We start from the raw sequence: 144,179 nt of genomic DNA on the forward strand, positions 1-144,179 counted from the left end.
TTGGGGTTTAATCATTTACCTTAAGGGAGGGACAAACATGTTGAGCCATTTCTGAGACAGGTTGGGCAGAGTTCATTCATGTAATGTGACAAGAATGAGCAAACTGGCAAGTGAAATTTTATCATTTCATATGTCCTTATGCTTTAATCCTTAATAATCCGGTCAACAATAATATGAGCAATATTGCTGGCGGCAGATGAGTATGCTTTCGAGTATCGTCTGGATGGGCAAATTGCTCACGCAGAAGCCCTGAGCCGATTCCCAATGCTGACAGGCCCCCTCCCGTCCCCACCAGTAGCGGCCCAAGTTGTGTTGGCACAAAATTTTATCGACATATTGCCTGTCACATCATTGCAAGTTCGTGTGTGGAAGCAAAAGAACCCTACGTTGGCAAAGTTGCGCCACACAGTCCTACATGTGGGAACTACAGGGCAAATTCCCTGAAGGACTGCGGATTTTCACAACCAAACAACAGGAGATTAGCATCGAAAACGTCATTCTCCTGTGGGGAGCCTGTGTACTGCCTTGAGGCTCGGCGGGAAAGCCATCCTGCAGATGCTGCACAATGAAAATCCGGGGGTGTCCAAAACAAAGGTGCTCACGTTTGGCGGCCGGGGCTCGATGGTGACATCGAGAGGTTGAGGCACCAGTGTATGGCATGCCAGGAGAATCAGAATCCCCTGCCATCAGCCCCACTTCACTCCTGGGAGCGGCCGGGCTGGGGGTTGCAGTTACACGCCAACTTTGCCAGGCCTTTCTTAGGGTCAATGTTTCTACTCTCGTCAATGCCGGCTCGAAATGGATGGACGTTTACCAGATTCTGTCTGTTATATTACTTTACGTAATATATATATTACTCTTTGAACCAGCCGAGTTGATGAAATAAACAATAGTCTTCTTTTAAAGATGAACTAATTTAATGAGTAATATAAATAATATTTGTGAGTCCTTTGTACTTAATACTCAACTAGTAAAAGAAATAAAATACAGTAAAGATAACTAACTAACTATACAATGTCATAATGAAATAACTTATAACTTCTCTCTCTAGCTAATCTAGGTCTTGTCTGTTCACTCTCCTGAAGCACACTCTCTCAGAAAGAGCGGGAAAGTCACTCTTATACCATCTGATAGTGAGACATCTAAGGTGGGATTCTCCCGAATCGGCGCGACGGCCCGACGCCGGCGGAAAAAAAGGCGCAAACCACGCCGGCGTCGGGCCGACCGGAGGTAGCGGAAATTACCACACTTCCGGGGGCCAGGCTGGCGACGGAGGGGTTGGCACCGCTCCAGCCGGCGCCGAAGGGGCTGCGTGAGTTAGCGCAAGCGCAGAACCACCGGCGTGGTTCCGCGCATGCGCAGACCGGCCGGCGTATTCTGGTGCATGCACAGACGGGTGTCTCCTCCACGTCAGCCATGGCAGAGTCCGACAGGGGCCGGCGCTGAAGGAAGAAACGCCCCCACGGCACAGGCCCACCCGCAGATCGGTGGGCCCCGATCGCGGGCCAGGCCACCGTGGCCCCCCCTCACCCGGTCGGATCCCCCGTGCCACCCCGAGGACCGCACCAGCCAATGTACCTGCCAGGTCCCGCCGTGAGGGACCATGTCCAATCCACGCCAGCGGGACTGGCCAAAAACAGGCGGTCGCTCGGACCATCGGGGCCCGGAGAATTGCCGGGGGGGCCGCTGCCAATGACCCCCGACTGGCGTGGTGTGGTCCCCGACCCCGCTCGAAAACCAGCGCCGGAGAATACGGCAGCCAGCTTCGGAGTGGCGGGGCGGGATTTATGCCATAGGATGAGTTGAGACAACATTGGCGTGTTTCCTGTTCAACTATCCGCCCACACCGCATATGACGACTGGTGGGCACTGGAGATATTGGGGACTGATGGGCTGAAGACTATGGACTGGTCTAAGCCTAACGTTTCCCATTCTGGTTGGGAAGGCGGAGAAGAAACAAGGGGAGCGATTTAATAGCCACGGTGCACCCGAAAAGCAGCATGCCGCAGCGCAATATGACGGATAAAAGCCGGGAGACACACTCCCGGGATCTACCCGACTCATAACATCCCGTGAGATTGCGATGTAAATCCCGCCCATTGTGGGCAAGATCACGTTTTAGCAAATCTGCATAGTAGAGCGAGACAGCCAGTATCACTTTAATGTGCAGTTTCCCGAGGTACCTCGGGCAAGTGCTATTCGGTACTGGTCTCCACCAACGTTGACCAGATGGACAATGTGGCACTTGTGGGGGTCTCACAGGAGATTGGAGGCCCCCAGGTGCATGCCCTTTGGGCCGGGTGGTATGCTGGCGATGCTGGTGCCACCTGGGCACCCTGGCACTAGTACTCCGGCAGAGCCAGCCTGATGATGGCAAGGTGCCGAGGTGGCACTTCCAGCTGGCATGGGCACTTCCAGGGTGCCTTGTTGGCACTGCCAAGGTGCCAAGCTGGCATTTTGTGCATGACTGTGATCGGGACAACGGTGCCCTGTGTGGTTGTTGGGGAGGTGTGGGGGACCCGGGACCCTCCCACAGTGTGTTGGGGCTTGGGGGAGGGGTGTTCGGAATTTGCTCTGGGGGCTGCAAAGGTCAGCCCGCCATTTAAAAATGGCGTCCCGATCTCTCGCTGCATTGAGGAGTTCATTCTTATACTGTCAAAACCAAGGAGTGGACGGTACGCAAACACGTGGACCATCTCAAAGGTAGGGGATCGGCAAGATCGGTACTCCAGGCAGAGACCTCTGTGTTAGAACAAACAAACAAAGAACAAAGAAATGTACAGCACAGGAACAGGCCCTTCGGCCCTCCAAGCCCGGGCCGACCATGCTGCCCGACTAAACTACAATCTTCTACACTTCCTGGGTCCGTATCCCTCTATGCCCATCCTATTCATGTATTTGTCAAGATGCCCGTTAAATGTCACTATCGTCCCTGCTTCCACCACCTCCTCCGGTAGCGAGTTCCAGGCATCCACTACCCTCTGTGTAAAAAACATGCCTCGTACATCTACTCTAAACCTTGCCCCTCGCACCTTAAACCTATGCCCCCTAGTAATTGACCCTCTACCCTGGGGAAAAGCCTCTGACTATCCACTCTGTCTATGCCCCTCATAATTTTGTAGACCTCTATAAGGTCGCCCCTCAACCTCCGTCGTTCCAGTGAGAACAAACCGAGTTTATTCAACCGCTCCTCATAGCCAATGCCCTCCATACCAGGCAACATTCTGGTAAATCTCTTCTGCATCCTCTCTAAAGCCTCCACATCCTTCTGGTAGTGTGGCGACCAGAATTGAACACTATACTCCAAGTGTGGCCTAACTAAGGTTCTATACAGCTGCAATATGTGTGCCGTGTTGCAGCCTTTTCTTTTGTATAACCTTCTCGGGTCTCCTGAAGATATTACACAGGACTCTGAGGAAAGAGCGGGCAATTCAGACTAATTTGTTGCTCTTTTAGAGATCCAGCACAGATGGGTCGAACAACCTTCTTCTGAGCTGTATGATTCAATGATTTGTCTCACTTTCTTTTCTTTATTGTATTGGGAAAAAGCCTCAATGAATTATTACGCAGACATATTTGATGCCGTGTGCCAGCCGAAGAGTTTCTTCCCCTATAATTTATTGATGGATATCTACAAGAATAAAACTAGAAACTGCAACTATTTGTGCAGTATCGCAATGGGCAGAGCTTGACTCATTGTTTTTAGTTTTACTGTATGAAATGGGGCCAGTGGGAGGTTAAACACAATTATCATATCGTGCACCATTATTCTGTACATTCTCATCTGGATAGAATCTTAAGTATGACTGGCTCTCCAGTTTTACAGCAACAAAATTATCATAATAGCACATTGAATCACTTAAGAGTTTTAGCCTCCAGGGAGGTTTTTTGCATTTAAAATTTTATTGAAGGGATGCCACTTATACATATATCTCTAGTGGATCCTCCAAACATTATAAATACTGCAACCATACATGAAGTGGAGTTTGAACACAACAAATCCTTCATAAATTATTGTAGAAGCTGTAAAAAAGCTGTTAACCCATCTGGGAGCAGCTAATACTCTGGAAAATAGATGGAAGGGATTTGGTTACTGTGTTATAATTTACTGGTGTCAATAATGCACAGGAACAGCATCTGATGATATCAAAACCAGAGTTTGGAAGAAAACGCATCCTGTATCTGCAATCAGAGAAGAGCTTCTGTAATGCTGTAACAGAAAGGGGGTGAATGACTATGTTAAAATACTCTCACTTCCCCCCCCCCCTGCAGAAAATCAACTATGACATTATTCTCCTTGTGACCCTATACCTTAGAATGGAAATTTCTCAGTTCCCTTCCATTATTATTTATTGAATACATGCTGGTCAAATAAATATTTGATCGCCTTGAACTTGATGTTCCAATGACCTTTACAGTCCACAAACATTACTTTTCGAAACGCAACATTTTCTCAAATAATTTGTTCTAGTTCTTAATGCATCAATATTAAAAAGATAGGTGGCAGGGAGCTGTAGCTGTTGACCTGCAAGTATATAACCTAGGATTATAGCTCCAGACGTTGGCTGTGGAGACAGCAGCAAGACTATTTGGAGATAGGGTACTGATCCTTCACATGAAGGGATGCCCAAATTTAGCTTCTCTTGCTGCTGGGCCTATGCACTGGACAAAAACAAAATTGACTGTGGGTTCTTGGAACCATGCCAGATATACAGTTGCCATATTAATCTTAAGAAGTTGGCTAATATTAATTGACATCAGAGTTATATCTTCTTCAACAATGTGTAACTTTTTCCAAGGGTTTCTACAGCCAGACCATGAGTGCAAGAGTGGAAATCCGAATCAAGTCAATTGATTTCTGGACAGTGCAGTTTGGGGTACCTCAACTGCACATCCTCTGGAGAAGCACAGAATGATTGACAGTAACTTCTTGATTCCCTGAAGGGCTGCATATTATCTTGCATATTTGTGGACTCCAGAAATTGCTGACAGTTTCAGCGGCCATTAACAGTTTACCATTACAATATCAGGGCCATGCTGTTTTGTCCTAAGAATGTGATGTTTTATTGTTCAAACGTCTTCTTCAAAGGATAGGATGCTGCAGGCATATGCTGGATACAAGGTTATTATATTATTATTGTATGATTAGTTATTATTTATATTAAAATGACAGAATCCATCTTAATTTGCAGTATCCTGAAAACCTTTCAACAACATGTATGAACTCCAAGAGCTTTATACGCTCTTTATATGCTCCTTATATAGGGCTGGTTTAGCACAGTGGGCTAAACAGCTGGCTTGTAATGTAGAACAAGGCCAGCAGCGCGGGTTCAATTCCCATACTAACCTCCTTGAACAGGCGCCTGAAAGTGGCGACTAGGGGCTTTTCACAGTAACTTCATTGAAACCTACTTGTGACAATAAGGGATTATTATTATTATTAACTGGGAAGTATTTCCATTGCATTTGAAACTGTCTACTACTACTAATATCTTACTTTGGAAATTGTGAAAATGACTTTCAGCCATTCAAATGAGGGTCATATCCAATTTATTTTTTCAACTTAATTTGTGTCCAGATTTTTGCAAAGAAGTCCCTAGGTAGCAACATTTAGTATGCAATAGTTAACTGCCTGTATTAAAAATACAAAAATGTGATTCAACACCAGCCAGGACACTTCCATTTCACCATCTCTCATACTTTCTATGTGAATTCAAATTCAAATGCTTAGGAGATACAGTCCCTGTTTTCATCATTAAGTCACCCTATGGGCTCTGAAGTATTGGTTCCAATGCAATCTACTCTGTCATAGAATTTGCAGTGCAGAAGAAGGCCATTCGGCCCATCGAGTCTGCACCAGCCCTTGGAAAGAGCACCCTACTTAGGCCCACACCTCCACCCTATCCCCCGTAACCCAGTAACATTTTTTGGACACAAAGGGCAATTTATCATAGATTATCATAGAATTTACAGTGCAGGAGGAGGCCATTCGGCCCATTGAGTCTGCACCGGCTCTTCGAAAGAGCACCCTACCCAAGGTCCACACCTCCACCCTATCCCCATAACCCAGTAAACCCACCCAACACTAAGGGCAATTTTGGACACTAAGGGCAATTTATCATGGCCAATCCACTGAACCTGCACATCTTTGGACTGTGGAAGGAAACCGGAGCACCCGGAGGAAACCCACGCAGGCACGGGGAGAACGTGCAAACTCCACACAGACAGTCACCCAAGCCGGGAATCGAACCTGGGACTCTGGAGCTATCAAGCAACAGTGCTAGCCACTGTGCTACCGTGCCTCCCATTCTGCTGCGCCTCTGACCTTTGTGACTAGGGGCTTTTCACAGGAACTTCATTGCAGTGTTAATGTAAGCCTACTTGTGACAATAAAGATTATTATTATTATTAAAGTGTTCGTTGTAAGATTTCACATGTATTCTATACTTACAATTATACAAGCATAAGTTGGCCAAAGTGTTTTTTTTTAACTCCTCTCCTCACATTAACCATTTCAACTCTTAAAACAATTACCAGTTAATCAAACTCGTGATTCTCCAAAGTAAATATCATTGCTTTGATTATAAATGCATGGGACAATTGGAGATAAATTCCCTTCTGTCGGTGCCAGTCTTGCAAGTGAGAGGCACAAACCATAGCAGGATAGCACTTTTGGAACATAGCTAGGATTGACTGCAGAGAACAAGCCAAGATTGAAAAAGAGACATGTTGCTGGTTAGATTCTCTTGTTCAACTCAGGATGAAAAAGTATTTAGAGAGAACATTTCCTCATTAGATTAAATAGGGAGGAGAGGATTTATGCTCTGAAGGAGCAGAAGACTGTTCAACCAAATAAACGCACTTGTTCCACATTTCTCTATGGTCCAACTGGAGTCAGTGTGTGTAAAAAGCAATATCTAGTAACATTGTAGAGTAATGAAGAAATAAATTGGATAAGCCAGTGCATTTATCAATCCGCTGAGTGATATGGTCTTGGAGTATTTCTCCCTCGAACGTTAGTCTCTTCACCATTCTTTTCCAAGATTGGCACACATGGAAACAGAATTGGAATTTATTTACATAGAACAAATATTAAGAACAGAAGAAAACAGAACAAAATGTTATCCTTCCCATCAGTCCCATGCTCTCATTAGATTAACTCTCAGTATTCTTGCTCACCTATTTTTTTTATAACTCTGACCAATATAATAATAATGATCTTTATTATTGTCACAAGTAGGCTTACATTAACACTGCAATGAAGTTACTGTGAAAATCCCCTAGTCACCACACTACCGCGCCTGTTCGGGTACACTGAGGGAGAATTAAGAATGTCTAAATTACCTAACAGCACGTCTTTTCAGGACTTGTGGGAGGAAACCGGAGCACCCGGAGGAAACCCACGCAGACACAGGCGGCTGGGGGACCAGAGAATCCAGCCCTAGGAATTCTAATTCCTTTCTAACTGCAGCGTTGATTGTGTAAATTAATTAATGTTTTCACTCGTCATAGAATAATTATCGAAATCTTATTTTGCTTGTGTAGAACTTCTAATTATACCCGATAAATTTGTTATCTTGCTATTTTTAAGGAAGTTATCTTCTGTCACCTCCTGAACACATTCATCCATGGTTGGGTTATATTCCACAGGAATTGCCGGCTTCTATTTTTTTTTGCCCATTGTCTCAACTGTGATTGCAGACATTCATAGATCCTATCATCTGTCAACAATTCAGGCATCCAATCACAATAGCCTTAGAAAGTAAAGGAAATTAAGAAATGTTATGCTCTTCACAATGGAAAATTGCAACTCTGAGTAAAATATTATCCGGTATATGCTTCCTGTGTAAAGTCGCCTCTTGGGTCCCTTGACATCTCTTCATATCTGAAATGTAAAAAAAAACAAATTAGAGCCCTTTGAATCTCTCCTCTTTGAATCTTTTCCTCTTTGCACTCATTTCATGAATTTGAAGGGGGGGGGGGCAGTTTTCCTCTAAGTAACAAAATCACAGATCTATTTTCAAAAATGTGCTAGCCATTTTGTTACATCCAACACAATGGAAGCTTTTACTCACAGTGACCACAACGGATGGATTATCATCTGAAGAGAACATCTATGTGTAGCTACAGAGAAAGGGCTAAGGGTGGGACTAGTTAAATTGCTTTGGCAGAAAGCTGGCACAGACATGACTAGCTGAATGACCTTCTTCTGTGCTGTGACCATTCTATGATTCTATTACATTAATCACTTCAGAGAACAGGATATTTCAAAAATGAACTGATTCTTATACTGCGTAAGAACAATCAAGTTCTATTTAAACTTTGAAACTCTACGATCTTTCCTCAGCCTGTTAATATGAAGATTGTTGCCTTTAACAAACTTCATTCTGCAGACACTCTCAGCACTGAGATATGGATACGCATTAATCCTTAACTCTACAGGAATCAATTCAATGTAATTTCTGGATGTGTATTACATTGAAGATTTTGCCTGGTTTCTTTTGTTGACAATAGCAAGTTATTAAGTCTATGCAGCAACCAAACATATTTCCCACCCACATCAAAGTACTGTATTGAAAGGTCACCTCAGTGCCAATAATTGCTAGAATTACTTTGAACAGCTTTTTCTCCATTTACACTTTCATCTTCTGTTGTTCAGTATTTTTTTCTTCACCAACCATCTTTTGTCCTATTTGATGAATCACAGAATCCCTAGAGTGAAGAAGGAGGTAATTTGGCCCACTGAGTCTACACCAACCTTCTGAAAGAGCACCCTACTTAGTCCCAAACCCCACACTATCCCCATAACTCCACCTAGGGCCAATTTAGTATAGCCAACCTACCTAACCTGCACATCTGCCAAGTCTTTCTACTTCTGTACTTTAGGTGACCACTTGAAAAAGCAAAGGGATGAGCAATCATTGTTTTTTTCCTCTCTTCCCAGATTTAGTCGGGAGGTGGGGTAGTGGTATTGTGACTGGACTAGTAAACCAGAGACCTAGAGTACTGCTCTAGGGGACCCAGGTTCCAATCCCGCCACTGCGGATGGTGACATTTGCATTCAATAAAAATCTGGAATTAAAAATCTAATGATGACCATGAAACCATTGTCGATTGTCATAAAAATCCACCTGGTTCACTAATTAAATTTAGGGAAGGAAATCTGCCCTCCTTACCTGGTCTGGCCTACACGTGACTCCAGACCCACAACAATGTGGTGGACTCTTAACTGACCCCTCAAGGGCAATTAGGGATGGGCAATAAATGCTGGCACAGCCTGCAATGCGCACATCACATGATCAAATTTTAAGAAAGGTTTTGACTTTGTCCCAACCAATCCAGTTCTGATTGGGAATTTACCCAAGGGTAAAAGCCCACGTCCTCCCATTCTGTTGTAGCATGATGGAATATAAACCCAAGTGTACTCAACGTGCTGCCTTAACATTAATTTCAGCATTACCATTTAACAAGAACTCCCTCTAATTGCATGCATACACCAGGTCATTGAATGAATAACTGTCCCTTTGTCAAGGATCAGTAAAGAAACAAAGATATCTTTGAAAGGATGTAATCCTGTGGTAATTGCAAAATAAATGGAAATAACTTATTCAAAATATAACTTGCTTGGAAATTTCAATTGTAAGATGAATTGAAGACAGAAATTACAACCTTTATTCGTCACATGAGAGGTCATAATTTTTTCCTTTCATTTTCCACTTAGGCGTTGGCTCAGATACAAAACAGCAGTGCTCATATACTATTCATTTTGATACTGCCCAACTCACTTCACCACAATAACAAGTGCCTCCATATCTAATGTATCATAATACCACATAAACCCATGTGCAATCAATGGGCAGCCTGAACATCCATTTCAGCACTATCATTGATCAGAAACACCTTTAATCACACATATGCACCAGACCATTGAATTAATTAGGGCGAGTTTCCACTTGGGCAATGCCAACACAGAACCTCACCCACCTGAAGCATCGATATAGAAATTGTATTCTCCTTGTTCATGATTTTCTGCCATTGAATTTAACAAGTCGCAAATCACAGACTCGCATGAGAAATCTCCCAATTTACATTTTTAGCAATGGTGATTCTGCGCCAGTTGCAAACACCTCCAAATGGGGCCTAATTATTTAAGCCCCTTGGAGCATCCAACCTCCATCTAACACACATAAATATACAGACCCTCTAATTGTCATTAAGTTCTCTTTAACTGCAACAAATTGCCAACTTAACAGGTAACAAAAACCAACAGCAGCTTCAGAAAAGTTGACCTGGCCCTAAAATACTGATGATTCCCATTGGCCCTGGAACACAGGCTTTGCAATTGAAGTTTTAGTTCTGCACCATGGAACAGGGATTCTGTTGTGTGAGGTGGGGTGGGAATTGATGAGGTATGGAATGTATCTTCATCCAGGTGCGACAATTCAACTTTTGACACATGAACGCATCTTTGACCCTGGAGGCCCCACAGGAATTCTACAGGTCACTCTTGAGAAAGCCAGGGAAAACAAAGTAAATTTCTAATAGGTCAACTGGATCATCATGTACCCAAATGTTACTACATCAGTCATTCTACACATCCAAATTCACATCTTCCACTTGTTCAAAATGACAGTCTACCAGTTCACGCAGACACTGTGCCCAAACGGTCTTCCTACACTTAAAAAAACTCAAACACTGCTAGATTATTCTAGAATCCACCTCATGGTCCTCAATTCCAGCTCCTCTTCTTATCCGACTTAGTTAAACTGGTAATACATTAACCCCACAAGTAGAAGAAGTCTTCAAAAGATACAAGATAAATATTGACTGTAGATTAAGCTAAAACTGATATATTGTTTGCCATAGGGTATAGAGGCCTACATCTTGATGCAATACACACTTCATCAATAATTTTTGTAACCCACAAGACTGAAACCTACAGCCTTCTATGAGAACAATATAAATACATGGCAATATGTACTAAACTAACATGATGTTTAAGAAGTGCACTTTTTCTTGGTTAAAATTGAAGCCCATTTTCTGGTCTACAACCCGATTTAATCCAGGAATAGCACATAGACTTCCTGGGCTTCATCAAAACACGACTCCCTCTTACTGTGACTGTTTTGCCCATCGATATGTTGCACCCTTACTGCAGAAAATGTTTCGAGAGATTGTGTGGCACTTCTTCTCCAGGTTTCACGTTGGGCTATCCCGAAAGTCCTACATCCTTTTTCATCCCAGCTATCCTCGTATTTGTGTTTCAAGCACCCACCCCTCCAGTAATCCTTAGCTTCTCAAACATGCCTTCCTCCATGAGACCTGTTGCCTCAGTTGCTCGCCAATCCAGATGATGATTTTGTAGTTTCCATTGGTCGATCCAACCTCTTCATATCTTTGCTACTTCTTTCAGGAGTACTGATGTTGCCTCACTTATAAACATTGTATTCTTGGGCAGCAGGGTGGCGCAGTGGGTTAGCCCTGCTGCCTCCCGGCGCCGAGGTCCTAGGTTCGATCCCGGCTCTGGGTCACTGTCCGTGTGGAGTTTGCACATTCTCCCCGTGCTTGCATGGGTTTCGTCCCCACAACCCAAAGATGTGCAGGCGAGGTGGATTGGCCATGCTAAATTGCCCCTTAATTGGAAAAAATGAATTGGGTACTCTAAATTTTAAAAAAACATTGCACTCTTTAACCACTCAACTTTTTTCAAACTTCTATTGGACTTCTAATCTTTGTTTGTTTACAAAAGTCTTTCACTCTCAAATTTAAATGTGACAATTGAGTTAGCATGAGACCAGAGATGTAAAACTTTGAAATTCCAGATAATAGACCCCTAGTTTGTGACAGTTTTCCTCCTAATTTAACCTTCAAAGGTCAGTTATCATTCTGGTATACCTATTGTTAGAAAAACAAAGACAGTTTTAAGGGATTTATATTTGTATTGGTAAACATTTCAAATAAGGTATAGTTTTAAGTGTATTTGATTTAATATTTCTGTGCCTGGAAAGGTAAAACCTATAGTTAGAATCATGCTGGACAAATCATGTTTGTATGTGTGGAGGTTGGTTAAGTTCCAACTGTGTTTCTATTGTTCTTAGAGAGCTACAGTTTGAAGAGTAAATAAATATGCCAGCAGAGGTATGTGATGTTGCTCAGCAACTGGGGCCTTGTAAAGTAGGCTTTTAAGTTTGAGGTTTAGCTGAACTAGTGTTATAACCTGCCTGCTTACCATTGGCTGGGGACTAATGACAATCCCACAATCCTGTGGGAGTATGAGCTTCCCCAATGAGGGGGGCGGAGAAACCATTCGCAAACTCCAAGTATAAATAAAGCTGGCCAGTTTAGGAACCAGCAGGAAGCAGTGTGCAGCAAAGGAAGTTGCTACTGCTGTTATATATATATGTTATTGCAAATAAATGTTATTACTTTGTATCCTTAAAACTCGTGCTGAATTCTTCATGGCCCTCACAAAACTGGCGACGAGGGTTAAAGTGAATAGCTGTCTACACTGCTGAAGCCACCTCCCTGCTGGATTTTTGTTGGATACAGGTTGGAAGTTGTTTTCGATTATACCATGCCTCTGTACGGACGTTTGGATGTTTTTGATGCTGCGCTGGAAAGCTGGAACCAGTACACACAACGGATGCGTTACTATTTCCGGGCAAACAATATCACCGAAAACGAGCGGCAGGTGGTCATATTGCTCACCGCCTGCGGCCCGCATACGTTTGGGGTGATTAGGAGCCTTACGTACCCAGCTGCATTGGACACCAAAATGTTTGATGACCTTGTGAATATAGTGGGGCAACATTTTAACCCAACCCCGTCCACGATAGTCCAGCGTTACCGGTTTAATACCGCTGAGAGGACCCCTGGAGAATCCCTTGCCGATTTTCTATCCAGGCTACGCAGGATTGCGGAGTACTGTGACTATGGTGAGACCTTGTCAGAAACGTTACCATTTGGTTTGCGGTATTAACAATGCGGCCACCCAGAGAAAGTTGTTAGCTGAGCCAACATTGACTTTTCAACAGGCCATTCAAATAATATTGTCCCGAGAGAGCGCAGAACGAGGAGTGCAGGAGCTACAGGGAATGGAAGTGCATGCCTTGGGGCGCAACCCCTTCCGTCCGAAAACGTCCCCCCGCACTCCTGCGGTACCTTGGGCGAGGCAACGCCCGGACCAACGCCAGTGGCCGTCGGACATTCCTCCCTGAAGGGAGCCTTCCCCAGAACCAATGGATGAGGAGCCATGTCCGTGTCAGACCTGTAGGCGCCGACCCCGTCGCGGACGGTGGTCCTGGGGCGCCGTCGTTCCGACCGAAACTGGGACCAGCCCAGGGGCCGTAACAGGGACCAGCCCAGGGGCCATACCTTCCATATGGATGAACCTGTGGCGACTACTCCTGAGGACGTGGAGACGAAGGACGACTGCCTGCAGCTGCATTGTGTGGCAGCTCCCCGTGTGGCCCCCATTAAGGTGACAGTACGGGTCAATGGCCACCCGCTTGAGATGGAGTTGGACACTGGCGCAGCGGTCTCCGTGATCACCCAGAGGACATTCGACCGCATCAAGCAGGGTATACAGATCCTTACATTAACCGACTCACAGGCCAGGTTGGCCACCTACACGGGGGAACCACTGGACATTGCAGGAACTACAATGACCCCTGTTGTCTCTGGACGCCAGGAGGGGCGTTTCCCACTGATCGTGGTGCGCGGCCATGGGCCCAGCCTGTTGGGTCGGGACTGGTTGCGCCATTTGCGGTTGCAATGGCAGCACATCCTCCAAACAGTTTCTGAAGGGTTGACTGAGGTGGTAGGACGATACCCAGATGTATTCCAGCCTGGTTTGGGGAAAATAAAAGGGGCCGTAGCCCGTATCCAAGTCGAACCAGGAGCCACGCCGCGCTATTTCCGGGCGCGCCTGGTGCCTTACGCCTTGCTCGAGAAGGTAGAAGGGGAGCTCACTCATTTGGAGAGTTTGGGTATTATCAGGCCCGTCCGTTTTGCTGACTGGGCAGCACCAATTGTACCTGTAATGAAGCCAGATGCCACAGTTCGCTTGTGTGGCGACTATAAACTTACAGTGAATACGGCTTCCCGACTCGACCGATATCCAATGCCTCGCATAGAGGATCTCTACGTGAAGCTTGCAGGTGCACTCTCGTTCACAAAATTAGATATGAGTCACGCCTACCTGCAGTTGGAGCTGGACCCTGCCTCCCGACCATATGTAACGATAAATACACACCGGGGCCTGTATGAATATACACAGTTGCCCTTTGGAGTATCCTCTGCCTGCGCAATTTTGAAATGTGTTATGGAGGGCATTTTGAGAGGTTTACCACGTGTTGCTGTCTACTTAGATGACGTTTTGATTACAGGGATGTCGGAGCAGGAACATTTGAAAAATCTGGAGACTGTCCTTAGACGCTTTTCGGAGGCTGGAGTCCGTTTACGTCGCACAAAGTGCGTATTTCAGGCAAAGAAAGTAGTCTACCTAGGTTATCGGGTGGACCGCGAAGGTTTGCACCCCGTCGCAGAGAAGGTGCGTGCGATTCAACAGGCCCCTGCCCTGACTGACACTTCGCACCTTCGTTCTTTTCTCGGTCTCGTAAACTATTACGGGAAGTTCCGCCCCAATCTGGCAACTACGCTGGCCCCATTGCACCTTCTGCTAAAGAAAAATCACACCTGGGTTTGGGGTCAGCCGCAAGAAACCGCTTTCCGGCGGATAAAGCAACAATTATCGTCATCTGGGTTACTAACCCACTATGATCCTGGAAAGCCTTTGCTCGTCACATGTGATGCATCCCCGTATGGTATTGGGGCCGTCCTGTCCCGCAAGATGGAAAACGGGGCTGAGCGACTGATAGCTTTCGCCTCCTGCACATTGACTGCAGCGGAGATAAAGTACGCGCAGATCAAGAAGGAGGGCCTTGCAGTGGTTTTTGCGGTGAAACGCTTCCACCAGTCGTGTATGGCCACCATTTCACTATCGTGACTGATCATAAGCCTCTGCTGGGACTTTTCAGAGAGGATAAGCCAATACCGCCCATTGCTTTCGCACGGATCCAGCGCTGGGCTTTGTTGCTTGCTGCATACGAGTATTCTCTGGAGCACAAACCAGGAACGCAGATAGCAAATGCCGACGCACTGAGCCGATTGCCTTTATCGACTGGCCCCATGTCGACCCCCACGACCGGTGAGGTGGTTGCAACCCTAAATTTTATGGACACCTTGCCTGTCACGGCATCACAGATCCGTGAGTGGACCCAGACGGAGCCAGTCCTGTCAAAGGTTCGGCACATAGTCCTGTATGGTGGGCAGCATAGACAGCTCCCAGGTGAGATGCGGGCATTTTCCTCCAAGCTGTCAGAATTCAGCGTGGAAGACGGCATCCTCTTGTGGGGGACGTGTGTGATTGTCCCGGAAAAAGGCCATGAGCTGATACTAACAGACTTGCACAATGGGCACCAAGGTGTGACCAAAATGAAAATGTTGGCCCGGAGTTATGTCTGGTGGCCAGGCCTCGACACCGACATTGAGAAAGTGGCCCAAAACTGCTCCATTTGCCAGGAGCATCAGAAGCTTCCGCCGGCCGCGCCCCTACATCACTGAGAATGGCCAGGGCGGCCCTGGGCATGCTTGCATGCAGATTTCGCAGGCCCTTTTCAAGGATCCATGTTCCTTCTATTAATTGACGCCCAGTCTAAATGGCTAGAGGCGCATAAGATGCAGGGGACAACGTCCTGCGCAACAATTGAAAAGATGCGTTTGACTTTTAGTACGCATGGCCTCCCCGAGGTGCTGGTCACGGATAACGGCACTCCATTCACATGTGAGAAGTTTGCGAGGTTCACGAAGATGAACAGCATACGCCATATCCGCACTGCCCCTGACCACCCGGCTTCAAATGGGTTGGCAGAGCGCGCAGTGCAGACATTCAAAAGAGGCCTAAAGAAGCAGTCTTCCGGATCAATGGACACGAGACTGGCTCGCTTTTTGTTTGCGTATAGGACCACCCCGCCATGCGGTGACTGGGGCAGCTCCCGCAGAACTCCTAATGGGCCGGAGACTTCGCACCCGCCTTAGTATGGTTTTCCCGGACATTGGCGCAAAAGTACGCCGCACACAAGAACGGCAGGGACAGGGATTTTCTCGGCATCGGCCGATTTGGCAGTTTGCGCCCGGTGACCCAGTGTTCGTTCGGAATTTTGCTGGTGGTGCCCAGTGGGTTCCTGGCGTAATCTTTCACCAAACGGGCCCTATATCTTACCAGGTGCAAGCCCAGGGTCGTCTCCAGCACAAACAGGTAGACCACGTTTGGTCCAGAAGAGTATCCCCTCAAAAGATTCCCCGCCCCGGAGCTCATTTCTACAGCCGCAGAGACCAGAGACAAGGGAAGGTAGTCCTCACAATCTTCCACTGGTGCCTCACTCGAAGCCTGCGCAGGTCGTTACAGAACCGAATGGAGATAGAGACGCTGACATGATGGAGGCAGCAGACTCTGACTTCGAGATGGAGACACAGGATGCATCAGAGGGGGAATCCTCGGGTCCACGGGCCGTGGATGTACAACCGTTGCGCCGTTCATCACGGAAGAGCCGGTCTCCGTCTCGTTACACGCCGCCTGATCCAGCGCCGCGTGCAAATGGTGTCCGGCCTGCGGCAAAACGAGTCTGACGCCCTCCTTCGCCAGGGTCTTCGGTGGATTCCATGGACTTTGGGGGGGGAGGGATGTTATAACCTGCCTGCTTACCATTGGCTGGGGACTAATGACAATCCCACAATCCTGTGGGAGTATGAGATTCCCCAATGAGGGGGGGGCGGAGAAGCATTAGTAAACTCCAAGTATAAATAAAGCTGGCCAGTTTAGGAACCAGCAGGAAGGAGTGTGCAGCAAGGGAAGTTGCTGCTGCTGTTATATATATATATATATGTTATTGTAAATAAATGTTATTACTTTGTATCCTTAAAACTCATGCTGGATTCGTCGTGGCCCTCACAAAAACTAGTTTTAAAATTTTTCCAACGAACGGACAATTTAATCTGCAATTCTTTGGACACCAATTTCAGCATGGCCAATCGGCCTAACTTGTGCTTCTTTGGACTGTGGGAGGAAACCAGAGCACCCAAAGGAAATCCATGCAGACAGGGGGAGAACGTGCAGACTCCACACAGATAGTCACCCAAGGCCGGAATTGAACTTGGATCCCTGGTGCTGTGAGGCAACAGTGCTAACCACTGTGCCACCATGCCAATGTGCCACCCTGCAACATGAAACAACAGTCACCTTCTTGTCACTTCAAGCAGAGTGACACAGAGGGACATCATGGACATAATGGAAGCAGCTAGCGGAAGTTAAGGAAAAGGTGTTCTTAATGCAAAGAAAGGGCAGAAGAATACCAGAAAGACAGGCAAAAACGGTATGGTTATACCATGCAGTAACAAATTGTGATTGGGAGTGTGGGTGGAGCTGTCTTTGACCCATGTTATTCTCCACTCTGCTCACACTTTAATTTAACATTTCAACCTTAAACACGTTTCTAACCAGACCTGTAGTTTTAGTGCAGAGTCAGATCCCATGGTATATTCCATTGTTACCTCACCACACTGTTGTTATAAAGGATATCATTTGGATCAGGATGTGATGTGACAATTTTAAAAATCAATTCATCAGGACCATGTTACAAATGGTTTGGCTCTCAGTCATGTAAGTGTATAAAATTGGGGAGTCGGCAGTGGTTCATTTATAAATTTCACCGATAATATATTAATTAAATTGTTCGCTGGAAAAGCTATACCCTTCAGTATCAAGATTATGTTAAATATTTGTTCAATCATATTCCAATTATTATTTAATATAACTGTCAATCCTTAATTTAGGATTTAAATCTTTCCCAATCACTGAATAATCTCCAGCTCCATAAAACATATTTCAGCCTCCAATGCAATATTCTGTAGCATCAGCAGATGCAGCTTTTCTGGTCACAATCTCCTCGTCAAGGTGATTTATGAAGATTATGAATAGCAAAGATATCAGGACTTATCCCTGTGAGAGCTCAATAGCCTCTGTTCCCAAACCTGAATCATGCCCATTTATAACCACCCACTGCTTGCTATTTTCAAACCTGTGAATAATCGTTCTGGTTTATAAACATTCATGAGGTGTTTAGGATATGCTTTCTTTTGCAGCAATTGGCCTCTATTTGCATTGGTCACCCACAGCTAAGACCTAGTAAAAAATATTGAACCTTACAAAGGGGCTTGCTGGCAATACATTTGCTAGTGGAAGTTAGGTCGCAGCACCTGCTGATTTAGTGAAGTTCAACTTATTAATTCAAATTGACCTGTGTTTTGGTCTCACTATTTTTGTGGTGGATGACTTGGAGAAGCATCTAAAGAAAATGAAATTCGACTTCCGGTTGCGGCTATGCCTAGGTAGATCGCACGTTCGGCAGCTCCCGCCGGCAACGGACTTTTGGGCTCTTTAGAGGGGCCCCAACGGAAATTGTTCGACGGCTTCCAGTGTGGGAAGGTGACAGCAAGGTCCCCCCGACAGTATATGGATTGGACCAGGAGTGGAGCGGCTAAAAAAGTAGTGATCCTGGTGCAGCGGAAAGTGCGAGGGAGGAAAAGCAAGATGGCGGCGGGTGGAGACCAGCGTGGGCGCAGTGGTCGCAGGAGCAGCAGGAGTTTCTTAAACACTGCTTTGAGGAGCTGAGGACAGAAATGCTGGCGTCAATGAAGGCAGCGATTGAGAAGCTTGTGGAGACCCAGAAGGCCCAAGGGGCGGCGATCCGGGAGGTGCGGCAAAAAGCCTCGGAGAACGAGGGCGAGATCTTGGGCCTGGCAGTGAAAGTGGAGGCGCACGAGGCGCTGCACAAGAGGTGGGCGGAAAAATTTGAGGATCTGGAGAATAAGTCGAGGAGGAAGAATCTTTGGATTCTGGGTCTCCCTGAAGGAGTGGAGGGGCACGATGCCGGGGCATATATGAGCACGATGCTCAATTTGCTGATGGGCGCGGGAGCTTTCCCGAGGCCCCTGGAGCTGGATGGGGCTCATCGGGCCCTGGCAAGGAGACCCAAAGCCAACGAGTCGCCAGGGGCTGTAGTGGTGAGGTTCCACCGCTTTGTGAACAGAGAGTGTGTCCTGAGATGGGCCAAAAAAGAGCGGAGCAGCAGGTGGGAGAACACGGAGATCCGAATTTACCAGGACTGGAGTGCGGAGGTGGCTAAGAAGAGGGCTGGTTTTAACCGGGCTAAGGCGGTGCTCCATCGGAAGGGGGTGAAGTTCGGGATGCTGCAGCCAGCGCGATTGTGGGTCACGTTCCAAGATCGGCACCACTATTTTGAAACGCCTGATGAGGCATAGAACTTTACCCAGACTGAAAAGTTGGACTCAAACTACGGGTTTGTCTTGGGGGGATGTTTACTGTGTTTACTGCGTTTGGGGAATGTTCCTTTTGTTTTGGTGCTGGGTGGGGATGGGTGAATGGATTTGATGTGGGGGCTGTGGGAGAGTGTGGACGTCAGTGTTGGAGGGGCAGGACCCTGTGGAGGAAGAGGGGGGGTGGAGGCCCGGGGATGGGGAGTTGGGGTAAGGCCGCAAAAAGGAGATGCGCGAGAGGGGGCGGGGCCGGCTCAGGAAAACACGGGCTTTTTCCCGCATTAGGGAAGGATGGGGCGGGCCGGGGGGGGGGGGGGGGGGGGGGGGGGGGAAGAGCGGTGCTGGAGAGGAGCGCACACTGACTGCCAAGGAGTGGGGGGATTCTCACACTGGGAGGTCGATGGAATGGCGGGGGAGGCCGGGGTCAGCAGGACTCAGCTGATGTACGGGAGTGTAATGGGGCGAGCAAAATGGCTAGGTGAGGATCTAGTGGGGTGGGGGACTGGGTTGCTGCTGCATTGGCCAAAGGGGAGCTGGAAGCAGGAGAGGTAGTCGGGGCGGGAGTCTGCCGCCTGGGTGACTGGAGGGTGCGGGAGGCGCGGGCACGTGGCTGGCCTAGAAAAGGAGGTGGCTAGTCGGCAGGAGGGTGGTGGGGGCGAGTAGCCCCCCGATCCGGCTGATAACTTGGAATGTGAGGGGCCTGAACGGGCTGGTCAAGAGGGCCCGGGTGTTCGTGCACTTAAAGGGACCGAAGGTAGACGTGGTTATGCTCCAGGAGACACATCTGAAGGTGGCAGATCAGGTTAGGCTGAGAAAGGGATGGGTCGGGCAGGTCTTTCATTCAGGGCTGGATGCTAAGAACAGAGGGGTTGCGATACTGGTGGGGAAGCGGGTGTCGTTCGAGGCGATGGATATTGTAGTGGATAATGGAGGTTGATATGTGATGGTGAGTGGTAGGTTGCAGGGGGTGCAGGTGGATACGTACATGCCCCGAATTGGGATGATGCCGGATTTATGAAACGCATGCTGGGTCGGATTCCGGATTTTGGGGTAGGAAGCTTAATAATGGGGGGGAGGGACTTCAACACGGTGCTGGACCCAGCACTGGACCGTTCTAGGTCCAGAATGGGTAAAAAGCCAGCTGCGGCCAAGGTGCTCAGGGGGTTTATGGACCAGATGGGGGGAATGGATCCATGGAGGTTTGTCAGGCCGCTGGCCAGGGAATTTTCCTTCTTTTCCCACGTCCATAGAGTCTACTCCTGGATAGACTTTTTCATTTTGAGTAGGGCGCTAATCCCGAAAGTGGAGGGAACGGAATATTCGGCCATAGCCATCTCGGACCACGCCCCGCATTGGGTGGAGCTGGAGTTGGAGGAGGAGAGGGACCAGCGCCCGCTGTGGTGCCTCGATGTGGGACTGTTGGCAGATGAGGGGGCGTGCGGGCGGGTGCGGGGGTGTATTGAAAGATACTTGGAGGCAAACGACAATGGAGAGGTGCAGGTGGGGGTAGTCTGGGAGGCGTTGAAGGCGGTGGTCAGGGGAGAGCTAATCTCCATTAGGGCCCACAGGGAGAAGAGAGAGGGGGGGAGAGGGAGAGGTTGGTGGGGGAGGTGTTAAGGGTGGATAGGAGGTATGCAGAGGCCCCCGAGGAGGGGCTACTTCGGGAGCGACGGAACCTCCAGACGGAATTCGACCTGTTGACCACGGGGAAAGCAGAGACACAGTGGAGGAAAGCGTAGGGGGCGGCGTATGAGTATGGGGAGAAGGCGAGTCGGATGCTGGCACATCAGCTTCGTAAGAGGGAGGCAGCGAGGGAGATTGGTGGAGTCAAGGATAGAGGGGGGAATACGGTGCAGAGTGCGGTGAGAATAAACAAGGTATTTAGGGACTTCTATGGGGATCTGTACAGATCTGAGCCCCCAGCGGGGGAGGAGGGGATGTGACAATTCCTGGATCAGCTGAGGTTCCCGAGGGTGGAGGAGGAGCAGGTGGCTGGTTTGGGGGTGCCGATTGGGCTGGAGGAGCTGGTTAAAGGATTGGGGGAGCACGCAGGCGGGGAAGGCCCCGGGGCCGGATGGTTTCCCGGTTGAATTTTACAGGAAATACGTGGACCTGCTGTGCCCGTTGCTAGTGAGGACTTTTAATAAGGCGAGGGAGGGGGGGACCTTGCCCCCAACAATGTCCAGGGCGCTGATCTCTTTGATCTTGTAGCGGGACAAGGATCCATTGCAATGTGGGTCGTCTCGACCGATCTCGCTCCTCAATGTTGACGCTAAGTTGCTGGCGAAGGTGCTGGCTACGAGAATTGAGGACTGTGTCCCGGGGGTGATTCATGAGGACCAGACGGGATTTGCGAAGGGTAGGCAGCTAAATACAAATGTGCGGAGGCTCCTCAATGTGATTATGATGCCCTCGGTGGAGGGGGAAGCGGAGGTAGTGGCAGCTATGGACGCGGAGAAGGCCTTTGATCGGGTGGAGTGGGAGTATCTTTAGAAAGTGTTGCGGAGGTTTGGGTTGGGGGAGGAGTTCATCAGTTGGGTCAGGCTGCTATATAGAGCCCCGGTTGTTAAGTAATGGGTTAAGAGACATTGCAATTAGTTGTCTCATTTATGTTACGTATCCATTAATTGACACTGATATGTAAAGGGGCTTCAGGTGGCCTCTGTCAGGTGGTGTGTTGTTAAGAGTTTTGAGCAGAGGCTGTGGAAGTGAAATAAATGGTGTTTGTGAAAATGAACAAGGACTTTAGACTCTTCATTTCACAGCAACTAAAACGTCTAACAATGGTAGCAGAGGATGGTTGCTGTGCAAATGTGAAGGTTTGAAAGATACAATTTTTCCTGATCAAACCAAGGAGTGAGTGAGAAGGAAAAAAAAAAGATACATGGCTGAAGCCAGGATAAAGATGGCTGGATATGACTATCCCCCCTTATTTTCTGAAAGGGAATTGTACGACATGGAGAAGTGCAGTAGTTATGTGGACTAAAGTAACTGCTTTGGGAAAGAGAAAACAAGGTATGGCATTGGCTCTTTCTCTACCATATGGCAGTAAAATCCGAAACAAAGTGCTTTCTGAGCTGGAATTGGAAGGGTTAGACTCAGAAGAAATTCTGGAGACTTTGTTACATTATATGGATAAGATTTATAAGAAAGATGACTTGTTAAGTGCGTACGAAGCATGGTCGGATTTTGATAAGTACCGGAAAATGGAGGATATCTCCATGGAAGACTATATAATGGAATTTGGCCGACTATATAAAAGGCTGCAGAAACACAATCTGGGATTTCCACAGTCTATGTTGGCCTTTAAATTACTTGACTGTGGTAGAGTGAGCAACATGGATAGGCTCCTGGTTTTGACAGGAGTTCAGTTTACTGATAAGGATACCTTATTCGAACATGATGACAAAAGCTTTACAAAAGTTTCTGGGAAAACATTCGATTCTGATGGCTCTGATGACCCAAATAGGTCAGCCTGCAATAAGGCAGAATATGGAAGATACACTAATAACAGGATGGCAAAATCGTATGGCTATGAACAGGGCTCAAGACTATAGACGGAGACCGAGACAAGGAAACTATGAGACAGAAACCCAGTTAGAACCTACAATAGGAAGATGAACCCCAGAAATGCATGGGGCATGATAAATCGATGTTTTCGATATGACTCTCAATACCATTATGCTTTCAACTGTCCAACTCGTTATGATAGAGTGTTTGAAGCGACACATGACACGGAAGAGTCAGAAGAGGAAAAAGATAGTGACCAGAAAGAAGGCATTGTCCTATTGACAAGCGGTTTTACGCCGGTAATGAGGGTGTTGGTTGCAGAATCCTTCAACTCTGCTGTATTGGACAGTGGCTGCAAATCTACTGTGTGTGGAATTGACTGGTCAAAATGTTACCTGGACTCTTTGAATGCTGAAAATCGTAACAAGGTTAAGGAATTTGAAAGTTCCACAAGTTTCAGGTTTGGGGATGATAATACTCTGAAGTCGCTGAAAAGAGTGGTGATCCCTTGCAATATTGCCGGAGTGAATCATTTAATTAGCACAGATGTTGTATCAAGTGAGATACCTTTGCTTCTGAGCAGACCATCGATGAAGAAAGCACACATGAAACTGGATATGGAACAGGATAAGGCAACAGTTTTTGGAAAGACGGTGGACTTACAATTTACACAGTCGGGACACTATTGTATTCCATTACTGACAAATAATTTTTCAAGTAAAGTGGTTAAGGATGTGTTAATGGCAGTTGAAAATGGGACTTTAGCTGATAAAAAGCTTATGGTATTGAAACTGCATCGGCAATTTGCACATCCGTCTCGGAGGCTGAAAAATTTATTAAAGGATGCAGGGGTAAGGGATGACAACTATACTAAACTGATAGAACAGGTTAGTGACCGCTGTGAAGTTTGTAGGAAGTACAGAAGGACACCAGCACGACCGATAGTAACCCTACCTTTGGCCAAGGATTTTAACAACATTGTGGCCATGGACCTTAAGATCTGGGATAAAGCAAATAATATATTTATTTTGCATTTTGTAGATTTAGCAACCAGATTTAGTCACTCAACGATTGTACGAAGTAAAGAAAAGAGAGTAATTGTGGATCAAATCGTGGAAAAATGGATAGGGACAGGAATGGGTCCACCGGCAAAATTCCTTACGGACAATGGGGGAGAATTTGCTAATTGGATTGGATTTGTTTATTGTCACGTGTACTGAGGGACAGTGAAAAGTATTTTTCTGCGAGCAGCTCAACAGATCATTAAGTACATGAGAAGAAAAGGGAATAAAAGAAAATACATAATAGGGCAACACAACATATACAATGTAACTACATAAGCACTGGAAATGATGAGTTTAGGGATATGTGTGAAAACATGAATATCAGAGTTATGAATACGGCTGCAGAAAGCCCATTTAGTAATGGTGTCTGTGAAAGAAATCATGCTGTCATCGATGACATGCTTCGGAAAATTTTGGCAGATCGACCAAATTGCAGGCTAAATTCAGCTTTAGCATGGGCAGTACATGCAAAGAATTCATTGCAGATGGTCGGGGGCTACAGTCCTTATCAATTAGTGTTTGGTAGAAATCCTAAAATTCCGTCCATTTTGGATGACCAGCTTGGGCGGGGACTACAATTAGCTTTGGTTTTGCTGAACATTTAAATGCATTACATAGCAGTAGAAAAGCTTTTTTGGAAGCAGAAGTCTCTGAAAGAATTCGCAGAGCTTTAAGACACAACGTACGGCCATCAGATGCCGTTTTTCAGCAAGGAGGCATGGTATACTATAAGAGAGACGATTCTAATGAATTGAAAGGCCCAGGGAAGATCATAGGCATAGATGGCAAAACAATTATTTTACAACATGGTAATCAAACTGTTAGGGTCCATTCATCAAGGATAATGGGTACAGATTACAAATTTTCAAATTTAGACATAGCAGACAGACATGACAAGGAACCAGAGTCATCTGGTACGCATGTGTTACAGAACTATGAGGACCAATTAACTGATATAGACAGGGTACCTGTGGAGGAACACAACACTTCTGGTGAATTAAAACAGGCCATTTTTCCGAAAGGGCAACTGCCAAAGGTTGGTACAAAAGTGACATACTTGTCTGAAGGGTCTAGTCAATGGAAGGATGCAACTGTTATTAGTAGAGCAGGGAAGGCCACTGGAATGTATAAACATTGGTTGAATGTACAGCATTCAGGGGAAGGAGTCAAGACAATGGATTGGGAAAACGAAGTTCAAAAATGGAGGGCACAGAAACACAGTGCCAGTTCAGATAGTACATCGGATAGTGAACAGGTCCGCAGGAAAAGGTTGAGAACTATTGAAAGGACATCCTACAGCAGAAGGGAAAGATCAAGCAGTAGCAATACAGAACGAGATACCAGGCGGGAGAGGGGACGTAGTTTGTCAAGATCTCGGAACATGAGTAAGACTACGAATACTAATAGGAGTAGAAGCCCACATGCACGTGAGATTTTGGTGGCTTCAAATAAATTAGATGAAAAAGTTATTAAAGAAGCTAAACAGCAAGAATTGCATAGTTGGAGTGAATTTGGGGTATACACGGAAGTACCGGATAGGGGACAAAGAGCTCTATCCCATAGATGGATTTGCACGGAAAAGGTTCTTCCGGATGGAACTTATAAGGCAAAGGCCAGGCTCATGGCAAGGGAATTTGAAGAAAACTTAGAAGATCAGGATTTAAGGGTCGATGCACCAACAGCAGGAAAGGTTATTTTAAAGATCTTCTTGGCTCTATTAGCCACAAAGGCATGGGAATGCAAATCTATAAATATAAAAGCTGCTTTTTTGCAGGGGCATCAGCTCCAGAGAGACATTTTTCTCCGTCCTCCTAAAGAAGCAGCTAACAAAGAAGGGGTACTCTGGAAGTTGAACAAATGTGTATATGGATTAAATGATGCATCTAGAGTCTGGTATTTTTCGGTAAGGTCAGTTTTGTTAAAGTTAGGCTGTTGCCAGTTGAAAGCAGATCCTGCAATGTTTTACTGGCACTATAAAGGAAATCTTTCTGGCATTTTTATGATGCATGTCGATGATTTTTTGTGGGGTGGGACTAGTGATTTTGAAGATATTGTAATCTCTGGTTTGAGGAAAGAATTCAGGGTTGGAAGTCAGGCTTCCGGTGCATTTAAATATATTGGACTGGAGATTGGACAGACTAAATTAGGGGCAACTTTACGTCAGCAATCTTATTTGGAAAGCATCACCTCAATAGCAATTAGTCGTGGCCGAGTTTCACAAAAAGACGCACTGGTTTCAAAGATAGAAAAAGAGCAACTATGAAGTTTAATTGGGCAAATGAATTGGTTAGGTAGACAGACTAGACCGGACATGAGTTTTGATGTCTTAGAGTTGAGTACAAAAATGAATGATCCCAAAGTAGAAGACATAATAAGAGCAAATAAAGCGTTGGCCAAACTAAAAATGCGGAGTGTGTTTTGAAGTTCCCGGTTTTAGGTGACCTTAAGCACTTGAAACTCATAGTTTATAGTGATGCGTCCTACGCAAATTTATGTGATGGGGTTTCAAGCGCAGGATGTTTTATAATTTTCCTTTTGGGGAACAATGGTAAATGTTGCCCACTTGTGTGGGAAACAAAGAAAATAAGGAGAGTGGTAAAAAGCACTTTGGCTGCTGAGACGTTAAGCCTTGTTGAGGCGGTGGATATGGTTTTTTAATTAAGTATGATATTGACAGAAATTTTGGGATTAGGGGATTTGGGTAATATACCTATTGACTGTCACATTGACAATAAATCCCTGTGGGAAAATGTGAACTCTACAAAAAGTGTCAATGAAAAGAGGTTATGGATAGACATCGCAAGTTTGAAGCAGATGTTGGACAGAGGGGAAATAACAAAAATTAAATGGGTCGACAGGAGCTATAAACTGTCAGACTGTTTTACGAAAAGAGGGGCGAGTTCACAGAAACTTTTTGGATATTGTTAATGAAGGGCGCTTGTTTCTGTGACTGTTTTTTTTTCTCTCGTCCAAACAAATAAAAAAGGGGGGGACATCATGTGTGTGTTTCTGAGTTTCTTGAAATTTTGTTTTCACCTAATTATTTTTTTTTTCTCCAAGGGGAGACTGTTAAGTAATGGGTTAAGAGACATTGCAATTAGTTGTCTCATTTATGTTAAGTATCCATTAATTGACACTGATATGTAAAGGGGCTTCAGGTGGCCTCTGTCAGGTGGTGTGTTGTTAAGAGTTTTGTGCTGTGGAAGTGAAATAAATGGTGTTTGGTGAAAAGGAACAAGAACTTTAGACTCTTCATTTCACAGCAACTAAAACGTCTAACACCGGTGGCGAGTGTGGCCACGAACTCGGAGTACTTTCGGCTGTACCGGGGGACAAGGCAGGGGTGCTCCTTATCCCCCTTGTTGTTTGCACTGGCAATTGAGCCACTGGCCATGGCACTGAGGGAGTCCAGGAAATGGAGGGGATTGGTCCGGGGGGGAGAGGAATACCGGGTGTCATTGTACGCTGATGACCTGTTGTTGTATGTTGCGGATCAAGTGGAGGGGATGGCAGAGGTCATGCGGATCCTTAGGGAGTTTGGGGACTTTTTGGGGTATAAACTCAACATAGGGAAGAGTGAGCTCTTTGTGGTGCATTCAGGGGACCAGGGAAGGGGGATAGATGAGCTACCGCTGAAGAGGGCGGAAAGGAGCTTTCGGTACCTAGGGATCCAAGTAGCTAGGAGATGGGGGGCCCTGCACAAGCTCAATTTGACGCGGTTGGTAGAGCAGATGGAGGAGGATTTTAAAAGATGGGATTGCTGCCACTCTCACTAGCGGGTAGGGTGCAGTCGGTCAAAATGATGGTCCTCCCGAGGTTTCTCTTTGTGTTCCAGTGCCTTCCCATTTTGATCCCCAAGGCCTTTTTCAAATGGGTAAGCAGGAGCATCATGGGATTTGTGTGGGCGAATAAGACCCCGAGGGTGAAGAGCGTGTTTCTGGAGCGTAGCAGGGACAGGGTGGGGCTGGCGCTGCCGAATTTGTGTGCCTATTATTGGGCTGCCAATGTGGCGATGATCCATAAGTGGGTAATGGAGGGAGAGGGGGCAGCATGGAAGTGGCTAGAGATGGTGTCCTGTGTGGGCACGAGCCTGAGGGCGCTGGTGACGGCACCGTTACCGCTCTCACCGACAAGGTACACCACATGTCCGGTGGGAGCGGCGACGCTGAAGATCTGGGGGCAGTGGAGGCGACACAGGGGCGAGGTGGGAGCCTCGGTTTGGTCACCGATTCGGGAGAATCATCGGTTCGTCCCGGGAGTGATGGATGGGGGGTTTCGGAGCTGGCATCGAGCAAGGATTAGAAGAATGGGGGACCTGTTCATCGATGGGATGTTTGCAAGCCTAGGGGCGCTGGAGGAGAGGTTTGGGCTACCCCCGGGAAACGCTTTCAGGCACATGCATGTGAGGGCGTTTATGAGGCGGCAGGTGAGGGAATTCCCGCTGCTTACGGCACGTGGGATTCAGGACAGGGTGATTTCGGGTGTATGGGTTGGAGAAGGCAAGATTTCGGCGATTTACCAGGAGCTGAAGGAAGAGGAGGAGGCCTCGGTGGAGGAGTTAAAGGGTAAGTGGGAGGAGGAGCTTGGGGAGGAGATAGATGTTGGGTCTGTGGACTGATGCCCTGTGTAGGGTTAATTCTTCCTCCTCTTGCGCCAGGCTCAGCCGAATACAGTTCAAAGTTACTCACAGAGCATATATGACAGGGGCGAGGTTCAGTAGGTTCTTTGGGGTGGAGGACAGATGTGGGAGGTGCTCGGGAGCCCAGCAAATCACGTCCATATGTTCTGGTCGTGCCCGGCGATGGATGGGTTTTGGAGGGGTTTTGCGAGGACTATGTCCAAGGTGGTGAACGCCCGGGTCAAGCCGAGCTGGGGATTAGCATTATTTGGGGTATCGGACGAGCCGGGAGTGCAGGAGGCGAAAGAAGCCGGTATTCTGGCCTTTGCGTCCCTGGTAGCCCGGCGGAGGATTTTGCTATTATAGAAAGATGCGAAGCCCCCGAGTGTGGAAGCCTGGATAAATGACATGGCAGGGTTCATTAAGCTGGAGAGGATGAAGTTTGCCTTGCGAGGGTCTGTGCAAGGGTTCTCCAGGCAGTGGCAACCGTTCCTAGACTATCTCGCGGAGCGTTAGGAGGAGGTCAGCAGCAGTAGCAGCCAAGGGGCGGGGGGGGGGAGAGGGAGGGGGGGGATTCTTTTGTGGGTGGTGTTTGGGTGAAGGTGGTGGGTTTTCCCTATTTGTGCTTTTAAATGTTATATGGGGGTTATTGTATATGGGGGAAATCCAATGTATAATTTCTGATTGTTGTGTTTTTGTTTCTCTTTTCTTATTGGGGGGGCTTTTGTTGAAAATTTGTTGAAAAATTTGAATAAACATATTTTTTTTTAAAAAGAAAATGAAATTCGCTGAAGCAGCTTGTCTGTGGTAGAAATATGAAGCAAACATTTACTTTCAGCAAAATGATTTATAAACCAGAAGGAACTCTATATTTTTCACATTAATAGAAAATGCTTCAATGGGTGGAATCTTGATGTGGCATCCAGGGGCCTTGTCTGTCAGCTGGAGAGCTGGCAAGAGGCCCACTGTGCTTCTTTTCAAGGAGGCCCGCTGAACTACAAGTCAGTCAGACAGTTGTAAGGTCACTTGTCAGGCCTTGCCCCAGAAAATCAAGACCCCGGAGGTGAAAATCTCGTCTAACGAGAGCTCCTGCCTAACAGAGGATGGTAGTACTTACGCTCAGCAGTTCCACCAAGGGGGGCATGGCAGCTGCCGGAACGACATACCCTCAGTCCCAGGATCACGGAGGATTCAGACTTCAGCTGAGTAACTGCATGCCTTTGATCGAGGAAACCTGCCACAACCCCAGGTGACAGGCAGCCCGCACAGGTTTCTTAGAATTTACAGTGCAGAAGGCGGCCATCCCCCATCGAGTCTGCACCAGCCCTTGGAAAGAGCACCCTGCCTAAGCTCACACTTCCACCCTATCCGTGTAACCCAGTAACCCCACCTAAACATTTTGGAAAGTAAGGGCAATTTAGCATGGTCAATCCGCCTAACCTGCACATCTTTGGACTGTGGGAGGAAACCGGAGCACCCGGAGGAAACCCATGCAGACTCCGCACAGGCAGTGACCCAAGCCGGGAATCGAACCTGGGGCCCTGGGGCTGTGAAGCAACTGTGCTAACCACTGTGCTGCCGTGCCCCCCTTGCCATGTATGTCGGATAGCAACAAGCCTGTTTGCAGCTGGGTTAATTCCAATGACGGTGGGATGAGGCTCTTACGTGGTTATTAATTGGCCACCTAAGGGCCTGAACTGGCAGCAGGGTGCGAAGGGCGACCATGGGCCTTCTCAGCCAGAACTTAATTCTGCCGGAGGCAGAGAGACAAAGGGCTTTTGGTATGCCAACAACCTGCCTAAGTAAATGTCAATCCTGCTTCCAACCTCATCACCAGCAAGAGTAAAGGATTTTGCCCAACATTAGGGCAATAAAACTCCATAGAACTCCATAGGATCCCTACAGTGCAGAAGGAGGCCATTTGGCCTATCGTGTCTGCACTCTTCCACTGAAGGCCCACTCCCCCGCCCTACCCCCCAACCTCTTAACCCCACCTAACCTGCACATCTCTGGACACTAAGGGGCAATTTAGCATGGCCAACACATCTACCCTGCACATCTTTAGGCTGTGGGAGGAAACCGGAACACCCAGAGGAAACCCACGCACACACGAGGAGACCTGCAAACTCCACCAGTCACCCAAGAGTGGAATTGCACTGGGGTCCCTTGTGCTGTGATGTATTGCTGTACTAGACTATGGCAACAAAACTTCATAGACTCTTAGTCCTTGAGAAATTAGTGAATCAATTGCAGGGTTTCTATATGAATTGTACAAACATACTTGATTCACAAAGTATGGAATAGTCTCATCCATCATGATCAGAAACAGTGCAATACCCTATGGTATTGCTTTCACAGGAACATAGGATTACCAGAGACAGAAAAAAGGCCCCTGTTTCTCTAATGCTTCCATCTTCCATTCTGGAAATTGCATGATGAAATGTTAACTGAGTCCACAACTTATCATAGCAATCAAAGAACAAAGAACAAAGAAAAGTACAGCACAGGAACAGGCCCTATGGCCCTCCAAGCCTGTGCCGACCATGCTGCCCGTCTAAACTAAAATCTTCTGCATTTCCGGGGTCCGTATCCCTCGATTCCCATCCTATTCATGTATTTGTCAAGATGTCCCTTAAATGTCACTATCATTGCTGCTTCCACCACCTCCTCCGGCAGCGAGTTCCAGGCACCCACAACCCTCTGAGTAAAAGACTTGCCTCGTACATCTCCTCCAAACCTTGCCCCCGCACCTTAAACCTATGCCCCCTAGTAATTGACCCCTCTACCCTGGGAAAAAGCCTCTGCCTATCCACTCTGTCTATGCCCCTCATAATTTTGTAGACTCTATCAGGTTGCCCCTCAACCTCCGTCGTTCCAGTGAGAACAAACGGAGTTTATTCAACCGCTCCTCATAGCTAATGCCCTCCATACCAGGCAACATCCTGGTAAATCTCTTCTGCACCCTCTCTAAAGCCTCCACATCCTTCTGGTAGTGTGGCGACCAGAATTGAACACTATGCTCCAAGTGTGGCCTAACTAAGGTTCTATACAGCTGCAACATGACTTGTCAATTTTTATACTCAATGCCCCGGCCAATGAAGGCAAGCATGCCGTATGCCTTCTTGACTACCTTCTCCACCTGTGTTGCCCCTTTCAGTGACCTGTGGACCTGTACACCTAGATCTCTCTGACTTTCAATACTCTTGAGGGTTCTACCATTCACTGTATATTCCCTACCTGCATTAGACCTTCCAAAATGCATTACCTCACATTTGTCCGGATTAAACTCCAGCTGCCATCTCTCCACCTAAGTCTCCAAACGATCTAAATCTTGCTGTATCCTCTGACAGTCCTCATCACTATCCGCAATTCCACCAACCTTTGTGTCGTCTGCAAACTTACTAATCAGACCAGTTACATTTTCCTCCAAATCATTTATATATTGTAGCCACGTAAAATGGCTGCTTCCCGATTAATTTGGCCAAAACCCGATTTAAAATGGCTAACCGAAAAGGCTGCTGGGAAAAGCAGGTAACAAGACAGAAACGGACAGCTGCAGACAGAATAGCATATTCGGCTCTGGGGAAGTTGGCCCAGATCGATACTCAGGGCTATTAACAGCCCATCCACCCAGACATCTGCAGTTTAATCAGCTATCCCCGGGAACAATTGCAACATATTAGCAATTGAATACTGGGCCAGACCTGTAGGCGCCTGCAGTGGCCGAAAAAAAGGCAGGTGAACGACCACCACCCCGATCGGGGAATCGCCTCGCAATTGGACGTATCGAACTCAGTGATATACTACGAACAGCAAAGGTCCCAGCACTGATCTCTGCGGAACACCACTCGTCACAGCCCTCCAATCAGAAAAGCACCCTTCCATTGCTACTCTCTGCCTTCTATGACCGAGCCAGTTCTGTATCCATCTTGCCAGCTCACCCCTGATCCCGTGTGACTTCACCTTTTGTACCAGCCTGCCATGAGGGACCTTGTCAAAGGCCTTATTAAAATCCATTTGGACAACATCCACTGACCTACCTGCATCAATCATCTTTGTGACCTCCTCGAAAAACTCTCAAGTTAGTGAGACACGACCTCCCCTTCACAAAACCGTGCTGCCTCTCGCTAATACGTCCATTTGCTTCCAAATGGGAGTAGATCCTGTCTTGACGAATTCTCTCCAGTAATTTCCCTACCACTGACATGAGGCTCACCGGCCTGTAGTTCCCTGGATTATCCTTGCTACCCTTCTTAAACAAAGGAACAACATTGGCTATTCTCCAGTCCTCCGGGACATCACCTGAAGACAGTGAGGATCCAAAGATTTCTGTCAAGGCCTCAGCAATTTCCTCTCTAGCCTCCTTCAGTATTCTGGGGTAGATCCCATCAGGCCCTGGGGACTTATCTACCTTAATATTTTTCAAGACGCCCAACACCTCGTCTTTTTGGATCTCAATGTGACCCAGGCTATCTACACACCCTTCTCCAGACGCAACATCCACCAATTCCTTCTCTTTGGTGAATACTGATGCAAAGTATTAATTCAGTACCTCGCCCATTTCCTGTGGCTCCACACATAGATTCTCTCGCCTGTCCTTCAGTGGGCCAACCCTTTCCCTGGCTACCCTCTTGCTTTTTAAAAGCCTTGGGATTTTCCTTAACCCTATTTGCCAATGACTTTTCGTGACCCCTTTTAGTCCTCCTGACTCCTTGCTTAGGTTCCTTCCTACTTTCCTTATATTCCACACAGGCTTCGTCTGTTCTCAGCCTTCTAGCCCTGACAAATGCCTCCTTTTTCTTTTTGACGAGGCCTACAATATCTCTCGTTATCCAAGGTTCCCGAAATTTGCCGTATTTATTCTTCTTGGAGCGGGTCCAGCGGAGATTCACACGGATGATCCCAGGAATGGTAGGCCTAACATACGATGAACGTCTGAGGATCCTGGGATTATATTCATTGGAGTTTAGGAGGTTGAGGGGAGATCAAATAGAAACTTACAAGATAATGAATGGCTTAGATAGGGTGGACGTAGGGAAGTTGTTCCCATTAGCAGGGGAGACTAGGACCCGGGTCCACAGCCTTAGAATAAAAGGGAGTCACTTTAGAACAGAGATGAGGAGAAATTTCTTCAGCCAGAGAGTGGTGGGTCTGTGGAATTCATTGCCACAGAGGGCGCTGGAGGCCGGGACGTTGAGTGTCTTTAAGACAGAAGTTGATAAATTCTTGATTTCTCGAGGAATTAAGGGCTATGGAGAGAGAGCAGGTAAATGGAGTTGAAATCAGCCATGATTGAATGGTGGAGTGGACTCGATGGGCTGAATGGCCTTACTTCCGCTCCTATGTCTTATGGTCTTATGGTCTTCTTCCGCACAGGAACATATCGGTCCTGAATTCCTTTCAACTGACATTTGAAAGCCTCCCACATGTCAGATGTTGATTTATTCTCAAACATCTGCCCCAATCTAGATTCTTCAGTTCCTGCCTAATATTGTTATAATTAGCCTTCCCCCAATTTAGCACATTCACCCTAGGACCACTCTTATCCTTATCCACCAGTACTTTAAAACTTACTGAATTGTGGTCACTGTTCCAGAAATGCTCCCCTACTGAAACTTCTACCACCTGGCCGGGCTCATTCCCCAATACCAGGTCCAGTATAGCCCCTTCCCTAACTGGACAATGTACATATTGTTTTAAGAAGCCCTCCTGGATGCTCCTTACAAACTGTGCCACGTCCAAGCCCCGCGCACTAAGTGAGTCCCAGTCAATATTGGGGAGGTTGAAGTCTCCCATCACAACAACACTGTTGCTTTTACTCCTTTCCAAAATCTGTCTACCTATCTGCTCCTCTATCTCCCGCTGGCTGTTGGGTGGCCTGTAGTAAACACCCAACATTATGACTACACCCTTCTTATTCCTGATCTCTACCCATATAGCCTCACTGCCCTCTGAGGTGTCCTCCCACGGTCCAGCTGTGATATTCTCCCTAACCAGTAGCGCAACTCCTCCACCCCTTTTACATCCCCCTCTATCCCGCCTGAAACATCTAAATCCTGTAACGTTTAACTGCCAATCCTGTCCTTCCCTCAACCGGGTGTCTGTAACGGCAACAACATCATAGTTCCAAGTACTAATCCAAGCTCCAAGTTCATCTGCCTTACCTGTTATACTTCTTGCATTAAAACATATGCACTTCAGGTCACCAGTCCTGCTGTTTTCAGCAACATCTCCCTGTCTGCTCTTCCTCCGAGCCATACTGGCCCTATTCCCTAGTTCTCCCTCAATGTTTTTCACCTTCTGACCTATTGCTCCGGTACCCACCCCCCTGCTATACTAGTTTAAACCCTCCCGTGTGAAACTAGCAAACCTTGCGGCCAGGATATTTATGCCTCTCCAGTTTAGATGCAACCCGTCCTTCTTAAACAGGTCACACCTATCCCAGGAGAACTCCCAGTGGTCCAGATAATGGAAACCCTCCCTCCTACACCAGCTGTTTAGCCACGTGTTTATCTGCTCTATCTTCCTATTTCTAGCCTCACTGGCACGTGGCATAGGGAGTAATTCCGAGATTACAACCCTAGAGGTCCTGTCTTTTAACTTTCTGCCTAGCTCCCTGAACTCCGGCTGCAGGACCTCATGCCCTTTTCTGCCTATGTCGCTAGTACCAATATGTACAACGACCTCTGCCTGTTTGCCCTCCCCCTTCAGGATGCCCGCTACCCATTCGGAGACATCCTGGACCCTGGCACCAGGGAGGAAATATATCATACCAGGGAGGCAACATACAATCAACTTCAATCAATTAGCCATCAGCAGACCCAGAAATAACATGGTAATTACCCCACTGGTGGAGAGCTTATATTACGTCCTGCCTCAAATTACACTTACATTATACCTCAGTATGTCATTTTCTGAAAGAAACCTATCTAATCTGCATGTGAAAAAGGGACAAGTGACACTCCTCTAAAAATCGAAATAACTTGGTGTCGTAAGAATTTGGATCTTGAAAAGTTGGATGTGGTGGTCCTTCTCCAATGCTTTGAGGTACCTTCTGTAGTTTGTCCAAGTGTCTGAAGAATAAAGGGGCATGGGAATCACTGCTGCCCAATAAACTATCACCTTAGTCTCGAGTTTGATCTTCAAATACTCTTTTGCTCAGTTGGCTGAAGGCTGAACTGACACATCAGAGGCGGTGATGAATTTTGCCATCTATGTCCGGCTGCATCCAGAGGGGACTCCTAAGGTACAGTAAATGGTTCACGTTTTCAGGATCTCGCTGTTCATTTTAATCAATGGGAAGAGGTGTTTAGCTGCTGGAGTTGATTGGAAGAGGACCTTGATTTTTCAGGTGTTTATTGAAAAGTCTATTTCCTCAAATACTTTGGGGAACTGGTCAACAATGACCTGGAGCTCAATTTCTGAGTATTTACACAAGTTTCATCATCTGCATACTGAAGCTCAATGACTGGAGGTTCGAGCGATTTGGATTTTGAACAAAGGTTGAATCATTTCCCATCTGCCCTTCAGATTATCTCCATACCTGTGGGCAATTCGTTGCAGGTGAGGTACCGTATTTTCTTTTATTCGTTCAGGGGACGTGCGCATTGCCGGCTGGGCCAGCATTTGTTGGCCGTCCCCAGTTACCCTTGAACTGAATGGCTTGCTAGGTCAACTCAGCGGGCAGTCAACCATATTGTTGTGGGTCCAGAGTCACATGTGGGCCAGACCAGGTAAGGACAGCAGAGTTCCTCCGCTAAAGAACGTTCATGAACCAGATGGGTTTTTATGACAATCGACAGTGGTTTTGTGGTCATCATTAGGCTTTCAATTCCAGATTTTTATTGAATTCAAATTTCACCATCTGCCATAGTGGGATTCGAACCCGGGTCCCAGAGTATTTCCTGGGTCTCTGGATTACTAATCCAGTGACAATACTACTACACCACCACTTCTCCTAAAGCAACCAGCAAACTGGAGAAGCAGGTTGATGCAATAACACAGCCTTGTTTAGCCTGAACTATCACTAAGAAAGAATTTGTGGTGGTTCAGTTGGTAAGGATCATGACTTGAATTCTACGCTTCAAGTGATGTAATCAATTAAAAAAACACAAGCTTCTGTATTTTAAAAAATGAAGAGGGTTAGTTTATTTCTCACAGAGGTTAACGTAAATGTGCGGTCTCATTCACATGACTCACTATCACACATACAAAAGCTAGATACAATTGAAGGTAAAACTGCAGAAATAAACATGAAATTTAACTCAGTCTTTATTTTGGCGCTGGCCTGATGTTTTGTAATCGAGTTGTTATTTTAGCTGAAGTGAATACCTCAAAAATGCAGATTTTTCAGTAGTTTCTAAAGTCTTCCCGGAGATGGTTTGTGTGAGGGTTTTGGTTTAATTTCAAGACTGTGTTTCTGTTGTGCTTGCAGAATTTACGACATGAAAAACAAACAAGGTTTTAAAGAAAGACTGAGCTGTTGCTGAGCAACCAAGGGCCACCTTTAGGTTAGGAAGGATTTTTGAGTTTAATTTTCACTAGGCCCGAAGGCAGTTAGAGCTAAGTAGTGAGAGAGAAGGCAAGTCTCGCAGCGGTGCCAGAAGCAGAAGCAGAACAATGGAGAAATGGGCAAGAAAATAAGTCCCAGGAACAAAAGAACAGCTCGGTCTAGAAACCAGGGAATGAAAGAAGTTCCAGAAAGCTTGAAGTCAAAAAGGGAAAAACGGTACTGTTCATTGAAGTTATAGAAAGAGTTGAAAAGTACATACCTGGTGAAATTGGCCAGAGAGAAGCCAGATATCTGAAACAATCTAAGATTGGTGACCTTAGTACAACCTGTGAAACAATAGTGTTCTATTCGTGGCTGGGTACCTGATAGATTGTGTGGAAGCTTGAATTTATGTGGCAATTCAAAACAAAGGAAAACTGAAAGGAGAGTTGGAAATCCTGGAAGTTGATCCTCGCTGGAAACAGCTGCGTGAAAGCAGTCTTTGAAAGAAGACTATAAGATGTGTCTTTTCTAGAGCGGAGTTTGGGAACACTCATGTGGAAGCTGAGTCCAGTGACATCAGCTAGTTCACTGTGTAATAATCATCTGGGGAGATTTGAGGAGAATAGATGAGTACAGCACAGAGGCAGAGACGGCCCTGGCACTGATTATTGGCACTTCCTAGGCACTGTCCCGTGGTATTGCCCGGTACTTCCCAGGTACTGAACACCGTATTGCCCCAGAACAGCCACCGGAGCTATGCCTGGGTTGTGCCCTGGCATTGCCGCCTTGGCATTGCCTCCAGACACTTCCTGGGTACTGCTGGTGGCACTTCCCGTCACTTCTCACGCACTATCCTTTTGCACTATCTCGGCATTTCCCCCTTGCACTGCATTGGCATTGCTCCGGCACTGTCTTCTGGTACTTCCTGGGTACTGTCTCACACTCCCACCTGGTACTGCTCGGGTACTTCCCTCTCACACTGACCAGAGTCAGGGCAGAGCTGGGGGGTATTCCATTAGTGTCTGTTGCATGGGGGGGGGGGGGGGTTCCGTTTTCATGTGGGGGTTCCATGGTGGTGGTGGGGGGGTTGAGGTTCTGTGGGGAAATGTTAGGAGGTCTACGGTGGGAAATCTCTGTGGTTTGTGGGGGGAGTTACATGGGTGGGGGAAGGGTCCCAAGGTGAGGGAAGTGGTTTTACATGTTGGGTTGGGGGAGGGGTTCTGTGTGGGTGGGGGCAGGGTTTCGTCGGGCGGGGGGGGGGGGGGCGCATAGGTTCTGTTTTCATTTGTTAAAAGGGATGCCCCACTCTATGTTGGTGGAGGGGTGGGCTCAATCAGAGCCTGTCCCTCCAGCATTATGTGGTGGGACCCGCCTCATTTGCACTGAGTGACTAAAACTACAAGGAAGGAAGCTGCCCTGGGGTCTGACGGCTTCTCCCTGTTGTTCCCACCTGCTCGGCTACGCTGCAAAAAAAACTCCAAAAATTACTCCCTTAGTCTCCCTTTCAAGGAACTTGCACTGCTGTTTAACTGGCTACAGCGGTCTATGACTTTTCCTGTCATTCCCCCTCTCTCCTGTTCACTCTTTGATGGAATTCTGCCTGCATTTCTGAACACGTTCCTCAAAAGCAGTTTGAATTTTCCCCTCGGGAGCCAAGATGGCCACTGTATCTTGTGACCTCATTTAGTGCTGCATTATGGTCCAAAATAAGGGATTGTGGTAATGTAGATAGGTCTGAAGCCTCCTCCTGCCTATCCTTATTAGGTGGTCAAAACCTTTTTAATTTGACAAGGCAAATTTGCATTTTTACATGATGGTTCGGATTATGTTTCTTCCTGGCCAAAACAACAAAAGTCAATATCAGAAAAGGTACCGTTGTCCTCTTGAGAGATAAGATGATTTAATCAACAAAAACTGTCTGGTAAATCAGAAGAGCCACCTGAAGTTCCAGTTTTGCTTATAGTGGACGTATAGTGGGGGAGTTGCAGATGCAGTGGGCTGAATGGCCTCCACCTGCACTGTAGGTACTTTGTGATTCTATGATTCTTTAAAATATGTCTTCATGTAATGATTCTATGTAATGACAGTAGTAAAATTAGAGGAAGTTACTGCATATGCCCTTGTGGCTGACAGTCAGAGGCTTTTGTGAGGTCAATAAAGGTCATCAGCAGCAGTTGGTGCTGTTTCTTACATTTCTCTTCAGTTTCCTGCACAGTGAAGATCATATCTGTGGTTCCTCTTGAAGAACAAACACAGTACTGTGACTCTGGAAGGAGCTCTTTGGCCATTAGGAGGAGATGGATTGAGGAGGATCCTTGCAATATTCCCTGTGGCAGGGAGACTCTCTGTAATTACCACAATCAAACTTGTCTCCCTTATTGAGTATAACCATATAAGAACGTAAGGAATAGGAGGAGGACAGGGCCATTTGGCCCCTTGAGCTTATTCTGTCATTTGCTAAAATCTGGCTGATCTGATTGTGACCTTAACTCCACCTTCCTATTGCTATCCATAATCCTTGACTTGCTGAATGATTAAACATCTGCCTAACTCAGTGACCCTGCCTTCAGTGCTCTCCGAATTCCAAAGACCCTCTGACGGAAGTAATTTCTCCTCATATTTTTTTAAAATTTAGAGTACCCAATTATTTACTTTTCCAATTAAGGGGCAATTTAGCATGGCCAATCCATCTAACCATCACATTTTTTGGGTTGTGGGGGTGAAACCCACGCAGACATGGGGAGAATGTGCAAACTCCACATGGACAGTGATCCAGGGCCAGGATTCAAACCCGGGTCCTCAGCGCCGCAGTCCCAGTGCTAACCACTGCGCCACCATGCTGCCCTTTATTTCTCCTCATCTTAACCTTCAATCGGAGATCTCTTATTTTTAAACTTTGCCCCCGAGTTCCAGATTCTCCCATGAGGATCCACGGTGGCCCTGTGATCATCCATCAAGTGCCCCTCTTCCCAGATGAGTGATGAGATGTGTGTGTCTCTGCTGTGTTTCAGAAATGTTTTCTAACAGCAGTCTCCACTTCCAAGCAACACTAGCTGAGGTTATTCATGAAGGCCCCGCCTTCTCAATCTTGCCCCTCGCCTGAGGTGTGGTGATCCTCAGGTTAAACCACCACCAGTCAGCTCTCCCCCCTCAAAGGGGAAAGCAGCCTGTGGTCATCTGGGACTATGGCAACTTTACCTTTATCTTACCACTTCCAAGTATACATGCCCCGAATCGAAGCACAAACCACCCAAAACCAGCTCCGCTGGTTGGGACATGTCATTCATATGCCTGTCTCCAGCCTCCAGAAGCAACTATTTTACCCGGAACTCAGTCACTCTGGAGATTCCCAGGGCAACAGCAGAAACATTGTAGAGATTGCCTCAAAGCATCTCTGAAGAGGTCAAACATCGCTGACGACTTATGGGAGCCCCTGGCTTGAGACAACCAAAATGGAGAAGGTTTATTCGGGGTGACATCGAACCCATTCTGAAACTTCATTGGGAGCACACAGAGGCAAAGTCGAGGCCTCGGAGCGAGTGGACTAACCTCTAAACACCTCAGCTGCCCGTCCCTTCAAGCATCACCTATCCCACAAGTGGCAGGGTCTGCAGATCGTGCACTGGCTTTATCAGAACGTAGAGTGGAGACAAAGTCCTTCTTGATCCCAAGGGACCGCCGAAGAAAAAAAGTGTCCTCAGAATTATTGCCTTCCGTCACCAAACAATGTGTGGAACACTGACACAAATATATTGTGGAGGCAGTCAAAAAGCATTTTTTTTAAACTCAAGGAACAAAGGAACAATTTACTCCCTGCTGGCTGGAATGAGACTCCACAGCTGCACTGATCCCTTCATGTCAATTTAGTTGAGTATTGGGGCAACACGGTGGCGCAGTGGTTAGCATTACTGCCTCACAGTGCCAAGGTCCCAGGTTCGATCCCGGGTCACTGTCCGTGTGGAGTTTGCACATTCTCCCGTGTTTGCGTGGGTTTCGCCCCCACGACCCAAAGCTGTGCAGGGTAGGTGGATTGGACATGCTAAATTGTCCCTTAATTGGAAAAAATGAATTGGCTACTCTAAATTTATTTTTAAAAACTTGGTTGAGTATCACATCATCACGAGGGTCCCGAACAGCATTAACTACCAGCCCTAACAAGGCTGAGGTGGGAATAATTCATGTCATTGTCTCAAATCCAACAGTTTCATGATTACCATTATGTCCAATGGGGAGCCTCAAAGAAACAAATTTTTAACAAGTGGGATGGCCACTTCCAACTAGGTACAGAGAAACTTGCAAAGCCTAGCGGGTAAAATGGACAAGCCAAGACTCAGGCAGGCTCAGAGCCTGAAATGCATATTTGTAAGCAAGAAGTCCAGACGGTATCGATACTCCGTCCAATTAGCATTTTAATGGGGCCGATTAGCATTTGATGGCACATCTTCACCAAAACAAAGGACTGGTACTCGAGCAACCGGGACAGTCCCTGACATTTCAGCGCCACTCCCTGTTCAAGGGAAACGCAAACAATGGGGTCAGTGACCGCTTGGGACACGCCCAGCCATCCAGATCCCCACCCACTTATTGGTTAAGGAATCGAACAGAGTGATCAGGGATCACCCAATTAGTAAGGCCCAAATCGAAGGTTCGCCCAAAAGAGCGTGAAAACCCCCCGAGTATAAGAAGAGTTTGCCACATGTTCCTTCTCTCTTAGTCCTGGCGCCCCGGTCACGGCCATCACCAAGTGCTGCAACACCAGAAGCAAGTACAAGTTCAACGCCCGCTACCAGACGGATGAGCCTAGCTGAGCAGCAGTTACTCCTTTGGACCCGAGAAGATCCAGAATCGAACAGCGGTCACTGTTTTCTGACCTAAGCCGGGTGCCCGAAGTTAAGTACAGGTTGTCTTAGTCGATAGGTGTAGTTAACTAGTAGTGTTTATGTTGCATGACTAATTGTGTGTAAATAAAGTACCCTTGACCTTGAACTAACTAACTGGTGTTTGGCTCTTTGATCGAGAGCCGGTTGAAACTTGTGGTGGTATCATTCGATACCTGGCAACTCTAAGCATTAGGACACAGATAACCTAGAAAGAAGGGCAAACTCACTGATTGCCATAATTGGAACAGAGCCACAGAAAGGACAGAGTAAAAGACAAGTAAAAGAAACTCGCAACAAGGGCTAATGTCAGAGAGCTGCAAACTATCCAGCAATTTGTGGAATTTTAGAGGTCATGGTATATCACATTTACTCTGCAAATTGCTAATGTTCTATCAACTAGTAATGATGAGTAATGTCCAAGCAATCTTTGGTCCATTGGTCCAGGCTTCTGAGCATTTCCATCATTGTAGTGAAGCAACTATTTCCATCATTGTAATGAAGCATATATTTCAGAGAGACCTTGAGTGGCACAGCAGAGGATATGATGGATAAGTGACTTTTGCCATTTACTACTGCTCCATGTTTTCCTCGAATGTCTGCTCTTACCATAAACAGTGAGCTCTGTCCCTCATTAAGGTCAACAATGATCATGATTAAAACCAGCCTTCCCAGGACTACCACCCAACTTAAATAACAAAGGTGCTGTGGCCTGACAGTAGTGTGATTTATTGCTCCTGGATTGATTCCTTAAACATGTTTCCGGCACACACAGAAAACCTATAATCAGTGTTAGCAACACCAATTGGGCAGGAAGCTGCTGACGAGAAAACAATGCTCTCTGTGGACAGCTTATGTGTGAATTTTAATGTCAAAGATCTCCCAGTGCCACATCTGGAGCTTGCCAGTCCTGCTCACTCTCAGTTCCAGTTTGAAGTGCGGATTGGATGAGTGCAGAGTTCCAAAACTTCTACAACCAGCCAGGCTTGGCTAAAGCGATTGAATGAATGGATGGTGGACTAGGTGGGAGACAGAGCTAGAAGTTAACACAAGCTCAGGGAACGTAGAAAAGGACTCTGAACCGCCACAAGCAAAGTGAAAGCGTGCCATTTCAATAGGAATAAATCTTACGTGGCCCGTGAGCTGGTTAAAACCTCCAGCTCCAGTTTTAATTTTCTCACTGGAAGCAAGATTCGGGGCTGTTGTCCACATCCCGTTCAATTTTGCACACATCCCTTGATATGCACACAATCCACATGGCAGCTTGCTTTGTCCATTGGCTGGGCTGCTTCTGGTTCATTGCTCTGCTCGTTGTAACGTAGAGTGGAATGTTGTTGGTGCGTCGGGAGGAATTCGGGGGGGGGGGGGTGCGTTCTTGCCTGCCAACTGGAGAGCTGACAAGAGACCTGTGCTGCCACTTTTCGGGAAGGCCCGCCAAGCCCCAACCAATAGGCAGTGATGGGCCCATCCTCTGGAAGCAAAACCCCGGAGGCGGGGAGCAGCTGGCCAATCAGAGCCTGGCAGCTCTTGTGCTCAACAGTGCCACAGGGGAGATGGTGGCCGCTGCAGGGAAAGCACCTAACATAGTCCCAGGGACATGGAGCAACTCAGGACACAGGTAAATATTATACGGGGATGAGGGGGAGGAGGGTGGGGAGTGATTGGTGTTTTGTGGGCTGGGGCTTGCGGGGAGAGGGGAATAGGGGTGTGAGCACCAAGGGCAGGAGGTGGCTCCCAGCAGCAACATTACCCCCTCACTTTTCTGCAATCCTCCAATCAGGCACTGAGTATCTTCGACTGAGGGATGCCCCCATCCCCTTCCCATCCCATCCATTCCCCACCACCACCCCAGAGGTGACAAGCTGGCCTGCAGCCGAGTTAATACCGGCGGTGGGATGAGGCCCTGAAGTGGTAATTAGCTGGCCATCTAAGAACCTCAATTGGCAGTGGGGTGGGAAGGTGAACCACTGGCACTCACGCACAGAACTTAATTCTGGCGCGTGGGGGAATGTGGCGTAATTAAGGTATGCCATCATCCTGTTAATTACATGTCCTTCCTGCTCCTAAGTCTGCCATGTGCGAGACAGAAGATTCTGCTCGTATTTAAATTATAAATGCAAGAAAATATGGAATTAAGTTATTACCAGTGATGTCAACACACTGCACTACAGAACTTGCTGTGTGTCTCACAGCTCTCGCTCGTATAGGAAAATCTGGGTCAATTAAAGTATCCCAATTCTTGTACACAAAGGCAATTCAGTGAGCAGCATAAGCTAAAATCAGTCTTAATCTAACACACCATGGCAATAATCTGTTATGTTGCAAAGTTACATCGTTACCAAATGTGAGTCTCCCCCTTAAAAAATTAAGCTCCATTTAAGGCACGGTGGCACAGTGGTTAGCACGGCTGCCTTGCAGCGATAGGGACCCGGGTCTGATTCTGGCCTTGGGTCCCCGTCTGTGTGAGTTTGCACATTCTCCCCGTGTCTGCGTGGGTTCCCTCCGGGTTCCTCCCACAGTCCAAAGATGTGCAGGTTAGGTGGACTTGCTGTGCTAAATTGCCTCTTAGTGTCCAAAGGTTATGTGAGCTTATGGGGTTACAGGGATAGGGCAGGGGGGTGGGCCTAGGTAGGGTGCTCTTTCGCCGGGTTGGCACACACTTGATGGGCCGAAAGGCCTCCTTCTGCACTGTAAGAATTCCATGAGTCTATGATTCTACCTACAACCAGTTCCATTTGATGGTTTCAACTCTATATTTTTTATTCTACCAGACTTCCTCCCCACCACCCACTGCACACCTCACAAAACTGTCCTAATTCCAGCTTGCTGATAGATAAAGAGGAAAATATTGCAGATGCACAAGCACTATGCCAGTTTATTGCTGAAATGAGTTCTTATCTTCAGAAAGCAGCTAACATCCAAGTTAAAAAGCCGAAATCTCACAACACAAACACATTGCACAAGCGATAAATAAGTAAATGCAGGGATGCGGGTTTAAAAGAAGATACCACGGTTTGAAGACTAATAATCTTATGCTATTAAAATATGAATAACATCAGTGTAAATACATGCAGCCACGTTGTTGTTTGGTCGTGCCTGCAAAGCTGCTGAGTCGACAGATATTGGCTCTATTTACACTGCGGGAACTCTGTGACCTCCTGTCTGTCAGTATCAAACGTTGAAAATTACTACCAGAAAGCTAGCTGGAAATCAAGAAATTATCAGTGGACATTTATTGGCTCCACTTTGATTCAAACCTTGTTATTGCTCTGCCACTATCATTCCTATTTAAGAAAGGAACTTCAATTCCCATTTGGAAGACTTGTTAACCAGTTGAAATTCCTGACGCAGCATGAAATAGAACACTGAAAATTCGCCACACATTCCAGCGTGTTAGCTGCAAAGGTAATTTAAACTACACCGCAGTCAATACCAAAGCTTCAGAACACTTCCAGCTTCACTCTGCTCCCAGGGGGCAGCGGGGAGGATTTCTGACTGCCTAACTACCCTTCTTTTGACTCTGTTCCAGTTCTTATGGATGTGGACATTTATACCAAGTCTGGTCCCACTGATACAAATTAGATATGTCTCAGGAGCGTGGATATTTGCCACTCGTTTCGGTAGAGGGGGGGGGGGGAGGTGAAAAACACAGGTTGGACACCCTTGTCCTCTTGAATTCCTGACTTGAATTCCTGGCTGCTGCGAATAAGATGTTACATCAAAGTCAGGTAGCTATTTTCCCAGAAAACTGAATCAAGGAAAAGTAGTTTGTGGGATGCTATAGTAGGCACCGATTAGCAGAGACTGCTGGAGGTTTACAGCACAGAAGGAGCTGCTCGACATCCTGCACCGGCAAATTCTTCAGAATATCAGGAGCATTCAGTCAAGTTGTAGCCCACAAGCCTCTAGAGCAAGTAACGAATGGACCCCAAAGGACAAAAAGCTCGAGCATTTTGCACTGTCTAAAAAAAAAACTTGACCTTCTTAGAGGGTTCTGGCATGTTCTAAATTGACGATGGCGACTTCTGCTCATTAACTCCACTGGCCTTTATCCTCTACCTCCAGTCAGTATTTTAAGCCAGGAAAGTAGTTGGTGTGATGATATGGATGATGTAAGTTTGTCCACAATGTTATGCACAACCTCATCACGGCGCCATGTGCTCTGGGAGTCAGGGGTTGATCGTGCTGGGAGATAGACGTATTTACAGTAGTTCCACAAGAGTTATTTAGTGTTAGTTGTTTGTTAGGCGATTTATCCCAGTTACCTTATCACAGTTTGTTCTATTAGAAATTATTTTAAACTGCATGTTCTGTTGTACCTCCTTCACTTCGGCCAGACTGCAGAACATGACAGTTGGCACTGGCTTTAGGTAAAATTGGTCTGGAGTTATGAATGAACTAGAAAAGCTGTGGTGTGGGATTCCCCATTGGCCGATGACGGAATCGCGAAATGCGATTGGGCAGAGAATTGGTTCCGACTTCAAAATCATGGTGGGTGCTGATTTCACGCTAAATCACAATCCTTCATCGCCTTGACAGTAGCATCAAAACGTTCCAGAACACAGGTACAGAAAATATCGTTTGCATATTATTAGCAGACCCGACCCTGTATTCTCCGGGGCCTCTGCGATTCTCCGCCTCCGATGGGCCGAATTCCTGACGGTGAGGTTCACTTGTGCTTTTAAAAATCATGAAACTGGCATCGTGACTGATGAGGGAGAGAGAGGGGGTACGGAAAGTGTTCAACATCGCCATAGTTTGCTGACAGTTGTGCCGCTAGCTGGCGGGCGTCTGCCAGGGCCGGGGTGAGTAGCGGGGACTGGCCAGGGGGAGGGCTGTGGGGTCGGGGTAGATGGGCATGAAGCACCATTGCTGCAGCCGGCATGGCAGCCATGCAGCTGCGCATGCCGCTGACTGCCCACTGTGAACGTAGGGCCACAGGCCGTATGGGTTCTCCCCCAGGGCACCCCCCTAGTGCCAACTTATTGGCTGGGATGAGTGTGTATGGGGATTGTAATGTGTCTATGCGGCTGCAGCTTGTTGGCCTTCCGAGTGTCAATCACGGACCCGGCGAATCCCCCACCGTTTTTCATTGGAATCGATTATGTTCCACGTGGCGCCAGTGCTCGCCCCTCCACAGTCGAATAATCAGTCCAGGTTCGGCGCCCGTTTTGCTGTCGTGTAAGTTCAAGAATCCTGCCCTAATGTCAATATTTAGTCTCAGGAACGGAGAATTCCGCTCAAAGTGTTTGCCTTCCACAACACAATTTTGAAAGCTTTTGAATGCAATGCAAAATTTGAAAAATGGAACACATTCAACCAACAATATTTAGTTGATAGCATATGCTTAAAATTACTTTTAAAAATAGAAAGTGCAATAATGGGACATTAAAGCCTTTTGCGATGCAAGCTGTAAGCTACAAATTAATAACAGGAATAATTAATTTGAGCTTTTCAACTAACTACGCAAATTTTGTCTAAAGTTAATAGCCTGTAATCAGCACAATCAATAATTGGAAATATAAATTTTTTGCAAAGCTTCCTTTGAACAAACCATTTCCTGAAGATCAGAGTGAAGATCAGCCAGATACACATCAAAAGCAATCGTTTAACAGGAGAAGCTGTATTTTACAAAAAACATATTGACTGGTGAAATGAAGTGAATTGAACTATAATCTTTTTTTAAATGAACTGTTGCTGCTTTTTACATTAAGTCATTTCAAATGCAGACACATTAAATTGAAGTGATTTGTTTGTCTACTTTGTGTTCTAATTTTCATTAATATTAATATAACAATTGTGCAGTTTTTGCATTGAATTTGAAAATACATACCATAAACCTTGTACTTTTTTCTGTAACACATCCTCAAAATGTCACTGCTGAAACCATTATCAGGCCATGATTAATCATTTTTGATAAATCTCCAACAACAATTAAAACCTGACCACACTTGTATCAGTTATTTTTCAATGCCAGGGAGGTTGACTGGCAGTAATCAACAATTATATTGCCATTAAAAGGGTGTTTGAACTGAAGTGGACGAGCAACAACTTTCTGTCGAGTTTAGCTCATTTACCACACAAGTGCGTACAGGAACTTCAAGTCACTTAATGCATTTAAGCGGTTAGATAGACAGCAAGATGTCATTTTTGCAAAGCAGCCTACCTCAAGCAACAAAGTTTCGATTTGCACATTGAATCATGCATCGGCCATTGCCTAAAATTACTATGCCATTTGCAGATAAACAATGGTGAGTGCCATCAGTCTCCCAAATATTTTTGCAATATGAAGGTGTTTGGGGTAATAAGGGTTAATTTGGGACTGTGGAAACAGTACCGCCCACATTATGATGCAGAGAGTCACATGATGGCAGACTATGTGAAGGGAGAAGTCAGCATGAAGCTAACGCCTGGTGAGGGCTATACCTTGGAGATATGCATACAGTTATGTGTTACCGATAAACAGTTTATGTTCAACTACACAAGCTTCCAGACCTCTTAGTGAGACACCTGACAAGCTTACAACGTGGTGCCAGGAAGTGAAGGAACCCAAAATCCCAGAGAATGAAAACGTAAAGAAGCTACAGTCTGACCAGAGTGAGGTGTGTCTAACGCCAAGGCACAGCAGGAGATCACCAAATTAAAAGCTCCATTGCATGTGTTGAGGGTCAAGGGCAAAAGAAAGGTCCACTGCAACTGCAAGTGGCTCCACCAGACCTTGTCAAACACAGAGTCAAAGGACCTTGCCAGATTAGGATACAGGAGTACATCAGGATTCAGTACGAAATAAGATAAAGTGCAAGTTACTGCATTATTGTACTTTTTTGATGAAATTGCCAATAAGGTAATCATAAGACAAGGCATAGATGAATCCTCAACCATATTTTGTGAGAAATTAAAAGCATTTTACAAGTATATTAAACTCCAAATCATGGAGAGTGCAGGTCATTAAAAAAGGGCAAGAAAGGGCTGCCCCCTGTCCCCACTCTTGTTCGCGCTAGCAATCGAACCCCTGGCGATAGCCCTGCGAGATGCAAAAAAGCTGGAAGGGAATCCAGAGAGGAGACAGAGAGCACAGAGTCTCACTCTATGCAGATGACCTGCTCCTCTATGTCTCAAAGCCACAGGAGGGACTGAAGGCAATACTGCAAATACTGAAAGAGTTTGGAACCTTCTCAGGCTACAAACTTAACCTGGGCAAAAGCGAGGCATTCCCAGTGAACCCAAAAGGGGGAGGGAGAGAGTTGGAGGGGCTCCTGATCAAAACAGCCCAGAACAGATTCCATTACCTGGGGATCCAAAAAGTCAGAGACTGGACACAGATCCACAAGTGGAACCTGACCAGCCTGGTGGAGGAAATAAGAAAGGACCTTCAACGGTGGGGCTCACTCCCACTCTCCCTGGCGGGAAGAGTGCAGACGATCAAGATGAACGTACTGCCAAGGTTCCTCTTCCTGTTTAGATCCATCCTGATTTTCATCCCCAAGGCCTTTTTCCAAAACATAGAAAGGCTAATCATGGCGTTTGTGTGGGGGGGGGGGGCAAGAACCCGCAAATTCCCAAACTGACACTGCAAAGAGGGAAAGTCAGAGGGGGCCTGGCTCTATCGAACCTACAATACTACCACTGGGCAGCAATGGCAGAAAGAGTGAGGGGATGGGTACAAGAAACTGAAGATTGGGTACAAATGGAGGAGGCATCCTGTAAAGGAACGACTCTCCGGGCCCTGGCCACAGCAGCACTCCCATCCTCCTCAACAAGATACACAACGAGCCCAGTGGTAGCGGCCACGCTGAGAATGTGGATCCAGTTGAGGCAGCACTTCGGGATAACCAAAATGTCCCTCATGGCCCCCATCTGCGGCAATCACAGATTCCCCCCAGCCATGCTAGATACCACCTTCAAAAGATGGAGGCAGGACGGGGGCACATTGACGGTCGGGGACTTCTACGTAGGGTGCAGACTGGCGACACTGGACGAACCGACGAGGAAGTGGAAACTAGCAAGAGGACAGGAATTGAGACACCTTCAAATAAAGCACATCCTCCGCAAAGAGACAGTGGGGTACCCTGGGGCCCCAGAAAGCACACTACTAGAGGACCTGATAGGCACAAGCAGCGCGAAGGGGGGGCTATGTGGGAAAATATACGGACAGCTACTGGACAGAGCTCGAACACCACTGGACGGGACCAGACAAAAATGGGAGGACGAACTGGGGACAGATGTAGGATGGGGACTCTGGAGCGAAGTACTGAGCAGGGTGAACTTCACCTCCTCATGCACAAGGCTAAGCCTCATGCAGCTCAAAGTGGTGCACAGAGCGCACCTGACCAGAACCCGAATGAGCAGGTTCTTCCTGGAGATGAAGGATAAATGTGAACAGTGCCACAGGGGCCCGGCCAACCACACCCACGTGTTGGGCTTGCCCCAAGCTTGCTGGGTTCTGGACAGCCTTCTCCGAGGCGATGTTCAAGGTTGTGGGGGTGAGGGTGAAGCTATGCCCAATAGTGGCAATCTTCGGGGTATCGGAGCAGCCAGAGCTCCACATGGGGAAGGGGGCCAACCCTTTCGCTTCCCTAATCGTACGCCGGAGAATCCTGCTCGGCTGGCGATCGGCAGCACCACCCACAGCTGCAGACTGGCTCGCTGACCTCTCGGAATTTCTCCACCTGGAGAAGATTAAGGACGCCACCCGAGGGTCAGAGGAAAGCTTCCTGGATACTTGGGGGCAGATCGTCGGCCTGTTCCAAACCCTGTTCAAGGCCAGCAACGAGGGGTATGCCAGGGGAAAAAAAAGATGAAGAACCAAAGGACTTTGCAACCCGGCCGGGGGAGGCACAAGAGAAGAGGAAGGGTGCTGAAACCAATGGGGGGAGGGGGAAGGAGGAAGGGGAAGGGGGGAATATCATAGACCGATCCAGAGGGCAGCCAAATGTACGTACAGTTAGTCAAATGAAGGACAAAACAAACCTCTCTGTAAAATAAATCAAATTAGTGCGGGCAAGAAAAATGTAATGTATATAAGTAACAACGGTTTCAAAATATGAGAAAAGCCAATAAAAAGATTTTTTTTAAAAAAGGTCAAGAGTACCCCAAGGTGAGGCAGTGAACATGGGCGAAATTCTCCGGAAACGGAGCGATGTCCGCCGACTGGCGCCCAAAACGGCGCAAATCAGTCGGGCATCGCGCCGCCACAAAGGTGCGGAATGCTCCGCATCTTTGGGGGCCGAGCCCCAACCTTAAGGGGATAGGCCCGCGCCGGACGAATTTCCGCCCCGCCAGCTGGCGGAAAAGGCCTTTGGTGCCCCGCCAGCTGGCGCGGAAATGACATCTCCGGGCGGCGCATGCGCGGGAGCGTCAGAGGCCGCTGACGGCATTCCCGCGCATGCGCAGTGGAGGGAGGCTCTTCTGCCTCCGCCATGGTGGAGACCGTGGCGAAGGCGGAAGGGAAAGAGTGCCCCCACGGCACAGGCCCGCCCGCGGATCGGTGGGCCCCGATCGCGGGCCAGGCCACCGTGGGGGCACCCCCCGGGGCCAGATCGCCCCGCGCCCCCCCCCCCCAGGACCCCGGAACCCGCCCACGCCGCCTTGTCCCGCCGGTAAGGTAGGTGGTTTAATTTACTCCGGCGGGACAGGCATTTTAGCGGCGGGACTTCGGCCCATTTGGGCCGGAGAATCACGCCGGGCGGCCCGCCAACCGGCGCAGCGCGATTCCCGCCCCTGCCGAATATCCGGTGCCGGAGACTTCGGCAACCGGCGGGGGCGGGATTCACGCCAGCCCCCGGCGATTGTCCGACCCGGCGGGGGGGTCGGAGAATCTCGCCCCATGTGTTTATTGTGAACATATATGTACAGGTTTGTGCCCTAGCCCTCATCGCTATTTCATGTACCCCACCCGTGCCATCCTAACTGGTATCTACCCTTCTGACCCTAACGGGCCCTAACGCTATGTCTAGGTGGATGCCAGATGGTACATCAGGAGTGGGGGCGGCCTGCTGTGATTCCCATCCTGTGACCTGTGTCCCATTTGGGGGCCGTCTTCTGGGGTGACCGGACCTGGATGGGCCTGGCTGTTGCTCGGGTGACCCAGGTGGTGTGGTGCTGCCCTGCTCTATCCACTGCCCATGTGATGCACCAGAGGCAGGAAGGGATGTCCGAGGCATTGCGGTGTTCTGGCACCTCCCCTGCGGGAATCACCGGCACGGGCCCCATCACCATCTCCTCCTTCGGGGTGCCAGATGGCCCCTGGCCTACTCAATGGGATGTGGTTGCGAGCGCAGCTAACGCCTGAGGCCCCTCGCCACCTGGTGCTGTCTGTCCTGGAGGCCCGCTCTCGTTCTTGATCAGGGCCTCCATGCTCACGGCCATGGAGCACAGGCAGTGGACCACCTCCCTCTTGGACTGCGCCACATCCTGCTGCGACTGTGCCACCACCTTCTGGGTCTGTGCCACATCAGCCAGTAACTGAGCCAGCTCCCTCTGGGACTGGGCCACCTTCATCCGTCTCTGTGCCTCATTGACCAGTGCCCGGGCAATGCCGCCAATGCTCTCAGTCATGACCCGCTTTGACTGCAATGTCCAGATGACTCTGGCACATGGCCGCCTGTGACAGGGCAACCCTGTGACACACAGCAGGGCCTCACTTCTCGCCCGATGCTGACCGCCTCCTCAGCGCATGCCCTCTCTCCGGGCCCATCAATCACGTCCAGTGCCCTCTGTTCTCCTGCGGTGAGGGGCTGCTGGTCCGGTGGTCCCCCTCCAGTTCTCTCCTGCTCCCGGTGGTTATGGGTGGCCTTATCCTGGCGGGGTGGTGGGTGGGATCAAAAGTAATGTTGACAATCTGGCATGCAGCTCCGGGGGTAGGTAGATAGTGGCTTCAGTGGCTAAGGCACCCGGCCATGGCGGCCAGTATGGGTGCCGGCATGTGGTGCAAGGTGGGGGTTTGACCGCCCTCCGGTGGGGGGGGTTACAGGTGTGTGGGACAGGTGTAGGGGCACAGCGCTGCCTACTCACCCTGGCTGCCCTGAGGAGGTTGCGCAGTTTTTTATGGCACTGTGGCCGGTCTTGACGGTGTTGCTCATGGCAGACACAACCTCTGCCACCTGCGTCCAGACACAGCTAACCGCGGTGGCTGGCAGCCTCCTTCCTACCCCAGGGTGCAAGGTCGCCCGCCTCTTTTCTACGGCGTCTAACACGGTCTCCAGTTCAGCATCCGTGAAATTGGGTGGCGCTCGTTTTGCTGCCATGTTGTTGGCTGGGATAAGTGTATATGGGGAGTGAAGTGTCTATATGCGGCGCAGCTTGTCAGCTTCCTGAGTGTCAATCCCAAATCGGGTGAATCCAGCACCTCACTGGAATCGATTGTGTTCCATGTGGCGCTGATACTGGCTCCTTAACGCTCGGTGAATTGGTCCCGGTGCAGTGCCTGTTTTGCTGTTGTAAAAGTCCAGGAATCCTGCCCAGGCGTCAGCACTTATTTAGTCTCAGGAATGGAGAATCCAGCCCCATACGTTTGAAACACCAAGTCCAACAGTTTCAACTCCTAACCAACAAAGTGCACCCAAAGCAACTGAGACTCCCACTCCTCGAAACAGGAAGTATTCTAATGTAAATGTATTTGGGTAAGGACTTGAGAGGAGATGTAGCGTGAGGGTGTTCAGGTTCGTAAGGGTTAACATGGGACTGGGGAAACAGTACTGCCCACATTATGATGTAGTGAGTCGGGCAGCATGGTAGCATAGTGGTTAGCACAGTTGCTTCACCGCTCCAAGGGTCCCAGGTTTGATTCCCGGCTTGGGTCACTGTCTGTGCGGAGTCTGCACGTTCTCCCCGTGTGTGCGTGGGTTTCCTCCGGGTGCTCCGGTTTCCTCCCACAGTTCAAAGATATGCGCGTTAGGCGGATTGGCCATGATAAATTGCCCTTAGTGTCCCAAAAAAAATGTTAAATGGGGGGTTACTGGGTTACGGGGATAGAGTAGATAAGTGGGCTTCAGTAGAGTGCTCTTTGTAAGGGCCAGTGCAGACTCGATGGGCCGAATGGCCTTCTTCTGCACTGTACATTCTTATGATTCTATGGCTTGATGGTGTCGAGAATCTGAGAGAAGTCAGCATGGACATGGCACCTGGTTAGGGCTGTACCTTGGAGATATGCACACAGCTATGTGTTAATCAATAAACAGTTGATGTTCAACCACACAAGCATCCGGATCTCTTAGCGAGACACCGAACAATTTTACAACAATTTTGACAGCCATTTCTGGGACAATTTCAAGCTTGTATCACATGCAGACATTGGCTCGCCACTAGAAACATCAAATATTATTTATTTCTAAACTTTATGCAATTACTCTACCAATACCCATTGGTAATGGAATCTAAATTTGCACACTGTTGTTGTGCTTCGCAGTTCATCCCAATGTGATGTGTTGCCTGATCAGTTCCTTCAAACTTTCACAATCTCACCTGAAGCTACTGTAGGTCTTTTCATTTCTCACAGGGCTGACATATAAGAGACAGCTTTGACAGATTCTTCTACACGCTCCATATCGCAACTGCTATTGGGGTTTATTGGTCAAATCGAGAGAGTGTTTTACTTTCACTCACCATAATTTTCAGCTCATACAAATCAGTGTTCTGTCTTTGAAAGGAAAATTCAGGTCGCAGCCTTTTATATTTAATATGCAAAATCTTCCTCCAATTGTTGTTTTTACCACAAATTGACTGTCTTTCTCATTTCTCTTTGCTAAAGTTTTTAAAATTAAATTTAGAGCACCCAATTCATTTTTTCCAATGAAGGGGCAATTTAGCGTGGCCAATCCACCCACCCTGCACATCTTTTGGGTTGTGGAGGTGAGACCCACGCAGACACGGGGAGAATGTGCAAACTCCACACGGACAGTGACCCAGGGCCGGGCTCGAACCTGGGATCTTGGCGCCGTGAGGCAGCAATGCTAATTTACTAAAGTTAACCTGTGGGATTCTGCCCCACCGGCAGCGCACTCACGCCCGCGCATGTCCCGACGGCAGGGGGTGGCCCACAATGGGTAACCCCATTGGCCGGCTGCGGGAACGGAGAATCCCGCTGCCGGCGGGGACGTGCCGCATCGGAAAATGGGGCTGGAGGGGCGGAGAATCAAGCCCAATGCTTTTAAAAAACTGTTGGAAGCACCAATTAACCACATTTGGGCAAATAAATGTCAGCAGCCTTTAGATATCAACTGACAACAAAGGTTAAGAAGTGGTGTGATATCTGTCCTTTAGTAAATTTGTATAAAAATGTGACTGGTGATTTAAAAGAGAGGGATTTTTTTGTGATGACGGTGATGCTGATATATCACCAGCTGGGGACAAAATTGAACATATATCCCTGAGAGCTGATGGATTTCTATGCTTTGAAATCAACAGAAAGCACTGGAACATCATTATGGAATGAACAAAATGGTGCCGCTGTTGTGAAGCAGAGAGCACTAAATTTTAAAGGTGGCTTAAAAGCAGAGATGTAATAGTGAATTCAAAATATAGAATCTGAGTATCTGAGGATTCTTTCCTATCCAAATCATTTCAACAGCATAATTTTCCCACATCTGAACAACTGTTTTCAAGATATTGAGTGCGATTCCATCTCCACGTTGCGCCTGGGTGAATCGCGCGAGAGGCCAAAATCGGGATTCGCGAGAACCATTTTGCAATTCACCCGGCCTGCTCCTGATGGCGAGTTCCGGATCTCACCCAAAAATGGCGAGAAGGTGTAGCCACCTAAAATGGCTGATTCCCTATTAATTTGGCCAAAACCCGATTTAAAATGGCTAACCGAAAAGGCTGATGGGAAAAGCAGCCAACAGGACACAAACGGACAGCTGCAGACAGAATAGCGTATTTGGCTCTGGGGAAGTCGGCCCAGATCGATACTCAAGACTATTAGCAGCACATCAACCCAGACATCTGCAGTTCAATCGGCTATCCTCGGGAACAATTGCAACATATTAGCAATTGAATGCCGAGCCAGACCTGTCGGCGCCTGCAGTGGCCGAAACAAAGACAGGTGAACGACCACCCCCCGATCGAGGAATCGCCCCGTTATTGGACATATCGAACCCAGTGATTGGGAACAAGTCCAATCACTTGGGACTCAGGGTCAAGGGCCGCCCCGAGAGACGGGAAGCCCCTGGGCCCTATAAAGTGAGGGGCCAAGTTCAGATCTCTCTCTCTCTCCCTTCTTCACCTGCTCGCAGCCTTCGCAAGAACCTTCAGCAAAGAACCGTAAGTTTGACTCCAGCGATCGCTACCCGATAGAGATTCCTAGCCATCGACCCGTATCAGCTTTTGAATCCCGCAGGCCAGATCCGATTCGATAAGCCATTCATTTCCCTGACCTGGTGGGCCCTTCCTAAAGTTAAGTATTGGCCAGTAGTGGTAGGTTTCGATATAGATAGTAGGATTATTGTGTAAGCATTAATTGTTGTATATAATAAATGACCGTTGATTTCAATCTTACTAAGCGGTGTGCTGACTTATTAATCATAACTTGAACTTGAACCACGCGGCGGTATCAGAAAGATACCTGGCGACTCGTGAGCAAATGTGACATAATCAGAGCTAATAAACTAGCTAATAAAAAGAGCAATAAAGGTCATTAAGCCTGATTTGCATTCATTACAATCACATTAGCGAGATTGAAATTGAATGCAGCGGCCTCCCGGGTGTCACCCGACTCCCCAGCGAGAAGTCGCGCGGGTGTCGTTTAGTACTCCTCTACAAAAGTGTGAAGCTGCCGCAATGGCTACAGAGTGGGAGTGAGGAGGTGAATAGCCATTTCCATTTAGCGGCTCCTGATCTGGCTGGGAGTGAGCGTGTAGAGTGAGGTTTGCCAGGACAACAAGCTCGCTGGATGGCACTCTGTGAGAAGGCGTCACAATCATGGTAAGGGTGGGGGAGGCTTGGGAGAGGAGGGTCCTGGGGTGGGAAACCTAACTGATTGTCAGACTCTCTCCGTCTCCAACTCCTTCCAGATACAAATATGTTTGCTGGATCCCACAGAGGTCGACCTCGCTATGCTTGTCGCAGCAGAGGTGGGCAGGCGACGAAAACAGCAGCAAGGCCATCACAGGCTGGAGGCCACACCCCCATGCACAGGGGGCCATGCACACTGTGAAGACACGGTCGGCCATCAGGCTGAGGAGGGGACCAGAAAGGGAGTCCAGCGATATGCCAGGATGTACCGGTGTCGTTGGTCATTCACGGACGAACGGGCAGCATTTGCTGCAGAACACTCTGTTTCAACAGAAAGATACTGCGGCACCTGTGCAGACATGGGGCGCAATTCTCCCATCGGGAGACTAAGTCCCGACGCTGGAGTGAAAACCGGAGTGTTTCACTCCAGCATCGGAGGCCGTTCCCAGCCACCTATTCTCCCGCCCCCCCGGGGGGCTAGGAGCGGCGCCGCGTCATTTACGCACGCCGGGCCTTGGCGCCGCGTAAATGACGCGCCGCGTAAATGACGCGACCGGTGCCGCGTAAATGCCGTCACCTGCGCATGTGTGGGTTGGCCGGCACCAACCCGCGCATGCGCGGGTGCCGTCCTCCCCGCTGCCGACACGCAAGAAGATGGCGGATCGATCTTGCGGGGCAGCGGAGGAAAGGAGGTCCTCCTTCAGAGAGGCCGGCCTGCCGATCGGTGGGCACCGGTCGATGGCCTGACCCCTTTTGAGACCCCCCCGGCGCAGGAATCCGCGCTGTTCCCGCCGGCAGCGACCAGGTGTGGATGGCGCCGGCAGGAACCTGTCGTGTTGTGCGGGCGTCGGGACGGCGTGGCGGGACTCACGTGGCGCCCGGGCGATTCTCCCACCCGGCATGGGGGGGGCAGAATTCCGCCCCTGGCATCCCGCACAGTGGCACAGTGGTTAGCACTGCTGCCTCACAATTCCGGGGTCCCGGGTTCAATTCCGGCCTCGGGTGACTGGCTGTGTGGAGTTTGCACTTTCTCCCAGTGTCTACGTGGGTTTCCTCCGGGTGCTCCAGTTTCCTCCCATTGTCTAAAGATGTGCAGATTAAGTGGATTGGCCATGATAAATTGCCCCTTCTTGTCCGAAAGGTTAGGTGGGGTTAATGGCTTAAGGTGATAGGGTGGAGATGGGGTTTAAGTGGGGTGCCCTTTTCCAAGGGCCGGTGCAGACTCGGTAGGCCGAATGGTCTCCTTCTGCACTGTAAATTTTATGAATCTATGATCCTGTGAAGCAGGGGGACACCCGCTCCTGGTGGCCATGAAGATCACTGCAGCACTACATTTTTACGCCAGTGGGTTAATCCAGGGCTCGAGCAGGGACTTGTGTGACACATCGCAATCTCCAGCCCACAGGTGCCTCTGGGAGATCACGGATGCCCTGTATGCATGGGCATCAGACTATATCACCTTTGAGCTGGACCGGGTCCAACAAGATGCCCCGACCTCAGGAACCGCCGCCATCGTCGGGAAGCCCCGGAATGCCTAAAGGAGGCCATGCCCTTGAAGGGGGTGTGGGGTGTATTAAGGAGAGGGGTATGAAGCGGCCTCATAACATTTGGGGGGTGAATGGGACCTGAAAGGCGATGTGTGGGGTGTCCTGAATGGGGATCTCAGCGACCCCATAGTGGCGTGTCCTCACTTGGTAAAGTCCCTGCCTTTGTGCCGGGGGGGTGGCATTGTCCATGGGTGGGAGATGTGGGTGACCGTCAAGCTTATTTAGAGATCGGTTAACCATTTAAAAATGGTGCCTTGATCTCTGAGGAGCTGGTCTCGCCGGTGGGTTTAGCTCCCCACTGCTGAAAACAAGTGTGGGCAACACAAGGGAGAAACTCCCTAAGGCCAAAAAAAATGACTAAGTGTGGGTTAATCCAGGTCTGGATCTCACCCAAAAAACCGACAGGAAACACTCCGCCAAACATGCCCAAAATGACACTTTGAAATTTTTGGTGTCAATCGCGTCCTGTGTTACTTTTAGGCATGGAGAAGAGTAAGAGACACAAGTGAGCTATTTTGACATGATTAATGTTCGAAAAGGCTCTTTTTCTTGTAAAGAGGATGATCTGTTATAGGTCCTCAGAGTTATAAATGAGTTTGATTGGGTAGGAGTGGAGAAAATGTTTCCATTTCTGGGCGGACCAAAACTAGGGACCTTGGTTACAAAATATTCATCAATAACTCCAATAGGGGTTTTAGGAGGACATTTTTAACCCAGAAAGTGCTAAACGAGTAACCAGCTACCAAAGCGAGTAGATGAGGGGAATAACATTGGTGAGTTTAAGGGGAAGCTAGAAAAACACATAAGGGAGAAAGGAACAGAAGGATATGCTCATATACATGGGCCACTTGGACCAACTGATCTGCTTCTGTGATGTAGATTCCATGGGGCTGGATTCTCCATCGGCGTGATCCTCCATTTCGCCGGCAGCGCACTCACACTCACAGATTTCCCGACGACGTGGGAGTGCCCACAATGGGAAACCCCATTGGCCGGCTCCTGACCGGCTGCCGACGGGTGTGCGCCGGACCAGAAAATGGGTGCAGCGGGACGGAGAATCCCACCCATGTTATATGTGCTTGCAAACAGAGAATTGAAGTTTTAATGAACTCTTCCAGGCTGGGTACTGAGCAGGATCTGTTTGCAGTGGAGACACCCAGTCACGGGGGATTTGAATAAATTTGAATCTGTGCATAGTTTGCCGATTAAATACCTAAATCAGGCTGTTCAGTAATACTCCAGAGTACTGTCGATCTTTGATCATCCACCCACAATCATTGATGAGGTTTACAGAGACTTGTAACAGGAGGTTTGGATTCTTCGCACTTTGACCAGATAACATCCGAACAGCTGGTGTGATCAGGGATCTGGGAAGTTGCAGGATTTTAACTGTTTAAACTCATGATGCACCCGCCATTTTCAGGCTGTGAAGCCTTGGTATTTGGCAACTTCAGCTCCATTTTCTGAGATTAAGTGGGATACACCATGTACCCGTCTCAAATGGAAGCCCTGTTCATACGGATTTCTGAATAGTTCTGTTTGGAGATTTTTAAACGTCGTGATTGGTTTCTGTTGGGTGTTAAGTCACTTTGATGACCAAAACAAAATGAAGGCAGCGCCCAATCAAATAATAATATTTCATCATAGTGCTTAACATGGAACTCAAAACAAATCTCTTCTAAACGTCAAGTAACGCACTGACTAGGGATGTTAGATGAAGGCATCCAAAATTGATTTTCAATGGACATAAAATAGCCAAGCTTACTTAAGCAACTCTGTAGTGTGATTGAACAACAAAGTAACATGAGCAGCGTTTTGTGCAAGTCAAATAAACAGGCACAACCAAATGCTTTACTAACTATTCTAAGATCAACCATTATTACCCATATATTTTCACTCCTGAATTGAGTAGCGGGAGTTGGGAAATTTCCAGATTCACCTCACCTGCTGCAAGAGAAACTCACACAAATGGCAAGTTCATAGACCTTTAAAAATGGAGGATGAGACCCAATGCAGAAATCCAGCTCCCATTTCTGATACATCCCATTTTCACTGGTAGGGGTAAAGGGCAGAGCATGATTAACGCATGAAGGAAAACTGATATCAACAGGGCCATTTTAATTCAGTGGTGTGTTCAAGCAGACCCCATTTCCGCTGTAGCAAGGGCCATCACCTGCAGCGTGAGAGTTTGAATTTATGGAGGCGACCTAAAGGCTTCTGAAAGGACATGGGCTGTAGATCTGTCCACGTGTGAAGTTACTTAAATCCCAAGCCCTTTAAAGATTAAAGAATAGCCTGCCTGAATTAATGGGAATTAAAAAAAAATAACCTGTGAAGTTATTTAAACATCCAGTCCTTTAACAAATTCAAAAAGCATTCAAGGGGCGATTCTCCGAGCCCCGCTCCGGGCCGGAGAATCGCTGCAACCGCGCCACAACACCCCGACACCGGCGTGTGATTCTCCGAGGTGTGGAGAATCGGCGCCACTTGCGGCGGAGCGTTGGCGCGGTGCCGGCCGCGGGCTGCAGGAATCGGTGGGGCCGCTGATTCTCCAGCTCGGATGGGCTGAGCGGCCACGTGGATATGACAGAGTCCCACCGGCGCAGTTCACCCCTGGTCGCTGCCAGCGGGAACTCTGCACGAACGGTCGGGGGGGGCGGCGTGTTGGGGGGGAGGGGGGCTCCTTCACCAGGGGGGGCCTCCGATGGGGTCTGGCCCGCGATCAGGGCCCACCAATCGGCGGGCCGGCCTCTCCCCTCCCGGGCCTACTTCCCTGTGCAGCCGGCCCCTGAACACCGACGCCATGTTGAGTGGGGGCTGGCACGCTAAAGAAGTCCCCCGCGCATGCGCAGGTTGGCGCGGCACCCATTTGGCACCGGGAATGGAGGCTGGAGCAGCGTGAACCGCTCCAGCACCATGCTGGCCCCCTGTGTTGGACAGAATGGGTCGTACCCGGGCCCGGTTCGCGCTGTCGTGAAACGCGACAGCGTTCACGACGGCGCGAACACTTAGGCTCCATTTGGGAGAATCGCCCCCCCTGTGTCAGATTTTTAAAACTCAAACTGTGAAACTATTAAAATCCCAACCATTTAAAAATAAAAGAAACTGCCTACCTTTGTCAGTGAATGTTAAAAAAAACCTGAGTTAGCAGTTAAAATAGATGGTTATGACAATATATTAAGGGCTATCAATACATCATTATTAATGGTTGGCTGTTAGCTACAACCTATAATTATCCCAGCAGGGTGTAAATTCACAATTTGATTGTTCAGAGCTGCAGTGTCCTTCATGGCCACTGGGAGTAGGTGTCCTCCCCCCCCCCTCCCCCCCCACAGGGTGTCAAGACTGTGAGGACATGGCACAGGGGCTGCACTGTCTCTTTGTTGAGAAGGAGTCTCATGCGGCACATGCTGTCTGTCATCTTATCAAAGGATCAATAACGCCTGCACACCTTGGGCTGTCACCGGCGTCCCCCTCTCGGTTCCTCCTTGGCCTGATGGGCAGCCAGGTCTTCAGGGCGTGCGGCGGCCCCCTGCACATGGGATGCTGCCTCCAGCTTGCGTTGACGCTGCTGCCTTCTCCAGCATCTGGCCACCTGAGCTGCCATCAGCACTGCCAGGTTATCCTCTTGGGGACCAAAAGCACCATCCATTTTGGTATCTATAAGGAATTGGCGAATAAGAGAGACCGACAATCAGTTAGGACTTTCAGCCCGAGACCCTCAAAGCCCCCAAGCCTCCCCACCATGACATGCCCCGCCTTCTCGCAGAGTGCCAACCACTGAGCCAGTTGGGCTGGAAAGCCTAGCTCTGCACACTCATCCCCTGCCACAGCAGGAGCTCCTACACCCCAGCCCCTGCCAGGAACATTATGGAGTCCGTGCTCAGGTGTCCTCTCCTGATCCATACACTCACCTTTTGATCACGAGGATATCCCAGTGCTGAATCCCAGATCTTGAGTGTTCGATTTTTGGCTGCTGTCTCTATACTGCTCAGGCTTCTATAAGTCAGGCAAACTGTTCAGGCTTCAAGGTTTGATTGAAATGTGATGCAATAACCCACGAGAATGCATTTGAGAATATTTTATTTATTAACCGGTCGACAGTAAGTACCTTTACACAAAAGGATGAAAACCAACTACTTAACTGTCCATAAATCACACTAACCATTAATCAACAAGGAAATGTCATCATACCATGCACACACAAATATATTTCTGCTGTAGATTATCACAATCACAAAGATACAACAGCTCATTTGTACAAAGAAAACCAAACACACCAAATCACACTGCGCAGGTCCTCAGCAGAATGGAGGATCCCTGCTGTGCGATTGTTTAAGGTATCAGTCTCTGTCCATGAGCTTCCATTGTACACGCCTTCTTATACAGCCTAATTGCACTGACTCTGAGCATGCCAGAAGAGAGAAAGAGCTTACCTTCCCCTCCTCCTACCTAGGCAGCAGGTTATCTTCCCATCCTCCCTTTCCTTGCTCCAGGCTACAGAAAAAGAAGGAAACAGCAGCAGGCTCCAGGCATTTGCAGCAGCAAGCAGCAAACACAACCTGCAGCACCACCTTAGAGCTAGGAATTGCTCTCACATCTAACACGGCTAATTCCATATTAGCAGTAGCCTTGAGCTGTGAAGCTAGAGGCTTCTCACAGTTAAAGGGAGTTAAAGTGACTTTCAGAACATAACCAAAAGGAGGGCGCTGTCCTGGGAATGTTTGATAAGTCAGACAGATAGCGACTGTAATTAGCCATGTTTTGGGTATCCACAATATTTAAAGATGATTTGAAGGACTCTCGTACGAGAAGCCCATTGATACCCCCCCCCCACACTGAGCCAGGGGTGATCCCTAATCAGATATGCTTTAGTCTTAGACCCCCTGGCCAAGCCCAACCCCCCATGAGGGGTCCCATCCCCCCCGAACACTGGGGCAGCAGCTCCAGTGCCCTTGAGCTGCATGTCTGAAAATGGAAATGGCCACTCACCTCCTAAGATCCCCTCAGCAGCATCGCACCAGCTTCCCATATTTAAAAAGGAGTATTAAACGATGCCCACATGATTTCTCGCTGGGGAGCCAGTTGATTCCCGGGAGGCCGTTACATTTGACTTCACTCTCACTAATGAGATGGAAATTGGTGCTAATTGGGGTTAATGATATGCTCTCCATATTTGGGCATGGTATGGAACTCACCATCAGGAGCTAAATAGCAGACCGATTCGCACCCGACACAAATCTCAATTTTGTTCTTTTCCGCTATTTAACCGGTGCGCCCAGATCTGCGGCGGGCGCAACACGGCGGTTCAATCGCGCCCATGGTCATTTTAGAACTTAATCATGGAATATCTCTTGATCGCACAAGGACCAAGGCAGGGCTAATTTCGAAGAGCGGCACTCAGCTTTTTGAAAAAGTTGAGAATTGTTCGATAAAATTAAGAGGAGCAATTTTACTCCTTCTTTCATGGAAGTAGATCAGTATCTCCAAGGGCTGAAGTGTCAGTAACGATGATTTTAATTCAACATTTACAAGTTGACTCTTAAACTATTGCCCTGTTTTATGATGTCCAAAGAACTTTGAGGACCATGGGTTTATTTTTCAATATCAACGGGAACAAGCAACTTTATTCAAAAGACAGCATCCACAATGGGATGAATTCTGAGCTCAACTGGTATGGAGCTCAGGATCCATTCTAACCAACATATTGCTGACACACTGCCCCAGAAATTTGCACCATTATTTAGATTGTACAAGAAACTTGCAAACATATTATTATTTTTTTTTTCGGTTAAATCCAAAGTTTTCTCTCACTACTATGGCGATGTTGGGCAGTAGGGAAGAATTGTGTCAACCTTTAATTGATCAGAGAATTATGAAAGTTGATTTATAAATGCTTTGTGGATATTAGACGAAATTTCCTTTACTTGCAGTGATGGAGAAGCTTGAACCTTCCATTGATCCTGAGAGCAATGGCATAGGGAGTCTTAAACTACTGGCAGAATCACCCTTGACAGTAAGGTCGGAGGGGAGGAACCGGACAAAATACAACACAAAACAAGTCCTCAAGAGCGTATCAGGCAGAAGATACTCCTGTGGTATCAATGGCGCAAGCAGGCAGCAGCAATTAGAAAATCCCCAGTCATCGAGGTCCATCGCGACAGGAACTACCCTCTGTCAAGGGCTGCGTGTCTCCTGATGCACGGCATACCCACATTAAAAGATTAATACCCCGTATTAGGCGTCTACCTAGAGGAAACCAGCACACCCACCACACAGACAAACTCGGAGGTAATCGGTGAGAGGTGACCGGGACAGGACCGTGAGATCTGGAAGTCCCTGGCTTCGGACTGGCATGTAGGAGGTGGAGTTTGATTCAGTCAACTCGTTCTTGGAAAAGGAGAGCGTTTTGGCATCTTTCTTCATGACTGAGCAGCCCTCTTCAGGATCCACTCTGCTCACTCCGCATGGAGAAAGGACTAGAAAAGGTGCCTGAAAATTAGTCTGTTCTGTCTCCAAACTGACTGGAAAACTGCATCCAGAAGCTCATCTACCTGCGGTCAGGAAATCAAAGTTCAACTGAATTTCAGAACCTGGAATGTATGAACCCTCATGGATGTGGATATGTGCATCAATGTAAATACATGTAGGCTAGCTAGACACTAGAGGGAGCACCAGAAACATCACACACACACACTCAACCAATAGATCAAGTAGAAAGGACACGACCAATAGACATTCACGATACACAAGGAGGTGACACGACCACAGGGGGGTATTACACCAACCCATATATAAAGGACACCACACACATGATCTGCCTCTTTCCAGTGGAGACAGTCAGTGAATACAGAGACAGGGTTGATTCGATATTACACCCACCACGTGGATTGCAGCAACTGGTTAGTCAGTCTGGGTAGCTATATTGAGATTAGCAGTTGTGTCGAACCCGAGTAATAGAAGTGTAAATAGTTTAATAAACGTGTTGAAGTTATCTCCATGTCTGAACCTTCCTTTGTCAAGTGCACCACAAGGAAGACGCTTATGTTACACCGACAACATAACAAATCATGGTACCAGGACTGAACTGTTTCAATCCAGAGAGCCATACCTCAGCGTACAGTGACAACCAGCAATGATACCCAGGCAAGATGTTCGAGATCCGGGTTCCGCAGCGGCTCCAGTGCCACGGCGATCTCCGTGAAAACTGACGGGCATTCCAGCAAAAGTTTGAAATCTTCCTGGTGGCAGCCAAACTGGAAGACCTGGCCAATGCTGAAAGGATAGAGCTTCTCCTCACCATAGCCGGTGCCCGAGCACAAGAAATCTTTTAAAAATTCAAGTTCTCCAAAGGGCAAAACAGGAGTGACTTCCAGGCAGTCCTGGACAAATTCGGAAAATACTGTGAGGAAAACACACTCCAACCAGCAAGAAAAGGTAAGAGAAGCGGCAGTACTCACCACGATGCTGAGATCCCGGAGCAGAGAACAGTTTTGATCAGCGGCCATCTTTCTAAAGGTACTGCACTTGCGCAGTTGCGCGAAGCCGCGCATGCGCAAATGAGAACAAGGCCCAAGGTAAAGGAACAACGATCTGCGCATGCGCAATTGCTTACTACGCACTACGTCACATGCATCATGATGTCAGAGGCCCCGGACCACGCCCATTTAAAGGGGAAACGTTCCAAATCAAAGAAAACATATTTTAAAGCCGTAAAACAACCTTCCTTCACCTGGAATGACTGCATAATGCCTCAACTTGAACCAGGAAATGAAATTAACCTCCGAAGAACCCTGCAACAAGCAGTTACCTACGCCCAAACCGATGAATCCGACCTTAAATACTTCGATACCGATCTTTACATTTTCTCTGGACCTCGCCAGCTCCGACGCAAATAGTGATGATATGGTCCTAGAAGACAATGACTCGGACAAACCTTTCACCTTGGGAGGCTACCCCAGTACCAAATCCGAACCGCAACTAGACGTGTTGCACATTGGCGACCCCCGTATTGAATCCGATGCAGAGGATCTTCAGCCCAGCAGATATGACATCTCAACTCGTGAGTGCAGGATGATGCTGCAGCCTGAAACCAAGAGACAGAGAGCTGTACAGGCCCACAGAGAGTGGCCTGCTGCCACACAGAGCGTGGTCCACGCACCGCTCAGGGTTCCCGACTCTACGAAAGAAGACATTCAAAACTCCACACCGCAGTCCTTGCACGCACAAGAAGTGACTCCAGTGTCACAAGCCTCCACAGCGAGCTCATGGACAGACTCCACGATAGAAGAAACGCAAGACTCCAGAGCGCAGTCCTTGCAGACACCAGACGTGACTCCAGTGTCACAAGCCTCCGCAGCGAGCTCGTGGACAGCCTCCACGATAGAAGCAACGCAAGACTCCGACGTGCAGTCCTTGCAGGAACAAGACCATGAGGATCTAGCAACCTCTTCTGACCAACTAGCGGCAGACGATGCAATTCTGCCATGCTCAAGTAAACAGCAAGAAGACTATGACAGTCTACCACGCTCCAGTGCACAGCAGGACGACCATGACGGTCTATCATGCTACAGTGCAGAACAAAGCGCCGATGACAGTCCAAGTCCAAATGAAGGACAACAGCAAGATAATGACAGTCCACCCACATTGATGAAAACTCTGACAATTTACCCAACCCAAGTGAACAACAAGCTGCTACTGAGGCTCTACCCACGGCATGTGAGACGCGTGACGTCAGCATCCCACTTCCCATGCAAGATGTGCAAAGTGACAGACCTCAGCTACTGTGTACAGAGGCACTCGACGATCACTGTGAGACCACTGGTGACTCCGGTACTTCCACCCTCATTCGCTCGAACGTCTCCACAAGTCAATGCATTCCTGCATGTTCTGATTTTAGACGTGCAGCTTCAAGAAATCTCAGCTGACTCCAGTGAACCAGCTGACAGCAGATGCCACAACGACAGGGGATGGATCACTTAGCAATTACACTGGGTCAGTAATAACAAGCAGCGGCTACAGTCCAAGAGGAATACACCAATATTCACTACAGCTATATCCACACATTTTTTCCACACCAGCAGTGCAGCCAATGACAGTTCATGCTGGACAAACCCAGTACTCAGGCATGCAGCAGCCAGCAGTCTATGTAGCATATTCTCAAACAGGCCAGCACCATAGATTGCCCACTAATGGAATCAAAACCGAAGGAGGACTCCCGCAAGCACAATCTCACACTACAGACTGGATGCCTTAGTTACAGCCCAGGATTTGCTGCACCCCAGCCTGGCCAGGCGGCATATTCCTATCAGATGCAAGGTTCTAGTTTCACACCATCACCAGGTATTTATGCGAGCAGCAATTCTGTTTCCAAGTTGACAGGCTTTGACGGTTCTCAGCAGGATCACCCTTCCAGCACAGCATGTGGCCAGAACCAGTATGTACAGTCTTATCCAACTTCAACATATGGCACATCCATGACCTCGAATGATACTGTTGATGGTACCTCTTCAACATCAACACCTTATCAGCCACAAGATGCCATCCGACAGCATCATCACAAACATCGGAAAAAGAAAGGGACTCCAAATCAGATCAGACAGCGAAGTGATTTGACCACTTCTTGGTTCCTGTGGCACAGGGACGTTGATGGCGTTCATAACCAAGAGAGACATTTGACCATGATGATTGATGGTTTATGGACTCACACGAATGATTTGGACTTATTGTTTAATCACTGTTCCCATGACTTGTATAAACCTTACCTTATCTACCTGTTCTTTGTTCAATTTTCTTTAAGTGTACAGAAAATATATAAAAAGGGGGTGATGTGCATCAATGTAAATACATGTAGGCTAGCTAGACACTATAGGGAGCACCAGAAACATCACACACACACACTCAACCAATAGATTAAGTAGATAGGACACGACCAATAGACATTCACGATACACAAGGAGGTGACACGACCACAGGGGGGCATTACACCAACGCATATATAAAGGACACCACACACATGATCTGCCTCTTTCCAGTGGAGATAGTCAGTGAGTACAGAGACAGGGTTGATTCAATATTACACCCACCACGTGGATTGCAGCAACTGGTTAGTCATTCTGGGTAGCTATAGTAGGATTAGCAGTAGTGTCGAACCCGAGTAATAGATGTGTAAATAGTTTAATAAACGTGTTGAAGTTATCTCCACATCTGAACCTTCCTTTGTCAAGTGCACCACAAGGAAGCCGCTTATGTTACACCTACAACATAACAAATCAATGGATAATGAGCAAAACAATCAATCATAATGGAGACCTGTCCTTGCTGCCCGTGAATTCAGTCACTTCAACACTGACGTCGCTGCCCTGAAAGAGACCCATAGAGCAGGCGAAGGGCAGCTGAGGGAAGAAGGCAGTGGTGACACCTTCTTCTGGAGAGGAAAACCTGAGGATTAGCCCAGGAGGCAATGAATTCTCCATCAAGAACAAACTCGTCAACCGACTCTCGGAACTCAGCATCAACGAACGCCTCAGGACCCTTTGTTTACAACTTGCCAAGAATCAGCAGGAAAGGGCGTGAGCGCCTCGGCCCCAACCCTTGATGCCTAAGGAGGCTTCTACTCTACTTTGGACATCATACTCTTCAACTCATTCTTAAGGAAGGTAAGATCATTCTCCTTGGGGACTTCAATGCCACAGTTGGAAAGGATTCCCAGATCTGGAACAAAACCATCGGAAAGGAAGGAGTGGGAATTGCAACTCCAACGGGGCTCTCCTGCTCGCCAAATATGCGAAACTCCAGCTTCTCATCGCTAACACACTATTCCACCAAAAATACAAGTTCAAGACTTCCTGGAGACATCCACAATCAATGCACTAGCACATGATCGACTTCATCATCCTTCAATCCTGAGACCCAAAGAATGCCCTCATCACCAAAGTGATGACCAGTGCAGATGACTACTGGACAGACCATTAGCTCATCCACTCCTCTATGTCCATCAAACTCCATCAGAAGCAGTGGAAGATGAAGAAACAGCTCAGCAAAAAAATCAATGTTGAGTTGCTTCAAGAGCCAAGCATACTAGTGAACATCCAACGATGTCTTCACCAAAATGTCCAAAGTGTTCATACTGATGGAGTGGAGGAAAAATGGAAAAATGGCATTTTCTCAAGCTGTGAAGAAATCATTTGCTACAAGACCAGGATGTTTCGACGAGAATGACCACACCATCCAAGACCTCATCGACAAGGAAAGGAAAGCTGTCCACGTCTGGATAAACTACATAACCAGCAAGGCAAAGAGGAGAGCTCATCAATTAGCCAAGGCAGAGGTACAAAGAAGAACTAGGGAAATCAAGAACTAATGGTGAACTGAGAAGGCTAAGGAGCTACAACTCCTTGCTGACAAGCACAACACCCAGGGCGTCTTCAGGGCCACCAAGGCAATATATGGACCCAATAGCCTCGGCCTCAAACCAGTGCAGAGTAAAGATGAAACCCTCTTGAGAGACAGAGGAAATATCAGACTTCAACGGAAAGAACATTTCAAATAACTTCCAAACAGAGATAGAACCATAGATGAGGACGTGCTTGAGGAAATCCCCCAACTCCCCATCAAAGATGATCTTGGACTCCCACCAAGCAAGGATGGGGTTGAACCCGCCATTAAACACATGAAGAATTGAAAAGTCGCAGGAGTGGACGGGATCTCCGTGGAGATTTTCAAACTTGGAGGCAAAGAGATCACCTGTCATCTCCACCAACTGTTGCTGAAGATCTGGGACAGCAAATAAATTCCTGCCGACCTCATGGATGCCGTCAGTACCACCATCTTCAAGAGATGGGATAAAGCGTACTGTGGGAACTACCAAGGAATCTTCCTACTCTCCAGTGCTGGGAAGATCATCGCCTGAATCCTTGCGGGCTGTCTTTTCCCAGTCTCTGAAGAAATTCAGTGTGGCTTCAGGCCAATCCATGGAACAGCGGACATGATTTTCACTGCTTGGGTACTTCAAGAGAAATGCCAGGAGCAACATCAACCACTACATGACCTTTGTTGATCTGGCCACGTTTTTGATTCATTAATTGAGAAGTGCTATGGAAGTCCCTGTCAAAGGCCAGCTGTCCAGAGAGATTCATCAACATCCTCCGATGCCTCCACGACAAGATGTCAATGACAGTCCTCACCGAGGAAATAAGATAGAAACCTTCGAGGTTAAGACTGGAGTCAAGCAGGGATATGTCATCATCCACCCTTTTCTCCATCTTCATTGCCACCATCTTTCACCTTGTCAAGAGCAAGCTTCCCAGAGGAGTGGACATCGTCTACAGGGTGGATGGAAAATCTTTCAACCTCAACCAGTTGAAACCCAAGAAGAAAACAACACTGCCATCGCTCGTAGAACTTCAGTATGCAGATGACATTGCCATCTCCACTCTCTCGGAAGAAAACCTCCAAGCCATGCTTGACACTGTCGCTGAAGTGTACCAAATAATTAGCCTCAGCCTCAACCTCAAGAAGACTCAAATCCTTTACCAACCCACCCCAGGGCAAGATCCGGTCTCTCTCTCCATCAAGATCAATGGAGAAGCCCTCCCAACAGTGGAACATTTCCCATACCTGGGGAGCCACCTCTCCTCTAAGCTAACATCGATGGGGAGACCCAACATCATAACCAATCCACAAGCAACTCCTTCAGACACCTATGGACGAGAGTCTTTGACGACCACAACATCCATGCTGACACCAGGATCCTCGTGTGAAAGGCGGTGATCCTCCGAATCTTCTATATGGCTTAGAAACTTGCAATACGTACAGACGCCACTTCAACGCCCTGGAGAGGTACCATCAATGCTGTCTGAGATGGATTCTCCGCATCAGCTGGGAGGACGGGCATACTAATATCAGTATCCTTGAAGGAGCCAAGAAGACCAGCATCAAGCCCATGGTCATCCGAAACCAACTTCGCTGGGCCGGCCGTGTGCTTAGGATGTCAGGACTGCCAAAGCTCAAGGAAGGCTTCCGAACAAGAGGAGAACAAAGGAAGTGCTTCATAAACACCCTGAAGGCTTGCCTCAAAAAATGCAACTTCAATGTCAATGCCTGGGAGACCCTTGCTCAGAAAAGAGCTACTTGAGGTAACCGCCTGATTGAAGGGACGCAGTTCTCCGTGGACAGCTGACTGCAACAGGAGGACGGAAAGGGAGCCTGAGAAAGGAATACCAGCGATCCATAATCCAAGGACCGATCTCACCTCCCGTAATCACCTGTCAAGTGTGGGGTCGAAGATGCGGCTCTAGGATAGCGTTCAGATAGTGCAAGAACCCACAGAACGTGTGACCAATAACACAGAGTTTCTAAGGTGGACAATCATTCTCGTTAGCGAGTGATCATTGAAGCAGAAGACTATTCAAAAGTAAATCAACTCGCTAAATGTTGTGATCAATGTAAAGTATGAAAGGTTATCATTCTATATTGTCCCACATCCTCACAGAAATCAAACAAAAGTTCAAGGAAAATGAGGTAAAGGTACAAATCCAAAGCATACAATTTTTCATGAAGATGTCAGGCAACTTTATCTTTACTTAGAGCTTCCACTTTTGGGAATAAGCATCAGTCAATATGATCGAGCTATCCATAATACAGACAGGCATACTTCAGATGGAATAATCTTATCCAATGTTAAATCCAGCAAGGCTGAAATGGAAGGCTGGAGAAATGTGACATCCTTTTCCCAATCTTAATAAAATGAGGTGAATCTGTAGTTTGGCTAAACATGAAAATGATCAACACTCCGATGATATCCATTTCATGGAATTAAATACATTTTAACTCAAATGTACGAGTAGTTGGCAGTGTGAGTTGGGAATTCATCGGCTGCAGATGAAATGAGGTCCTGAAACTTACGTACGTCTCGCCAGTCGACTATGGATGAAGAGTCAACAGGAAGAGGTGGACAAATGTACTGCCTGGAGTCAATGGCCAAGATCAACTAACTGACAGGATCAGCTACTGGGACGTAAACCTTGGAATTGGGGTTGAATCCAGGGCATGGCCAGAGAAGCCTAAACTTACAATGTAATGTCCCAAAGGCTGTTCTGGTCGCTCGAGCCTCCACACTGTAAGTTCACACAACAATTTTCAACATATCCAGGGAGGTAGCCACACCCAAGGTACAGGAAAAGAGTAGCTGGTTACAGTCAGGGGAAGGAAAACGAACGGGCAGACAGTGCAGGGATCCCTCGTGACCGTTCCCCTTCAAAACAAGTATACTGTTTTGGATGCTGTTTGCGGGGGATGACCAACCGGGGAAGGCCCTAGCGGCCAGGTCTCTGAGCCTGGCTCTGTGGCTCAGAAGGGAAGGGGGGAAAATAGAAAAGCAATAGTGATAGGAAACTCAATGGTTAGGGGAATGGATAGGAGATTCTGTGGTCGCGAACGAGATTCCCGGAAGGTATGTTGCCTCCTGGGTGCCAGGACCAGGGATGTCTCTGATTGAGTCTACAGGATTCTTAAGGGGGAGGGGGAGCAACCAGCAGTCGTGGTGCACATAGGCACCAACGACACAGCTATGAAAAGGGATGAGGATCTAAAAAGTGATTTTAGGGAGTTAGGTTGGAAGCTAAAGAGCAGGCCAAGCAGAATAGTGACCTCAGGATAGCTACCAGTGCCGCGTGCAAGTGAGGCAAGGAACAGAGAGCGAGTGCAGCTGAACACGTGGCTACAGGGCTGGTGCAGGAGGGAAGGCTTCAGATATGTGGATCATTGGGATATCTTCTGGGGAAGGTGGGACCTGTACATGAAGGACAGATTGCACCTAAACTGGAGGGGCACCAATATTCTGGGTGGGAGGTTTTCTAGAGTTCTTCGGGAGGGTTTAAACTAGTTTGGCAGGGGGATGGGAACCAGAGCTATGGATCAGAGGACAGGGTAGCTTTTCAACAGGCAGAAATAGTATGCAGCGAGTCTGTGAGGAAGGATATACAGTTGATAGGGCAAAGTTGCACTCAGTGGAATGGGTTACAGTGTGTCTGTTTCAATGCAAGGAGTGCCAGGAATAAGGGAGATGAACTTAGAGCATGTCAGTACTTGGAACTACGATGTTGTGGCCATTACAGAGACATGGATTTCATAGGGGCAGGAATGGTTGGTAGATGTTCTGGGGTTTAGAGGTTTTCAAAAGAATAGGGAGGGAGGTAAAAGAGGAGGGGGTGTGGCACTGTTAATTAGGGAATGCACCACAGCTGCAGAAAAGCAGGTAGTTGAGGAGGGTTTGTCTACTGAGTCAGTATGGGTGGAAGTCAGAAGCAAGAAAGGAGCAGTCACTTTATTGGGAGTTTTCTACAGACCCCCCAATAGCAGCACAGAGATTGGGCGGCAGATCTTGGAAAATTGCAGAAGGAACAGAGTTGTTGTCATGGGTGACTTCAACTTCCCTAATATTGATTGGAACCTCCTTACTGCAAATGGTTTGGATGGTGCAGATTTTGTCACGTGTGTACAGGAAGGTTTCCTGACTCAATATGTCGATAGGCCGACTAGGGGGGAGGCCATATTGGACTTGGTGCTCGGCAACGAACTAGACCAGGTGTCAGATGTCTCGGTGGGAGAGTATTTCGGTGTCAGTGACCACAACTCCTTGACCTTTACCATAGTCAAGGAGAGGGATAGGAACAGATAGTATGGGAAGGTATTTAATTGGGGGGGGGGGGGGGGGGGGGGAATTATACTGCTATTAGACAGGAGCTGAGGAGCATAAAGTGGAAACAATTGTTCTTGGGGAAATGCACAACAGTGATATGGGGGTTGTTTAAGGAGCACTTGCTGCGAGTGCTGGATAGTTTGTCCCACTGAGACGAGGAAGGAATGGTAAGGTGAAGGAGCCTTGGATGACAAGAGAAGTGGAGCTTCTAATCAAGAGGAAGAAGAAAGCTTACATAAGGTTGAGGAAGCAAGGATCTGACTCGGCTCTAGAGGGTTACAAGGTAGCCAGGAAGAAACTCAAAAATGGACTGAGGAGAGCTAGAAGGGGGCATGAAAAGCCCTGGAGGGAAGGATTAGGGAAAACCCCAAGGCGTTCTACACTTGTGTGAGAAATAAGAGGATGATCAGAGTGAGAGTAGGGCCGATCAGTGATAGTGGAGGGAACTTGTGCCCAGAGTCTGAGGAACGATGAAAAAGATGGGGGAGGCCCTAAATGAATATTTTTCTTCAGTATTCACTAGAGAGAGGGACCTTGTTGCTCATGAGAACAGTGTGAACCAGGTTAATAGACTCAAACAGGTTGATATTAAGAAGGAGGATGTGCTGGAAATTTTGAAAAGCATCAGGATAGATAAGTGCCCTGAGTCTGACGGGATATACCCAAGGTTACTACGGGAAGCGAGGGTGGAGATTGCTGCGCCATTGGCGATGATCTTTGCGTCCTCACTCTCCACTGGAGTAGTACGGGATGATTGGAGGGAGGCGAATGTTGTTCCCCTGTCCAAGAAAAGGAATAGGCAAATCCCTGGGAATTACAAACCCATCAGTCTTACGTCTGGTGAGCAAAATATTGGAAAGGATTCTGAGAGCTAGGATTTATAATTATTTAGAAAAACATAGTTTGATTAAAGATAGTCAGCATGGCTTTGTGAGGGGCAGGTCATGCCTCGCAAGCCTCATTGAATTCTTTGAGGATGTGACGAGACACATTGATGAAGGTCGGGCAGTGGATGAGGTGTATATGATAAGGTTCCCCATGGTAGGCTCATTCAGAAAGTTAGGGGGCATGGGATACAGGGAAATCTGTCTGTCTGGATACAGAATTGGCTGGCCGAAAGAAGACAGCGAGTGGTAGTGGATGGAAAGTATTCCGCCTGGAGGTCGGTGCCCAGTGTCCCCCACAAGGATCTGCTCTGGGACCTCTGCTCTTTGTGGTTTTTATAAATGACTTGGATGAGGAAGTGGAAGGGTGGGTTAGTAAGTTTGCCGATGACACGAAGGTTGGAGGAGTTGTAGATAGTGTTGAGGGTTGTTGCAGGTTACAACAGGACATTGACAGGATGCAGAGCTGGGCTGAGAAGTGGCAGATGGAGTTCAACCTTGATAAATTGTGAAGTGATTCATTTTGGAAGGTTGAATTTGAATGCTGAATACAGGGTTAAAGGCAGGATTCTTGGAAGTATGCAGGAACAGAGGGATCTTGGGGTCCACGTACATAGATCCCTCAAAGTTGCCACCCAGGTTGATAGGGTTGTTAAGGTTGTATTTGCTTTCATTAACAGGGGGATTGAGTTTAAGAGCCACAAGGTTTTGCTGCAGCTTTATAAAACCCTAGTGAGACCACACTTGGAATATTGTGTCCAGTTCTGGTCGCCTTATTATAGGAAGGATGTGGATGCTTTGGAGAGGGTACAGAAGAGATTTACCAGGATGCTGCCTGGACTGGAGGGCATGTCTTATGAAGAAAGGCTGAGGGAGCTAGGGCTTTTCTCACTGGAGCGAAGAAGGCAGAGAGGTGACTTGATAGAGGTGTACAAGGTGATGAGAGGCATGGATGGAGTGGATAGCCAGAGACTTTTCCCCAGGGTGGAAATGGCTGTCATGAGGCGACACAATTCTAAGGTGATTGGAGGAAGGTATAGGGGAGATGTCAGAGATAGGGGGCGGGATTCACGGCGACCCCGGCGATTCTCTGACCCAGCGGGTGGTCGGAGAATCCCGCCCAGGTTCTTTACACAGTGAATGGTGGATGTGTGGAATGCACTGCCAGCAGAGGTGGTGGAGTCAGAGTCATTAGGGACATTTAAGCGACTCTTAGACAGGCACATGGACAGCAGTAAACTGAAGGGGTGTAGGTTAGGTTGATCTTAGATTAGGTTAAATGGTCGGCACAACATCGCGGGCTGAAGGGCCTGTACTGTTCTATGTTCTATGTTCTATATCCTTTAGAGCCTCTCCCAGCCCCAATCTACTTTGCCCAGTGTGTAACTCACCTTGGCTTCCCACTCAGGCACCCCCACAGAGCAAAAATTGCAGTTATCTCCCCTGCTGATCGGGACAGGGGTCCATGCCATCTCCTTGATTAAACCAGCTAAAACTGAGAGTTCAGTTCCAGGTCAGGCAAGTCAACCAACTGGTTTTAACTGACCATTTGCGCAACTCCCATCAGTTTCTAATAGACAGGCAGGGCTAGAATTGCCCCCCAAAACATTCTGCAACATTATCAGTCATGTGCCTAATTAATGTATAAATTCAAAAATGCAAAAATATCTATCAGCAATGATTTGAAGTGTGCAGCGATATAGACACCTGTCAATATTTGCACTTAAACATGGGAAAATGTATCCATGAAGAAGCAAGCAATCAGTTTCCCGTAGCACACCAGGAAAAAGTATATTCACTTCAAAATGCCTCCACATCATCCACAGTCGAAGGTTTTATTTTCAGTGCCTTGGTACTAATGATGCTGTTAATAGAGATGCATGGCACTGTGGGAGCATTAATGCACTTTACTGGTAGATCAACACAGGATTGAAATATGACTGTGTGGAACTTTAATTTTCATGTTCTTCCCATTCAGTTTCACAGCTGAGTTACCATGAAGGTCCGGAGATGAATATCCACATAAAGCATTAGTAGTTAAAGTATCCTTATCTTGCTTGTACAGCGTGAAATAAATAATTGGCTCCTGATCGGCATGTCTGATATTCACATCACCACAAGTATTTGGCCTGTGCAGTGGACTCTGGCTTCAATATTAATTTCCATGCCCCCCAACACCATCACCAGGAAAGGGCATGAGGTGAGGGCACATGGATTTTGTTTTGTTGTTTCACTTCCCTCACCTAGTGGTGCACAAGGCAGACTTTCATCTGTTTCCATTGCTAGTATTTCCTGGAACAGGTTGCCAGTTTGCTGCCAGAGGCTTATAGCTTGAGGAGTGCCACTTCACATCAAGTATGGCTGACCATGGGTCTCCCCCGCACTCAGTACCAGCCATTGGCGTGAGTGGGAAGGATTTTGCAGATTGAAGCTCAACCTGTTTAGCCGTGTTATGAACACATCTTCATTGGCCATCAGGTCCTGGGCTGGGATTCAAACCCACAGCCTCTGGCTCAGGGACTGGGGCGCTATGCACTGTGACACAAGGCCTCCCAGGGGTGGTTGGGCTATTGACTTAATTATGAGTTGCAAAAGTCAACACGGTGTCCATACATTTTTATGTTGCAGATGATGGGTGTCTGGGTATCGGGAGAGGTGGACATTTCATTAACATATTTAAATCAGGCTCCCACACTGAAGTTGCATGGACTTTCCAGCAGTCAGGAAAGCCGGCAGTGTAAGGGAGGCAGGAACTACAGCCGCTGCAAGGTTAAGTGGCTTTTCCAGAACTCTTTGTGGGTCAGGAGGAGCAGGGATGCGACCACAACTCATAAGAGAAGACTTCAGCCTTACACCCTGCCAACTGCAACCCCTATCTCCATGCTGCCACAATTACTGACCCCCAATAAGGATGCCAGGATCATCACCCAGTGTTTGTAGCATAGACATAGACATAGAATTTACAGTGCAGAAGGAGGCCATTCAGCCCATCGCGTCTATTCCGGCCCTTGGAAAGAGCACCCTACTTACGCCCCATGCCTCTATCCTATCCCCTTTATCCTCGTAACCCAGTAACACCACCCAACCTTTTTGGACACTGAGGGCAATTTAGCATGGTCAATCCACCTAACCTGCACATCTTTGGACTGTGGGAGGAAACCGGAGCACCCGGAGGAAACCCACGCACACACGGGGAGAACATGCAGACTCCACACAGACAGTGACCCAAGCTGGGAATCGAACCTCGGACCCTGGATCTGTGAAGCAACTGTGTTTGCTACCGTGCTGCCCGATGTGTCCTGCAATGGTGTCCTGCCACTGTCTCTCCCGGCTGCCAGCCAGGTTGTCAATTTAGGCGGTTGTCAGCCGGAAAATGGAACAAAAATTAAGTCTATTAGAATCCCTCACTTCACTGAGTTTGTGGGTCATTTTTTTGCCTCCCGTACACCCTCACGCAACACACCCTGCCCCACCCCTCAGCCACCGCTCCAAACCTTATTAATATGCAAACATTGCTGCAAAAATACTAATGATGGCCACAGTCCATAGAACCATAGGATTCCTACTACGCCGTAAGAGGTCATTCGGCCCATCGAGTTCTGCACCAACCCTCTGAAAGAACAGTCTACCTAGGCCCACTCCCCTGCCCTGTCCCCATAACCACATCTAACCTACACATCCTTGGACACCAAGGAACAATTGATCATTGCCAATCCATCTTACTTGCACTTCTTTGGACTGTGGGAAGAAACTGAAGCACCCAAAGGAAACCCACTCAGCGAGGGGGAGAATGTGCAAACTCCACACAGCCACCCAAGGCCGGAATTAAACCCGGGTCCCTGGCGCTGTGAAATTAATTTTGAGTACTCAATTCATTTTTCCAATTAAGGGGTAATTTAGCAAGGCCAATCCACCTAGCCTGCACATCTTTGGGTTGTGGGGGCGAAATCCACGCAATCATGGGGAGAATGTGTAAACTTTACACGGACAGTGACCCAGGGCTGGGATTGAACCTGGGACCTCAGCGCCGTGAGGCAGCAGGGCTAACCACTGCACCACCGTACTGCCCGAGGCAGCAGTGCTAACCATTGTTCCACTGTGAAATCTTATTTATTGCTAAAGATTTTAAATAAGTAACTACTAAAGTGAATATTTCACAGAAGCTCCCTTACCATTTAAATATTCCAAGGTACCAATATTGGTGTACATTTTGCATTCAGTAGTGAAGCAACAATGCTCTTCGCTGAAAAAACTCTAGTGATCAATGTGGCATGGATTTCCACTTCCCCAATGTCAGTTTGAACCTGGTGCCAAGTCCAGATAATTTCCAGGTGTACTGTAACAGCGGTGTCATCAAACGTGGTAAGGGGCCAGTCGCACTCTAGTCATTTCAGAGTCAGAAAAACAGGCCGTAAAATATGCTGAAATGTAACTTTTAGAGAGAGTGAAATTATCGGGACTTGCGCGTGGGATTCATCTAGAAGCAGAAATATCACAAATGACCTTTTTTTTAAAAAAAAATGAATTTTATCACAATGGAGAAATTTGACATTCCACACATGTTGAGATACCCTCAATTACGACTCAGGAGAGGAGATTGATAATTCAAAGGCTTTAATTACCAGAGAACCAGACAGCTGCCGAGAAGTGTGCTCACTGCATGCTGCCTACTGAACGTAACCTTATATACAGTTCCCTGGGGGCGGAGCTGGAGGCGGAGTCCCCCAGGGTTCCAAACCCGGTCTTATAGGGGCCTACGCATTAAAGGTACATGTGTACACAGATATCATTCATCACACATGTAAAATTCATTTTCAGGCCCAGTGAAGGTGTTCAGCAGTAATTGGGAACTTAGTACACAGTTACAAATTCAGTCACATCTCATTCAGCATTGTTTATCTTTTTAAGAGCTTTTATAATGGTAAAGCATAGAAAAGCAGAAAATACAGAACACTCTCAGCAGGTCTGACAGTGGGGCGTCATTCACCGACCCCCCGCCGACTCGGTTGGCGGGCCCCCCCGCTGGATTCTCCGGCCCAGATGGGCCAAAGTCCCGCCGATAAATTGCCTGTCCCGCCGGCGTGGATTAAACCACCTTTTGAACGGCGGGACAAGGCGGCGTGGGTGGGCTCCGGGGTCCTGGGGGAGGCGCGGGGCGATCTGGCCCCGGGGGGTGCCCCCACGGTGGCCTGGCCCGCGATCGGGGCCCACCAGTCCGCGGGCGGGCCTGTGCCGTGGGGCACTCTTTCCGTTCCGCCTCCGCCACGGTCTCCACCATGGCGGAGGCGGAAGAGACTCCCTCCACTGCGCATGCGTGGGAAACTGTCAGCGGCCGCTGACGCTCCCGCGCATGCGCCGCCCGGAGATGTCATTTCCGTGCCAGCTGGCGGGGCAACAAAGGCCGTTTCCGCCAGCTGGCGGGGCGGAAATTCCTCCGGCGCCAGCCTAGCCCCTCATTGTTGGGGCTCGGCCCCCAAAGATGCGGAGCATTCCGCACCTTTGGGGCGGCGCAATGCCCGTCTGATTGGCGCCATTTTGGGCGCCAGTCAGCGGCCATCGCGCCGTTTCGGGAGAATTTCGTCCCATGTGTCGCAAGAGAACAGAGCTAACGTTTTGAGTCTGGATGAGTCTTTGTCAAAGTTAGGACAAAGAGCTTTGACAAGGAGTCATCCAGGCTCGAAATGTTAGCTTCCTTCTCTTTCCACAGATACTGTCAGACCTGCTGAGGTTGTCCAATATTTTCAGGGTTTTTTTCAGATTCCAGCATCCGCCGTAATTTAATTTTATCTTAATGTGAAAGCATAGTTTCCTGTCAGTTCAGTGATTTCTACTTGATTTCCATCTATGGGGACTTTAACAGTGTATACTGTGGGGAAATGTGGTATCACTGACAGCAACTTAGGGATTTCTGCAATTAATTGTCCACACGTACACTCCAGAAATTGCTATCAGCTTCAGAGAAGGAAATAGTGGTGACCATCGATCATTTGCCATGGTTACAACTGCAAAATCCAGGCCGTTTTATTGAGAAAGATTTTAGTTCAATGCCATCAAACGTAACAAATGAGAGAACAATGAAATACCATGGAACAGCATACTACAATTATCCAACCATGAATATGACTTAAAGGAGCCATATTACATACTTTAGTCCCAATATTTTATCTACATCTTCAATCGGTTTTAAGTTGTCCCTACTCCTCCCACTGCAACCCTCCCACCCACCAAATAGTCCAACACTACAGTAAATCTGTTCTGATTCATAGCAGTTTTGTGAAGTGCCAGTGTTAATTTCACATGAAAGGCACTCTATAAGTATGCATGCTGTATGTGTGAAATTACGAGCATTTGGCCTTTAATGTTACATGAGGAATCTGAGGCCCAGAACTTTGCTCCCCGGTGCGCAGAGATGGGACACTTCCTGGCTTTGTGAAACTAACCTTTAAAAATGGCTGGTTTGGAGTGGTTGGGAGTGGGGGTGGTGGTGTGGGGTGGTTGGCTGGATTAAAAGTCGAGCGTGCTGACCCTGGATTGAGTGCGGAGGATGCTAGGTGCGGAGATGGGCTGAGCGGATAGCCTGCCTCTGTGGTCTGGCACCATGTTGGGCATTCCAGCCTATATCCCTCACCTTCCACACACTCCCCATACCCTATCCATGTCAACGTACGCAACCAGTTCCTTGACAATTTGAAAGTTCTTTGACAGCTTGACAGTTTTTTTGAAAGTTCCAATGAGTTTATGCACTGTTTACTTTTAACAACCCCAGAGGGTGAAGTACCTCTCCCAAAGGTATCCCAGGACCATATCCAATGGGGTACCTTACCTCTCCCAGCTTTCAAATAAATCCATCAAGTTGAGATATCCTTACCTCTACACTTTAGGTTTCACAATCCTGGCCTACCAAAATCCCATTTGAATGGATGCAGCTGCTGATTTAAATGACCAGCTGCCTCCATAAGCCATTTATGCACGAACCCCGGCCTGATTCACGTCCCACCTCCATGAAAATGAAACATGCCGGGCTGGATTCTCAGTTCCTGCGGCTAAGTGCTGACGGCAATGGAGGATCCGTGGTGTTCCATGATAGATGGGCTAGAACCGGTGCTGTGTGGAGCACCCGCACAACACACAAAAAACGGTGGGGGAATCGCTGGGTCCGTGGTGGACGCGCACAGGGCTGACAAGCTGCAGCCGCACGCACACTGTACACCCCCGCCCCCCCCCCCCCCCACACTCGCACCAATGGCACCCGAAAAGATGGCGCCGGTTGTGCTGGACCGCCTCCCCGTCAACCCCAACCCCACAGCCCACCTCCTGGCCAACCCCCCCCCCCCCCCACACCCCCAGCCCTGGCAGAAGCCCCCCCGGCCAGCGGCACGACTGTCGGCAAAGTATGGCGTTGCTGGACACTGTCCGTAGGCCTCGCTCACTGGCTCTGCAGCCACCACGCCTGGTTCACGACTGTTGAGACCGCACGTGGACTACGCCTCCGGCCCATCGGAGACGGAGCATTGCGGGTGGGCCCGATAATGAAGTGGGAACGCGTGCGGGGCACGTCGCAATTATGGTGATTTGGAGGGGGAGGAGCATCGCGACCTGGCATCAAACCAGCGCCTGCCGCGATTTTGGCGTCGGGAGCTCTTCTTCGCCTAATCGCCTTATCCGATTTCGACGTCAGACAACAGAGAATCCTGCCCGTTGGTTGTGCGGGATTTAGTTTTTCCAGCCATTTACAGGATGTTTGCCATGGTGGAGAACTCCGACATGGTGAAAATCTGGGCCTGAGTCTGGGCACATAGATCTTGAAGTTCTTACTCCCTGCACGGGGGAAGAGAGGCCACATGGCCTCCTCCTGTGGGGAAAACGTATACTTCGCCAGCATGAATTTTAATTCAAAATTCCTTACTTTGCTGTTTTCTCCTGACCATAATGTAAGCAGCAATGGGGAACGTAATGTTATTTATTCAATTAAAATGAGTTTCGAGAAAGCTGGTGTAATTTAATTCCTAAGTTGTGCTGTAACTTCCAGATATGAAAGAGTACTGGAGGAAGAACTGATTACATTTGCTGTAAAGAAATGTATTTTCCATGACAGTCATTGAATTTATATACTTTTGTCTACTAAATTATTTGAAATGAAAAGTATTACTCTGCAGAAATTGAATCACAGTTAATACAAAAATAATTATATTTGATAAGATTTATTGGAACATGTGAATGAACTATTCAGATTTGTGGTCATTTTTCTGTGCAAACTGAAGGATGAGTGAGAATCTGCAGGCAGGATATATTGTGAGCGTAAATAGAGAATAGCCACTGGAACTTGTTAAATCTAATTAGAATGACCACGTTAAGATGCCATTTTATACACATGTAATGTCAGCCTTTGAACATATAATGCAAGGCACATGCCTGCTATCATGATTGTCAAAGCACCTAAATATAAGGTACCTAGCCCCACCTTGCTTTATTATGCTCCATGTATCATGGAAATCAATGCAAAATATATCCCTGCAGAAGATTGGTAGCCAACTGAGATGGGTTAATGGCTAAATTAAAACACAGTGCTGCCAAACTGTCTGTCTTTTTTCAAAGCAAGGTTAAAGCTGCACAACTTAATGAGGATGTATAGATTACAGCATGCAGCTAGTTCCAGATGTCCAACAAGTACGCAGTGAAAATGAGCTCATAAAGCTAATGACTTTTTAATATTTCCAGGTAGTGCCAGAGGACAGTAATCTCACCATTCGGTACCAGTGTTTGCATCTCTTCCAGAAATAGTCAGTCAAATAGTCAGCCTTTAATTCAAACTATACTAGCAGGCAAACACCCTTTCGAACATCATGAAACATTCTGTGACAAGCAGCTCAAGTGATGAGCAGAAAGAGGAACAATGGATTATATGAAATTCTTCTAAAATGACTCAGACTATCAGACGTAACTATCGGCCTACACTGTCTGTCTTTTGAGGTAGAGGAGACATTGATGATCAAGGGTTTGAAATAATGAAGGTCTCTGTGGCTCTACCACTCACTCTGTGTTAGTCATAAATGTCAGGGGTCATGAGAGGAGAGTACTGCTATATGGCACCAACCTTTGCTCCAAATATAATACCAGTGTGCCTGCATGGAGTGGGAAACACATTCAATATGTCCAATATTAAGTATTATTAAATGTTACAAAAGCAACTAGTTTATAAAATATGCACAGCTGCATAAATTATATTTATGAATTGGGTGGCACGGTAGCACAGTGCTTAGCACTGCTGCCTCACAGCACCAGGACCCAGGTTCAATTTCGGCCTTGTGTGACTGCCTGTGTGGAGTTTGCAAGCTCTCCTCGTATCTGCGTGGGTTTCCTCCGGGTGCTCCGGTTTCCTCCCGCAGTCCAAAGATGTGCGGGTTCGGTGGATTGGCCATGATAAAAAAATTGCCCCTTAGTGCCCAGGGATATACAGGTTAAGTGGGGTTAGGGGGATAGGGTGAGGGAATGGGTCTAGGTGGGATGCTCTTTCAGAGGGTCAGTATAGACTCGATGGGCCAAATTACCTCCTTCTGCGCTGTAGAGATTCTATATGTAAAAAGTCACAACATTCAATGTAATAATATACTTGTGTTTTGAGAATATATTGAACTGGATTTTGCAGTAACGATGATGGACAATCGATCAGCGTTCATCACAATGGGGTAAATTGGACACCAAATTCTAGTATCCACAGAAGTGCAGTTAAAAATCTGGAAGTTGCTGTCTGAGATACCTTGCTCTTCCATAGAGTGCACTTTTGCAGTCCCCACAAAAAAAACTTGGCAATGACTTGACTACAATGGCATGAAATTAGGTTATTGTTCCACTCGTTCCATGCTACAAATGGATGATAAAGTTAGGGCTGGTACATTCAGAAGTAGATGAGATTTTAATGACCTGCTGACGGTAGCATTGTTGACAGCACAATTGCTTCACAGCTCCAGGGTCCCAGGTTCGATTCCGGCTTGGGTCACTGCCTGTGCGGAGTCTTCACATCCTCCCCGTGTGTGCATGGATTTCCTCCGGGTGCTCTGGTTTCTTCCCACAGTCCAAAGATGTGCAGGTTAGGTGAATTGGCCATGATAAATTGCCCTTAGTGTCCAAAATTGCCCTTAGTGTTGGGTGGGGTTACTGGGTTATGGGGATAGGGTGGAGGTGTTGACCTTGGGTAGGGTGCTCTTTCCAAGAGCCGGTGCAGACTCGATGGGCTGAATGGCCTCCTTCTGCACTGTTATTTCTATGATAATCTATGATGATCATTTCTGCTGAACAAAGATGTGCAGGTTAGGTAGATTGGCCATGCTAAATTTTCTTTTATTGTCCAGGCATGTGCAGGTTAGGTGGATTACGAGGATGGGGCAGTGAGTGGGCCTACGTAGGGCACTAGGTTGATGCAGACTCGAAGGGCCGAATGGCTTCCTTCTGCACTGTAGGAATTCTATGCTTCTATGAACAACTTTGCTGGCTCTGAAAGATTTTATAAGTGTGGAGTCTCATTCACTCGGAAGAAAGTAAATGTTGGAAGACTAAAGGATTTAGCAATAAATGTTTCTGTCGCTTTTATCTCTCTCCCTTAATTCAATTTTTCTTTCCCAATCTTTTTTCACTTCCTGTGCAACATGGTTTCAAGCAGTGCTACACAATCTACATCGATTCCCTGGGGGCTGGCCATGCCAGAGGCCAACATTTGTGTTGCATTGTGCAGTGTTAATGAGCAATGCCATGTAGCTAGCAGCCCGCTGTGCTTCCTTTCCAATGGGAAATCAATATAAGTCTGTGTAGCACCACGTTAAGTGATACTATGTGTCATAATATCCACTCATGTATATAAGGAGATGCAGACAGGCAGTGATTGACACACAGGATGACCAGTAAGCACACAACACAGAGCAGCCAATCACCAGACAGGACACGACCACTATAAAGCCAGAGGGCACTAGGTTTCCCGCTCTCTCGGGACCCAGCACTGAGACAGTCAGAGTCCACGAGCTAGCACAGTGCAAACACCATGCGGTAGCTAGTAAGTCTGGTCAGGCTACTACAAGGTCTCCAGTCAGTTCAGTATAGTGTCGACCCACAGCTGAATATGTATATCAGGTCTATCATTGAATAAAACAGTGTTGGATCTTATCCAGTGTTAGACGTCGGTTTCTAGCTTCCCTGCATCGAGTGCAGTCCACATCGAACCTACCTGCCTAACACATCATGGTAGCAGAGTGATACTGATCTTGGCGGACCTACCTCGAGTGAATCAGCATTGACCAGCAAGCAGCCATCCGGTGAAATGGAAAACATCCAGCCTCCTCCACAGCTCTGCATCTCCGGCAACCTCGGCGCCAATTGGAAAATCTTCAAGCAAAAGTTCCTCTTGTACATCGAGGCCTCCAACCTCGAAGCAGCATCGGATGACGGAAGATCGCGCTATTTCTCTCCACCGCGGAGCACTACGCCATCCACATCTACAACTCCCTTACGTTCGCTGACGGCGAAGACAAAACAAAATTCAAAACAGTCCTGCTGAAGTTTGACAGCCACTGTGACATTGAGGTGAATGAGAGCTTTGAACGGTACGTTTTCCAGCAGAGGCTTCAGGGTAAGGATGAACCTTTTCAGTCCTTCGTGACCCATCTCCGCATCCTAGCACAGTCATGTAACTATGACTCGACGGCTGATTCCATGATCTGGAATCAGATCGTTTTCGGGGTCCACTCCGACTCCATGGAGCAGCTCCTGAAAGTCAAACAGTTGCCCCTCTCTGTCGCTATCGAGACATGCGTTGTCCATGAGCATGCCAAGAATCGTTACTCCCACATCAGGGCGGCAGAAACTGCAAAGCTAACCTCCCACGAGGCGGAACAGGTGCAGGCCATTGCACAAATGCAGGGCCTGAGCATCGAGGAGAGTGGCCGTTTTGCGCGCTTTTCCCGGGTCCCTGCACATGCGCGCCACGACCGAGTGGGCGATAAACCCGACTACGTCGACCGACCGCACTGTGCATGCATGATGGCGCACGGAACGCGCTGACGTCGGAGTCATGACGTGTCCAAATTGTGGCTCCGCCCATTTAAAGCCGCAATGTCCGGCAAAAGGACGCCGATGTCTACAGTGTGGCAAGCTTGGCCACTACGCAGCCATTTGCAGATCTGCTCCACCGCTCAGCAGCCAGCGATCCCAGCTGCGGCACAGATGTGTCCACTCAATACAACAAGGTATGCCAGATTCCGATCCCGACAGCCCAACAGACCCTGATGCTGAGTGCCTCAAGTCCCCATACCAGGTGGGCATCATAACTACACATGTGCTGCCTTCCACCACAACGGTGAAACGCCTCTCGATCCTCAGTGTGGATCCCGACGACGAGTGGTGTGCTGTCCTCACAGTTAACAAGGCTCGCATCCGATTTAAACTGGACACCAACGCATCAGCGAACCTCATCTCACAATCCGACCTCAACACCATCCAGGTCCGACCAAGCATTCTTCCACCGGCCTGCCAGCTCCTTGACTACAATGGCAATGCCATAGCTGCCAGTGGCTCCTGTCAACTAGGGGTATCCAACAAGGTAATCAAGGCAACACTGCGGTTTGAAATCGTCGGGCATCACAGGGCGTCCCTGCTCGGTGCTCGAGCCTGCAAGCTCCTAACCTGGTTCAGCGAATCCACACCATGTTATCATCACCGGCGACGGTCTCGCCTGATGGAAACTTGCAAGCCAACATAGATGACATTATCACGCAGTACCACAGGGTATTCGATGGAATGGGCACGCTCCCATACCGATATAAAATCCTGCTCAAGCCGAATGCCACCCCTGTAATTCATGCACCACGCCGGGTGCCGGCACCCCTCAAGGATTGTCTGAAGAAGCAATTACAGGACCTCCAAGACCAGGGCACCATATCGAAGGTCACAGAGCCAACAGACTGGGTCAGCTCCATGGTCTGCGTTAAGAAGCCGTCAGGGGAGCTTCGCATTTGCATTGACCCTAAGGATCTAAACTGCAACATCATGCGGGAGCATTACCCGATACCAAAACTTGAAGAGTTGACCAGTGGCTCATTCTTTACTAAGCTGGACGCCTCCAAGGGTTTTTGGCAAATACAGCTGGACGCGTCCAGTCACAAGCTGTGCACGTTCAACACCCCGTTCGGTCGCTACTGGTACAACCGGATGCCTTTTGGGATCATATCTGCCTCCGAAGTATTTCACCGCATCATGGAGCAGATGATGGAGGGCATCGAGGGGGTGCGAGTATACATTGACAACGTAATTATCTGGTCCACAATGCCCCAGGAACACATCGCTCGCCTCAAGAAGGTATTCCAGATAATTCATGAACATGGTCTCCAGCTCAACAGGGCCAAGTGCTTATTTGGTCAATCGGATATTAAGTTCCTGGGTGACCACATCTCGCAGCAGGGCGTGCAGCCAGATGCCGACAAGGTCTCGGCGATCAATGCCATGAAGACACTGGGAGGACAAGAAGACGGTCCTCCACTTCCTCGGGATGGTCAACTTCCTCGGGATATTCATTCCCAATATGGCATCCCACACCACGGCCCTCCGCCATCTCGTCAAGAAGTCGACGGAATTCCAGTGGCTGTCCATGCATGAAGAGGAATGGCGTGAGCTGAAAGCAAAGCTCACCACAGCCCCGATTCGAGCGTTCTTCGACCCAACCAAGGAAACCAAGATATCGACTGATGCAAGCCAGGACGGCATTGGGGCAGTGCTCCTTCAGCGAGATGACTCCTCGTCCTGGGCGCCAGTGGCGTATGCCTCCAGGGCCATGATGCCCACTGAGCAATGGTATGCTCAGATTGAGAAGGAGTGTCTGGGCCTCCTGACAGGGATAGTCAAGTTTCACGACTACGTTTACGGCCTGCCAAAATTCACGGTAGAAATGGACCACAGGCCATATAATCCAGAAGGATTTAAATGACATGACACCTCGGTTACAGCGAATTCTTCTTAAGCTACGCCGCTAGGACTTCGAACTTGTCTACACGCCAGGCAAAGAGCTGATTGTTGCAGATGTCATATCCAGGTCCATTACCACACCGTGTGAACAAAGTGATTTCATCTGCCGCATAGAAGCGCAAGTGCAGTTGTGTGCCACCAACCTTCCGGCCTCTGACGAGCGGGTGGTCCAAATCCGTGAGGAGACGGCCAAGCATCCTCTGCTGCAACATGAGGGCATTTAAAAGTTTATTGGATAAACATATGGATGATAATGGCATAGTGTAGGTTAGATGGCTTTTGTTTCGGTGCAACATCGTGGGCCGAAGGGCCTGTACTGCGCTGTATTGTTCTATGTTCTATGTTCTATGTGATGCAGCACATTATCAAAGGCTGACAGAAGGGACAATGTCTCCAGTTCTATAATGTAAAAGACGGCCTGACGGTGGTGGAGGGAATCCGTCTGAAACTCGACAGGATTGTAATTCCTCAGAGCATTCGGGCTAAGATGCTGGGCCAACTCCATGAGGGTCACCTTGTGGTCGAGAAATGGCGACGCAGAGCTCGGGAGGCGGTCTATTGGCCGGGCATCAGGCAGGACATTGCCGACACAGTCCTCAACTGCCCTACCTGTCAGAAGTTTCAACCAGCTCAACCCAAGGAAACGCTGCAGCAGCACGAGTTCATGACCTCTCCGTGGTCCAAAGTAGGTGTAGACCTTTTCCATGCCAAGGCGCGTGACTACATACTCCTAGTCGACTACTTCTCCAGTTACCCAGAAGTGGTGAAACTGTCCGACCTCATGTCGAAGGCGGCAATCAAAGCCTGCAAAGAAACGTTCGCCAGTCATGGGATTCCACTCACGGTAATGAGCGACAACGGTCCTTGCTTTTACAGCCAGGAATGGTCTCATTTTGCACAGTCCTCCAACTTCCGTCACGTAACCTCCAGTCCCCACTACCCGCAGTCAAACGGGAAGGCCGAGAAAGGGGTCCATATTGTAAAGCGGTTGCTGTGCAAAGCTGCAGACTCAGGCTCCAACTTCAACTGGCAATGCTGGCATACAGGGCATCCTCACTGTCCACTGGGTTGTCTCCAGCACAGGTGCTCATGAATCGCACTCTGAGGGCCACAGTTCCAGCCATCCATATTCCAGACCTTGACCACCTCATGGTCTTACAGAAAATGCAGCAGTCACGGGCCCAACAGAAGGCCACATACGATGCTCATGCCACGGATCTACCCGAGCTGGCCCCAACTGATCATGTTCGTGTCCAGTTGCCTGAGGGCGGCTGGTCAGCCACAGCTGTTGTGATCAAACAAGTGGCCCCAAGATCGTTCCTTGTCCGCATGGCTGATGGCTCCCTGCTATGGCACAACAGACGGGCATTGCGAAGAGTTCCACGCCGACTACCTGACCGAAGTGCCCCACCGCCTACGATGCTTCCTCCGGACGTACCCTGCCACGAGGCCACCTATCTACCAGCAATCCTGCCAGCCCACGCGACCACCGCGATGGCAGCGATCCCGCCCATCCACGTGCATGGCTCCTGATCCACCTCTGCGGCGATCAACAAGAATTTGTCGCCCACCACAAAGACTGAATCTGTAAACTGACCTTTTGTACATTTTGTGACTTCATCGATTTAACCTCTGTAAATATTGTTTTGTTTGCCATGTATCTGCACCATCGACACCTTCCTATGTATATACGTTCATTTAGACACCTTTTGTATATAGTCAGGCATATATATATATATATATACGCACGCACACCTTAGTATTTATTTATCTAATAAAAGGGGTAGATGTCATAATATCCACTCATGTATATAATGAGATGCAGACAGGCATTGATTGACACACAGGATGACGAGTAAGCACACAACACAGTGCAGCCAATCGCCAGACAGGACACTACCACAATAAAGCCAGAGGGCACTAGGTTTCCCGCTCTCTCGGGGCGCAGCCACTGAGACAGCAGAGACCACGAGCGAGCATGTGCAAACAGCATGCGGTAAGTCTGGTCAGGTACTACAAGGTTTCCAGTCAGTTCAGTATAGTGTCGACCCACAGCTGAATATGTATATCAGTTCTATCATTGAATAAAATAGTGTTGGATCTTATCCAGTGTTAGACGTCTGTTTCTAGATTCCCTGCATCGAGTGCAGTCCACATCGAACCTACCTGCCGAACACATCACTATGTAAACTAATTCTCAGTCCAATGTGTCTCTCAGATTGGGTGATGAGATTTAATGTTCCTTGACCTGCAGATATCACAGGTCCCAGGGAGGGCGGCAGGTGAGAAAGGACACCGGATCAGAGGGCAATGAGAAGACTGGTAAAAGTATTTGCGCAGCTCTCATCAAGATGAACCAGGAGTGCCATAACTTCACTGTCCAGGTTATTATCTTACCTCCTTGACACAGGATAGAACTATAGGATTGACGGTTCAACCAGAATTAGTTGGGGTGAGGAAGAGAAATGAGATATTGGCGACCATGTTCCCAAAGTGAAGGCAAGAACCTGAAGTGAATATTATTAACTCACGTACTCTACTCCAGATCCAATATTCTGGCCCTTACCCTGTGCCAACAGCAAATCCAATAATCGGATGAGGTGAGTGACTCAGTTCTATTCAAAATGTGGCTGACTGATCAGCTGCAGAAAATACTTATTTTGCTCACGCTGTTCACGCAGTTTGAAACTATCTTTTAATGAACACTGCTGCCGGTTGGGATGATAAACGTGCACTGCCAGAGGTAATGTGTAAATTAGCATTAAAGTATGACAGTGAAATTACTCAAGACACTTCACTGCAGTGAATAAACGATTTCAACAATTACCAATGTTATTCTTGCTCGATTTGAATGTGACAAATATTTTTCCCTTTTGTGCAGCCATTGATAATATAAAGATAAAACAAACAACCAGGGTGTAATTTTAATTTATTTGTTAAAGGGCACAAGTTTGTATACAGTGCATGTAGCATAATGATACTGTTTAACCTTCAAAGAATAAAGATTAATCAGAGAATCTTGAAGGTAGGTAGCTTTATTAAAGAAATCCATCAGAAGTCTCTGGCAGAAAGCAACATGGTTATTTAATTTTTTGGCACTATTTTCAGGTGTTTGTATCTGTTCAGCCACTTTTCCTATTAAATAGGAAAGGGATAAACAGCTCTGAATGAAAGAATAAATGGATTCTCATTCGTGCATTTATTGCCTCACTTCTCTCTGTCTTTTTACAACACTTCTAATCACTCCATTCCCATTACTCTGACCTCTTATATTCTCCCCGTTCTTTACACCACTTAATTGCCGAGAGTGTCTACAGCCCACCTACACCCCACAATCTCAAATTTCCTACAAAACTCAGGGGCTGGATGCTCCGTTTTTGGGACTATGTCCCCATGACGTTGGGAAAACTGTGGTCTTTTAGTCCAGAATAACTGACGTCAGATTCGCTGCCTTGCAGGGGACTAGCAGGCAGCTGTCGTGGAGCTCGCAGCTCCAGCTGCCGATACGGCCCCCCCGCACTTCCAGTCAGAGGCCGCGCATGCGCAGAGTGGCAGCCTCCAGCGGCCGCGCCTTGCTCCATGGCGGACTCAGCTCGCGGACATGGACCGCGGAAATAGTGCCCCCGATCGGCCGCTTGCCCGACCCGGACCGCCTGCACGAAGAAACCCCAGTCCAATTCCCTTCTGGAAGTCAATTCTGAATTTTATTCCATCACCCTTTCAGGCAGCGTATTCCAGATGATAACAATTCACTACCTAACAATTCCCTCATCTTCCCTCTGCTTCTTTGCCAATTATCTGAAACTTATATCATTTGGATGTTAACTGTCCTCCTGTAAGTGGAAACTGTTTCCCTCTACCTTTTCAGGAAAACAGAGGCAGTTTTAAGTGTTCAATATTTGTATTGTTGAATATTAGAAATAAAGGCCGGAATTCTCTGGCCGTTTGCTGTCAAAGGATTCTATGGTTCCGCCGGCAGCTCACCCCTGTCCGTGGATTTCCCAGCAACATGGGGTGGCTTCAATGGAAAATCCATCTGACGGTGGCGGGAGCAGGGAATCCCACCACCAGCAAACGGTGCACCACCTCCTGTGACAGAGAAACACATGGCTGGGATGCAGGAGAATCCCGCGCAAGCTATAGTTTTAAGTGGGCTTAATTTAATGTTTCTGTGTAAAGAAGAGTAAACTTATAGTAATATTCATGTTTGCATCTGGGGGTTTTGGTTTCAGATTAAACTGTGCTTCTATTGTGCTTAGAGAGCATTATAAATTAAAAAATAAACAAGCTGGGAGAAATATATAACCATTGCCTAGTAACCATGGGCACCTCTAGGGTAAAAAGGCTTTTAAAGGTTAGTTTAAGCTGGATATATGGCAGTTAGTTTTGGAAGGCTGGTGAGGGAACATCAATCTCAGCTTTGCTGGAAAAAAAGCCATACTATAGGGTAATGGTTAAGAAATCAAATGCAGGATACTTAAAGAACAGCTGGTTAAGGAAACTAGAAAAATATAGAGAAGGTTCCATGAATATTGAAGTAAAAAGGATCAAAGAGGAACTTTGGGAATAGGACATTGCTTATGAAAGTCAAAGTCAGATCTTGGAAAATAAGAGTTGATAAGGTTATCCACAGACAAAGTACGTATCTGAAGCAATTCTAAGGTTTGGTATCCTTATTTCCAGTGTTTGAAGCAATAGTATTCTGCTCGGGGTTGAGTACCTGAGTTTGTGCAAAAGGGGAGGTGGAAACCCTGGTGTTGGATTCCTTGTCAAAAAGTGAGGAAGAAGCTTTGAATGAAAGGATAGTTGGAAAAGCTGGAATGGATTTGTAATGCAAACAGCTGATGGAAAGCATTGTTTGAAAGAAGATTTTAAAGCCTGCCTTCTGGGAGTAGGGTTTGGAAACATTCATGTGACAACCATCTGGGGGGATTGTGAGAAAAAAATCCATAAAAGATTGGTTGAATGGCATCGGCCATTTGGTTCGCAACGGGGTGTTATTTTTTGAAATCTTTATACATTTCTGAAGCTAAGGCGGGTGTAAAGGAATGTTGTATTATAATCAAACTTTTCATGTTTCTTTTTTTTTCTTTATTCGAGATCCTGGCTGGGATTCTGTGATCCTGAGGCTAAGTGTTGATGCCGTCATAAACGCCGTCGCGTTTCTCGGCCTCAGGATCAGCAATTCTGTCCCCTACAGGGGCCAGCACGGTACTGGTGCGGTTCACGCCGCTCCAGCTGCTGATCCCAGTGTGAACTAGGCGCCGCGGGATCCGCGCATGCGCAGTGGCACCGGCACCAACGCGTTCATGCGCAGTGGCTTCCTTCAACGCGCCGGCCCCGACGCAACATGGCGCAGGACTACAGCGGCTGGCGCGGAAGAAAGGAGGCCGTCAGCCAGGGAGCCTGGCCCGCCGATTGGTTGGCCCCGATCGTGGGCCAGGCCACATCGGAGGCCCACTCCCAGGGTCGGACCTGCCCTCCCCCTCCCCACAGGCTGCCCCCCGACCCTTCCACGCCGAGGTCCCGCCGGCTGAGAACAGGTGTGGACGGCGCAAGCGGGACTCGGTGTTTTTACGACGGCCGTTCGGCCCATCCCAGGCCGAGAATCGGCGGGCCGGCCGCATAAAGCGGCCCCCGACCGGCACCGTGCCAACCACACCGGCACCAATTGCGCCGATTCTCCGCTCTGCGGAGAATCGTGAGCCGGCGTCGGAGCGGCGCGGCGCGATTCCCGCCAGTCACGGGGATTCTCCGGCCCAGCTGTGGCTGAGAGAATCCGGCCCCCTGAGACTCTGTTTTCTAAAAAAAAATGTCAGGGTTCCATTCCGGAATCTTCCCGTCCAGTAGCAATATCAACTGGCATCGTAACAATGTTCTCAATCAAACCCTTCATAATTGTGAACGGCTCTATTAAATTTCCCCATAACTACCATTGATCTGGGGAGAGCAACATCAATTTTCATAGTTTCTCGATTGCAATACTCATTTTTGGTTATTCCTCTGTAAAGCAATTTGGAACATTTTTCCTTCATTAAATGCATGGTATAACTGCAACTTTTGTCATGGATGGAGGGGGGTCAATTTAAATTGCCCCAATTTTCCCACTCTCTACCGTCCATAAAAATAATAATAGTCTTTATTGTCACAAGTAGACTTACATTAACACTGTAATGAAGTTACTGTGAAAAGCCCCTGGTTGCCACATTCCGGCGCCTGTTTGGGTACACAGAGGGAGAGTTCAGAATGTCCAAATTACCTAACACGATGGCTGGGATTCTCCGGTATCCAGCGGGGCGGGCCGTACCGGCGGCAAGGAGTGGCGTGAACCACTCTGGCGTTGGGCTGCCCGGAAGATGCGGAAACCTCTGCACCTTCGGAGGCTAGGCCGGTGCTGGAGTGATTGGCGCCGTGCCAACCGGTGCCGAAGGGCTTCCGCCAGCCGGCGCGAGTTGGCGCATGCACAGGAGCGCCAGCGTGTTCCCAGAACCGCTGGCATGATTCCTTCGCATGCGCATGGGGTTTCTTCTCTGCGCCGGCCATGGCGGAGCTTTACACAGGCCGGAGCGGAGGGAAAGAGTGCCACCATGGCACAGGCCCGCCCGCAGATCAGTGGGCCCCGATCGCGGGCCAGGCCACCGTGGGCCCCCGCCCCCCCAGGGCCGGATCCCCCCTCGCCCCCCTGAGAACTCCGCAGGCCGCCCTCAGAGCCAGGTCCCGATAGACCTTGTGTAAATCACGCCGGCGGGACTGGCCGAAAACGGGCGGCCGCTCGGCCCATTGGGGACCGGAGAATCGCCGGGGGGATCACTGCCAATGGCCCCCGACCGGCGCGGCGTGATCCCCGCTCCCGCCAAAAAAACAGCGCCAAAGAATTCGGCAAACTGCATCGCAGGGGCGGGTGGGGGGGATTCACGCCGCCGTCCGCCGATTCTCCGACCCGGCAGGGGGTCAGAGTATCCAGCCCCACATCTTTGGACTGTGGGAGGAAACCGGAGCACCCGGAGGAAACTCACGCACACACGGGGAGAACGTGCAGATTCCGCACAGACAGTGACTCAAGCCGGGAATCGAACCTGGGACCCTGGCGCTGTGAAGCAACAGTGCTAACCACTGTGCTACCGTGCCGCCCAGACACGTCCAAAAACAGAAAGGTGTTTTTTTCTAATTCTGATTTCCCCTTTATAAATGGTGGTGTATTTACCACAACCCTGAAATTTGGAAATGTTCCAATCCTCTCCAGGTAAAATGAAAATGAAAGGGTTGGTTTAATATTACACACACATGTGCACATACACAAACGTGCACATGTACAAGCACACATTGTCCACTGGGGAATAAGGAAACAGGAAGAGTATTCAGGCATGATCACAATTAAAATACAGGTATCGGTTTTACATGTATCCAGAGTCTGGAATCAGGGGCGGAATTCTCCGCAATTGGCGCGATGTCCGCCGACCGGCGCCAAAAACGGCGCGAATCAGTCCGGCATCGCGCCGCCCCAAAAGTGCAGAATCCTCCGCATCTTGAGTGGTCGAGCCCTAACCTTGAGGGGCTAGGCCCACTCCGGACTGATTTCCGCCCCGCCAGCTGGCGGGAAAGGCCTTTGGTGCCCCGCCAGCTGGCGCGAAACTGACTTTGCCGGGCGGCGCATGCGCGGGAGCGTCAGCGGCCGCTCACAGCATCCCTGCGCATGCGCAGTGGAGGGGGTCTCTTCCGCCTCCGCCATGGTGGAGACCATGGCAAAGGCGGAAGGAAAAGAGTGCCCCCATGGCACAGGCCCGTCCGCGGATCGGCGGGCCCCGATCGCGGGCCAGGCCACCGTGGGGGCACCCTCCGGGGCCAGATCGTCCCGCGCCCCCCCCCAGGACCCCGGAGCCCGCCCGCGCCGCCTTGTCCCGCCGGTAAGAGAGGTGGTTTAATCCACGCTGGCGGGACAGGCATTCCAGCAGTGGGACTTTGGCCCATCCGGGCCGGAGAATCGCCGGGGTGGGGCCCGCCAAACGGCGCGGCGCGATTCCCGCCCCCGCCGAATATCCGGTGCCAGAGAATTGGGCAACCGGCAGGGGCGGGATTCACGCCAGCCCCCGGCGATTCTCCGACCCGGCGGGGGGTCGGAGAATCCCGCCCCTGATGTCAACTGGAATGTTCCTTCCCCGGGGAGGTTGTACAATGCCTTTGCAGAGTGAGGCTGGCATGACAGGAGAAGGCATGTAGAATGAGTCAATCAGGGACGGGTTCAGTGGTTCTAGCAGTTGGCAGGTTTGATGAGGCTTCGAGTTCTTTCTGTTGCCACCGGCTTGACGGTAGACAGGGTCGGCTCTTGCCTGGAGTCTTGTTCACTTTGGAAGTCAAACATTAACTGCCGGAGTTCAGTTCCAATGGACGATATCACAGTGCAGTTTGGGGGGGTGCGGGGTGGGTTTGTGACATCCCTCCTCGATGTTAGACACAGATGTATATTCCCAAGGCTTATTGATTTAATGCAAACCCCATTTTCATAGATTCATGAGATCCCTCTTTACTTTAAGTAGGTGGCCCAACTACCTGCAGATCAAAATCAGTAACGTCAAGGAAAAGGTTAACTTAAATAGCTCTTTCATTCTTAACTGCCCCCCAGCTCAGTTTCTGCGAGGCAAAATAATGGTACAATAAATAGTGTGTTAGTGAGGCATAATTCTATTATATGTACGGGAATGTAAGCCTTGTGTTACTTGAAGCACACTTGAACCCAAGACATCTTTATTCAGAAATAAAACTAGAAAATGCTGGAAATTCCCAGCAGATCAGTCAGCATTTGTGCAGAGAGAGAAATAGATGTTTTTGACTGTTGACTTTTCATCAGAACTGGGAGAAGTTAGAAATGGATTATCTTTATTCAGATTTGACCAGGGCAGACATTACCAATATTGCTGTCAGATTGTATAATAAATTGAGATTAATTTCCGAACAATGTTTTCTCATAATGTGCCTCACCGTAAATAAGTCCCACTTAGTCAGTGTGATTAATGATTTCGTGCAGACATGAAAGTCTTACCCCAGATAGGGCCATCTAGGTCATTTGATCTGGCTGACAGCAGACAGTACTCTGGAAGGCAATGGTATCTACCCTCCGTGTTTACCAATTGTACGGACTTCTATCACCATCGTGACAAACTGGCTGGCACTCAGCTCGACAGTGATTAATGACCAGACTTACTGATAATTTGTTGCCTGCGGCAATACTTCTGCATTAATCATGCTCCAATCACCTCAGCTTTAAGCGGAGGTAAGCTAACATTTCGTGGGAAGTCTCCGTTTGAATCTTTACCCACGGTGTTACTCTCCTAAGATATTTAGAATGATTATCTCCATGATATATAAAGTGTACAGATAGTTACCAGAGATGTGGCGTAATGCTAATAGTTTGAAAGGATGAATCAACTCCATTTTTCTCTGCTGTACTTCTTTCTTTAATTCTGACATCAAGGAGCCATTTTGCTCCATGGCAGAAGGTTCTCTCCTAAGTGACAATTCTTCATGTGAATCGAGATGCTATTGCTATGCCATTGTGGATAAAGCCTAGCCTGGTTTTGTCTTCACCCAGTGTTCAGACATGTCCTTCCCTTTGACATAAAAAGTGGAACGTTCTTTAAAAACAACACACAGGTTTTCCTGCCCAGATTGAAGCTGGTTAAAATCATACTTTTCTTTGAAAAAAACGACAATAACATGAAGTTATTTACCTCATGTAAAATTCAATGGCACCCTCTCCCAACTTTGAAAAGGATTTTTAATACTTGAATGAGACTACACTCCCTCGGTGTAGCTGCTGGAACAAGAGCCCTATGAATTGGTCACACAAGATCAGATACATAATTTACTAATCCATAGTGCTATGTTGCAAATTGACCATACTGCGTGTATCATGATTAATAAACATTTACATTCCCCGGCAAGTTACACACAGCCCTGACTTGTACGTATATCACCGTTCCTTTATTGCCAACCATCTCTGAGTTCCCCTCCAAGTCACGCACCATCTTGACTTGGAAATATGTCAATATTCCTTTATTGTCGCTGGGTCAAAACATTGGAAGTCCCTCCCTAACAGCACCGAAGGAGTACCTTCACCAGACCGACTGCAGTGGTTTAAGAAAGCAATTCATCACCACCTCCTCGCAAATAATTGGGGGTGGACAATAAATGCTCGCTTTGTCAGTGAGTCTGGATTCAGTGCTTGGCTTAAGAAAATGTATTGGCCAGGCACCAGTAAGTGAACTTCAAAGACACACCTACAGTTATAAAATAAACGTGAATGCCTGAGACAAAACGATCACAGCTTGATAACAAGTTTGACCCCTTATCATTACGGGTTTGTCATCCTTGCAGAGCAAGAAGAGCGCAATAAACACAAGCCTCAGCTGACTGCAGAGGATAACATTTAACCTCTTTATGAAGTTACATTCTGCTCATTAGCATCAGCATTTTGTGAGTTGCCTTCCCTTGCCTCAGAGCTCCAGTTGTGCTGGGTAATTCAATGCAACACACTCTAATGTCGGGAAGGTTTCTGAAAAAAACAAGTAATCCTGCAATGAATCACAGGTTAAAAATCCCAATTGGTCTTTTATTTCCCCAGACTGTAACTCCAGAGCCTTTTTCGCCTTTTACACGAAGCATAAAAACTTGACGTTTGGAGCAGACAGGAAAACTGAGTGAACATATGTGACAGAGTGCAGTCCTATATTCTCCTCCTTTGAGCACCTCATCTCCTTACACTTCTCCAGCCTTTAAAATCCATCCCCAAGATCCATTTCTGAATCTTTACAAAGCTTGGTTTAAGTTATAACTAGAGTATTGTGTCCAGTTCTGGCCACCATACTTTAGTAAGGCTCAGGAGTCCTTGAATGGATGCAAATAAAATTTACCAGAATGGTTCTAGGGATGTGGGATTTTAGCTGCAAGGTTAGGTTGGAGGAGCTGAGGTTGTTCTTGGACGAGAGAGGGAAGATTTGATTGTGCTGTGCAAGATTATAACAGCTTTAGATAAGGCGGTGTGATGATACATTTAGGGACTATTAACATTTAAAGAACACAGCTGAACACCCAGCAATTAACTACTGAATAATGCTACAATATTTCACATTTTTAAACAAAGTAACATTGCTATTTCTAAGAAGAAGTAAACAGAGCAAGAACTATTAACTTAACACTGCAGTTTATAATAAATTATGCTTTGAATTCAATTATATTTTACTCATCCCCTTAAATAATTCAATAATCTTGGAGATGCATTCACTTCTTTAGGGACCAACCTGAACAATGTGCCACAGCTCTCTGGAATTCACTCTAATGCTCCTCGGTGTTCTAGCTGTTTTCCAAGATAACATTTCATAGGGGTCCTTCCATTTGCTTTTTGGATAATCAACTTTTTCTTTATAGACCTCACAACTATGGATGTCTCAGCTCCTTGCTTGGTTTTCCAACAAATACCCCACTGTCTTCCCACAGCTTGGAAGCTAACCCTTATGACTGCTTTCTGCCACAAGGTTTTGTGAAGAACAGTACATTATATTAGCTGCAATGTAAAGCAAATCCTCCAGCTGTGTTTCTCTGAAGAAATCCAAACTGAGCTGTTTCCTTCTGTCAGCTAACACAGAGGTAAATTGAACAAAATAATGTTCTAATCAAGGTTGCATCCACCTGGAATCACTATCTCTGTGGCAACATGGTGTTCTTTGGGATGTTTCAAAGAAAATGTAAGCAAATTAGTTTACATTCAATGCCACTCTTTGACTCTGTAGCCATTGTAAATCATTTCTATTTCTAATGTAGTTTTAGAACCTTCTTTGCCAGAATTCTAGGTTATTTTATTAAGATAATTATCAACACCCCTATCCAGAATTCCAGAAATGAATCACTCTTCATTTAGGTTTTTTGCGCTATAAACTCTGACCTTGTAAAAAAAAAGCAGGTTAATTCAACCTAGATTTACATGGTTTGCCTTTACATCAGGGTTATTTATCAGTTTCTTAAGCAGGCTTTACCATTTTGCTTGCATTTAACCACTCAATTCAAAAAACTGAGCTTATACTCTAAAACACATGAATTCTGAGTATTCACAACATTGGACAAAGAAAAGCTGTTCCCATTAGCAGACGGTGCAAGGATTCGGGAACACAGATTTAAGGTTTGGGGAGGAGGTGCTGAGTGATCTGAGGAAGAAATGTTTTATGTTGTGAATGGTAATGACTTGGAACTTGCTACTACAAGGGTGGTGGATGTGGAGACGGTCAATGATTTCAAAGCAAATTGGATGGACACTTGAGGGAAATAACTTTCACGGCTACAGAGAAGGGGCAGGAAAATGGGACTGACTTCATTGCTCTACAGAGAGCTGGCATGGACTTGGTGGGCTGAATGGTCTTATTCGGTGCTTAGAGTATTGACTCTAAGAATGATTTTTTTTAAATAGCAATATTAAAGCTATTGCAATAAAGCATATAGATAAACTATTCTTTACAACAAACCATACTTGCAAGATTACACATTCAGTGGTGAAGATCACTAGTATTGAGGAATTGAAGATTTAATTTCCCCATTTTTGATTGAAACTCTAGCATCAAGTGATCCCAAGTCCAGTGAAAGGCATCCTTCACTCCGACTTATCACTTAGCACAACCTTAGAAGGAATATTACTTTTATACCAGTTACTTTGATAGACAATCTACTAATAACTGTGTTGGTATTGCACAGACTCATTTCACGTCAGTCAAGGTATGTGTAAGTGAAGTAACTAATCTACATTATTATTTTATTTTTTGAAATAAATTTAGAGTACCCAATTATTTTTTTCTCCAATTAAGCGTGGCCAATCCACCTACCCTTTGGGTCGTGGGGGTGAAACCCACGCAGACACGGGGAGAATGTACAAACTCCACACGGGCAGTGACCCAGGGCTGGGATTCGAACCCGGGTACTCAGCGCTACAGTCCCAGTGTTAACCACTGCGCCACATGCCGCCCTTACATTTTTATGTTTTTGTAAATTTAAAGGATGCAATTCTTTGTTTATCCAAATAAGGGGCAATTTAGCCTGGCCAATCCACCTACCCTGCACATCTCTGGGTTGCGGGGTGAGACCCATGCAGACACGGGGAGAATGTGCAAACTCCACACGGACAATGACCAGGGATGGCGATCGAAATGGGTCCTCGATGCCATGAGGTAGCAGTGTTAACCACTGTGCCATTGTGCTGCCCGACTACTCTACATTATTAATAAATTCTCTTTCCAAGCATATGTTATTCTTCAGTAGGCAAAACCCAGGAGATTTCCTTTGTTTTTAACAGTTTGATAATATTTCAAATCGGGTCCAATGGATGTAACTAAATTTGTTCAAAATGCAACTTTACCAATTTTCCCATTCATTTTGCTCAGTAACTGGGCATGTGAAGGAATTGATTTTTAATAAGCTTGTTTAGGACAATGGTCTTGGAAGATCTGTTTATGAAAACAGCCGTTACCACCTTTAAATGGACTCCTCAGGATTACAGCACATATTTCCCAAATCTATTGTCTGTAAATCTTATTGACTTGTTTGCATGATAAATATTTTAAAATGAAAAGTTGGGCTGAAACATCCAAAATATTATTTAATCCCATCTTGTTATTGAACTAATTATGTTGAAATACGAGTATTAGATCAAACCAGACTGCGAGAAGGAAATGGACAATTTCATTAGTTCAGGAGAAAATAAGCATCGATACATTATAAACAGTCATTTTCTAAAATTAAGCTGAGTCAATGAAAATTACTTATATGCTTTTTTAAATGGGCTCCAATATTGGCCATACTCCAATTTGCAATTGGAAAATTGATCTCTTTACTAATGTCTCTAATGAAGATTCCAACACGTTTTGTGATGGAAAACAGGGCTTGAATTGATTAAAATGCTCACCCACACTTCATGCTTTAATCAGCTGCCTATCCCCTGCTCAAGCATAAAGCATGCTGGAAGTTTCTTTACGCTCCTAATATTTGGATTTTTTTAACCAACCATCTTTTATTATTCAATTAAAATTACAATGGAAATTGCCAAGATGCTAAATTCTAACAGTTTGGATACACCATTTGCATAAAAAAGAACAAAGAAATTACAGCACAGGAACAGGCCCTTCAGACCTCTAAGCCTGCGCCGATCATGATGCCTTGACCAAACTAAAATCTTCTGCACTAACGGGAGCGGATCCTTCTATTCCCATTCTACTCATCCGCTGCCTCAGGTAGGCAAACAGCATTATCAGGGACCCCTCCCACCCAGGCATTGCCTTCTTCCAGACCCTTCCATCAGGCAGAAGGTACAGAAGTCTGAAGACCCGCACATCCAGACATAGGAACAGCTTCTTCCCCACAGCTACAAGACTCCTCAACGACTCCCCTCAGACTGATCTGTTCCCTGTAAGAACACTATTCACGACACCCTATGCTGCTCTTTCTCATGTATTTGCCTTGTTTGGCCCGTGTTCTGCACTGTAACTAAACACTGTTGGTCGATGTACCATTTGTCAATGTATTCTGTTGATAATTCTTTTTGTCTACTATGTACAGACTATGTATGTTCCCTCTGCCGCAGAAAAATACTTTTCACTGACAATAAATCAAATCAATCAATCAATCATGTATTCATCAAGATGCCTCTTAAATGTTGCTATCGTATCTGCTTCCACCACCTCCCCTGGCAGCGCATTCCAGGCACTCACCACCCTCTGTGTAAAAGCAGCTATAGTTAGAAGCTAGGGTGGGCTTGTGGCACAGTGAGTATCATCCCTGCCTCTGAACCAGAAGTTCCAGGTTAAAGCCCCCTCCAAGACTTGATGTCATAGAATCATAGAATTTACAGTGCAGAAGGAGGCCATTCGGCCCATCGAGTCTGCACCGGCTCTTGGAAAGAGCACCCTACCCAAGGTCCACACTTCCACCCTATCCCCATAACCCAGTAACCCCATCCAACACTAAGGGCAATTTTGGACATTATGGGCAATTTAGCATTGCCAATCCACCTAACCCGCACATCTTTGGACTGTGGGAGGAAACCGGAGCACCCGGAGGAAACCCACGCACACATGGGGAGGATGTGCAGACTCCGCACAGACAGTGACCCAAGCCGGAATCGAACCTGGGACCCTAGAGCTGTGAAGCTTTTGTGCTATCCGCAATGCTACCGTGCTGTCGAGGAAGGTCCATTCATAATTTGGCTAAAGAGGTTGAGTATCAACTTTTTAAAAAAATATATATATTTATTCAAATTTTTCAACAGATTTTCAACAACCCCCCCCCCCAACAAAAAGAAAGAAACAAGAACACAAAAATCAGAAATCATACATTGGATTTCCCCCATATACAATAACCCCCCATATAACATTTAAAAACACAAATAGGGAAAACCCACCACCTTCACCCAAACGCCACCCCAAAAGAACCCCCCCCCTCCCCTCCCCCCGCCCTTGGGCTGCTACTGCTGCTGACCTCCTCCTAACACTCCGCGAGATAGTCTATGAACGATTGCCACCGCCTGAGGAACCCTTGCACAGAACCTCGCAAAGCAAACTTTATCCTCTCCAGCTTGAATAACCCTGCCATGTCATTGATCCAAGCTTCCACACTAGGGGGCTTCGCATCTTTCCATAGTAGCAGAATCCTCCGCTGGGCTACCAGGGACGCCAAGGCCAGAATACCGGCCTCTTTCGCCTCCTGCACTCCCGGCTCGTCCGATACCCCAAATAATGCCAATCCCCAGCTCGGCTTGACCCGGGCGTTCACCACCCTGGACATAGTCCTCCCAAAACCCCTACAAAACCCATCCAGCACCGGGCACGACCAGAACATATGGACGTGATTTTCCGGGCTCCCCGAGCACCTCCCACATCTGTCCTCCACCCCAAAGAACCTACTCAACCTCGCCCCTGTCATATATGCTCTGTGAGTAACTTTGAACTGTATTAGGCTGAGCCTGGCGCAAGAGGGGGAAGAATTAACCCTACTCAGGGCATCAGCCCACAGACCCTCATCTATCTCCTCCCCAAGCTCCTCCTCCCACTTGCCCTTTAACTCCTCCACCGAGGCCACCTCCTCTTCCTTCAACTCCTGGTAAATCGCCGAAACCGATGATTCTCCCGAATCAGTGACCAAACCAAGGCTCCCACCTCGCCCCTGTGTTGCCTCCGCTGCCCCCAGATCTTCAGCGTCGCCGCCACCACCGGACTCGCGGTGTACCTTGTCGGCGAGAGCGGCAGCGGTGCCGTCACCAGCCACCTCAGGCTTGTGCCCACACAGGACGCTATCTCTAGCCTCTTCCACGCCGCCCCCTCTCCCTCCATTACCCACTTACGGATCATCGCCACATTGGCTGCCCAATAATAGCCACACAAATTCGGCAGCGCCAGCCCCCACCTGTTCCTGCTACGCTCCAGAAACACTCTCTTCACCCTCGGGATCTTATTCGCCCACACAAATTCCATGCTGCTCCTGCTTACCCGTTTGCAAAAGGCCTTGGGGATCATAATGGGAAGGCACTGGAACACAAAGAGAAACCTCGGGAGGACCGTCATTTTGACCGACTGCACCCTACCCGCTAGTGAGAGTGGCAGCATATCCTAGTTGAGTATCAACTTGTAACTCCTCCCAACATATGCAGGCATGAAGCGTGGCAGTGATTCTAGGTCACCCGTGTGATGAAAATAAATTGGAGCCTCTACCATCACTACAGCATGCACGTAAAAGAGTATGTTGCTACAGAAACTCGGATGCCTTCGGGGGCCAGTTGGATCAGATTGCTACCAACGGCAAAGGATCCACTCCTCATTCCACCTGGGTGGATCCTGGACCTGCGTTACCTGTGTTGGAGTTTGCAGAACTGTGGGCTGGACATGCCTTCAGACAGAGAACTGATGAAGAAGTGGGACACCCTGGGACGAGCCAGTCAACGTACATGAATGAAATGAAAATCGCTTATTGTCACAAGTAGGCTTCAAATGAAGTTACTGTGAAAAGCCCCTAGTCGCCACATTCCGGTGCCTGGTACGGGAATTGAATCGTGCTGCTGGCCTGCCTTGGTCTGCTTTCAAAGCCAGCTCTTTAGCCCTGTGCTAAACTAGTCCCTGGTTTAGCACACATAGCAATATTTGGAGTTTCATCAACTATGCAGCAGAGATACTGGGTGAAATATCTAACATCTCACAGAGTGCCACACTTGATGCATAAAGGCTGTCACCAATGCCCAATTTAGTCAAGTCAATGATTTCTGCCTCACCAATGATGAAGACAGCCAGGCAGAATTTGATGAAATCTCTGGATTTGCTCAAGTGCAAAGTGTCATTGACTACACTCATGTGACTATCAAAGGTCCCTGGGAGCAGCCAGCTGCATAAATTGTAAAGGATTTCAGTCCTTAAACATACAATTGGTGCAACCAGAGGAGAAGAAAGAGGAGCAGATTGTTTCCAATTCATGGCTCCCAGAGCTTTATGAAACCCCAGCTCAGGTTGATGGATGGGTTCTCAATGACAAGTGCTAACCTTGCATACATGGCTGATGATGACAATGAAGCATTCCCAGAACAAGGCCAAAGAGTGCAACCATCATGCTCACACTTCCAGAGCCATCATTGAACGCAACAGTGAGCTTCTTAAAATGCACTTCTGCTGCCTTGGCCACTCTGGCAGGGTATGTACACCCGAGGGTGTTACGGATAGTGATGGTCTGCCGTGCACTGCGCAACGTGGTGCTGCAGCATGCACAGATGTTACAAGGGGAAGAGCATGAAGAACACCATCCTCCTCAGATGACAAGGATTTGTTGAAGCAGGAGGAGGAGGCCGTCAATCCAAATGAGCCATTCAAGGATGACAGAGCCATTGAGAGACATGCAAGGGATACCAGGGTCAACCTGATTCACCCAGGTTCCTACAACAATAACACATCTGTATGATCATCATTCCATTGCCTACCTTACGTGTAGAATTAGACCTATCGGGGCCTGACGGGTTCCCGGTGGAATTATATATGAAGTTTGCAGGATGGTTGGTACCATTTCTGGTGGAGATGTTTGAGGACTCGATAGCATCAGGGACGTTGATGCAGGCGCCCATTTCGCTTCTCTTAAAAAAGGATAAGGAGCAGGGGGAGTGTGGACCATACTGCCAGATTTCCTATTAAATGTGGATGCTAAGATATTGGCCAAGGACTAGCACTAAGGCTGGAGCAGTGTCGCCCACAGGTTATTGGGGAAGATCAGATGGGTTTCTTGGAGGGTCAGCAATTGTCGTCTAATGTGCGAAGCTTGTTAAATGAGGGGTTGTCCCTGTTGGAGGGAATGGAGCAGGAGGTCATTGTTACACTAGGTGCCAAGAAAGTTTTTGATAGGGTAGAATGGGACTATTTGTTTGCAGTATTGGAAAAGTTTGGGATAGGGCCTAAGTTTGTGTCGTGGGTATGATTGTTGTATAAAGCACCAACGGTCAGTGTCCGCACAAGCAACGTGAGCTCGGGGTATATTCAATTGAACAGGGAAATGAGACAGAGTTGCCCTATGTCCTCCCACTTGTATACATTGGCGATAGAACCTTTGGCCATTTCCCTGAGGGCTTCAGATATGTGGAGGGGGTGGAACATAGCATGTCCCTGTACGCTGACTATCTTCACCTGTAAGTAACAGACCCGATCCCCACCAGGGGTGATCAATGGCGCTGTTGAGGCACTTTGGTTATTTTTTAGGGTACAAATTCAACCTGGAGAAAAGTGTATGTTTCCCAGGTACTCCTCCGGGGAGGGGAGTCAATCTGGGAGTGTTGCCTTTCCACTTAGCGGTTTCTCAATTTAGATATTTGGTGTTCATGTAGCTCGGGATTGAGCCTGGCTCCATATGTTTAACTACACAAGCTTGGTAGGAAGGGTGAAGACTGATTGCAGAGGTGGGATAGTCTCCCTCTGTCCTTGGCGGGCAGGATTCAGTCGGCCAAGGTGAATAGTTTACCGAGGTGAATAGTTCCTGTTCCAGCATTTGCCATTTTTCTTCCAAAGTCCTTTTTAGGGGGAGTCGAGAAATTGATTTTGTTCTTTATTTGGACACGTGGCAAGGATTCAAAGGATATTTCTTCAGCGAGATCGACAGTCAGAGGGCTTGGCGTTGCTGAGTTTGATATATTATTACTGGACAGTGAATGAGGAGAAGGTGTTGGGGTAGTGTGGAGATCCAGAGGCTTCATGGTATGGATGGAGTCAAAATCATGTAGGGGGTCTGGCTTGAGGGCACTAGCGACGGCCTCGCTCCCATTCGCAGTGGTGAAATATTTGACAAATCCTTTTGTTGTCCCAACCCTGAAGATGTGGAGGCAAGTTTGGCAACATTTTAAATTGGGGGTGGTATCGAAGGTGGCTCCGATCAGCGAGAACGATGGGCGGGATTCTCCACTCCCGCGCCGAAGTGGCCGCGCCATCGTGAACGCCGAACGGCGCAAAACGGCGCCGATCCCGACCGATTCAGGCCCTAACAATGGGCTAGGATCGGGGCCGCGTCATCTGCACGCGCCAGGCCTTGTCGCCCGCGTAAAGGTGGCGCCGCATAGATGACGCGGCCGGCGCTGCATAACTGGCATCATCCGCGCATGCGCGGGTTGGCCGGCGCCAACCCGCGCATGCGCGGTTGCCGTCCTCTCTAAGTCCGCCCCGCAAGAAGATGGCGGACGGATCTTGCGGGGCCGCGGAAGGAAGGAGGTCCTCCTTCAGAGAGGCTGGCCCAACGATCGGTGGGCACCGATCGCGGGCCACCCCACATTTGAGGTACCCCCCGGTGCAGGATCCCTCCTCGCCCCCCCGCAGGCCGCCCCCCCCCCCCCCCCAGCATTCGCGCGCTGTTCCCGACGGCAGCGACCAGGTGTGGACGGCGCCGGAAGGAACCCGCCGTTTTGGCCTGGCCGCTCAGCCCATCCGGGCCTGAGAATAGCGGGGGTGCCGGAGAATCGCCATTTTGGGTGTCTCCGGCGATTCTCCGGCCTGCGGCCCGCGGAACTCGACCGGGCCGTTCCCGCCGCTTGGGAGAATCGCGGGAGGGCGTTGGACCAGCGTCCTGGGAAATTTTGGCGGCCCAGGCGATTCTCCCAACCGGCGCGGGAGTGGAGAATCTCGCCCCATATGTTTGAGCCTGCAAGGTTGGATGCCATGTTTGGAGGGTGGGACGAGAAGAGGTTGGGAGGAATGGGGGATCTGTTCTTGGAGGGACAGTTTGTGAGTTTGGAGGAGTCTGACTCATTCAGATACCTGCAGGTTTGCACTTTTGCAAAATGGATCTTTGTGACATTCCATGTGGCGTCGCCAGCCTTGCTGAAGGAGAGGGCTCTTTCGCTCGAGGGGCAGAGGAGGGGGGTACCTCAGGTATCTATGGCAGGATTACGGCTGAAAAGGCAGTATTGCTGGAGGGGATTATGGCCAAGGGAAGGAGGAGTTGGGGCTGGTGTTGGAGGATGGGTGTAGAGCGAGGCCCTGTGGAGAGTGAATACCACATGCTCGAGTGTAAGGCTTTGCTTAATACAGCTTAAGGTATAGGGCTCATTTGACTAGATCTAGGATGAGTAGATTGTTTGCAGGAGTGGGGGACGAGTGCGAGCGTTCCTTCCATGCACCTATGTTCTGGTCGTGTTTTAACTCGTGGAGTTCTGGATCTCCTTCTTCAGCACCATGTCGGCGATTCTGAAGATTGAACTGGAGCCCTGTCCCTTAGTGGCCATATTTGGTTTGCCAAACTTGCCTGAGCTGCAGATGGGGCGGGGGCCGATGTCTTGGCCTTTGATTCGCTGGTTGCTCAGAGGAAAGTACTGATGGCTTGGGAGGTCGGCATCTCCAAGCACTGTCTCAGTGTGGCTGGGTGATCTGCTCCCTCGAGAAAGTCAAATCCACCGTGATGGGAACAATTTAGGGGTTCTACCGAAGATCATAGAATTTACAGTGCAGAAGGAGGCCATTCGGCCCATCGAGTCTGCACCGGCTCTTGGAAAGAGCACCCTACCCAAGGTCCACACCTCCACCCTATCCCCATAACCCAGTAACCCCACCCAACACTAAGGGCAATTTTGGACACTATGGGCAATTTAGCATTGCCAATCCACCTAACCCGCACATCTTTGGACTGTGGGAGGAAACCGGAACACCCGGAGGAAACCCACGCACACACGGGGAGGATGTGCAGACTCTGCACAGACAGTGACCCAAGCCGGAATCGAACCTGGGACCCTGGAGCTGTGAAGCATTTCATAGATTATCATAGAATTTACAGTGCAGAAGGAGGCCATTTAGCCCATCGAGTCTGCACCGGCTCTTGGAAAGAGCACCCTACCCAAGGTCAACACCTCCACCCTATCCCTATAACCCAGTAACCCCACCCAACACTAAGGGCAATTTATCATGGCCAATCCGCCTAACCTGCACATCTTTGGACTGTGGGAGGAAACCGGAGCACCCGGAGGAAACCCACGCACACACGGGGAGGATGTGCAGACTCCGCACAGACAGTGACCCAAGCCGGAATCGAACCTGGGACCCTGGAGCTGTGAAGCAATTGTGCTATCCACAATGCTACCGTGCTGCCGTGGCAGCCACTTACTCTGTATTTCAAAGAACTGGTCGCCGTTACTTGCTGGGGTGGTTGGGCGGGGGGCAGGATTTAGGAGCGTCGGTTCCTTTGTTTTTGTTCAGTGGCGGGGGGGGGGGGGGTTGTGACTCGGGGTGTTGTTTTGGTTTGTGTTCTGTATAAAATGGAAAACATTTGAATAAAAATATATTTTTTAAAAGAATTAGACCTGCTGACTGCCCTTGCAGAGTTAACTATGAACATGAGTCCTCTACCACCTAGAATAGGATGGGCAGCAGAGCTTTGTCACACACACTCACTAGTGAGTGCTGATACCAAGGACATCTTAGGGGTATGTGGACATCCATGTAATTGCCTGCTTTGCCCAAATATTCTGATTCAGCACCATCTTTAAAGCATTTTGTTTGCAACTGCACTTGTCTCATTTGTACCTGTGGAAAGTAAAGTGGGTCAATATCCTCCAGGGTGCATAGATGGTGGTGGAGATAGCTGTACCGGCATTTAACATATTCCACAGAATGAGCATCACAGAAGTAACAATTTGCATGAACATTCAATACAAAATGCATGAAAAAGCAACACATCTCTTTTAGGAATATGTCTGTGTTCTTCTCTCCTCTCCAGTCATCACATTGTGAGTAATAAAGGGCATGCGTGACCATTACATTGATATTATGACAGGCCCAACAAGTTTCTGTAATTATAAACAATTGCAGAAAACAAATTATATATAGTGTGCTTATTTTGACAAGTGAGACAGACATGATAAAAGTATCCATCGCACCTTAGTGCATATTTTTCAATTTTCTTTGTCTACCACTACCTCTATTTGCAACTCTGACATGAGCAGCTGAGGTGGAGGCAGTCTGCTCAGTGTCATGCCTTGTTGCCTCGGATGACCGTGGTGGGCATCCTCAGGAGATATGGGGCCTTGAGAGCTCCAGTAGTTCCCTTGTCCTTGCCTGCTGGAGCTGCTGGGGTCAATGGTAGAGGGATTGTGGAGACGCCAGTAACCCTGAGGTGTTCAGAAACATAGGCCTGGAGAAGCTGGCACATGGACATGGTAATCTCATAAGCATAGAACGTACAGTATAGAAGGAGGCCATTCGGCCCATCGAGTCTGCACCGACCCACTTAAGCCCTCATTTCCACCCTATCCCCTTAACCCAATAACCCCTCCTAACCTTTTTGGCCACTAAGGGCAATTTATCATGGCCAATCCACCTAACCTGCACGTCTTTGGACTGTGGGAGGAAACCGGGGCACCCGGAGGAAACCCACGCAGATGTGGGGAGAACGTGCAGACTCCGCACAGACAGTGACCCAGCGGGTAATCGAACCTGGGACCCTGGCGCTGTGAAGCCATAGTGCTAGCCACTTGTGCTACCGTGCTGCCCATGTGCAGTTTGGTTTAATTGTTAGGAACTTTCCAGGACCTGGAATGATGATGGACCATCCTGCCCCATAAAAAGAGAAAGGGGATCACGGGTGAAATCCGAGTCACGTTCTTTAGTGTTTGAGGATTCAGGACTGCTGCTCTGGCCAACTATCGATTCTGGTAATCTTGATATTTTCTGCCATCTGGAGGAGATCGAGATGACACAGGCATCTCTGCTCATCTTATATCAGGTCAAATAGCTATTAGTCAACATACCTCAGTGGTTCAGGAGCCATGCCAATGATCAGGAACTGGACTCCCTGTGATTCATCAATTGGAGTGTCCATCATTCAAATCCAGAGGCCTTGAAGCCATGGTCCCTTGTCTGCCAGGATTGTCGTGCTGGCAGCTGAACCTAATTTAAAACTTTTTTGATGACCATTTACCAGGATGTCAGCATTCCAAAATAAAGAACCACATTCTCTGATGTCACCCAAGAAGCATTGTTGTAAGTCCCCAGCGTTTTTGGTCTCGACTGTGTGGATTACCTTTGGGATGTCTGTGATGTGCTGGGATTTTGACTTGTGTAGTTGACCACAGTGTTCTTGTCGGCTGCAATGGAAGCTTTGGGGACAATCCTCACAGTATATCGATCTTCCCTGTGAGGCTGTTTCGTACCGCAGCGCTGGCAAGACTGTTCTGCTGGGCTGATGCGGCGTTGCTTTCCCTGACTTGGGGGGGGGGGGGGGGGGGGGGTGCGGTGGAGGGGGTGCAGGAGGATCCCCACATTTTTGTAATTCGAAATGGTGGATTGAGGGTTGCTTTCTGCCCATGAAGTGTTGCCACCCGTCAGGGTGGTCCCGTATTGCTCAGGTAGCTCAGATATTCTAAGTTGCCTCACTGCCTTGATCAGAGCAGGCCAGCTGCTAGCTTGCGGGTCTGCAAATGCTTTTCTGAAGCCGGGAGCAACGCTGTATCTTAAACATCTTCTCCTCCAAGTTCTTCAATTCTGTGACTGGTCTGGGCCACGGGTGAATCCAGTGGAGCTGGAAAGTGGCCCACTTTCACTGATTTCAAACAGCCTGGGTACAGCTTTGAGGGATTATAGGCTTCCAAGATGGTGTCGGTGGTTTGCTGCTGAGCAAAGAATCTCCCTGCACTTGGTGGATTTGGGTGGGCCTTTTCAACTGGTGGCGGTGTGTTTGTGCCTGAAGAAGGAGTCACAATGGCGATGTGGATCAGCTGACTGCTGACTTAATTCATTCAGCGGCAACACGTTACGAGTCGGCGATCTTGGAAAAGAACCGCAAATTTGCTGGTTCCGAACTTTCCACAGAGTGGCAGAGTGGCACCCAGAGTGGATGAAATTAATTATTAATGTTTTTTTCTGCTGGACTTGGACCCGGAGCCTGGGGTCGGGTTTAGCGACGGGTTGCATTCAAACGCCACTTCTGACTGAATGCCTGAAAAGAGATCTCTCAGGACATGGCTGGCCAGGCATTTAAAAACGTTATACCAGCCTCGCTGGCAGCGAGCTCTGCCTGCTGAAACTGGACTTCCAAGGAGGAGGCGATGGAGTCTTCTGCTTAAATAAAACGTCTCTCCTTTCGCTGAGGCCTCGAAACTTTAATCTCTGTTTCTCACTCCCCAGGTGCATTTTCTGTTTTTATTTTTATTTCAGATTTCCAGCATCTGCAGTATTTTATCCGACCTTTTCTTGCTTGCTTCCAGACTCTTCTGTCTCCGGAGCTTTAGATTCTCTTTTCTGGGTGTGTTTTCTCAGCATCTGTAGCTTCAGTTGGGTATTAGGTTCAGTGAAGAATCCATTGAAGGTGTCCTTTTTCTTAGTTTCTCAACATTCTTGTGAGGATGAAGGTTTTTATATCATGATGCTGCTGCCGTGAAGATTTCCGCTTCGTAGTGTGGAGTATGTAATGGCAAGTCTTTATTAACAATTCAAAACCATATACATATTTACAGTAGAGAGTACAGATGATTCCATTCTACATCTGTACCCAACTCTGTCCATCAATGGACTGACTCTGGGTCAAGTGCTTTCTTCCATCACTGTGTAGGCGGTATTCAATCCCACATTAACCCTTTATGTATCAGACCTGATTACGACATTCCTAATTCCCATAGTAACGCTATCACCGATATGGCATCTCCGTGAGTCATATCCAAAGTGTCGGTTTGCTGTGCTAAATCCATTTTGCACACAAAATGGCAAAAATATACTGCCTCACAGCACCAGGGGCACATTCCAGCCTTGCGTCACTGTCTGTGCGGAGTCTGCACGTTCTCCCCATGCCTGCGGGGGTTTCTCCGGGTGCTCTGGTTTCCTCCCACAGTCCAAAGATGTGCATATTAGGTGGATTGGTCATGATAAATTACCCCTTAGTGTCCAAAAAGATGTATAAGCTAAATTAACGGGATAATGGGAGAGGGCGAGAGAGTGAAGTTGGGTGAAGTACTCTTTGAGAGGGTCGGTGTAGACTTGATGGGCCGAATGGCCTTCTTCTGCACTGTAAGGATTCTATGATTCTACAGAGCCAAATGTTAAAGCTAACAAGTTGAAAGTTTCTGGCCCAACTTTAGAAACTAGCAAATTCTAAGCAGCAGTGAGTTATAAACAGATATATCGTAAGTTCTCCTTGGAATATCGTTTGATTGTTCTTTATAAGATCAATAACTCATCTTAAGGGGCAATTTCATTGTAACTTACAACTAATGTAGACCAGGCCACATGTTGTCAGTAGTTTTTGCTATGCAGTGAATATCAAGTGGAAATATTAACTCCATGCCAATATACTGACTGAGATAACATACTGCAGCGAATCATCCACTGAGGTATTAATATTCATAGACTATATAATAGGGAACTGTAAAATATAGAATGTATTCATAAGTGAGGAAGACCAGATCATTCACAAGTGGTGCGGTCACATGTGAATTATCATGTTTGCCTCAAAAGTGAAATTATTTCTGTACGTTACAATTACCAACCCGGCATGATTAAATTTTAATTTTAATTTTAAAAATCTATTCCAAGCATAAAAAGAATTTTAATAATGTTGCTCAGTAGAATTCTTGTTTTATACTACCATCTTTAGGGATGTTGACGAGAGGTATTGATGGGCTTATCACCCAAAGTAGGTAGTACAACCAAGGGCTCGGAGGAGCACTTAATTCCTGCTATGAAGATAAATACGATGTAATTTGAACTTTAGAGTTTAGATGCGGCACAAAATTAGATGGCCTAATGTGATATCGAGACCAAAGAATGATGAAGCTGAATGTGAAATTAATTCATATAATCACACAAAACAGTAATTTTCCATTTTACTTCATCACTCTACCGCAATGCTCCAATGGTCAAATGTATTATTTAGATCATAATCGGACCATCAATATTACTCTTACCTCTTTTGCCCCCAGCAGGGATATGTTATAGGAAACCGCTGTACCTTTTGATTCCTCAGTGCTTCCAGGGCAAAGGGCATATATTGAGTTATTGACAGGGCTGTGTGAATGCTGAAAATTATGCTGTTAAAGGGCTGAGGAAATTCAGTCCGTCCTGATCCCTGAGGCAGAAATGATGCTGTAAATTCCTGGTGCATCTGTTGCAGGCAAAATTTGTGGAAATGGTGTTTCCTGTGCTAGCTTATATAAATGGAACCAATGCTGTGTGCACATAGGCAGCACTACAGGAGCCCATTACTTCTTTTGCTTCCCATTTCTATAGTTAATTTTGTTAATGGTTCCCAAAATAAAAAACAGTACCAGGAAGAGTGGATATTTTTTAATTTTCTTTGAAGACATTCAGAGATCCTTTTCCTTTGGTAACATAAAAAGGAAGCGAGGGAAAGGAGAATAACCTGTTCCATTATCTACTTGCAAAGCAGATCCAAGCTATTAACACTGTGTCAACATGAGAATTGACATTGAACTGGAGAAAAACTAAGCACACCTTATTCAAAATTAACATTGACTATACATTACACTTACATTAAGCACTACGTCATGTACAGGTGAAACAGTCATCTCTCAAGGGCTCCTAGCACCACCATTACAACAGATTTGGGAAGGGTGGGGGTGGGGTGCATGCAGGAGGCGAATGCATAGTTAATTAAAGACTATGAGGGAACAAGTTTGTAATAACCCTCACGAGACCCACGCGGTCAGCCCAACTGATCTCCCCCTGGACTTTTGGAATATGAGCTCCCCCACTAAGGTATCGCGCTTCTGGAAAGTATGAGGCCATCACTGCAGATGCATCATAGGAGGGAGTGCCAGCAACTTTCCAGCACCTGCAGGTGCAGCTGGAGAAGTCCAACCGTCTTCAGGTGCAGATGATTGCGCTGACAATGGGAGGTACCCAGGCTAACACTGAATGGGTGGCATCCACGGTGGAAGCCCTGGGTCAAAAGGTCACAGCCATGGGTCAAGATGACCAAGACTTGTGGCAACCTGCACTGCCGATGGCTGAGGTTCACGTCAGGGGAGTCCAGTTACAGGCAGCCATGTACTGGGCCTACCTAATAATAATCTTTATTAGTGTCACAAGTAGGCTTATATTAGCACAGCAATGAACGTATTGCTGTGGCCTTCCAGAGCCTGGCCCATTCACAAACAGTCATGGCTGAGAGTGTTGAATACATTGGTTGTGCGCTGATTGACCTGGACCAGTCACAGAAGGAAGCGGCACTGTCCCAGAGGGACATGACTGAGGCAGTGAGGGACATAACTCACTTGCTGAGGGACGTGGCTCAGTCTCAGTGCTCTATGATTGAGGGCATCGAGACCCAGGTTCAGACGAGAGTGGGCCTCCAGGACTGGCAGCGGCAGGTGACAGTGGAGCATCCGGAGAGCACTCCAGCCCATGGGCCATCGAGCACCCCGAGGGGGGAGGAGGTTATGTGGTCCGTGCCAGTCCCTCCCACAGGGCAGTTGCTGGAACAACTCAGTGATTCTTAATTCTCTCCACCTGACAAGATTGTGTTAGATCTTGCAGGGCATGGCGAGCCGGGAAGATCCCGGAAGTGGGATCTCCTGGCATCTACCGGTCTCACTGTGCCACGCTGCGTTTCAGGCGCAACACGACCAATAGATCCCGCTTAACATACTGACTGAGACCAGTCAGTATTAAGGATTATTTTATTGTACTTAGATAATAGCTGTCTCCCAATGATTGTAATCAACCTCAGTTGAACCTGATTATTTCTCAAATCCTGTTCAGCAACATTGTGCTTAATTTAAGATTTGTGTATAATGTGAATAAATACAATTGGTTGTTTGAAGTCCTATCATTGGATTGGAATCCTTTTTGGATCTCACATTTATTGAGGTTAATGTAGTATATTGGTTTGGTATATACAGGGTTAAGATGGGGCTGACTACGGTATTGCCCATGCAGTGATGTAAGAAGGCCCATGACTTTGGTATAGGTGTTGGTCAGGGACCTGTTGAGATCTATGATGAAGATAGTTCCATGCCTGTACCCTTTACTGTACATTTGTATAAATTTATACAAGTATTTAATAAGGGCTTGTTGTTAATATTCAGAAGACTATGAAGATTTCTTTAACAGACACACTCTGTAACCAGTGGGATGAAGAAACCTTAATCCTCACAGAAATGCTGAAAGACTGATAAAAGGACATCTTCAATCGATTCTGAATGGAAAGAAACTCCCAACTGAAACTACAGACGCTGAGAAAATTTGCCAGGAAAATCTCCAGAGTGAAGATCCTGAAAGCTCAGGGCAGAAGTTTTACAGCATCAGAAGTCTCCTTTGGTCATCCAGCTTCAACACACACAGTTCATAGCCTGCAAGGGTGAGCTAAATCCTTTTCACTTCCAGGCTGCAGCCAAGCCTCAGAAGTCTTTTTTACCAAAGCGTCGCTTGAATGAAATCTGTTGTTAACCCCGATTCCTTGTCTCGAAGCCTCAACATGTGGCTTCAGAATAGAGAAACAAATTAATAATTGGCTTACTCAACTCTTGGAACCTAATGGCCTGTGGTTAATTTAAGTGCCTCACTACTCGCAGCACTACAACACTGATTAAATGAATTCAGCAGACCACCAAAACGTTTACTTTCCGACATGCGCTGCCACCATTTTACTAAGTCCTCAAAACCTGTAAGCGTGGAAAGTCCATTGTTCTGCAGTGAACAGCAATGCCACATTGGAAGCCTGTAACCATTTAAAGCTGTACCCACACTTTTAAAATCTTTAACACGGATCAGGGGCGAAATTCTCCCCCAACGGCGGGATGCCCGCCGACTGGCGCCAAAGCCGGCGCAAATCAGACGGGCATCGCGCCGGCAAAAAGGTGCGGAAGTCTCCGCATCTTTGGCGGCCTAGCCCCAACATTGAGGGGCTAGGCCGACGCCGGAGGGATTTCCGCCCCGCCAGCTGGCGGAAATGGCGTTTGTTGCCCCGCCAGCTGGCGCGGAAATGCGGCGCATGCGCGGGAGCGTCAGCGGCCGCTGTCAGTTTCCCAGCGCATGCGCAGGAGCGTCAGCGGCCGCTGTCAGTTTCCCGCGCATGCGCAGTGGGGAGAGTCACTTCCGCCTCCGCCATGGTGGAGGCCGTGGCGGAGGTGGAAGGGAAAGAGTGCCCTCACGGCACAGGCCCGCCCGCGGATCGGTGGGCCCCGATCGCGGGCCAGGCCACCGTGGGGGCACCCCCCGGGGCCAGATCGCCCCGCGCCCCCCCCCAGGACCCCGGAGCCCGCCCACGCCGCCTGGTCCCGCCGGTAAATACCAGGTTTGATTTACGCCGGCGGGACAGGCAATTCCTGGGCGGGACTTCGGCCCATCCGGGCCGGAGAATCCAGCGGGGGGTCCCGCCAACCGGCGCGGCCGGATTCCCGCCCCCGCCCAATCTCCGGGAGCGGAGACTTCGGCGGGGGCGGGGGCGGGATTCACGGCGGCCAACGGCCATTCTCCGACCCGGCGGGGGGTCGGAGAATGACGCCCCAGAAATCCAACTCACCAGATTGTTTTGCCAAATCCAACAGGACATTTGGCATCCTTGAGAAGTGACTTTTTACATTACTCAAGTACATCAGTCCTCAGTAAAAAGAAAATCAGGGGACGACGATATCAATGCATTTGTTACTTGTTTGGTGACCTTGTGAATTATTCCTGATCCAAGGCATTGATGAATCTGAAAACAGTCTCGGGAAACAGTCTTTGATGAATATTTTAGTCTTCAAGCTGAGGAGATTTCAGGGCTTAATAAGAGACATAATGCCTCCCCAGCAAAATGATGAAATGGCAAAAGACACCACTTGAACTAATCACATGAGGATCTCAAAGGGACACCCCAAAAGCTCCTGTAATATATCTATGTGGGAATCTGAGCCAGAAGTGCCAATTGATTTCCTTTTCGAAGGCATGGACATGTAACCAGAGGTGTACCAGCAACTGATAATGAATAACAACGAAAAGGCCCTGTGTCAGGGAGAGCAAGGGAAAGCAAAAATACAATCAAACAATATTCATATTAAAGCTGAGTTGGAAGAACTCAACCTGAAGTACAGCCAAGCATGACGGCTATCAAGAAAGGCATTCACAGAGCCCATTGAATGTTTCTTTGACAAACCAACACGTTCCCCTGGAAAAAAACAATGAGTTGCAAAAGACATTGAATGCTACATCAGAAAAAGCTTCATTGGAGCTATCAGCAATGACAAAGCTGTACACTGATACACAGAGTGAGAAGACAAGAGCTGAACAAGAAAATAAACAGTTGCAAGAGAAGCTAATTGTCCCTCACGATCAGATTCAAAAACAGCACATTAACCATCAGCAACATGATGGAATAAAGAATACCTTGAGCTGCAGAATGGCAGAACGGTAGAACAAACTGAATGACACTCTAAATTACAAGAAAACTCGAGACAAAGTACTTATCTGCACAACAAAAAGGAAAAGCAGTTGGTGGACCTTCGCATGCTTCAAGGATCCCTCCAATCAAATTTTGTCCCTCAGCAGCAGAAGGAAGTGAAACAAAATGAATGTACTGCTACTTTGAAAGAACAGATAGACCAGTTTTGAGAGAAGACTCAGGATGTTTCAATGTTCTGGGAGGAAGCCGAGAGGTGCATGAATGAGATTGCAGCACAGAAGGAAACAGTTACACATTTGGAAGGGATCTTGAAAAAAACATTACATTCCCAAAGTAGCGTTCAAAAACATGAAAGAACATGGGATAGCAAGCAAAGGTGGAAGTTCTCTTTAAAGACTGTGAAGTCTTTCAGAAACAATTGACAGAAGCATAATGATGGAATGTGAGCTTGAAAGGTAGCGCCAAAGAATTATACTCAGTATGGAAGAAATGATCAGTGGAGAGAATACAACACAGAGCAGTAAATAAATCTTTGAGCTAACGTACATTATCCATAACCAGCCTTTCTCTCTTCTAAGCAGGAATGCCTGCATAGGCCTGAATCACCTCCAGACGGAAGAGGGTGTAAAGATTACCACTGTCATTAGCCAGTCAGAACAGCACAGCCCTGGGAGCTCAAACACAAAGTGTTCAGATTTTGCCTTTGATCCATCCTATGTCTTGGTGGAAAGGGTGTCCATTATCATTCCAGGACCAGGGAAGTTCCCAATGGTCAGACCATAGAACAACTCATAGAATCATAGAATATACAGTGCAGAGGGAGGCCATTCGGCCCATTGAATTTGCACTGGCCCTTGGAAAGAGCCCCTTACTTAAGCCCACACATCCACCCTATCCCCGTAACCCAGTAACACCAGCTAACCTTTTTGGACACTATGGGACAATTTAGCACAGCCAATCCACCTAACCTGCACATCTTTGGACTGTGGGAGGAAACCGGAGCACCCAGAGGAAACCCACGCAGGCATGGGGAGAATGTGCAGACTCCGCACAGACAGTACCCAAGCTGGGAATTGAATCTGGGACCCTGGAGCTGTGAAACAACAGTGCTAACCACTGATTACCATGGCACCTCTGGTGGAAGTAGTACCTGAAAATGATCAGTAGTCTGAGAACCCTTTTCCTCCAACAACCTTCAATGGGGATAGTACAGCCGGTCGACACATGCAGCACACACTGCAACCTCCAGTCAGAATGCCACATCCACCAGGGATGCTGCAACCGGGTAGCAATCTATTACTTAGGGTTCTGCCCACAGGTATGCTCTTCCTCCGCCTCGGAGGGTTTTGAGATGATCCACATGGATGTACATCCCCATAACAATTAGTTCCTATTTCATTACAAATAACAATAACAGTAGAACATTCCTCTATCTTTAAAAATAACAATGCTTCGATATCAAAATAACTGTTCCAGTCATTAACTTTTTTTTATATTACACCAAGTGAAAGCATAAAAACCAATTTTTACAATTAAACTGAACAGCTTTAGAATCTGTTCCAGCTTTTTTTCTTTTCTCCTCAAGCTCTGTGTTATGATTCTGCAGCATATGTTTCTCTCCCAACCACTCTCCCTGCCTGTCTTAAACCAGGTTTAACAGCTTCCTGCTGTGACCGCTCTGCTTGGCTTCTTGCATTTTAATATTTCCTCTTTTAAACTCCCCAGTATTTCTCACAGTGTGTTGTTGGTTGCCAGTAAATCATTCTCTGACTTTGATATGAAGCTACGTTCTCTAATTTGCTGTCTGAAATCAGCACTGTCATTCATTCCTTTTTCAAGTTCTTCTATTTAAAGCAAGTGCTATAAACACTTTGACCTGAGATTCAGGGTTTCCCCCCCTGGACCTCTCCGCTACTAAACTGTGGCAACTGCAGTTTCTCTTCCATTTGCTCCTTTTCAGCGTGCCACATTATTTCCTGCTCAGTCTTCAGCCTTTCCAGCTCAGCAACTTTATTCTGTAGCTCAAGTTTTTCATTTTGGACTGCTGTAAGTTTCTGGAAATCTTCTTCAGCTGCCTGAACTTTCCCAATTAGTTCTCTTTCCTTGTCCGTCTCTGTGTCTTTCAGTATTTGCCTTGAATATGTCAATATCTGACTGCAACCCATTCATTTGGTTTTTCATGTTGTCTCTCATAAGGATGGAATTCATGAACGTACGAACTAGGAGCAGAAGTTTGCCATTCGGCCCCTTGAGCCTGCTCCACAATTCAATGTGATCATGTGTTGGGTTCCACGAGCGACATTCTCCGACCCCCCGCCGGGTCGGAGAATCGCCGGGGGCTGGCGTGAATCCCGCCCCCACCGGTTGCCGAAGTCTCTGGCATCAGAGATTCGGCGGGGGCAGGAATCGGGCCGCGCCGGTTGCCGGGCCCCCCCGCTCGATTCTCCGGCCCGGATGGGCCGAAGTCCCGCCGATAAATTGCCTGTCCCGCCGGCGTGGATTAAACCACCTTTTGAACGGCGAGACAAGGCGGCGTGGGCGGGCTCCGGGGTCCTGGGGGGGGCGCGGGGCGATCTGGCCCCGGGGGGTGCCCCCACGGTAGCCTGGCCCGCGATCGGGGCCCACCGATCCGTGGGCGGGCCTGTGCCATGGGGGCACTCTTTCCCTTCCGCCTCCGCCACGGTTTCCACCATGGCGGAGGCGGAAGAGACTCCCTCCACTGCGCATGCGTGGGAAACTGTCAGCGGCCGCTGACGCTCCCGCGCATGCGCCGCCCCGAGATGTCATTTCCGCGCCAGCTGGCGGGGCAACAAAGGCCGTTTCCGCCAGCTGGCGGGACGGAAATTCCTCCGGCGTCGGCCTAGCCCCTCAATGTTGGGGCTCGGCCCCCAAAGATGCGGAGCATTCCGCACCTTTGGGGCGGCGCGATGCCCGTCTGATTGGCGCCGTTTTGGGTGCCAGTTGGCGGACATCGCGCCGTTGCGGGAGAATTTCGCCCCACATTCCCATCAATCACTGATAACCATAGATTCCTGTTGGGCAAGAGAACCAATCTACCTCCGCCTTTAAAAAAAATCAGTGATCCAGCCTCCACCGCCTTCTGAAGCAATGTTCCAAAGTCGCACCACCCTCAGAAAGAAAAAAAATTACCTTTGGCCTAAATTCTTGTAACATCGGAAATGCGAATCGTGACCGGGCTGAGGATCGGGTGTTTGTCCAAAATTGAGGTCCACACGGTGCCGAATGCGAATTAAATTCAGATTAATTTCGGAATGCTTCCTTTTTTCAACGATTCAGGTTGAAATGCTCCTTAAATGAAATGATGGCCCTTATTCAGAGAAACAGCAAATGTCATCTATTCAAAAGTGAGCAGCCTTTTGAATAACACCTTAGTGGAAGAGAGGGTTTCAATTGCTAGAGGCTTTACGAACAAGAATCACAAAGCTACTCCCTCATGTTAAAAGCTATGAGCTATGAGAAAAATTTGGGGAAATATGGGGTGCAATATTGTGCTCCTGTTGGTGGCAGGCTTAGAAGCAGCAAGGCATTTAGTTAAGGCAGGACAATGTCGTACCTGAGCCTTCTTAGCTCTGCCAGAATTAAAAGTTATGGGCAGGAAGACACATGGTGGACCTTTTCAATGCACCAACAATTGAGGTCCTTAAGTGGCCAATTAATGACTACTTAAAGGTTCAATAATAATCTTTATTAGTATCACAAGTAGGCTTACATTAACACTGCAATGACGTTACTGTGAAAAGGTTTCACCCTGTCTCTGCTGGTATTAACCCAGCAGCAGGTGGGACTGTCACCATGCAGTGTGCTGCATGTAGCTAAAACCTTGCCAGCTAAAACTGTGCAGCCAGCTTGACACCTCCGGGATGGGGTTGATCAAGGCGGGGTACCCATGATCGGGGGTGGCACAGGGTTTGATGGGCCTTCCTCCTGAAAGGAGGCAGCATCGGTGACTTGTCAACTCTGCAGACCCACAATGCCTCATAAGATTCCGCCCTTGGGCATTTGAGCCTTGATTGTTGTTGGTGCCTGAGAGGAACTTTTGTGCAGGTGCATAATAATTAATAGCTTGGAAAATGTAAATTCGCAAAATACTGATCTAAATTCTCACAGTTAAGAGAAAGGAACAGAAAGTCATGTTTGTGAAAGGCAAATTTAAAACAGACATCATGATGTCCTTCTCCACATAAAGAGCAATATACGTAATAGACTCCCAGATAAAGTAATGGTGTGAAATTCAGAGAATCATTTAAAAAATAATTGGATACAGCAAAATGGTAATTTTAGGCTCTTTCCAGATGGTTAAAACAAAATGGGTTAAATGGCCTTCCTCATTTGCTATTATCTTGTCATCTCAGTAGAAAAAAGGACTCACTTTTTAACAAGCATTAAGAATGCAGCAAACTGCTATGCCTGTGTTCTGATAAAAATAATCTTGAATTTCATTTCTAATCACAAGGTTTCTATGGAAAAAAGTTGTGTTTGATTGGGCTCCACTGTCCTTAACCATGTTATCTCTCAACATTTCACTCTCTTACCTTTCTCTCAGGTACCTTCCTTTTTTCAGAACAAATTGACTTTGCTAACTTTCACGATTTAGCTCACTTTTTAATGTAAATTGAACTAAATTACAATGAGGAATGTCATAATATGTTAGCCTCCTTCTCTCTGTAGGTCTCAGGAGTTTGAACCTCCATCCCCAGGCACTAGTGGTTACTTTGCGAACCGTAATCAAGTTAATCAGAGAGTTTCAAAATTTGGTTGTTTCATTTTTGGCCGGTGATTTATTAGCATATTTCCTCCCCGTTCAGCTTAATACATTTTCTGAAATTTAAAGAAAATAAATTTAAACTATAGCAGAAGTATAAACAGCACATTTAATGTTTTACTTCTCTTATATATACTTGCTCACAGCCTTGGCATGAATTTTACATCTTTTGAACTTTTCAACTTATTTATCCAAATTTACTCGAAGAAAGCAACTAGATGTTTTTAACTAGGTACAGTTATAATGGAAAACAATTGTAAGGCAGCTCAGATTCAAAATTTTAATATGGTTAACGTTTTAACGGAAACAAGATAAACGCAACACCATATGGACACGCATAGGCCACTTAACTCCTTTGATGTCACAATATTTACACCACTGGTAAATCTATTAACTTATATTTGCCTCTGAATGAGTCAGCTCAATCTCCAAGATAAATTACACCATTCTCCGAAAAGAATGCAGCAGTTGCCGTCCCCATTCTTTCCTCCAGCTTGTTGCCATTCCCAGTCTGACTGTCCATATTGTTATGATCCCCCGTGGAGACCAATAACACTTGGGAAGAAATTCAAATTCCCAGTGCTGCTGGAGAGGCAGCTACCCTTTTGGAGCGATCCAAATGGAACCTTGGGAGAGGTAAGGTGCCCTTTGGAATAGGTCAAATGCCCTTTTGGGAGGAGTCAGGTGGCTATTGGAATTATTAAAAGTAAACGTGAATGTGCATAAAAAGTAAACAATCTTAGTGGCACTGTCAAGGTATTTCAATCCTCAAGGTCTTTAACTTTTTGAAAAGGGAAACAGTCTGCTTACAAACTTCACAAGGTGCCTGTTGACATAAGCCTGAGGGCTATCATTATAGGTTTAGTGCTGCAAGACTGATTCTGCAACCTATCACAGGTGTGTGTGGGGGGGGCGGTGGGTGGGGGTGGGGGGGGGGTGGGGGGGGGAGGGGGCTATCAGTTCATAGTTTTATTGACAGCTTTGTGTGATTATAAAGCCTTTGATATGGGGCTTTGAATACAAATATTTGTTCTCATAAGAGATTAAGTACTTGAATTGAATGTTATGTTGGCATTGGGGCTATAAAGTGCAATGGGGTGGGTAGAGGGGCAAAGGTTGGCATGGGGGTATAATTGGGCATGAGGGATGGGAGGAATCATGAGGTTGCATGAATTGGGCATCTGACGGGATGAGGACTAGATGGCTGTTTCTAGTTTTATTTTTATTTACAGCTGCGGCAAACTCTTGGAGTACAATGGCAGGCCTTCTAGACAGCTCACCTCTGTAGCTGGCAGCCTCTAAAATTTCCTCTACACAGTTTCCAGGAGCAATGGGCCCGACACCTGTTAACACCACCTCCAGAAAGAAAATCCAAATATCGGGGGCACTTTCTCCTGAGCTGCATTTGCAGAGGCGAGAATTACGAGAAAAATTTCTATCTTCCCAGTCCATCCATCATCAGCAAAGATGCTATGGCCATTGTTTGCAGGTACGAACACCTATAATAATACTAATAATCTTTATTGTCACAAGGAGGCTTACATTCACAGTGCAATGACGTTACTGTGAAAAGCCCCTAGTCACCACATTCCGGCGCCTGTTCAGGTACACAGAGGGAGAATTCAGAATGTCCAAATTACCTAACAGCACGTCTTTTGAGACTTGTGGGAGGAAACCGGAGCACCCGGAGGAAACGCACACAGACACAGGGAGAACGTGCAGACTCAGCACAGACAGTGACCCAAGCCGGGAATCGAACCTGGGACCTTGGCGCTCTGAAGCCATAGTGCTAACCACTATGCAATATGCTGCTGGCTTTTTTCTATTCTTGACCCCTTTTCCCAGTTAAATAACAACCTTAACATCCAAGCCACCTAACCTTGCTGTCACCTGAATTCAGAACAGGTCACATGACTCTCTTTATTCCATTCAGCCATTTTACCCTAAATTAAAGACTCAGACCCAAAGCATAACAATCTTACAAAACCTCACATTTGTAACATCGCCTTCCTTCCAATTTCCCCAGCCAACCAGCATTGGGAAAATCCATGTAACCATGGTCAAGTATTTCCGGCTAAGCACAGGAAGTATCTTCAAGCTGTTTCCAGCTCGTAGCCAGGAATGCACCTGTGAGGCTTTGATTGGAGGTAGGCTTCTATGATTGGTCTTCCTAGAAACTGCGTTTTAATTATTTAAATACTTAATGCATTTACTGTCAATGTATAGTTACTAATTACATAACAAGCAAACTAAGTGCTTTAAAGAATTCAAAAATGCTTCCTCGCTTAGTTTTGCTGAAGCACTTTTTACAACCCCTGTGGGAGGGACAAATTAGGCAAGGTACCACTGATCAATCCATCCTCCCACAAACTAAGAATCCTCTTCTTAGATCACACGTGTCCAATGCTTTAGCTATGGGTATACTAAAATCATCTATTTCCCTGAATAACCTCCCTTTTTCTATTCTCTTTTATTCCTTGATCACATTATTTTTGCACAGCATTTACCTTTTCATATGTACTCCATTCTTTATTAAATAGCTCATCCCATTCATTCAATCTTCTAAAACGTACCCAGTTCAAGCCAATTATCCTTCCCAGCATTTTGCTCTCATGCATCAGCACTGACAGTCACCCAGCTGTCAGCACATTTACGCTTCTATCCTGCAATCTAAAGTCATACTTTGCTCCAATTGCCTGATGTATAAGATTTTTTAGGCTGCCACAGAAGCCTTTCAAATTGTAATCAACCTGCTTTCCAAATGTAATTTTCCTCAGGTCTAATTATAGAATCACCAGCGGTTAAGAGTCATGTTTGTCATTTTGATGCCTTTTGCGTCAAGCCCCACTTGCAATGTATTTGAAACATTTTGCTGTGGGACTTAAAATTAAATGCCCTTCAGTTGATTTGACGCATCCACACTTTTAAACTATTTATTAAGTTTCTGATTATGATTTCTTCCATTTTCCTACCTTAAATGTTTTTGTGTTCTTCAGATTGAGGAATACTGGTGTTGGTAATCACCCCTTTGTTCCACTTTTTGTAACCAGTATCGAGTACTCTTAGGGCAGGTAGAATTTCCATTCGATGCAATATCTTATCCTTGGAAGAGAAATAGGAATGCACTTGTATCACATTTCCACTTTCATATCGGTCATTCTTCCATCCTCCTACTTCTAACAGTAAAAGTGTGGTCTGTGAAGCACTGGAAATTGGATTAAAATTAAGCCAAATTCATTTTACTTATTCAGTGCACTTGGAAACCTTACAGTCAAAGGAGGGAGATTGCCATCCGATTAGCCTGGGGTAACTTCAAATCCAAATTGAGAAGTTCAGTGAAGAGTGCGCTAATCTGACATGTTCTCTTTCTCAGTTCTTTCCAAAGCTCATCACTTGTTGCCAGTCTCTGAATACAGCAGCCATTCCTCACTGGGGCAACAATGTGCTAATTCTTCCGGTCAAAAATTTAATCCTACCTTCATTTCCTTTGAATAACCTGCTTCCCCTTAAATGTACTTTAATGCAACTAATTGTTATTATGGGCGTGATTTAATGGCAGCATTGCGCTTGAGCGAGAGCGCAATGCGGCTGTTAGATTGCGGGAGAGGCCAAAATTGAGAACCGTGCTGGGCATCAATTGGTTGCGATCTAACCGTCCTGCGCCCGTTGGCGAAATCAGGAACCCGCCGTGGAGTGGCGAGAAATCAATAATCACCACTTAAGACCAATCTCCATACAGTTAACAGGAGCGACCCCCTATCTAATGACCTTCCGAGCTCTAACGGCCTTCTGATATTTCACCTCCTCTCCAGCAAGTGGGTCACGCGGGTGCTGATTAGGACAACTTTTTAAAAACGTGAAGCTGGTGGAATGACTGCTGCGGGGATCAGTAGAGGTGAATAGCCAGCTTCACTCCCAGGCCATGAGCTTGAGGGCAGTGGCGCTGCTGCCCCGGAACTTGGGGCTATGGTGGGGGAGCCCCCGCGGGGGCGGGGGGAGGGGGGGGGGGAACAGCCTCGGTTGGGCTACCATCAGTGGGAGGGGTGTCGACCTTGGGCTGGGGGAGGGGAGGGTGTCTCAGCACCCACTGATCTGCCATGCCACCCCTGGATAGTGTGAACCCTGTACAAAGGGTAACACCACTGTTGAAGGCTATTGCTAATAGGGAATTGGCAATCGTAGTAAAGTGAGCATTATACAGCACCCAAGTGGATTCCCATAGGTAGGCGTGCCAGGTAGCATGTGGAGTGTATTGCCTAGCATCCAAATCTGACCTTGAAGCCTGGACAGTGTGCCCGAGGACTGCAGGAAGCAACAACACAGACGTAGCAGCCAACATCCGAACACCCAGAGGCTGGGCCCCAGCACCGGGGACATTGCCATGACCAGAGGGTGGGTGTGTGGACCGGGGAGGGGACCAGCTCCCGGTCCAGGTAACATCACGTGTGGATGTCTGGGTACACGGTGTGGGGTTCGGTGACAAGGGGCCCACGCTGCTGATGGGGTTGCGTGGGCAGGGCGTGTTGGATGGTAGGGAATGTGTGGGCGGGAGGGGGTAACAACGGGGAAATGGAGGGTCCCGGGGTGGACACCGCTGGTTGTATGGGCGATACAGTAGCACAGTGGTAAGCACTGTTGCTTCACAGTGCGAGGGACCCGGATTTGATTCACAGCTTGGGAGGGATCCAGAGGGGGAGTCCAGCGACGGCCCAAGGTGCACAGGCATCGCTGGTCTTTCGAACAGTTGATGGACAGCATGTGCTGCAGGATTCTCTGCCTCAACAAGGGATGGTGCCGTACCTGTACCATGTCCTCATCAACCTGACACCACATCGAGGAAGAGGATACCCACTCCCGGTGGCCGACAAGGTCGTCGCAGCCCTGAACATTTTCACCTCAGGGTCATTTCAGGGCTCGAGCGGGGACTTGTGCGGCATCTCAAAGCTACAGCCCACAAGTGCACCTGTGAGGTCACGGATGGCCTATTTGTTTGGGCAGCAAACTATATAAACTTTGACATAGACCAGCCAAACAAAATGCCCGGGCAGCAGGATTTTCTGCCATTGCCGGGATGCCCCAGGACCAGGGGGTAATATGTTTTGTGTCTGGGCAGGTGTGGGGGGTGAGTGGGGGGGGGGGGGGGGGGGGGGGGAGAGGATCCAGGGATCCAGGATCTCTATTCCCAGGGGTAAGGGGATTGATGGTCAGCCTGCATTGCGGATGAAAGTGCCAGAAGTGTCATATTTCTTGCGTGCGTCATTTCTTTACTGCTGCACATCTGTGTCCACACCTGCCCCTCCCCCTGATGGTCCCCTCCACCTTCCCCATCCCTCTCCCTCCCACTTTCCAGCGGCACATGCCCTGCTGTGCTACCCTGTTCTGGGCGCTGACTCCGAGAACATTGTTGGGGGAATGGAACTCGGGGGAACTGGTGGCCCCCATCACCACTCCATTGTGTGGCACTGGGGGTCACCTCAGGACTTAGGGGCAGCTGAATCGAATGCCCCTCTGCCATCTGGCTCTGCCAGCCCTGATGGCTACCCAATGTCTGCAGCATGGTGTCAATGCCCTTGGCGATGCTCCTCGGTAACTAAGACATGCTCTGGAGCACACAGGCAATGCCCACCTGTGACTGGGACACCTCCCCCATGCTGTGGAGTGCCTTGGAAATGCCCACCTGAGACTGGACATGCTCCGCAGCGCCTCATCAAGGTTCATCCGGGACTGGGACACGTCCCCCAGCGACTGGGATATGCTGCCGAGGTGCTCAGCCATGGCTGTCACTGATTGAACTATGCCTTGGACACCTCCACTCAGGTTGCTGATGTTGTGCTCCGGGCTCTCCATTGCGGTGGCCACCCTAGCAGCGTTGGCTTTGGTGCCACGCATTGCCGGCACTATCCCCTGCGCCCGTAGCCTCCGAGACTTGTCAAATCAGCTATGGATATGCTGGAGTGTCGCTGACATTGCCCTCTGAATAACACGGCTGCGTCCAACAACCTGGCCAGGTCAGCAACCATAAATCGTGGGGCTGGTCTCCTCGGTGGCATGGCTGCCAGCTGTGTGGGCTTTGCTCTGTGGGATTGGTTGAAGTGTTGCTTCCCCTTGTTAGCGGGGTGCTGGTGGGCATGGTGGGCACGAATCAGCCAGTGGGACCATCATTTGCGGCGTGAAGCCTGTGGGGCCTTGTTCAATGGACCAATTAACATTTGACGGCCTAGCTGGGTCGAGCGGCGGGAAACTGGCGGCAGTTCCCGTTCACTCCCACACTTAGAAACGTTTCCATTAAATCCCACTGCTAGGAGGCGGGGTACCTCATCCATACTTGTATAAAAGGTCGGCCAGTGTGGAACCGACTGATAGCGAGAGAGGACCCGGTGACATATAACCAGGCCTCATGTATATACTGTTGTTCTAATAAATGTCTGTGGTAAACCACTGTTGCACCTCTATTAGGTGATGTATGGTAGGACCTGTACTACAGGTACATTGGTAGTCCTTGCCTGCTGGCTCCACCCACTAGGCGGAGTATAAATATGTGTGTCCTCCGTGCTGCAGCCATTTCGCCAGCTGCTGTGGGAGGCCACACATCTTCGAGCAATAAAGCCTCAGTTGTACCCAACTCAAGTCTTTGTGCAATTGATCGTGCATCAATGTCTTTACTTAAACTCGTTAGGGACCCCCCGAGCCTTATTAAAATAAATCAACAAGAAAGCTTATCTTTTCAGGGTGTCCTCTAGCAGTCCCTTTACTCCATATGCCTGTAAATGTGGGACTAGTGTGCACCTCGCATTTCCCCATGGAAATCACAATAAGAGTCCTGCAACTAAATTGCAATTTAATATTATTTACATATTTAAACAGTGCGGGGCAGAAGCATTGGCTGTCCATTTAAAAGCTTCCCTGAGCATTGAATTAGGTGGAGAAATGAGTATAGAAAACCATTTTCCTTTGCACACACCCACTTTGCAGATAAGATACAAGGCAGCTGGCTTTTCAAAATCCCAATGGCTTGCCTCTCGTATTGCGCTTTGACACGATATGGAAACATTTCCAGTCAAAAGAATTAATTGGGAGAAATCACCATTCAGAATCAGCTTTGGTGGTGTCCATGTGTGACAATCAATACAACTCCGTAATCAGCTGGGTAAAAGCAGGATTGAAATGGGAGGATCAGATCTCCGCAGTGCCTCTTTTCCCATGGTCCAATAGTTCACGTTGGTTGCTGCAGCAACGCAGAGAATTGGAGAAACTCACTGGACCAAGGAATTAAAGTTCCAGTGATCAGACCAAGGTCACAAACTCAAAAGTCGTCTAGTGTGGCGTTATATTTTTAAACTTTTTAGCTCTTAAGTCACTTCTAACTAATCATAGTGTCATCGAGTTTTACAGCATGGAAATAGGTCGTTCCACCCATTGAGCACCTAACTTTGCTAATCCCACTTTCTAGCACTTGATCCGTAGCCATGTATCCTACCTCATTTCAAGTCCTCATCTAAATACTTAATAAAAGTTGTGAGGGTTCTTAATTCCATCACCATTTCAGGCAGTGAGTTCCAGATTCCAACCTCCCTCTGGGTGAAAAGGTTTTTCCTCACATCTCCTCTAAATGTGTTACCCACTAACTAAAGTCTATTCTATGCCCCCTGGTTATTGACGCCCCCCCCCCCCCCCCCCCCACTAAGGGGAAACTTACCTTCATATCCTCCCTATCTATGTCGCTCATCATTTTATACACCTATTCAGGTCCCCCCCCCCCCAGCCCAGGCAACACCCTGGTCATCTACACCCTCTCCAGTGCAATCACTCCCTTCCTGCAGTGTAGTGTGTGATGCGACCATCAATTCACACGAGACGGAGAGTTGAAGTGAACAGTGGTTTTAATCAGCTAGAAGGGCTCTGCACTGAGAGCGGCTTGCAGGCAGCAGTACTATATACCTACCCCGAGGGGCAGAGCCAGGGGTGGAGCCCACAAGGGCATCAGCATAGTACAATGTAATGTAATGTAATACAGTGGTGAATGGTTGCCATAACACATTCACCACGTTCACCCCCTGTTAAAATATTGAAGACCAGCGGGGGTGAAGTGACTCACAGATTGAGTCTGTCCAGTGCCTTGATTGTTCGCTGCGATCGCCTGAGCTCTGGTTTCGCTGCGGAGACGGGTGGTGAACTCGTCACTGCGGGCACAGGTGTTGAACTCGTCGCTGCGGGCACGGATGTTGAACTCGTCACTGCGGGCACGGGTGTTGAACTCGTCACTGCGGGCACGGGTGTTGAACTCGTCGCTGCGGGCACGGGTGTTGAACTCGTCGCTGCGGGCACGGGTGTTGAACTCGTCGCTGCAGGCACGGCTGTTGAACTCGTCGCTGCGGGCATGGGTGTTGACTCTGGGAGTGTGTCTTCTGGAGCTTCACCCCTGTAGGTCGGCGATGGGGGGAGGGGGTGTAGGAGGGGGGTGTGGGCCATTCAGGGGTGGGAGTGATGTTCGGTTTAGGGGGCGGGGGGGTAGGTGATGGTCATAGGGGAGCCTGCGGGTGCCAGGTCCCGGAGGGAGACTGTATCTTGTTGGCCGTCATAGTGCGCCACGTAGGCATACTGGGGGTTGGCATGAAGGAGCTGTACCCTCTCGACCAGGGGGTCGCACTTATGGCTCCTCACGTGTTTTCGGAGGAGTACAGGCCCCGGTGTCATCAGCCAGTGATGTGTTGGGTGTTCTGGATCACAAACAGGTCACCAACACTGGAAGTGGTGCAACTCTATTTTATTATAAGGTTAACTATATTAACATACCTGAACTGTGGGTAAATGCAATACCAGCTTTAACTGTTGACCCTTGCCTAGTCCTAACCAGGTGATGCACTCAGCACATGGTGAATGTCTGTGTTGCAGGCTGTGAGCTCTGTGCTCCGAGCTGGCTGCTACTAGAATGAGCGGGAACTCTCCTGTCCCCTGTCTTTATAGTGCGTGTGCTCTCACTGGTGATTGGCTGCTGTGTTGTGTATGCTGATTGGTCCCACTGCATGTCCATCAGTGTGTCTGCACCATGATATACTGGTGTATATTATGACAGCCAGGATGGAAGCGAGACCCCGGGTGTGGGTTTCCTATGGAAAACAAATAGGCGGTCATGAGGGGTCTCGTTTGTGGCTGTGCAAAGGAGTGACCTAATGGAGTGGAGCGCGTTGGGGAGGACCTCCTGCCAGCAGGAAACTGGGAGACTCCTAGACCGTAGGGCCAGGAGGACGGCCTTCCATACCATCGCGTTCTCCCTCTCCACCTGTCCGTTTCCCCGGGGGTTGTAACTGGTAGTCCTGCTCGAGGTGATGCCCTTACCGAACAGGTACTGACGCAGTTCGTCGCTCATAAACGAGGAGCCCCTGTCACTGTGGACATACGTGGGGGAATCGAACAAGGTGAAGATACTATGCAGGGCCTTAATGAAAGTGGCCACGGTCATGTCGGGGCAAAGGATTGCAAAGGGGAAGCGGGAGTACTATACGCGTTGATGTCGGTTTGAAGTCAATGCTGAGGCGCTGAAAGGGCCGGGATGCCTTTGCCAGGTGGGCCTTGTCTGGTCGATAGAAGTGCGGCTTACACTCTGCGCAGATTTGGCAGTCCCTGGTCATGGCCCTGACCTCCTCGGTGGAGTAGGGCAGATTGCGGGCCTTGATGTAGTGGAGAAGCCGGGTGACTCCCGGGTGGCAGAGGTCGTTGTAGATGGCCCGGAGTCGGTCATCTTGCGCTCTGGCGCATGTGCCGCGGGACAGGGCATCTGGGGGCTCATTGAGCTTCCCAGGACGATACACAATATCGTAATTATAGGTGGAGAGTTCGATCCTCCACCTCAAGATTTTATCATTCTTGATCTTGTATTGTGTATTGTCGAATATGAAGGCTACCGACCGTTGGTCGGTGACAAAGGTGAACCTCCTACCTGCGATGTAGTGCCTCCAATGCCGCACAACTTCCACAATGGCTTGAGCTTCTTTTTCGACTGAGGAGTGTCGAATCTCGGAGGTGTTGAGGGTACGGGAGAAAAAGGCTACGGGCCTGCCTGCCTGATTAAGGGTAGCGGCGAGGGCGACCTCTGATGCGTCGCTTTCCACCTGGAAGGGGATGGACTCGTCCACCGCGCGCATAGCGGCTTTGGCAATAATTGCCTTGATGTGGCTGACGGCCTGGCGGGCCTCAGCCGTCAGTGGGAAGATGGTGTCTTTGATCAGTGGGCGGCGGGCTTTGTTGGGGACCCACTAGGCATAATACGAAAAGAACCCGAGGCAACTTTTCAGGGCCTTGGGGAGGTGGGGGAGGGGGAGTTTCAAGAGGGGGTGCATACGTTCGGGGTCGGGCCCTAGGACTCCGTTTTCCACGACATAGTCGAGGTAGTCTGGTTGTGCGGGAAACACATTTCTCCTTGTTATAAGTGAGGTTTAGGGTTTGGGCGGTTTGGAGAAACTTCTGAAGGTTGGCGCCGTGGTCCTGCTGATCGTGGCCGCAGTTGGTGACGTTGTCCAAGTACGGAAATGTGGCCCGCAGCCCGTACTGGTCCACCATTCGGTTCATTGTTCTTTGGAAGACCGAGACCCCGTTGGTGATGCCGAAGGGGACCCGGAGGAAGTGGAAGAGGCGGCCGTCTGCCTCAAAGGCCGTGTAGTGGCGATCTTCCGGGCGGATTGGGAGCTGGTGGTATGCGGACGTCAGATGTACCGTGGAGAACACCCGGTAGTGCGCAATCTGATTCACCATGTCCGCTATCCGGTGAAGTGGGTAGGCATTGAGATGCGTGTACCGGTTTATGGTTTGGCTGTAATCTACAACCATCCGGTTCTTCTCCCCAGTCCTGACGACCACCACCTGGGCTCTTCAGGGGCCTTTACTGGCCTCGATGATCCCCTCCCTCAAGAGCCGCTGGACCTCGGTCTTGATAAATGTCCTGTCCTGGACTGTGCCGCCTGCTCCTGGTGGCGAAGGGTTTACAGTCGGCGGTGAGGTTTGCGAAGAGTGGGGGGCGGGTCGACCTTTAGGTTCGCAAGGCTACATACGGTGAAAGGGGGTAGGGGCCCGCCGAACTTCAGGGTCAGGCTCCTGAGGTTGCACTTGAAGTCCAGTCCCAACAGGAGAAGAGCGCAGAGGTCGGGGAAGACATATAGTTTAAAATTGTCGTACTTGGCACCTGGTATCACGAGGTTCGCGACACAGTACCCCCGGATCTGCACTGAATGTGATCCGGAAGCAAGGGAGATTGTTTGGGATGCGGGGGAAATTTGCGGGGGAAATTTGGAGAGAACAGCACCATACCGTGTCTGGATGTACGAAGCTCTCCGTGCTCCCGGAGTCAAACAGGCAGGGCGTTTCGTGCCCATTGACCCGGACGGTCATCATCGAGTTCCTGAGGTGCTTGGGGCGTGACTGGTCGAGGGTGACCGCACCGAGTTGCGGTAGCCGGCATGGTCGGAGGTGGTGGGGTTGTCCCAAGATAGCAGCCCCCATCGGTCGCACGTGTCGGGCGGCGATGAAGATGGCGGCCAAGATGGCGGCCCCCGTGTGTCGCACGTGTTGGGTAGAGTTAAAGATGACTGCCCCCACGGACAGCACGAGGCAGATGACGCATCCGGAGGGGGGCGGTGCCGGCAGGCACGCAGCCAGGCTGCGGGGTCTGCGGGCCTGTGAGTCTGAAAGTCGGGCCTGTGATTTAGAGATTTTGGATCTGGTCAGGCAAACTTTGGCAAAGTGTCCTTTCTTGCCGCAGTCGCTACAGGTCGCGTTCCGAGCCGGACAACGCTGCCTGGGGTGCTGGTGCTTGCCGCGGAAATAGCAGCGCAGCCCCCTGGGTTGGGCGGGCAGCCGCGCGGCACAGGCCTGGGGCACCCTCTGGTCGGGTGTCCATGAGGGGAAAGCATTGAGACTCTGAAACGCTACTTCTAAGGAGATGGATAGTTTTACCGTCTCTTCTAGGTCAAGGGCGCCCTTTTCGAGCAGGTGCTGTCTGACGTAGTTGGACCGGACCGCAGCCACATAGGCGTCCCGGCTGGCGAGTTCCATGTGCCGTGAGGCCGTGGTGTCCTGGTAGTTGCAGTTTCACGCAAGTACTTTCAGGTCGCGTAGGTATTCCTCCAGCGATTCCCCGGGGCATTGGCGGCGAGTGGTGAGGAGATGCCGTGCGAACACTTCGTTCACCGGCCTCACGTATTGCCTTTTCAGGATCGCGACTGCGTCTGCATACGTGGTTGCTTGCTCGATCTGCACGGAGATTCTATGGCTCACCCAGGCATGGAGGAGGCTCAGTTTCTGTTCCTCAGTGATGGAGGGCGAGGTGGAGGTGGTGCGGTAGGCCTCAAAACAGCAGAGCCTGTGCGAAAAAATCCCTTTGGCTTCAGCGGCCTGTGGGTCGAGTTCCAGTCGATCAGGTTCGAGGACTGCTCCCATCGCGATGTTGTAGCTGATTAAATTGATGCGACCATCAATTTACACGAGACGGAGAGTTGAAGTGAACAATGGTTTTGATCAGCTAGAACTGTGCCTGCCTGTGACTGCTCTGCACTGAGAGCTGCCTGTAGGCAGCAGATCTATATACCTCCCCTGAGGGGGCGGAGCCAGGGGCGGAGCCCACAAGGGCACCAACATGATACAATGTAATGTAATGTAATACAATGGTCCATAGGTGGAGCCCACAAGGGCATCAGCATAGTACAATGTAATGTAATACAGTGATGAATGGTTGCCGTAATACATTCACCACAGTGTGATGACCAGAACTGCACACAAAAGTCCAGCTGGGACCGAACCAGCATTTTATACAGCTCCATCATAACCTCCCTGCACTTCAATTCAATGCTTCGGTTAATAAAGACAAGAATCTCATAAACCTCCTTGACTACCTTATCTACCTGTCCTACTGTCTTCAGAGATCTGTGAACCTGCACACCAAGGTCCCATTGATTCTCTGTACTTCCTGGGGTCCGACCATTCATTGTATACTCCCTTGCCTTGTCAGTCCTCCCAAAATGCGTAACCTATTCTTGCATGAAATAAAATGGGTGAGTCTATATTCCGGGAGCCACTGACCAGTCTTCCCATTTTCCTAACCTATAGCACACTATATAACAAATGCATGCATCAAATTAATTTCTGGAAAAATGGTGACACCTGAGTACATGGTATACTTCTTGATACACCAAGTTAATAGGGTGTTCCATTGCGCGCATTTCAGAAGGAAAGTAGATCTGTCAGACAATTTTAACAAAATTAAATATTGGGTTTTGCAGCTGGCAAAATGATTGGAAAATGAGGTAATATCTGAAGATCTTTCCTTTGGGCCTTATGATTCCAAGTCATGGTGTAAGTGGTATCTTTGTAGTACTAACGTTTTTTCTTATTGTTACGACACCCTGGGCTAGGGTGCAGTGAATTCCAGCCACCTTGACGCGGAGTCGCAACACAATTTAATTAACCAATAATTCTTAGAAAAATACCCAAAGTCTTTGGCCTTTGGCTGCCCAATAATTACAGTCACCAGGTTTGTAAATTCAAACAAATTAGGTTTATTAATAACAATAACTCTGATTAAATATGCAGCAAATACAACAGGTTAACTATTATCTAATTCTTAACAACCAACCACTTAAACTCAGCCCACCCCTGAGACACACACATGACAGACAAAGACAGAGGGGAGAAGTGGGGTGTAAAATATTAAGTAAAGTTTTAAAAATCTTTGTTTCAGAAGGTTGTTCCCAGCATAATGTCCTTCAAACAAGGCTTTCAGATCAAGATTTCTGCTTTCCAGTCTGTAATGATTTTCACTCCAGACTCTGCAATTTCAGATATACAGCAGCTACCCAGCTTTTCTGGCTAAAACACGAGGGAGAAAGAGAGAGAGAGAGAGGGGGAGAGGGCAGGTCCCGGTCTCTCAGTCTCCCTCTTCTTTGTTTAGGTCTCTGGAAATCATCCTTTTCAGGCCTGATCCAATCACCGCCTGTTACCGGGCAGAATAGGTCCTTTTGGCCAATTCATTGGCCACCAGCCAACCCCAAGTCGTGCTGCCACAAAGTCTGAGTTTGGCTGCTCGAAAACTAGTACCATATACTATATTGCAACTTTTTGAATTGTGCATTCTCTCTGCTGCTTGTCTTAAAGATACATGTCCATTAAACATCCACAGATCAAAATGATAATGCCAAACAATAATGAAAGGGGAAATAAGGGAGTCATCAGGAAGGACCCTTACACTTACTCTTTCATGGGATGAGTTAATCGCAGGTAAGGCCAGCACTTGTTGCCAATCCCTAATTGCTCTCGGGAAGGTGGTGTTGAGCTGCCTTCTGGAACTGTTGCAATCCATCTGGTGCAGGTACACCTACAGTGCTGTTAGGAATTGAGTTGCAGGATTTTGATCCAGTGACAGTAAAGGATTTGCGATATAGTTCCAAGTCAGGACAGTATGTGGTTTGGAAGGGGACGTGCAAGTTGTGGCGTACCAATGGTTCTGCTGCCCTTGTCCTCCTAGATGGTGGAGGCAGTGAGTTTGCAAGGTTCCGTTACCTTGGTTAATTGATGCAAGCGCACCTTGTATATACTACACACTACTGCCCCTCCAAGTGGATGATAGAGGGAATGAATGTTTAAGCTGGTGGCTGGGGTGCCAATCAAGTAGACTGTTTTGTCCTGGGTGGTGTCTAGATTCTGGAATCTTGTTGAAGCTGCACTCACCCAGGCAAGTAGAGAGTATTCTATCGTATGCTTGAATTAGATAGTGGACCGGCTTTGGGAAGTCAGGAGGTGAGCTATTCGCCTCAAAATTCCCCATCTCTGACCTGATCTTGTAGCCCCAGTATTTATATGGCTGGTCCAGTTGTTTCTGATCAATGTTAACCCTCAGGTTCTTATTGGTGAAGGATTCACTAATATTAACGCCATTGAATGACAGGGAGAAGATGGTTAGATTCCCTCTTGCTGGAGTTCGTATTGCCTGGCAGTCACTTGGAGTAAATGTTACTTGCCAATTATGAGCCTGTGATAACCCTCACAAGGCCCACAGGGATTGCAGATTGATGTCTTCATGGACTTCATAGAATAGGTGTTCCTGTGGTGAGCGGGGAGCGATCCGTCCAGTTGGGGCCCATTAGTGGGACCTAGAAGTGTCACTCCTGGACCTGGACCAAGAGTTTGCGATAGTCCTGGGCTAGGACATTTGTTTTGTATGCTTCAGTAGCGGCTTTATTTTCAGTTTAAAATTAACCAGTTTGGCCTTTCACTCCGCGCATCCTGGAATTATTACATTGGCGATGAGGATCAATCACGGGATTCTGAAATTACTTTATTTGGGAAGCTAAGGTGGCACTGTACTTAGACAATCATCTAATCACATGAGCCACGGAAAAAGAGCACCTAGAAAATCTAGAGGAGGTACTGAGATGATTTCCTGGTGCGGGTGTCTGTCTCAAATGAGAAAAATGTATGTTGAAGGCAGGCAAAGTGATCTATCTAGGGTACCGAGTCGATACAAAAGGTCTACATCCCATGGAGGTTAAAGTTGAGGCCATCAAAGAGGCACCAACCCCGCAAAATGCAATTAAAATCTTTCCTAGGCCTCGTAAACTACGACGGGAAATTTATCCCAAACTTGGCCACTTTATGGTCCCCCTGCACACATATGTAAAAAACAACGAAATGGAAAGATTGGCTGTTATTTTTGGGGTGAAGAAATTCCACCCATATTCACATAGAATGCACAGTGCAAAAGGAGGCCATTCGGCCCATCGAGTCTGCACTGACCCTTGGTAAGAGCACCCCATTTAAGTCCAAACTTCCAACCTATCCCCGAAACCCCACTTAATCTTTTTTGGAAACTAAGGGCAATTTATAATGGCCAATCCACCTAATCTGCACATCTTTGCATCGTGGGAGGAAACGGAAGCACCCTGAGGAATCCCACGCAGACACGGGGAGCACAGACAGTGACACAAGCCGGGAATCAAACCTGGGACCCTGGAGCTGTGAAACAACTGTGCTGCTATGCCTGTGGCTGACACTTCACAATCGTAACACACCTGCTGGATCTTTTCAAGGCGGGTAAAGCGATTCCGCCCATCGCCTTGGCTCGAATCCAATGTTGGGAATTATTGTTAGCGGCAAATGAATACGCTCCAGAGCACAGCCGAGGAACACACATTGTCAACAGAGATGTCCGAGTCACCTCCCGTTTCCCACAAGCTTGGCCCCTCTGCTGGCATCGGAAGAAGTCATCACAACCTTGAACTTCCAGAATACCGTGCCAATATCTGCGAAGCAGATTGAAGCGTGTACGCAGAAGGACCCCACGCTGTCAGAATTGTGTCACATGGTCCTCAAAGGCAGAATCCGAGGACACCCCACGGATGACATGAAGCCCTTCCTCACTCCTGCAGGAGTGAGGGGGATGATTCGGGCTTGAGCGGGGAGGGATGTGATAACTCTCTCGAGGACCACAGGGGATCACAGATGGATCTCCCCACAGGCTTTCATAGAATATGAGCCCCGTGTTGAGCAGGTGGAGGCCCGCCCTTTTCGGCTCGTTACTGGGATCCTTAAATGGAACTGCCAAACCCAAACCGATAGACCTGGGCTGGGACGTTTGTTTTGTGTGTCACGGTAGCGGTTTTATTTTCTTTTTAAAATAAACCAGCTTGGCCTTTCACTCCGCACCTCCTGAAATTATTACAGAGCCCAAGCCTGAGTGTTGTCCAGCTCGTGCTGCATGAGGAGGTGTGAATGGTGCTGAATATTGTGCAATTATCAGCTTCATTCCCACCTCTGACCTTATGATGGAGGGAAGATGAAGCAACTGAAGGTGGTTGTGTCTGTGACACTACCTTGAGGAGTTCCTGGAGCAAAGGCTTGGGACGAAGGTGATTGCCCTACAACAACCGCAGCCATCTAGCTTTGTGCTTGGTGTGACTCCACCCAGTGAAGAGTTTTCCCCGATTTCCCATCGATTCCAGTTTTCCTCGGGCTCCTTGACGCCACACTCAGTCAAACGCTGCCTTCATGTCAAGGACAGGTACTCTCAGCTCACCTATTCAGCTCGTTTTTTTATTCTGGGACCAAAGGCTGCAATCAAGATCATGATCAAATGTCATGTGACAACACTGTCAAAGGCACCTTCCATCACTTTGTGGCGGACAGAGAGGAAACTGATGGAACAGTAATTAGCCAGATTGGATTTGTCCTGCTTTCTGTGTACGGGTTACACCTGGGCAATGTTCCACATTGTTGGGCAGATGTCAGTGTTGAGGCTGTACTGGAACAGCTTGGCTAGTGGCACGGCAAGTTCTGGAGCACAAGCTTGTCGGGATTTGTCAGAGCTCGTGGCCTTTGCAGTATCCAGTGCCTTCGGCCATTTCTTGCTATCTTTTGGGGTGAATCAAATTGACATCTGTGATGCTGCAAACATCAGTAGGAGGCCGAGATGGATCATCCACTCAGAGTAAACGTATAATTATTAGGACCAGATTTCAGAAGGTCATAAAACTATTTCTTTGTAAGACATTTTAGTAAAGCGAACTATGTATGAGCGTCTCTTTGTATCTCTCAGTTAAACAACTAGAGAAAGCATGGAAAAATAGATGAAGCAGCCAAAGTGGTCATGACAGAGTCTAGGTGTACTAGAATTCGGAATGTTATTTTAATTTATAACTTTCATTCGACATCTCTTTTCACCCATGGGATTCTGTAATTATGTTCCTTGTTTTTCTCCCACTTTTGATTGGAGGGCTATTATTCCTGGCTGAGTTCATGGTGAGGGAATAACTTATTGTCGTCGGTACAACTGAACAATAATTCCCACAGCTACCAACACCGTGACATTAATGCACAGTAGTAATGTATAGTATAGTGCATTGTTTTGGGATTACAAACATATCATATTGCAGCGAGACATGACCACGGTAGACTACACATCCCCCGGGCACAAGATTTTATGTTTCCTATTCCTTTGGTAAAAAAAAATTATAGTGATGGATGACAGCACTGTAGCAATCACTTTCCCTTACTCTGTATGCAGACACAATTTGACAGATTACAATGCTACAAGATGTTTATAACACAACTCACCCAAGCAGCCTACAAGTGCTAAGATCAGTTGTATTACAAAAATCATGCTGTGCTATAGCCCACCATCTGCTCCCTTTACACCCTTGCTTTACAGGGACTGTCGCGGTGACAAGTTCGACAAGTTCTAACTATGTACCGCATGATAAATGGCAGCCATTTGTTTTTTGTTCATCAATTTATTGCCGTAATGATCCTATTTACAGAACACTTCTGCAGAATTCCCAGCGGAGGCATTTCAATGGAGCAGGTGCTCTGAAGTGACAGGATGAAAAAGGGATTTCACTGCACTGGATCCTTTTGTTCCCCTCCCAACTATCTCCAGTGATACAGGAGAAGCAAAAATTACTTAAACACCCTCTGACATCAGTGATACATCACACACATGCGTATGCTGCAAAAGAATCATCTTGCATTACACCAACCATCATTGTACATCTGCACCATTGAAATGGATGATCACAACAAAATGCCTGACAATAATTTGTGATTTACTGCGTGTGGAATGAAAGAACTTACTTGATTTAAATTGTCTTGCTTAATTGTTCACAATGACACCGATTGAAACAGGCCAGATTATGTTCAGCCTTGAACTTGATTCATTTTAGTAGACCAATCTGCGGAAAAACTATCAGAGAGCAAACAGGATTGGGGTGATCGGTTAGTGTGTCAGCTTGACTCTGAGAAGCCCCACAGGGGGACTTCACCACCTAACCTAGGCTGATGTTTCAGCACAGTACGGAGGGGGCACTGCACATCTGGTTGTGCTATTCTTTAGATGGGAAGGTGCGCAAGGCACTGTTTTCCTGTTTAGATGGGCAAAAACAATCCCATGGTACTTTCTTGATGAAGAACTGAACATTTTCCAGTTGTCCTGGCCAACATTCACCCCTCAAACAACATCACCAAAGAACAATCTGCAAACTAACTTCTGTTTGCCTTCGAAAGGACGTTGCACATGGCTGTTCTTAGTGTATGAACCTAATGAGTGGGTATCAGCAAACTATTCCACTGTATTATTTGTGGAATTGGGTGCTTGTCTCTCAGTCCTCCTGATCTGTTCTTCGGCCATATTACATCAAAGCCTTGTTCCAATGACACATATAGGACGTGATTTAATGGAAATGAACTAGAGTCCCATGTCGGGCGTGTTTAGCCGGGTGTTTCCCAGCATTGGTTGCGCTGAGAACGACCCTGTTATTAAACAGGACTCTGTTCATTTCTGGGCCTCAGCGAGGAATGTCCCACCGAGGCTGCACGTAGTCCCATTTCCCCATTGCCAGCCTGGCAGTGCCACCTTGGTACCCTGGCATTGCCAGTGTGGCAAGAGGGTGACACTGCCATGATGCTGTCTGGCACTGCCAGGATGCCAGGTTGGCAGTGCCATTGTACCCGGGTGACATTGT

The 144,179-nt window shown here is 47.9% G+C and overlaps 1 long non-coding RNA gene across 2 annotated transcripts; it reads right to left on the minus strand.

The window, feature by feature from the left end:
* Positions 1–6,052: 6,052 nt before the first annotated feature.
* LOC140394854 (uncharacterized) lies at positions 6,053–112,731 on the minus strand. Of its 2 annotated transcripts, XR_011936043.1 has the most exons (4): positions 112,318–112,731; positions 61,906–62,114; positions 7,610–7,885; positions 6,053–7,033 (listed from the first exon to the last, which is right to left on the minus strand). It is a non-coding gene; the product is annotated as an uncharacterized lncRNA (long non-coding RNA). The 2 variants fall into 2 exon arrangements; XR_011936042.1 differs by having other exon boundaries at positions 6,053–7,885.
* Positions 112,732–144,179: the final 31,448 nt, after the last annotated feature.

The sequence above is a fragment of the Scyliorhinus torazame genome, chromosome 18, assembly GCF_047496885.1.
Source record: "Scyliorhinus torazame isolate Kashiwa2021f chromosome 18, sScyTor2.1, whole genome shotgun sequence".
NCBI lineage: Eukaryota > Metazoa > Chordata > Chondrichthyes > Carcharhiniformes > Scyliorhinidae > Scyliorhinus > Scyliorhinus torazame.